The sequence below is a fragment of the Alligator mississippiensis genome, chromosome 3 (assembly GCF_030867095.1).
Source record: "Alligator mississippiensis isolate rAllMis1 chromosome 3, rAllMis1, whole genome shotgun sequence".
Classification (NCBI taxonomy): Eukaryota; Metazoa; Chordata; order Crocodylia; family Alligatoridae; genus Alligator; species Alligator mississippiensis.
Window position 1 is genome coordinate 189,796,742 of NC_081826.1, and position 110,476 is coordinate 189,907,217.

At 45.1% G+C, this 110,476-nt stretch overlaps 1 protein-coding gene and 1 long non-coding RNA gene across 2 annotated transcripts; one reads left to right on the forward strand and one right to left on the reverse strand.

Moving 5' to 3' along the window:
- Positions 1 to 14,888: 14,888 nt before the first annotated feature.
- RCL1 (RNA terminal phosphate cyclase like 1) lies at positions 14,889 to 76,885 on the reverse strand. Its single transcript, XM_006268890.4, has 9 exons — positions 76,647 to 76,885; positions 71,141 to 71,212; positions 68,656 to 68,831; positions 54,872 to 54,946; positions 51,667 to 51,791; positions 48,821 to 48,946; positions 39,661 to 39,817; positions 25,342 to 25,445; positions 14,889 to 17,191 (listed from the first exon to the last, which is right to left on the reverse strand). Exons 1-9 carry the CDS (start codon positions 76,780 to 76,782, stop codon positions 17,041 to 17,043), a joined length of 1,122 nt encoding a protein of 373 aa, XP_006268952.1. The 5' UTR covers positions 76,783 to 76,885; the 3' UTR covers positions 14,889 to 17,040.
- A 46-nt stretch (positions 76,886 to 76,931) lies between these two features.
- Positions 76,932 to 91,869, forward strand: LOC109280836 (uncharacterized). The gene is made up of 4 exons (XR_002087287.2): positions 76,932 to 77,128; positions 87,736 to 87,858; positions 90,428 to 90,557; positions 90,698 to 91,869. It is a non-coding gene; the product is annotated as an uncharacterized LOC109280836 (long non-coding RNA).
- Positions 91,870 to 110,476: the final 18,607 nt, after the last annotated feature.

The window sequence follows — 110,476 nt, forward strand, 5'->3', positions numbered from 1 at the left end:
CCTGAGTGTTGCAGTCTTTAATCAGGTCTGGTGGGAGGGGGAAGTTCCTCTCCCCTTCCCCTCAGGAAAGGGGCGTGACTTAACTCCTCTTGCTGCCTCCTGATTGGTGGATGGGCTGTACCAATCGAAATGGCAAGATTTCAAGCCTGGGACTCAACCCAAGCTCTGAAAGGCAAGCCTGCTACGCAGGAATACGTTATGCGCTGTGATTCATGCTAGTTAGCATGGATTCTGATCATTTTCTGTATTCCTGATTTAGTATTTCAGAATAAATAGAGTCAGTAATTCCTGTGCAAACTTGTAGCTGTGTTGTGCAATCTTAACTCCATCAGTTGTCAGTTTTGTACATCTTATTGTGTGCCAAGCAAATCTTAATCTTCAGGCCCTAAAGCCCTCTGTTCTTATTTATTTAACTCAGTAAGTCCAACAGACAGGTTTACTCTTTATTTTTGCTCAGCAGATGAAAGGATAGAAAGAAATAAAACCAAGTAATCAAGTCAGCCATCTATTCTTTCTGCAATGGAATCAAAACAAACTCCTTGCTCTGAACATTTCCACATGTTGTAGCTTTGGAGCCGCCAGTCTATCTCACCCACACGTTGAAGGAGAAGCCAATAGGGGATGCAACAACTTGTTACCTATTTATTTTTTAAGATCCTGATCTTGCAATTTGCTGCACATCTTCTAGGAGGGGCTGAAAGCCACTTCCCCTATGGTGTTAAGTACCCTGTTGGGGGCGGGCACTCATGTAGAACTTAAAAGTCATTAACATCTAATTTTTTTGCCTTTAAATTAATAAAGGAAGGGGCAGTGGGGAGATGAATTTTGAGGAGTTAGATTAAATGGAACCTGGACCAAAACAGCTCCAGGCTTGGTTTCTCAGGACATCCTCAGCCTTGAATCTGGATGATATTCCTTACAGAAGGCTGTAGATGATGTCAGAAGATGAAGTTCTAGTAGAAGACTGACCCTGCTTCTAGTGATTCAAAGAGTATTTTGCTATTAACATTACTGGGTGCAAGAAAAGGGTGTACATGCTTTAGCTTAGATAACAGTCTCTATACCAATCTTGCATATGACACAAAGATGGCAAAAGCTTAGGTAACCTTTGCATATCTAAGGCTTGTTTACTTGACAATGCATTAAACGTGTCCTAAATGAAAAAGCACAAGGTGAAATTGCTCATGTCTAATGCATTCTTGGGCACAAACTGTAATCTAATTATTCATATTCTTCATTCAGTAGTATTATTTAGTAGAAACATACTCTGTCCTTCCTTAAAGAATTCCTAATGTGTAGTCACACTCTTAAATATACACAAACTGCCTTACTCAGGCAAACTCCCAATGGATCCATTGAATTCACACACTTCATGAATAGCTACAAGACAGACAAGTTGCCTGTATTTTTTTTAAACTTAGGTGAAGTAAAGAAAAAAAATTCTGAACAATTGCACATCTTGATATGTTCTCTGCTTGCAGTCTCCTGGTAAGTATTTTACATCTAATCAAGATTACATTTCCAGACAGCTGGGAACTCTCTGTCCTGCACATGATAATGAATGACCCTTCAGAATTGCAGTCTTACCTGACAGAGCATATTAACAAACACAGCTGGCTAAAGCAATTGTATTTTCCTTTATAGTTGGAAGCAGGTTATGACTGGAAGAGGAGCTTTATCAGCTTGAAGAGCAGAGTGACTGCAGAGTAAAGGCAGTGTGAAGCAATTAAAAAACCTAAGTCTAAAGAGTTAGTCTTGCTCCTGCTGAAGTCAATGAGAAATCATCTCTCATTTCAATGGTAGCTGCCTGGAACTTTATAATGTGGTTAACTTCTATAAAGTTTGCAAAAACAAGTGACCTACTGAGCTTGCCCCCATTGCTCTGTCAAACAGAAGACCTCACTGACATATCATGAAAGTTATTGAAACTTAAGACCTAAATCCCATAAACTAGTTCATATGTACGCGTGGTAAAGATGATCTCAGCAGAGAAAAATCTTGTGGAGTGAGATGAGGAAGTCTACTACATGGATTGTCCATGGCCAATAGCTCCTCTGTTCCTGTATTGCTTGATATGGCAACTGCTAGGGTTATGCTTTCAGACTGCCCTGATCACTGTGAGACCTAACAGTGACTTGGGGAGGACTCCACCCCTGCTATCCCTAGTGAACCTTTTTCTTCTGACCATATACTGGGTCCAGCATTTGGCCTTTATTGAGTGCCAGGAAGTAAGCTGGGCCACTTTGTCTTTATTCTTGCACCTCATGAACACCTGGCTCTTCACTCTCATTCAGCCTGATGTTCTTTAAATGCTCTTGTCATCTGACCATAACTTAAAATGGCACCATATCAGTACTGTTCATGTGATGAACATAAAAGGCAAGACATTCAGTATCAGCTCACAGTTACAGAACATGATTTTAGTCCTCTTCTGTATGCTGATCTATGCAGACAGGCTCGCTCTGCATTTGTGCTCAGTGGTATGGTGGACGTACAGCTCTGTGCCTTGCTTCTTGCATATTCAAGAGTCATCCCTGTCCAGGTAAATGGGAAAGTGGAAAATTTTACCTGGAAAGGTCAAACATAGCTGCAGAGACATGGTCTAATGAAAAAATCTTACAGTAAAATCACTTCTTCATCTTCACAGCTTCACTCTAATATAAGTTATTGATGTTTGCCAGTTGTGATAATCTGAAACAACTTTCATTCAGCTTCATTACAACAGCAGCACTGCCACAGAGAAGTTCAGAATAAACAGGGTAGGTGCATGCATGCATGTGCAAGCACATAAACACTTTTTCCACTGAAATCTTTGCTTCATGTCCCCATCTTTATTATCATCCTCAACAAAGAACCACTGAGTGGGTCCCCTTTCAGAACCTGCCAACCCTGCTCCTCAATCAGCCAGAGGGAACAACCTGAAATGGTGCCAACCAGGATGGCAAAGAAATTAAACTTGTAAGGCAGTGAAGAGATTGACCCTTTTTATTAGTGATGTATAAACTTTTTGGACTGCCATATAGGCACATGCGTTGTGAAAGCCAATGCAAATCTGCAGAGCACAAGTTTGAATAGTACTGAAAATTTGGGAGTAGGACTGAAAATTTGAGAGTTGGATATCAGAGCCTGCAGAAGCAAGAGCAATGTGTTTCAATGATTTGAAACTAAGTTAATTTCCTTCTAGCATCAGGTGGAGGAGGGTTGAGCATCTAACCTTATCAGCAGCAATGTAGGCACTTTTCTGAAAATATAATTACCAAGGGAGGACTATGTAATTACTGTTTTGGCGTAGCTGATCTACTTGCCTGCTGTACGTCTCTTGAGACATCTCTTACACTACCTTGGAGTTGCACGTATTCAAGCGTCTACAGTGACTTGAATGGAAGCGGCTTCACCTCTACTAGTACAGAACCTGTTCTGCAGCAAGTTACGAAGCGTCCAGACAAACGTGCATGCTTGGTTTGCAGTGCCTCAAAGATATTTGAGTTGCTGCAAATCACACACAGCATGTGTACCCATTCACTGTGCTGCTAATTTGCAGCACAGAGCCAAAATTTGACACAGGTGCTGGCCCCAGTCTCCCCTATCCTACCCAGGACAATTTGGTGCATGCCAGAGTGCATGTACAGGGGCATGTACTGGGGAACAAAATAGTGGCATAAACACGTGCTGCTGCTATTTATGCCATGGCAAACATACACCCCTGTACGTGTGCACACATATGGACACACTCTTAGGCTGCGTCCAGACAAGTGCAGCCATGCGGTATTGTTCTCCCCACTGCAAGGTAGCAGCACGGGAGTGGGGTTTGACCCCGGGAGATGCCGGGGTCAAAAAAACCTGTGCAAAAAACAAAAGAGCAGGGCAGTGCACACGACCCAAAGCCAGAGGCTAGCCAGTCTGAGCCATGCTCTGGCTGCTAGCCAGGCTCCAAGCAGCAGGATAGCCACAGCTGCAGCCCCAGGAGGCCCCTAGAGCCCCAGGTAAAGATGCTGGGGCCAGCCCAGAGCCGGCCCCAGCCTCCCCTATCCCACCCCGGGTAACCTGTCGCGCACCAGAGGGTGCATGGCACAGGCATTCCCTAGGAACAAGGTGTGCCACTGCTTCTTGTCCCCAGGAAAACAAACATCCATGGTTGTGTGGACATGGCCTTAATGTTCATTTTGTGACATAACTACAGAAGGTGGTAAAGAGTTCCACATCAGACAGCAAAACTGAAATGAACACCGACATTCTGAGTTATATTAAAAAGGTGTATTTATACCCCTTCTATCTAGAGGTGCACTGATACATTGGTCTGATATCGGATCAGCACCGATATAAAGAAAATTGATTGTATTGGAAATTGGCCTGATGTGGCTGATAATTTGGCCAATAAATGTCCCATGCATGCTCACACCTGCAGCGCAGCATGTAGGCAGTGAAGAACACAGCCTGGCAGCCAGGAGAGCTGTGTGTAGCTGGTAAGTCTGCTGTGGTGGAACGGGAGGGATAAGGGAAGGGGAGTGGGGGAGGCAGATCAATGCTCCCTGTGATGATGGAGTGGGGCAGGTGCTGCCCAGCTGAGGCGGAGCGCAGGATGCATCCCTGGCTCATCCAGGGGAAGCGGGGGCAGCTCCCGCCGCTGCGTGAACCACAGGATGGCACGAGAGGGGGGAATGTGTGCTTCCAGATATGCATGGGGGGAGCGGGGCAGGCTGCAGCTGTGGGTTGGGGCTGGGGCTGTGCTGGGTTCTTGCTGGCATGTGGGGGCTGCGCTTGGACCAGGTGGCAGTGGCGCTGTGAGTGAGGGGTCAAGGGGGCATACAGAAAATTTTGGGATGGCTGCAACCCCCCCAGCAAACCCCTCCCAGTGCTGCCACTGCCTGTGCCAAGCACAGCCCCAGCCCAACCTCCCCCCAGCTCGTGCTGGGAAGAGCCTGGCACAGCCCCGGACCTAGCCTGCAGCTGCAGGCCCCCACCCCCCTTCATACAGATCTGGGGGCACATGCCCCCCCATGCCCTCTGAGGGTGTGCACAGCAGTAGGAGCCGCCCCCCAGACGAGCTGAAGCTCCATCTCATGCCCCCCTGTGCTGGCTGAGCAGCACCTGCCCCAGCCCCACTCCCTCCCTCACCACAGGGCCCTTGATCTGCACCCCCACGCCCCTCCATCTCCATCCACCACAACAGACTTACCAGCTGCATGCAGCTGTATCGGAAATTGGATCACTATTGGCCGATATGCCTCCTTAAAAATCAGCTATCTGTATCAGCCCCCAAAATCTCTATTGGTGCACCCCTACTTCTATCTCCATCAATTTGATTGGAAATGATATAGTTAGAAAACCATATTAGCAGCTCCCTTAACCTTTATAAATTAATGTCAGTGAATTGGGGGGAAGAGATTGTAATAGGTGTTTTTCAAATACTTTTTAGTCACGGCTTCAGTGCCCTTTCCTGTTAAGCAACTGGAACTGTAATTGGAAATAGGAATCTCCCAATTCCTGAAACACTTCCTGTGACTTATTTGCCAACAGGGTCATTACAATTATTATTCACATTAGAATGTGCATTATAAGGTTATTATGTGCATTATAAGATTATTTTCAGGAACTTCTCTTAGCCTTCCACACTCATCCCCACCCTGTCTTATCCATTGTAGTGATTATTGATGAGGGATATTTTACATCACAAGTGAGTTGCATTTGGGTGCACAAGTGAGGAAAACTGTGCACCCAAAAACACAACATGCTGGAATTTAGCCTGATTTCCTCTCACTTATTGCTTGAGCATGGAAACATTCAGGTAAATCCCAGGAAGACCAGTAAAACAACACAGAATTTTTCACAAATAGGTTACCAGTTCAAATGTGGACTAGGGCACTAACTACAGACTTTTCCACCATCTAATGGATGTTTAAGAGTCAGTTCCTAGTAGATATGTGCCTTTATCACAAAACTTGCCACTAGAATCAATGGACTGAATCAATAGATTCTTATTGACAATCAGTAGAACCCTCCAAACCTGAACAGGCATAAAGACTTGACCTATTCCATTACACAAATAACTGATCCGTCAGAAACTGGACATTCTGGGGAAAATGGTACTGCCAGAGCTCATGCTATGCCTGATCTATAGGTACACAAAGGCACCTAATCCATAGGGGTCTTAAATCAAAACCATTCATACAAGCACTCAAGACAAATAAAGTTAATAAGGCTCTTACTTAAATCTCCTGTGGAGCTGTTGCTTCTCTTTGGATACTGCCCAACCTGGAAAACATGCCCCCTTTTCTAGCTATTTTAGTTTTATTTTCCCTTAAAGCAATGAACAAACCTGAGTCATTGCAATAATTCTTCTGCAGAGCTGTGCAACCTAGTTGTTTTGTTTCAGTGGGGTTAAGGGTTAGCATTCTACTTTTAATGCTAGGGTTTGGTTGATTGCAGGTAACTTTACGACATAATTACAGGTACTCTATTGCTAAAGAATCTGCTGCCTGGTCAACTTGTAACACTTCATGTTTGCTGAGAGTAATTTTTAATACTTTATTTTATTTTATTTTATTTTATTTTTTGCATGGTTGCAATGTTTCAGTTTTTTTTCAGGTAGATTCCAGAAGTCCATGCATTGCTCCAAACAACTTCACTACTACTGACTTTATTATTTTACTCCTATTGTAAATCCCAGTAATCATATCTTGATCATTGGTTTCCAGTGTTTATGGAGTCATCCCAAATATGGTACCTGCAATATGAATGGCAGATTATCAAGGAAGGAAAGACATTTAATTCATTCTGAAAAACTTCCACCATGTTCTAGGTTAGTATCAATCTTGTATAAACAGCACATTTTTTCTTCTCCAACTAAAGAAAGAAAGAAACAAACATACTTATGTATTACTACATCTTGTTTTCAGTCTTCTAATTGGAGATTAGAAGATATGAAGGACCCGGTTTTAAGAAATAACTGGCAACAATACTTTGGATGTGCAATTTAAAGGGATAGACAAGAATATAGCTATAGAAGGTATGTGGCACTTCATTTGTGATAATTTAATGTTTAATGAGAGTTGTGGAATACTACACTTCTATCCAGAGGTTTGGAACACCATATATAGAACACATGCCTGGGTAACTGCATGAAAAAATAAAAGGTCATTGACACAGGCATTTACCACAATTTGATATGCCATCGCTGTAGATGCTTTACTTAAACTGCAGCTCCCTCCCAAATGTGTTTAGCTGCTGCAGGCCAACAGGGTCTACTGAAAAGACAGGAAAGGATAGGTAAAGAGGTACAATGTACAAGAAAAGTGGCTACAGTGGCAACTGGCCACATCAAGGTAGTTTTATTTTCTTTTTCTTGAAGGTGTACATAAAAGGCCATGTCTAAATTGCCTTCTTACCAAATCTTGGACTTCTGCTGAGAAACAAACCCTGCCCACTCACTCTCACTCAAGACATGTCCAAGCACAGCAGTGAGATACCTTTAACGGCTTAGAGCAGTTGAGAGCAGTGCTGGGGAACGCATACAAGATCCCTCCAAGCCATCTCCTCTGCCTAATTGCTGTGCCTGGGTGCCCATGGAATGAGAGCAGATGGGTGGGGTTTGATTCTTGATGATGGCGGTCTTAAGCTTGGCTGGAAGCCCTATAGGCACAGCTAACCACAATGATCACATTAGACACAAATTCTTCTTACATTTTATTTTGGGCCATGAATTGTTGCCATTATTTTTAGCAGTAGGGATATTAACAATTGAAATCACTGTATAATAAACTTGCCTCTTCCCATCAAGCTTTGTTCTGAGAACGATGACAAAACTCATAAGTCCCTTTCACCAACATTTCCCTGTACCAGCCAGCTCTTACAGTCTGACCTATTCTGCAGGAAATGCTGTTGCCAAATAGGAAGTATTATGTTTTGCTCCTGTTCCTACTGGAGGCAAGGGTAAAACTCCCATTAGCCTCAATGGCATAGAATGAAGCATTAGATTTAGTCTCACTCACCTGTTTTACAGAAAGGTAAACTATATGTATTTGTGGTCTCTATTGCTCTTTTATGCTATATAACTAGTTAATTGTCCATCAAGAATGATGGAGAACAAATGTTCTCTCTCTTACAGTTTTCAAGCTATTTGTATTTAAAGAGCGTTATGGACAGACACAGAGACAGATGGAGGAAGCCCTTTATATATATAGATAATATGCTCTTCTAGGGCTAAATAGAATGAGAATGTAAAGAAAATAATGGATGCAATGTTGTTAAAATGAGTACCCACCATAATAACTCTACACTGGCTCTGTCCTGCTGCATTTCTGGTAATTGATATGACTTGCATAAAAAAGAAAAGGGAACAAGTTGAAGGAAGAAATTATCAATAATAAATGGTTGTTAAAACATAGCTCCCTTTTGCTACAGCAACCATGGTAACAACCACAATACTGTGCTCTAAAGCAGGCCAAATCCTTCTCTCTTGCACCCACTTGAAAACTTTTCATTTGACATTTTTGTTTGCAATCATGTAATTTTTGCCATGAGAAAAGTGTGGAACCATTGGACACTGAAATTTTTTATATTCTTCAAAAATGCATTAGTTTGTAATTGAGATTTTACATTGTTAATGTTTTCACCTTTCTTTTTTTTTTTGCCTTTGAGTGCAATAAAATGAAGCAAGGTCAGGGCTCCTCCCTCCTCCTAGAACTTTTTTGCATGCTGTAATTTCTCAAGGGTTTGAGTCACTGAGAATCACTTTGCATTCTGCCACTTAAGATTTGAAGAGTTACAAAACAGGGAATAGAAAAACTAAACGGAGGCATTGTTGTTTGTTGTTGCAATCAATAATCATTGGCAAAAAAAAGAGGAAAAAAACCCCCAAAAATGGAACTTCGCAAATAATTTTAAGTTCTGGAAAAATGATTATTCCATTGCAAATAGCTGACTTTTTTTTTCGCAATTGTTTATCTGATTTGGAATTGGATCAGTTTTTCAACACAGAGTGAGAGGACAACAAGGAGATCTCTTAATGTGAAATGGACTGTTGCAGGATCATTCCTGATCTTGCACCAGGTCTTGCTGCCATTTTTAAGCTTCTAAAATACTGAATCCAGAGTCACACTCTACATGTTCCAGAGGTCTGGTTCTTTAAAACAAGATGTTCCAAATGGTGGCCCATGAGGAGTTAACTTGGAGCCCCCTGGACTCCACTCTCCCCAGCCGCTGCTCCCTCCATGACTGGCTGCAGAAGTAGCTGCAGCCTCTGTCCTCCAGCTTCCACTTCCCACCCCTGCCCCAAGAGGCGGTGAGGTGCAGTGCAGTAGCCTGTGGATGGGAAGCTGAGAATGAATCTAGGGAGCCTATGAGTGAAATGCAACAGGGGGTGGGGAGGGGGGCAGGACTTCAAGGGTGGTGCAGCAGGGAGGAGGAGATGGTGCCCATGCACACGGTGCGTACACTATGGGAGGGGTGCCTGTGTAGCAGGAATTCCCATATGGAATGAACTGATGGATTCTGGCTGCATACCTTCAACCAAAAGAACGTAAACTCATCAGAAATTTTTCTGTTCCACAAGCATCATTTCTGTGTTACTCAGATTCAGAAGCAGCTAGCAATTCTTCATCCAGGTGCTGACCTTGTCCAAGCACTGAGTCATCCTGGTAGTAGTGGTGTGGTCTTATGTGATGAAGATAGGTTGAATTGTGTGTTTTTCACATATTGCTGGCACCCGAGTCCACTTCATCTGACTACTTTATCTAGTGGTCAAAGGTAGATTTTAAAGGACTGAGAGAATAGATCCTTGTGGGACTTTGCTAGTGACAGAACTAGTGGAGGTGCAGTTACCGATCACTACTCATTGGGGACAGTTACAAGAGATGCTTACTGCAGAGTTGCCTAATTCGCTCTGCAGGGGCCGCGGGCAGGTGAAGAGTGGCGTTTGGGAGTGGGATGGGTGAATGAGGCTGGAGCCAGGATAATGGGGCTGGGACCCAAGGCCCAGGGCAAAGCCGTGATCCACTACTCTTACACCCTGCCCACAGAACTGGCACCCATCACAGGGACACCTGGGGAGCAGATTGTGGCTCTGCCCTAGACCCCTGCCCTGCACTGTGATTGCCCTGCGATCCCAGCCCCTGTCTGCTCATCCCAGTCCTGGACTGCACTCCGCGCCCACCAGCGGCCCCATCCCATCCACCTAGCTGATTGCGCCCTGCTGCAGGCATCCCCAGCCATTTTCCATGGAGACCTTGCCCCTGCCCTCTCCATCCAGTACCCACAGTGGTTGGGGTGGGAATGGGAGGAGGGGGTGGGAACTGGCAGCATCAGCTGGGCAAACAGTCCAGCTGCTGCATCACTTGCACCTGGCCCACTCCCTGTCCCTGGGCTGGACAGGGCTGAGGGACCCACCCCGGGACAGATAAAATCCCTTGGCAGACTTCATCTGGCCCGTGGGCCATATTTTACCCACCCCTGGTCTATTGTCTGTAGCTACCAGCTTGCAGCACAATTAATTAAGCTCAGTTCTGTACTCTATAGTGGCATCTGAGTGTTTTCATTCAAAGAACTCCTTCCCAACCTAGGGCGTAATAGCTTTGGTTACTATATTTACAGAAAAGAAATAAAGATGATAAGAAGCCTTCACTAATACACAGCGGGAGGCACATCTGATTGGAACCAACCAACCCCTTAACCGAAAGAGGAGTCTTATAGCTGTCTGCAAACGTAGGAAAGATTAATCATTCTGACAGGAGCAGTATTTGCCAGAAGCTAAAGTTTCAACACTGAAATAATTATATTATTTTTTCATGTTTTTAGCATGAAGAAATAGTTGTCTAGGAGACTCAGCCCCATCCTTTTAGATGATGATCTGTCCTTATTTGTTCACATATTTGTTACCTCATGGCTGAAGAGACTGTCAAGGTAGAGAAAGATTTGTGGACTTTTCATTCAGAAAACAGCTGAGCACCACCTGTCATCTGTATATATTAAGGAAAATAAACAATGGAAGCCTGTCCTTATAGTGTCACAAAAGTCTCAGCAAAGTAGCCTCAGGGACACAGTCTTAAGTAGAAAGTTATATAGCTATATACTTATGGGGAGGTACATCTCTTCACTTCATTAGTAGGCTTAACATTCCTCCTACAGTACTTTGAAATGAAAATGTGTCTTGCCCCAGAGGCAAGCAGTTCTTTTACAAGACAATATATAAAACTATCTAGCTGTAAGGTGTTTACAAATATTAAAAATCACAAAGTCAGTAGATATTATCTACATTTTCTGGATGAAAAGACTGTTTTTGCCCAAAGCTGGGTCTGGAATTTAGGAGTTCCTGGTTCCAGTTCTTTGAAATAGACTGTAATACTTCTTAATTAACCAAATGTCTGTTCTGTCTTGAAGCATGTTTAAGTGCACAATCCATACAGTTATGGGTGCAGACATGATTAATTTGAAAGAATTGTTATTTATTGTAGCCACCTTAGCATCAGCCCCAAAAGACTGAACAAAGGACAACAAATCAAGCAGGATGTTCCTTGGTTCTGTCCCTTTGTACTTTGCCAGTAACTTTTCAGGCGCACATGCTCAAGCATCTGCCCAAGAAGCTAAATATGTACAGAGGTTCTACTAAGAGGGAGTGCAGGAGGCAGGCAGCTCTTCATTCCCACTGAAAACGGAAGAATAATAGTTCTTTTCTACCTTTCCTAATACTGGGGAAGCTCATCTCCCCATATCTTGTCTCTTCACGGGCTGGCAAATGAGGACTTACTAAGTAGGATAATATGAAATAGGATGACATGGACCACTTGTCTACTTGGGGAGTTTAAAGTGCTTGCTCCACCTATTGATGGGAAGGCCTGGAACAAGTGACACCTAATTACCCAAGATAGAAGACCCCCAGCACTTGCCATGAACAAATCTGTCCCCTTTTTAAGTTATCCTGCCCCTCCAGGAGAAAGAGAGGCCTGCTCCCTCCTGTTTCCTTCCCCCATCTGAGAGAATTGGAAACCCATAACTAGAACTTCCCCACCAGTATCCAAGTTCAACAATAGTCTGCCTGACCTTCCTTATTAGAGTGGGTGGGAGTAGAAAGGATGTTCCTTACCACTGCTCCACAAGATACACAAGTGGGCCCATCTATATGTTCAATTAATGCACTTTAGGTAATGCGCATTAAATCTAGTACCTCCATTGTGAGGTACTAGAAAAATGCACATTAGCCTATTTGGATGTACATTAGCTAAAGAGCATAGGTTTTTTGTGATGCTTTAATGCTCATTAAAATAGGCTAATGTGCTTTAAAGCGCACATGCAGACACGCCCAGGATGCACCACATACAGAGTACCTAGGTCCTAGGAACATGTCCTTTATTCAGACGTATGCAATTCCTTCATTCCATTATAGTTCCTCTATTGCATCCTACTATACAATAGGAGGAAGCCAATAGGGATATAAAAACTGATTAAAAAAATAACTCCTGTTTAATCTATTGTCAATACAATGGTTAAATGATGAATCAGTATAGCAACCCCAGAGCAGGCAGGAGGGAGAAGCGAGGAGGGGAGCGGGGACTAGTACTTATAGGCAGGCTCCACAAACCCTGGCACAGCTGCTTGCAGCCTTCCTGCTGCCTGCTGTAAGCAGCTCAGGCTCTGTGGCGGGCAGCAGGGGCCTGCCTAGAGTCTGAGTTGCTTGTGGCAGGCAGTGGGGAGGCTGCAAATGGTTGCACCAGGGTCTGCAGAGCATAGCTATAGGTAGTAGTCGTGTTGTCCCCCATCCCCCCCCACTCCTTCCTCTCTTCCTTCCTCCCACCTGCTCTGCTGCTTTCCGGTTCCTGCTGGGGCACTGTACAGCTTCCCTTCCCCACTCCCTGTCACACTGCACTCCACCCCATACTAAATGATAAGTGGTAAGCTATAGCTGGTTATCAGGCTTACTGTTTAAACAATTAATTGTTTAGCTGTTCACATCCCTAAGCAATACTTCCATGACAACACACAATCACTTTTGGCATGTTGCCCTTCCATTTTGATCTGCTTTGACCCCTGAGGAAAAAGTGCCTATAGCAGAGGCAAGGATCTGGTCTTATATATGTGTGAGAAGAAAAATATCTCTATATGCTAAAGGAAGATTATCAAGACACCAAAGAAGCAACAAGCCTTGGAAGAAGAAAGTAAAGATGAGAATTGCAGGGTAATTCATGACGTTAAGGGCATCACAGCTTTTCACTCTCCACGTGCATAACCCTGCATGTGGAAAGGATTTGGAAAACTGTACATTAGAAACTCAGCCAAGGTTCTACCAGTAGCTAGGCTTACTGCTGAAACTACATTAAAGACCTCCCAAGGTAACTGAAGTCACCTCAATCAGACTTTATAACAACATGGATTATTTTACCTGAAGGAACAGAGTCTTCTAAACAGCATTATCTGAAACATCTGGTTGTGATTAAAGATCAAGGCACTAAGAGTCAATCTGAAAATGTTAGTCCCCAGACAACTACTGGAAACAATTATCATCAAAGGGGCTAAACTACAAATTGGGGGGGGAGGGGGGGAACACGACACAAAATACAATAGGAAGTTCACATGTTGCCATGTAGGAGTCCTGTTTTGTATGCAGCCTATGGCCATGGTTCTCAACATTTTAGATACATGGCCTGCCTCGGGAAATGCTAGCTCTTAGCTTTCACTTGTTTTCTGATTATGGAAAAGTAAGAAAGCAAATTGCTCCATTGCAAAGCATTAAAAAAACCCCACAATGGGTCAGAATGGTTTTGACACTATGGATTCCTATTTGGAATCTGTTTTTTCTTGTGAATAATGTATAGGTGTCTGCATACCTACCAGTAGGAACCTATACAGAGAGGGAGGCAAGATGGCAGCTGCTCACTGCTCCCTCCACTGCTGATTGGCTAAGATGGCTGCCCATCATGTGGCCCAGCCCCTCTCTGCCAATCAGCAGCAATGGGTAGAACTGTGTTAATGGCAGTCCTCTCGGCTAATCGACAGTGAGGGGTGAGGCCACCCTGAAGGGCAGCCCTCTCAGCCAATCAGCAGAGGGGTGGGGCTGCCACTGGGGCCCCTGGGAAATTCAGCAGCATGGAAGAGCCTCACTGCAAAAAACCAAGAAAAGAGCAGCACCCTTAAAAGAATCACAAGTAACCCTGGTTGAGAATCATGGGCTTGTCCTATTTGCAACTTCAGCTTCACATAGACATATGTGAGCCAGCTTCAAACTCTATTGTATGGGTACTCCTAGCAGTATAGCAACAACAGCACTGAGCTTAGGGTGGGCTAGCTGCCCAGACATTTACCTTGCTCCTTAGGTCAGTCTTGCAGGCTATGCTGAGCTCCATGTATCTAAACTGCTACCTATTTTGAAGCTAGTTCAGGTATGTCTAACCTACACAAGTCATAGCAGCAACTGAAGTATAGACTTGCCCCGAGACTTCCACAGACTATCTAGAAACCGAGTGCCCTAGTCAGGTGTTCAGCAGTAGGGGCACAGTTCCAAACACTGATTTATACAGCCTGGCCATAATGGGGTTGAGTAACATATTCTATATTATATGACAAAGGCTGCAGCATTTTTGGCATGTTCCCAAAATATCAATGAAGGGATGACATGTTTTTCAGCTACAGCAAATCAATAAGGCTGTATTGGGGCACACACTAGATCTCAGAGTTTCCTTCATTGATATGCAAGATGTCACAAAATGCTCCAGCACTTCCATTTTTAAGAACGGCTTCCCCACAGCGTGTTGTAAAACAAATTGGATCCATTTTGCCCCTCCCAGAAGTTCTTGAAGGCAGCAAGAGCTCCAGGCATGCCAGTCCAAAGGTTCTATTTATCTTCTGAAATGTCAGATTACTGGCCTGGGGGAAAAGCTAATGAAAAGGAAGAAAGCTTAATGTATGAAAAATAGATTTTATTTTATTCCTGGAGGCAGAAACTTACGTAGGCAGATAGGTACAAAACAGTACAAAAATTAGACTACAGCCTCTAAAAAAACCCAATCAAATATCCAACTTTTTTCAAATTCCTGCATGGGAACAACACATCTCTGTCAGAGAGAGGGATACACATCTTACAACGATAATTGATAAAGATGTTATAATATCACTGTATCTTCTAGTGGTGTAAAAACTATATTGATCAAAGTATTTTGCATGTTTAAAGGTTAAAAAAAAAGACCATTATAACACAGTCAGTTGTACCTGTTCCAGTTTTTCATGTGGTTTAATTTTATACCAGCCATGCTTAGTGGATCTGCCTATACTACCTGCAGGGCTGTCCTGTAGCCTAAACCTGCCAACTATCCACATTAAAACCCTTCACCCCATCCTCTGGCAGCAATCCAGCCTGGCCCCAGAAGCTCTTATGAGCATCGGAGCCCTGGGATTGAGCTTCTGTCTATCCTGCCCTCCTCTCCTTCAGTACTTACCTGAATGCTGCATGACCTAGCACAGGAAGCCCAGCAACAGCAATCCCACAATACTCTATGCATGACTTCTAGCCCTTCTGTACTCTACTGGGCCAAATGATTCCTAAAAGAGCTCTGCTTGAGGAACAGGAACCTTCACTGAGCAGATTCCTTCTAGGGATTGATCTGCCCACTACTTGCCTGTTCTTCTGAGCTTCTCAAGTGCAGCTGTCATGAGGAAGCATAGATAAGAAGGGCAGCTCACATGACTGACCCTCTGATGTGATTCTAAATATGAATATAGGTTACTTCAACTTGTAGGCAAGTGTAAAAAGACTTCTCCTTTCCCTGAGAGTTCTTTACTTAACTCCAACAGGTTTCATGGCATCCCCTAGGTACCTCTGCTGTGTTCCCATTAGGGCCTTTCATCATTTGGGAATCTGAAGGCATTTGTACACATGCTTAAGCCTGGTGCTGTGGCGCATACGTTTGTATAAACAGCGAAATGCATGTCAGTGCTGAGAAAACGGTGGTGGCACTTTTGAACTAAAACACATCAAAGTCTTTTAGTTCAAAAACACACTGCTGCCACTTTCTCAGTGCTGATGTGCATTTCGTTGTTTACACAAATGGATGTGATGCAGCACCAGGCACATCAGCTTGCATGCTCTGCAGGTTCGATTAATTAAATCCATTCCAGAGCAGACAAGTGTATGTGTACAAATGCCCTGAGATGCCCCCACCAGATTTTAGGAAAGAAATTCCAGGCAAACTTCCATTCCCCCACAGAAAGAGCAGTTACACAAGACCACATGCAGCTTTATCTTGCAGTTATGAAGCCAGGTTGTTTTCTTTCCCAAATGGTCACAGCAACTCCATTCTGGCAATAATGCACAATGAACAAATTGGGACAGTTGCTCTGCCAGTGAAATAAAATATCTGAAATAACACAGTTTACAGATAAAATACTCTGTCAAAAGATTTCTCCTTCCAACCTGGTGGAAGAGGACTGATTGAGCCCAGTACAGGAAGATGCATCTTTCACTATATTTTAAAACTTACGTGGCATTTATTTTTTCCTTATTCCCCAGACCTGCAGTGCACTGAACTTGAACGTTTAGGATTTGATCCAAAGCTAGTGAATCTGGAGGAGCTTCTGCACGTACCTGAAGGCTCTTATTCAATGTCCATACAAGACTCAGGCCGCAGTCTTACAAACACTTATGTATGTGTAGCTTTCATTTGTTTGAGCAAAGTCCTGTTGAAGATCATGGGACTACATGAGTGTTTGCAGGATCAAAGCACTTGACAAACTCTCTATATGTGAAATCTATAAACCAGCTTGTACTTGCCTCAGTTTAGGTACTACTTTGAAGTGGCCTTACAACTCCACCTCCGTTTTGGTACATCATTTTGCATCATACTTCTCTCGTGGTCAGTTTTCTTGCTTCTCCCTCATTAACTTTTTCACAAAAAGGGTAAAAGTGAAAACTAAATACTTTTCAAGTCAGTAACAGCAACCCTTAAGTCTGGGGGGAAAAGGAAAATGGTACAGGCACAAACATTTTATATCTACAAAGTTAAACCAAATCTTTTTTGCATCACTTTTGACTTCACATTTCAGTATTTCAGAAGATGTTTATCACTTTATTGTCTTGTTAAGGTTGGAAAATCCAATGCCAACACATGTCATTAAGACTTTCTCTCCACCTTTGCGCTCTTCATCAGATGATTTGGTTTCAATTTTAAACATAATCTGGAAGAAACTTCTCAAATGTCGCAGAAACTCAATTCTGAAGAGAAAAAGGAAGAGAATATGTGAGTTTATGAAAAAAAGAAAAGAAAAAATCATCAAAACTCAAGCAGCAGTCTCAATAATTCTGTCTTGTAAGGAGAGCAGCAGATATGACCAGAGCAAGGTCTTGGGCCTGGGACAAATCAGCCTGTGTGGGGCCCCGCCCCCGGATGAAAGGAAGCTGGCAGCAGATTCGGGGGTGGGCGTGAAGCTGGCGGCAGAACCACAGCTGCTCCACCTGGCTTCGTGGGGCCCCCCAAAGCGCGGAGCCCAGGGTGGTAGCCCCAATTCACACCCCCTATGGATGGCCCTGGAGAGCAGACACTAACATTTACTGAAATAGCTACTAGGTATAAAAGTCAGAATGGAGAAAATGAGCCTATACGTTTAGAAAAAAGTTCCCTGTATTACAAAGGTGCTTTCTCAGCCAGAACATAAGGTTTTAGGCACTGGGCAGAGAGTTGGAGGCAGTCAATGGCTGCACTGGAAAAGAAGCCAGGTTGCATGCCCATCTAACTCTATATCCAGTGAACCAGGCTAACTCCCTAAAATGTTCAATGTTAAATTTTACTGGAATTACTGAAAACTACTTCTGTAGGTTGTTCAGGAAATTCAAAGTATTCAAGATTTTGTGTCTATATTTAACAAGCCTATTTAAGAGCACTTATATGAGCACAAGCTCTCACCACTGTTAACTTGCACATTTCTTTAGAATTTACTAGTATTTTATTAAAGAAGGGATTTGTGTTCTGGGCCACTCCTTTTTGGAAAAGTGCTTCCTCCTGAGATCTTGGATTATAACCTTCATTGCTGAACAACAAGAAAGATTTCTACACCTCTCTGCTTGCCATCTGACACCACCAGGGAAGGAATCCTGCCTGATCTGCACAACAAAGAGCAACTCCAAAGACACTCATGGACCCAGAGGTACAGATTTCCATCTTCAGCTTCCTCTGTGCAAAAATTAAGTTTATTTCCTACCTATGGGAACTTTTTACCATCTTTAATTTTACCTGAGCCTGATGAAGGGCATGTGAGCCCAAAAGTGTGCAGAAAAAGATAACTATTTTGTGATTTCTTAGTTGGTCTAATAAAAGGTATCATCTCTGAACCAAGAGTTCTAGATTTTTACCTTTCTCCTGAGAATGATTTTTTTTTTTTTTTTAAAAGATAAGGGTTATGATGAAATTAAACAGTTAAGCTAAGGCAAGGTAAAGTGGACATGGTAGAAAAAATTAAAGACTGAAAGATACAAAGAAGGGAATGGAACAGTCCTATTAATTCTCTCCAAACAAGGACTTATTAAATGAAACCGGACAGCAGCAAATGAAACACCTATAACTGCCCATTGTGAGTTTCCTGTCTCTTCTTACAAAGCACCTGGTAATGGCCCCATTAGACAGGAAGAATACCAAACTAGATGGATCTCAGGTTTAATCTCTCCTAGTGCCTGCCTAAAATCCTCTTCTCAAACAACTTAAATTTTGGAAAGAGGGGGCATGCACATCCATCTATCCCAAGCATTTGTTTGGTTGATAGCCTGGAAAATGCACCGTTCTAAGAGCTAACACTATTTTAAATGCATTTGGAGGCAAAAATCCTTTATCAATTCTGTATCACAATTCTACTTTGAAAAAGAATGCCTGCAACATGCCTTATAAGAGGATTCAGGAGGCCAAGATAGAGACAGTGACTGCTGTAGTTTCATAAGCTCCAAGAAAAAAAGTCCAAGACATTTCTGGCTGCAATACTGGGAATGGTCAAAGACAGATAAGCAGAAGTACCAGGATCACACTACTGAGAGAATGGAAAACGCCTTCTGAACAGAAGCCTCTGACAGCAGTGAAAGTAAACAGGATGTGGGCAGGAAGTGACTGAAATGTATGCTCTCTCTTTGGACAGGATGTAATAAACCAGTCTGGTCACTCATGTTGGGAAGGGGATGACAAGATGTGACAGTTATTTTCAGGGGCAGCCTGGCCAGTCAACCCTGCTGGCTGGATTTGGGTGTGCTGGGGAGCAGGGGTATATGGCACGTGTAAATTCAAACCTGGCAGGGTAGGACGTTAAGTCAGAGAGAATACGGATACCAGGCAAGTGCCTTAGGCACCTCTCTCATCTCCCAAGGGGATTAACATCTTAAGAAGAAAATAAGAGATGCTGTTCCTTCCATCCCTCCTGAGCTGTGAGGTTTTTCACTGCAGCTATAATATGCACACAGGCATATGTTGGTTCAGGTGCTTTGAGAAAGCTGACAGGCATCAACAAGCAGCTTACCAAACACCTGGGTCCCTTCAGAGAGCTCTGGCTCTATTACTAGAAAGCAGAGCAGGCCGAGACCGCTGAGCAAAACAGGGGGCTCACAGTAAATTGCCTAAAAACAAGAGGCAGCCTCGGACCCAAGCTTAGAGCCAGTGGGTCTGACTCTGCAAGATGATGAGCACAATTCAAGAAGTGCTCAGTACTATCCCGGATTCTGGCCCTTCAGTTCTCCTAGGGACACATTCTGTTCCTCCTACTGGACATCTATATAGACTTAAGGGGCTAAGTTCAATTCTTTTCCACTCTGTTCAAGCTCTAAAAAATCCGCGATTGCATCTAACTTTTGTAACACCCAATCATCACAACTGAGACCCAAAAAAGCAGAAAGGAGGCCACACCCACATATGGCATTAACTGTTTTCAAAGACTTTTGCAGCATGGTATAGAATCATACTTATGTACCTAATGTCCACTTACACACCTAAGAGGTAGAAAAGAATCTGTCCTTTGGCTTCCGTGCACAGAAACAGGAAGAAAGGTAAGAGGGCTTTGCCATGTTCTTACATAGAAGAGACAAAGAAATAACATTAAGAGGTAAAGTTGGGCGTGATGCATTATGGCAACTGTCTGTTCTTCAAAGCTCTAATCTCCAAGCAATCAGAACATTAAGTGTGTCAGGAGCTTTGACAAATGCAGAGATGCATGTGACAAAGTGAAACAGAAGTAGAGCTTCTACTAAGTGCAGACATCAGCTGAGACAGGTGTGAGGGAATCTGACTGGGGCAGGTTTCCATTTCATCAATCCTGTGGGGGCAGAGACATGCCCACACAGATGCAGAGGAGGACAGAGGGGAAGAGTAGGTCATGGTGCATTCCAATTTCACCTCATATTTAAAACACTTTTTGCAAATGAGGAGACAACGCTGAACAGATTTTTCCTCCACCCACAAGCCAACTGTTACTGAATGTGCCAGAGATGGTTTTTCCTACCAGCAGAATTACTGTCCTTCTACAAAACAAAAACATCTGCTTACAGACATGACATTTTTTTCTAGGTATCGCACCTAAATCCTCCCTGCCACAGAAGACCATTTCACAGACAGCACCTTCTCCATTCATTTGCACTTCAAAAAGAAAAGTAAGGCTCCAAGAAATAGTCCATCCCAGGACTAGGTAAAAGAACCTAATGAATTAGGAGTGGCTGAATATTTTACAGATGTCATTTCTGCTCAATTGTTGCCTTTATTCTATTACAAAACTTGCTGGTAGAGCTCCAAAACTCCAACTGAGTTATTCCTCACCTGCACAGCAACTCCTCAGCTATGTATGCACATGCCTACCCACCCTCCAGGTATCAGACAGCAGATTGGCCTCTCTGTCTCTAGAAGGCCATTTGAAATATCAGTGGACAGTCATCCCCCCCCCTTTTTTTTTAATGGTTGTTCTGCTCAGAACATAATGTCAATCCCAAATGCTGAGAGTGACTTCATAGTGCGTTTATGACAGATCATAGATGAAGGCTTTCAGAAGCTAGCTACTTATCATTCCTCTGCTCTTTGCTAGAGAAAAGGCTGGTTTGACCACTAAATCCATGGCCACAATGTAGATGAAAACAATGTGCTGCTTCAGGACCAATGGAGAAGGATGTTGCGTAAAAAAGTCACTGTGCAGTCAGGGCAGATATAGTTCATGGAAGCTAAGAGGGGAATAATTAATCTGTAGTTGCTGTTCACAAGCTATGGTTCATGGAAGTCTGGAAGACAGCAGTGCAGAATCCTCCTCTGAGTTTCTAGCTATGTTTGCAGCTGCTCAGACTTAACCCTGCACAGTGGGGGAAGAAAAAGCCTGGATACCTGCAACAGTAACTGGAAACTCAGAAAGGCAGCCAGCCTCTCTGCCTCCTTTAGAGGGCACTGTTACATAAGGGAGAAGAGAAAAAGCTTCCCCCTCCCACCATCAAGGGACAAACGAAGCCACAAGCAGAATATTTTGCTGGGGACTAGAGCTGCCTATAGGAAAGGCCTAGGCAGAGAAAGGAAATTCATCAGCTGTGAAGTACGAGCAGGGAAGAGGAAGATTAGCCAAATACAAGGTGTGCAGAGAAGAGGAACAGAAAAGGATTAGGTGACAATGATAAAGGAGTGGAGATGGGATGAGAAGAATGAAAGACATGAGGACTAAAAACGAAAGATCAGTGGTTTGTACAGAAATGAATTGGGCAGGTATGTCCACAAAATATTCTCTCTCTTCTTATGTGCTATATGAAGGCATATGCAATTTAAGCAACACCAAAAAAAAAGCAGTTCTCCAGAGAAGCCCATCCCGCCTGTCAAAACTGGGTAAGGAACCTGATGTACCCATATGCATGATCTTCAATCTTGTGGAAACACCCAGTGGGTGGACAGGCAAACCAGACTGCCTTCTGAAGAGCTGTGGAATTTGCATTTTCTGACAAGACAATGCAATGCAATTTACTGAAGCTGTTTTTTAAAAACATCCACATCTTGAATGCTTCATGCAAGTTCAGATATAATGGGAGGTGTCCAATTTACTGCAACAGCCATAAAGAACATACACGAAAGAGCTGGCTCAATTGTCTCCATAGAAACAGGAATCAGTGAATGAGAAAGCCAGCAGAGAAAAAGTAGCAGCAGTTAAACATAGGAGGAATGAAAACGAGGATCGCCCAAGAGCAGAAGCTTACTTCTCTTACGTCTTTTACCCAAAAGAAGCATCTCCTTGTCTTTTACTGCCCCTTTCTCCCAGCAGGGATTTCTGGTCTGATCTTCCCCTTTGTCCCTGTGTCTATTGTTTCTGCTCATTCATGGAGCTGTTCCTTTTTGCTCCGGCTTGTCTGCCTTTACTTTACTTAGCATGTTCCTTCCCTGTGCCTTTTTGTTCAGCCCAGTGTAGCTGCAGCAGAGAAACTGCCCGCACTGCTCCCTCCACTTAGCTGCACTTCCAACAGGCTTGTGGGAGTTTCTGCCACCCCTGCTCCTAGCTGGATCATGCAATAAAACCCATTTTCTCTTCCTCTTATGGCCACAACTAGCTGGAGTAAGGTTTCCCATTCACCTGCTCCTGGCTCACTGTAGAAAAGGCCTATGCAAAGAAAGGTCTTTCACCTGCTTCTGGTTCACTGTTCACAGCTGCAGCCACTTTCCTGATCCACGTGTAATTGAACCCTAATCTCCACTGGCCTAGGAGTCTCCATGATATGGAACATACTACACATGACTGTGCACAGCTGAGATGTTAGACAACATGGTCACACAGCCACAGCTGGTTTGGCAAAAAAAAATAAAAAAAATGCCTCCTACCTCTGTTGAACATAAGTGAGGGGCAAGAATCCAGACTGCAGAATATGCCAATGTATTTTTCCTTCAGCCCCTACTTTTCTTACAAAGCCTAGCACATATAGTCTTCCACATCAGTGACTGAGGCAAAGGAGCTCCTTGCCTACAAGCATGCATGGACCCTGGAGGGCCATTTCTCACTCTGAGGGATATATTCTAAGGCAGTGTTTCTCAACCAGTGGGTCGCAAGAATATATGAAAGGGCTGTGAACAAACTTTAAAAATGGATCACCAAACTTTAAAAATAGATTCTCTTTTAAAGGAGAAAAGTGTGGGAAACCGTGGCTTTTCCTTTGCAGGCTGGCAGAGTTCTCCCTGGCCCACAAACCCACACCCTGCCCCAAATGCTGGAGGGGTGAGGGTGGGGGGCAGTGGATCAGGAGTGAGGGGCACTGGGTTGGGACTGGCCACCGATGTTTATAAATGGGTCCCGGTACAAAAAGGGTTGAGAACCACTGTTCTAAGGCAGTGGTTCCCAACTGTTTTTTTTTTGTGGACTAGCACGGGAGTGGGATGGGTCTCACAGAGCCGGTTGCCTCCCTCCTGGGGTTGCTCCCCCACCTAGCACGTGACTGCTGGAGGTGGAAGCTGCTCGTCTGGGCAGACAGATGGGGATCCACACGGAGCGGGGTGGGGGGGGCCAGCAGGCTCATCCTACAACCTGGCAGCCAACCCTTTGCGGCCTGGTACTGGGCCATGGCCCAGTGGCTGGAAACCTCTGTTCTAAGGTATCTCTCCTTCTCCCAGCACTGCAGCCTACCAGCTGAACTCTTACTTACTTGCTTTACTGTGTTAGATGGGGAAATCAACCCCACTCGTGCTTAATAAAGGATCTTGGGATTCTTCGGTGTGAAAGTGTTCAGTGCAAGATGCTATCACAGCAGTAAGCAGAGGGAAGGACCAAGGGAAAACTGGGCCAGTGAAGCAGGACACAATGGCTTTTTGCCACTTATAGTGATTTCTGGCTCCTCAGTAGCAGAGAAGCCCAGTTTCTCAGCTCTGAGGCAGCAGCAAAGTAAATGCAGAGAGAAAAGCTGTATGAGCTTGTATGATACACGCTGCTTTAGAACAGCAGTCAGCTGGAACAACCAGGCTTGGGACTGAGGCAGACTGGGATTTGACCTGGCTGCCATGGCTTCTCTCTGCCTCCACTCCTCCCTGACTTCTGACTGCAGCGTGGACGTGAGCAAAGCCCCCCACTGCTGCAAGACCGCCAGAGGCCTCTGTTGACATAAGGCTGCCACAGGCCCCTCCCCAGCTGCACAGGACAGGTGTGGCCTATGTTGCTGACCCCTGTTGTTCTAGATAGAAATCCCAACCTGCTCCTAAACCTCATTCCTACCTTGCCACCATGAAACATCACAACTATAAAATATAGTACCTGAATTTAATTTACTTTAAGGATTCAGATGATCATTTACACTTTGCCAATCTATGGTTTCAAATGTAATATAGTGAATCATGTTATTACACATATGAGTACACCAATCACTAATGTTTCTAAATGCTTTCGCTACATACTGACTCATAATCAACTTCTTTATTCCTTCCACAAGGAGAAAACTATACTGCTCCCTTCAAAAATATATATATGTTAAACTAACCACCTTCCCACATGGCACTGAGGGATATGCTGGTTTCCAAGGTACCGGTTCGACAGTCATTCTGCAGGTCAAAGCTCTCATGTGATGGCACCATCATTCTTCAGTTATCACAGTACTGTACCTTTCACGTATACAGCACCGGTACCATGATAACCGAAAAAGGACAGTTCATGGTCTAATTGATACCATCCCCAGACATGCAGTCTTTTCTTCCACTTTCCCTCAAAGGGGCACAGCTTGATCAGTTCAGTTTCTGGAGTTGTCTAGCCAACTGTTGTCAGCTAGCTATGGTGGGAAAAAAAGTAGCTCTGCACAGCATGCCCTTTGATCTGAGTTTTGTGTTTCAAACTGCTATGGTGGAAAACCAAGCATTTCTCTCTCATGACTGGCGACTGCCATAGACAAATAATATATGTATAAAAATATATTTAAAAAACCAAGACTACAGTGCAATCTGTGACAGTTCTAAGACTCTGAGGTGCTGGGAGTCCAAGAGTTACATCTTTAAGATGTTTCTCTTTGATATTTATGCCCTGACCTGAGCATAATCTTTGATGTTAGTCAGCCATATTCCATTCTGTGGAATCCTTATGAAGAGATAATTAGGAAAAATGAGAGATTATGCTAGGCAACAACAACAACAATGTAACTGACGTATATATAGTCCAAGATGAAGGAACAACAATAAACCCATCTCTACAAGTTTAATTGTTTCAGAATCAGGAGGAATATAGAAGAGTAAAGAAGTCTTCCAGTGTGTAAAAATAAACACTAAGTAACTCACGACGTCTGGTTCATTTTAAGGATCAGGACAACTAGTTCTGTTCATAGCCACAGGCAAAGCGTTCCATACAAAAATACCTGTTATTCTATATAATTAGCAAATTAAATGAGATTGGGTTGTTAGGCTGAAGAAAACAACTTACGTGTACGGAGACAGCGGCCCTAGCAGGACTTTGGAAACATCCTGCTGTCCAAGGGTCATGAGGAGCAGAACCAGGCTCTGGTTTGTTGAATCTACGCAACCTCCCTGCAAAACACCAACATTTTAATAATTAATCTTTGTACAAACCAGAAATTAGGGGGAAAATGGAGGGACGTTTACTTAAAATGCAGAACTGCCATGACGCTTACATTTCAAGGGTCAAAAGATAAAAATCCAGATTTTGTAACAGTAACAAATTAACTTGACAGGCATACCAGGAAAGGAAGCCAAGTTAGAAATCATAGGAAAGTTTTTTCTGTAATCTATCCCCTATATTTCTATCCCCACTGCTGTTGATAAACATGAGAAATTTTCTGGGTGCTTAAAAAAAAACAACCCAAAGGGGAGAAAGGAGTATATTTTTTTTGTTTCACTCATCTTCATCAAGTGAAAACAGATTAGGCACTTTCAGGTTCACACATACTAGTAATTTACTTGCTATGATTAGGTTATAAAATTTAACATGAATGCTTAAAGAGGGATACTGAGCCCTAAGCAGTTTGAAAAAATTGAGCTAAAAGTAGCTGACGGTACACCTGCCCAACCCCCCGCTGTCTGTTTTCATAGTTTCACATCTTCAGTTTTTCTATTTGTAGAAAGCCTCTCTTTGTAGAACTGCCCAAAGTGCTTTCAAGTATACAACAATCAAAACAAAGGAAGGAGGAAGAATTAATATTTTTTGTTCATCTTGGTCACTTACAATAGACAAAAGTAAAAATGTTTCAGGCAAAAATATCATTTTGAAGTTGACACTGTCCCTTTTAAAAAAACAAGCAGAGAAAAACCTGACTGGATAATTTGAAATAGTCATGAAAGACAGGGCTTTGTAAAATTTTGTTTTATTTCAAGAACCTAAATTCTGGTTCTCAATTACTTGATAGTATCCCCTTAATAACGACACAGTCTAGTTGCCTTAGAAAAGCCTGCAGCCTTAGTTTACCTAGGTGAAACTCTCTTGGTAGTGGAACAGCAGGGAGTACATTTCTGCATACAAACCACCAGACAGTAAAACCTGATTTAGCCTGATCTCACTTGGCTTCTAGCATGGACAATTTATCAAAGACTGCATTCAGACTACTCAACCCCCAATATTAGATGGCCCTGAAATCTTTCAGATAAACCAAGTTGACCTATGATAAAGACAGAGCAACTACCATAGCTGGCAACTTTTCAGATTTCATCATGGAGGCACTCTATCTAGATTAGTTCAAAGAGAGTGCACAAAACATGCAAACATATGGACATAAAGAAGGAAAAACTATCATAAAGTTAATCTGGATTTCTCATAGATGGCTTAGCTCAAAGCCCCTGAAATCAATGGACAAACTCCTATTGACTTAAAGACCTGATCCAAAAATCTACCGAGTGGCTCTCATGAGTGGCTATTTTTTTGTGAATACCACAACCATTTCAAGAAGTGGTACACATGACTGTATATGTGTGTAATTATGAACAGGATATATGTCAAGGAAAATCTTCTGATTATCATCATTTCCTTTTCAGAGTATTTTGCTGCCACCCTCCAAAAATTCAAAGAAACCAAAATACATAAAAGTGGAAAACAATAGTGAACATGATCATTTTAGTGCTGAGTTGGCTTAGGCAAAATGACAGGATGAAAAGGAAAGACCTTTACAAAACTTTAGGGCAAAAGAGTTCCTAAGAGATTATCATTCAATATGGCATCACTCCCATTCCACAGATCAAACTACTGCTCTGAATAAACATCAAACTTCCGTGGACACATCCTTATTTGGACATCTAGTATAGCCTGAATCTCACAGTGATCAAAGCTCTATTGATCTTTCAGGCCAGAAACTGCTAACCATGACTTCCAATCAGAAATATTCCTTGGAGTAACCCCTTGTGTTTTAACCACATAGTCCCACAATACCTCAGTTAAATCCTAGATCCAATGTTGTGCACAATTATTCATTTATGTGAACAAGATTATAATCTACTGGTTCTACTTGGAGTGGTAATACCTACAATCAGAGATGTGGGGCAGACAATTTTCCAGTGCTTTATTTTTCTGTGGAAAATTTTCCATTTCTAAAAATTCATTGTTTCGTTAGTAACAATGAATAGATGGCAACATGGTATTAGGCAAGCTTGGGGGGCAGCAGAGAATAAGTCTTCTCTCACACGGTGGAAGGGCTACTGTAACACCTGACTGTTGTCCAGGATAGCTCTAAGGATCCCAAGCATTCCACCAACAGCAGCTTCTTGTGAACGGAACTGGAAGGCTTTCACCTCAATCAAGACAAAAAGGAGGAACAGACTAACAGTCAAATGCACTGCTACGTTTGTTTCTATTTCTCAAAATCTCTTGCTTCTGGAGAATCAGTCAGAAGCACAGTTAGTGACGAAGAAGCAGTGTGATGATAAGTTGCCCTTGCCCATAGACACACTGGTAAAACCATCCTTTAGCGAAAGAGAATGTGGTTCAAATAGTTCTGAATCAAATGTACCTAAATCTGATTCAGAAATGGAACTAATAGGTAGTGCAAGTGATTCTACACATAGTGACAGTGAAACTGGAGGTGCTGCAATGACCTCAGTGGAAGAGAGTTAAACTCTGTTCAAGTAGATGAGTTGACAACTGTGGCATATCATGCACAGTTATTTGGGTGTGCTAAAATTAGTGTGTCAACAGTTTTCAGTGCCTTTGTTTTTTCCCTTAAATTTAAACAAACAGTTAGTTTCATAGTTGTTACGGTGGGAAGGGACCTCAATAGATCACTGAGTCTGACCTTCTGCCCTGGGCAGGAAAGAGCGCTGGGGTCATATGACCCCAGCCAGGTGCTTGTCCAGTCTTCTCTTAAAGACTCCCAGGGTAGGGGAGAGCACCACCTCCCTTGAAAGCCCATTCCAGATTCTGGCAACCCTCACTGAAAATAAGTTCTTCCTGATGTCCAACGTAAATCTGCTCTCTGTCAGTTTTTGGTCATTGTTCCTGGTTATTCCAAGGGGTGACCTGGTAAACAGAGCATCTCCTATTTCACCTCCCCCCCGGATGAATTTGTAAACATCCAGAAGATCCCCTCTCAGCCTAGAGGCTGAAGAGATCCAGGTCCCTCAGTCTCTCCTCATAGGGCCTTACCTGCAGGCCCCTGACCATGCGAGTGGCCCTCCTCTGGACCCTCTCAAGGTTATCCACATCCCTCTTGAAGTGTGGCGCCCAGAACTGGACGCAGTTCTCTAACTGCAGCCTGACCAAGGCTGCATAGAGGGGAAGTGTCACCTCCCTGGACCTGTTCATGATGCACCTGCTAATGAATGATAGAGTGCGGTTAGCTTTACTGATTATTTCATCACATTGATGACTCATATTCATTTTGGTGTCAACTATGACTCCGAGATCCCTTTCTGCTGTTGTGCTGCTGAGAAGGTCATCCCCTAGCCTATAGGCGTGTTGGTAATCCCTTCTCCCTAGATGCAGCACTTTGCACTTGTCTTTGTTGAACTGCATCCTATTCTTTTCTGCCCACTTTTCCAACCTGTCCAGGTCTGCCTGGATTTGATCCCTTCCCACTAGTGCGTTTACTTTACCCCATAATTTCGTGTCATCCACGGATTTGAACAGAGTGCTCTCCACGCCCTCATCCAAGTCACTGTTGAAGACACTGAATAGCACAGGTCCCAGGACCGAGTCTTGGGGGACCCCACTGCCCACATCTTTCCAGGTCGATGCCAACCCATCCACCATCACTCTCTGGGTGTGACCCTTAAGCCAATTTGCCACCCACCTGACCGTAATGTAAGGGAAGTACATGCCATTGTGTATTGTCTTTACATTTTTACAAGAATTCCAATAAAAATAATTTCTTTCCACATAAAGCTTCGAATTTGTTTGAATTAAACATTTAAGTGTGCTATATATAATTTTTTTCCTGATCAACTATTTCAGTTCAAAAACCTGTGGCTATTGGGACATAAAATTAACATGGGGTACTTTTTTAGCTTTGCTTACTAAATACAAGTCAAATAAACATGCTAAATCAGATCACACTCTATTTAGGGCATTGGAAAATTTTCCAGAACATTCTCCAATTCAAAATTTTCTGGAAAACCCACATCTCTGCCTATAATGAAACAAATTAGCAAGCCAACCTTCAAGACATGGATAAGGACTTGGTCAGAGGAGGTCTTGTTGCTGAATAGGACTTTCTGCATAACCATCAGGTAACCTCTTAAATAGCTCTTTATTGATAGGGTAAAGCTATATCTTCTTCCCTGGCTTCATTTTTCCCCTCTATAACTTCACAACATGGAACTTCATTTACTTTTATAACCACAGTAGTGTGCAAGCCTTCCAATTAGGACTGCAATGAATAAACACAGGAAGGCAGAACATCCATCCAATATGTCTTGGGCAATTATATCATCTCTATCATCATTGTGTATCTAAGGCACTTCCATCACATGCATCACTGCAAAGAAGGGATGTACATATCCTGTTTTACAGATGGACACTTGAGATACAGGGGAATTACGTGGCTTGGGTAAGGAAGACCCTGGCAAACCCTTGTACTTTGTCACTTGAATTCTAGACAAGTGTCCTGATCACTGGACTGCCCATCCTCACTTCACCTGCCACCCACTTACCTACACATTCTTTGACATAATGTGCATCAAATAGGACCTTTCCAATGCAAAACACTAGGGCTAGGGCAGACCAGGGGTGCTCAATCTCTGGCCCACAGGCCAAACGCAGCCCGCAGAACTATTGCATCTGGCCCGTGGGGCTCCTCTTGGATTGGAAAATGTGGTGGTGGGGGAGTGCGGGCTACTAATATGGCCACCCTCCCCCTGCCAAATTCCCAAACCCCAACTTCCACACAACCAGTCAGAGCCAGGCCAAGACCCCACTCTCTTGGGGCCAGGTTGGGCCTGGGTCACATCCCCTCCCCCTGTAGGGCTGCGTCAAGTTCCCTTCCCCCCCCCCCTCCGAAAAACAAGTTGGAGGCGAGCCATGCCCCCTTCACACCCCCTGGCTGAGTCACATCTCCCCCATGGGGCCCGGCGAAGCCCCTTTCCCCCCTGCAGGGCTGGGCTCAGGCTGGGCTGCCCCCACCACTCCACTCTGTGTGGCTGGATGGTGCCTGTTACACTGGCCCCAGGCACCAGATTGGGACCACCATCTGGTCCATGGTTGGACCAGGCACTGCAGATCTGGCCCACCAGGAGAAAAGTTGAACTCCACTGGGGTAGACGATGGAGTGATGTGGGGGCTTAAACACCTGTACTCATTTCAATACCAACAGGTATTCTGAGTCAGCAATGGGTCAGAATGCAGCATCCTTCTCATCTTACTTGGATTGACAGCAGGTCTTCCATTATTGTTTTATATTCACCACTGAGCCAGATCCAGTGGCTGAGTGTTGTTGCTATATGCTTCAACTCTTCCTCAGTTTTTGTGTCAGAACACGTTAACCACTGACCTCAGAATAGCTGTTCTTAAACAACAAAACTGTACAACCCAACTTGAACATGAAACTGCAGAAAAAGAAATCATCCACAAACTGGACTATGTTACTTATGATCTCAAAAGAAACTCTGTATTCTTACACCATCACCCGGGCTAGCTTTTATAACCCTTATGTGCCTCAGTGGGTTAACTGAATGGGTGGCTCAGTGGGTTAACTGCTTTGTCCCTCCCTTCTGATCACTTCAACTCACCTGCCCTCCCTTGGCAGTGACCCTCCCCTATTCTTTTCTTCTCCATGAACTATCCCCTGTATTTAAATAATGTTATTCCTTTCTATTTAGTACCTCTGCTCTCTGCATGTACAAAGTAAGCTTCCACCTGAGGTACATGACTCTCTGAACAAGTTAGTCTCTAAGGCTAAGTACTGACATTCAAAAAGCCACCAGCAGAAGCACTCTATTGTACTTTACTCAGCTGGCCAGAGGGAGGGGGCAGGGCAGGGATCAAAGGCTGTCAACACCTCCTGGGATGGCAGCATTCGGCAATCGTACTTATGCTCTAAGTTAACCATTGATGGGATCTGGCACAGACATTTGATAAAGGACTCTAAAGTGTGATCTGCCATTTTTAAAGCTGTGAACATCTGTTCAGTTACAGATTTAGAGTGTTTTCTGCAATCAGCTGATTATTGGTTGGCTCTGGGGACTGCACCATGGCTGGTTGAAGCCCTGGTGCAGTCCCTCTCTGGCCAATCAGCTGATCATCAGGCATCTGGCTTTCAACGTGTTAGGTGCAAGGGGAGGCCAGGATCACAATCCCAGTAGGACGCAATTGAGATCTGATCTTCCAGTTTGAAAATCACGAGCCCTCCTATGCACATGTGGCATGGCAGGAGGCAAGATTGCTGGAATTGGGGATCAGTTCCCAAAGCACCTCCTGCCTTCCTGTTTTGCTCAGATTCAGACCTATTTGGTATACACACATTCCCTTCCCTTGCACATGTGAACATATTCACATGCTTTCAAAAATGAAACGTGTTGCAAGAGTTTCAGCTTTGTTTTTGGATGACAGCTCACCTCTTTATCTTAACAGTAAAGACAGATTCCAATAGGTCCCAGGCTCTCACATTATTTTTGACTGAGAAGTAATCTGATCATAACGAATATAAACATCAATGGCTTTTCCGCTTTCTTCAGCCCCTTCCATTTTTGTTACCTGTTTGTTATGGCAAACTTTCACTAGGTACTTTCCCACGGTAAAGAAGGAACCACATAAGGCTTCTAGAGCTGCAGCTCAGAAAGGCCTGTGGGGCCTTCTGCCATGAGATACTGGTATGGTTGGCCTGTATCACAGGGTGTTACGAGTGCTGCAAGAGCCAGTCATTACTCACTCAGTACCCATAATTCTTGGCTCCATCTTCAATCCCATCTGCATCCTGATAGTAAACATACAAAAACATAGTTTGTATGTGACTGGCTCTGTTTTTTCTCCCAACCTTGTGCACCTCTTGTCACATACCATAAGCTCTTCAGAGTCAGACTTGCATAGAACTTAGCAGGACATTACATTTCACACAAATAATGGAAAGTATTAGACAACTTTAACAGGAGATCCTACTGGGCTGTTTCTAACAGCAGCCATGACGATTCTGCAAGGCCTGACATATTTCAGTGTTAATTTTCTCAGTAACTGGAGCAGGACTGTGAAGTTCCATCTTCGGTGCTCACAGGTCTCCCCCTACTGATCAACAATTTTGTTGTTACACAGTGAAATGTGTCTGTCCTAGGAAGGAATAGCTGCAGAAGAAACCACTTTTCAAAAGGTGAGATCCAATTCCATAAAGGGTCACAAACATCAGGAGAGATACCTTATACTGGAAGCTAATTTTAACGAACAGTCTGTACAAAGTTAAGTCAGTAGAAGATGGGCTCAGAGGCAGGCTATGTTCTGCTCTATTTGTAGTTTTTTCAAGATGTAACTCTGTTCCTCTCCTAAATTCCTTCCGATCAGCACATACATTCCAGGTCTGTGGACATCCTTCAGCCCAACAATTGGGGAAAATGAACCCCACAAGTTGTCTAGCATTGGGGATCTGGGTATTTGGGGTATGAGTAAAGCCTGGACTTCAGCTTTTCATCAGCATTTCAGACCTTAGTATTGCTGTCTTCTGCCCAACCCCTGATGACCAATCATGTGGTTTTGTTTATTGGTAACTTTTTAAAGTGCATTTATTCAGCACAGAGAGTACAAAGGTAACAGGACATGGTGAAAAGGCCAAATACTTGAAATTAAACTATTACAGTTACAAAACAGATTGGATGATTAAAAGCATAAGGAGTTTGTGCCATATGTGGCACACCATTTTTAAACAACTGCCAGAACTCCCATCTACATTTGATTGACATATTTAAAATAATGGTTTTTAAAATAATAAGTAACAAATGCAAGCAAATTACACATTTTTATACATCTTGCTTGTAGCAAATAGTGGATCAACAACTAACGGTTGAACTAACTCAGGGGCAGCCAACCTATGGCACAAGTCCACTGGGCAGCCTCTGTGTGGCACCTAGAGGATCACATGGGTGATGGGACAGGCAGCTCACCAGCCAATAGGACAGGAAGCAGAAAGCAGAGCAAGAGATTAGGCAGGGAGTGCAAGGTAGGAAGCAAAAGGCAGAGCAGTACATTGGGCAGAGGAAGGGAATCAGAGTGGCTGTTGGGGGGTGGGGGCACATGGGGCTAATTTGTGGCACTCCTGCCTAAAGGCTGGCCCCCACTAAAATAACTAATGGTTATAGTTGTTTTGGATGATCTAACTGATCTAACCATGAAAGCAGTTATCATCTGATCTGAAAACTTTCAAAAAGTTAAGTTTAATAAGAGAGAACTTATACAAAAGTGGTATTTGTCACCTTTACTCAACAATCACTTGGTCTGCAAACACTGTGAGCTCAGACTTTCTCCCTGTGGTGGTTCAACTCATCACTTTTTGTATACAAGGCATTAAATACAGTGATATGGTACATTAGTTCCCCATTAGCATTTGCTTATAGGAGAACTGGAGCAGCAAAAAAGGGTTTCAATTTTAGCACAAGTGTTGGATAACTACTGGAATACTTATTTTGGACAGTACAGAGCAGTATATACTATAGTCTCTCCTTCCTGAGTGTAATACCTTTTTCTTTACTTAGAAACTTCATTACTTTGTTCCCTACACACATGCTCAGATACCAAAAACACATTCAACAGACGGACATATTTTCTGAATACCGATTTTGCTACATGGACTTGGCTGATGACATAACTATATGCTATGTGTTTGCACCTCAATAGTATCAACTTCTCTAGTGCACCTTTTAACTACTTTAAAATAGACTTTCAAAAAAAAAAAAACCCCAAAAAACTTTTTGGTGAAAGTTTCAGATTAAATTCAAATTCGCATTCAAATAAATAGGGAAGTAATCAGATCACTTAGCACTGACAGCAAGATTACGATTTCTATTACATTGTACTTAACGGAAGACTACATTAGTTTTTCATTGCAGCACACACTGTACAAACCAGCACGAAGGAGAAGAGTAAAGAGTTTTTTCTACATACCTCGATGTACCAGGCACGGCTCATAAATGTTGCAATGGTGGGGCAGATGGAGTGTCCCACAAGAGCGTGTGCTCGGAAGTGAACCCGGAAGTGGACAGGAAGTAATTCCTATCCGCTTCTGGGTCCACCCCCACGCACTCCCCCACAACTCGATGTTCGGCTGCGGGGGGACCCCAGGTGCCTCCCCAGATCCAGGAGGCACCGGTCACTGAGCTTGGGTGGTGCAAGGGGGGCCCCCCATGCACTCCCCAGCCAACCTGTAAGTGAACCAGAAGTGCTTTTGGTCCACTTCCGGGTCAGCCGTTGAGTGCACTGGGGACTCCCCTGCCCTCCTGTGGGATGCTCCATCCGCCCCAGCATCACAGCGTTGACGAGCCTCCTGGTACCTTGAGGTATGTAGAAAAAACATTTAAAGATGTGTCTATGTCCGAATCATCGAATCTTTCCGAATTGATTCGGAGGGTTCCGATTCGATTCAGAGAGATTAAAGGGTCTCCCGATTTGATGCGGATTTGAAGATTCGGCTGATGAATTGGGCTGAATCTCTGCTGAATTGAGTCAGTGACTGAAGCTTCGCAAAACCCTAGCAACCACATCACCCCTGGATCCACCCCTGCCATGGCATTACTAACTTCCAAGTCAGTAGGTTTGCAGTTCTGACTCACTCATGTCCCCAGCTACATTGAGCTTAGAGTACTGTGGAACTTGAACTGGAGATTTTGGGTGTGGAAGACAATCAAGTCAGAGACAAAATTTAAGGAATAATGAGCCAACGCTGTAGCAAGACAAGCCCACAGCATGGCTTCTGCCCTGAACACCTTACAAACTGAACAGGCAAGGCCTACAATGGGAGGGGAAGGGACTTGCCTAAAATTACAGAGGAAACCAGTGACAGAACTTGGGAAAGAGGCTTGTCCTCTAGCATTCCAGTCCAGTGCCCTGCATATGGATGAGACCTCTCTTATAGACATAAGTCAGGAAAAGCCTGTCCTCAGGAATGCTGTCTGTTGATGAAGCTTTCAACCACTGCAGCTGGAAGGCAGTAGGTCTAATGAGGCTGAAGGTACTGAAGATACAAATCTATGTTCCTCTGACGGGAATTGAATCTAACATGGACAGGGATTCATGTAAAAACCCAAAAGCTTTGGAAAACTCCTTGAGATTAGGGACCCTATTTACTCCTGAGTTAGAAGGATGCACCGACTGGGGAAGGAAGTGAGGAAATGTGTCCATCCCCCAAACCAGGCAAAACGTTTCTACGATTGTCCTCCTGTGAGAGAGGACAGTGGCAAGGTAGGAATTCTGCATCCCTGAGGAGTATGTATGTATGGGGGGGTGTGGTATATGTATATGGTGTGTTGGGGGGGTCCTTATGAGGGAAGCAAAGAGTTGTGGCTAGTGTTAGGGGGATGTGTGTGGGAGGGTGTGTGGCTGGGGTGTGGGCATTGGAGTGTTTGTGTGGGAGGGTACGAATGTGTGTGGGATGTGGATGGGCGGGGTTTGGAGGTGGGGGATATGGTGTGTGGGTGGTGTTGGATGTGTGTGGGGGGTAGAGAGTGTGGTATGTGGGGGGTGTGGGGGTGTGGCACCCACATGGCAGGAAGGTGCTGAGTCAGTGCACTACCTTTCACTTCCTAGCTGCTCTTTGGCTTGAACTTGCTGAAGAGCTCCCAAAGAAGGGCTATTATTCTTCAAAACGGCTTTGTGACAGCCCCTCTGGGCTCTGAAGGCTAATGCCAACATAACCACGTGTGGTAAGAACTTGGTCTTAAAGAATTTAACAGCAGTGCTGCCTCGTCCATGGTGCTACCATAATGCACGCTGTCAAGTCAAAGTCTTGATAGTCCTTAGTACTTAACTTTACCACAATCTCTTCCATGTTGGCAGGACTGTTAAGGAAACAAAAAACTTTAAAAGCTACTTTAGTTCTCAGCCTCCCGGGGGGCCAAAATCAGCCATTTCACATACAGTACATGTTGACTCACTAATAGGTAAAATGTTGAAGTCATCTGACCTATGAAGAGTCTGCATTCCTGCCTCAGAAACTGCTTACCACCTCCACACACACAAAATCACATCTGTTGGCCACCTCCAAAAAATTTCACTATCTTTCAATTTTGACATTTGGCACTTGCCTCTTAGGACAGCACCTATGCTATACCTGGGAGCATCACCATGAGGCACGTCCTGTCCACTTGCTTCTACTCCATGTGCACCAACTCTCACAAACAAGGTAATGCAAACCCCTCAATGTTAGCTTTAACACAGGCCCAGTGCCATCCATAGATTGGCTGCCTTGAGCATGTATGCTGAGAGCTCTACCTCATTGCCAGGATTGGATCCATGCAGAGTGGGAATGAATGAGCAGGGCAATCTTGGGTGCAGCCGGAATTATTAAGCAGCAGCTTAAGATGAATTTGCTTGAAGTCTGTGCCGTTAGAATGCATGGTCTTCTGGTAGGCCGCTGTCTCTACTTATTCTGCAAAATGTTTGACATACTTCGGTGCTCAAAAATACAGTAGTAATAAATAACTAGGTAGTTTCCCTACTGGCACATAGTTTTAATGTACAAAATGCTGTGTGGTTTTATTGCTTTTTAAGTAAAAAATAGCCACTGCTGCTGGAACCCAAGTGGAAATCAGTATTTGGCAGGAAATTGGATTTCTGACTCTTCTTGTCACCTAAAAGGTGCTTGGGGGGAAGGGAGGATTTTCCAGAGCAGGAGATACAGGAAGCTTTTTTGTAATCAAGCAGCAAGACTCTGAATTCAGTTTTTTTAAACAGAAGTAGCAAATGGCTGTAGCTGTAGGTAATTGCAACTGGAAACATACAACAGCAGTTGCCTCTGACTAACTCCCCTTCACTTACAAAGAGTTGAGCTTTCAATTGCAAGTGGACTAACTGTACCTTCAAGAATATACGCACTAGGATTAGTATTGCTGAGAGCCCTACCTCATTGCCAGGACTGGATCCATACAGAGTGAGAGTGAATGAGCTGCAGACAATAAGGAACCCAGGACTTTAATGGACCTCCTAGGTCTTGAGTCTGGTTCCCTGCTACCACAGGCAGCCACATTACCCAGCTTCTACCTTCTATGGACACATACACAAGGCTTTAACAGTGCCTGGTACCCCCTGACTGTATGGCTCACAATATCCTTGACAAGGGCTGTTTATGGTAGAAGACTGCATCTTCCCCTTGCCTTGCATCTAAACCTATAGAAAATAAGGTTGAGCTAATAATGTTGCTTGACAGTTCTGAGACCTGATTCAGCGGTGTAGGGAGGTGTGGGCTGTCCCAGGCTACATAGCAAGTGATGTCCAAGTACCTATATTTCTTGTAGGGGTCCTACCCTGTGGCTGACAGTATTCTTAACCCTATATCTAATCCTTTGTAGCTTCTTACAAGTAATTAGCAGAGACAAGAATGGAAGATTCCAGTCCCAATGGAGTTATCAGTGAAAGCAGACATTTATAAACAGGAGCTGTTCTGATATACATACGAGATAATTTACTGAGTTATAACCATGGCTACTGCACTTTAATACCACTGTGAATGCTGCCAGGGTAGGTTACTTCTAGTTCAGTGAAATTAAATTTCCAGCACTAAGTACAATATACAGATGGGTGCTTCAGAAAAACTGGATATCCTATGTCAATATCAGCAGTCTTCTCTCATTTTAAGGCTTAGAGAAATGCATTTCAACAGTCTGTAAGATGTCTTTGTCAAATCAGAAACTATAAATACAATGATACAGTAACTGCTGAATCTATCCCAAGACTGAAAGTCTATTATCTGCACAAAAACTCAGCACAAACAAATAACAATAGTTTCTAGACATGATACAAATATTACACTTGTGGTAGGTAGTAATCCACTCAGACACCTACTCAAATGATGTCCCAGCTTCTTTCCATCAATCTACCATCTTCTCCACGTAATGAATAAAAGTTCTGTCAATGCATTTTCCCCCAAAAGCCACAAAGACCAAAGCGGCCATTGAAAATATTATACTAGACTGATATGATAACAGTCTTTATTTTGTTTTGAGTGAAGTTGTAAAAGAGAGCCTGGAGCTCCTGTTACTTTGAGAGAGAGACTGCAATTGAAAGAGCCCCAGGCAGTTTAACAGGGGTTAGCTGCAGGAGGGAAGGGAACTGTAGCCTAGGTGCAGAAAGCTGCCCATTAGGATGAAGGGTCACACCTGTAGATGGTGAAGAAAACATCTGGCTGGAAGGGGAAGGAGCCCAGGGAATATAAACTTGAGTTCCTGAGGCAGAGGGGCAGCGTAGCCCTTAACTCTGCAGACAGAGGAGCTCATGCCAACTCAGACTGAGGAGAGGGAGCTGCAGGCCATGGCAGGTACTCCCAGGGCAGAGGGAACCAGAGTGGGAAGATGGCCTGGCAGTCATATGACAACTCAGAGAGGACCTGTTCTAGTTTATACTGAAGGACCGGAGATGGCTATCAGGGGAGGGCAGGAGGCCACATGGGTGCCTGAGGGGCATGCTAGGCTGATCCCTGCCAGGGGCAATGGTGCAAGGGACAGGCAGGCTATGGCCAAGATGGTCAGGGCCTGAGCCCAGAGACAGCAACAAGGGCAGCAAGGGGCCAACAAGAGGCAGAGACTGGAAAGGCCAGGCCAGACCCAATGGGCCTAGGCTACCAGTCAACAGCCAGAGTAACCTGTAGGCCAAAGCTAAGAAGGTTGAAGCCTATATAAGAAGGCAAAATGGTGACTGAGTGACATCTGCAAGGCATAGGCGTGGCTATGGGGGTGGCAGGATGCCACAATGAAGAGCCTTAAGGCTTAAATATGGGCTATCTGGGCCACAGGTGGTGACCACTGGTTCACAGTACCAGCTAGGCACCAGTAGGTCCACCAGGGTGCAAAAAACACCCCCGGGGAACCATGTTGTTTTGGCTAGTGGACAGAGGACCCAGCAATCAAGAGAGACGAGTCAGGTTAGGCAAAGCACTGGTGAGGGCACTCTGGGACTCAGGGGCAGCCTCTCAATTAATATCAAGGAACATCAAGGGAACATCAAATTACTATTCTAAAAAAACCTAACTCATCTATCTGTGTATTAAAAGGGATTATTTTTTATTGTTACTGGAAATTCAAAAAGACTGGATGTGAGAACACGCCTCAGCTGAAACTCCCTCCAGGCTGCCACATTTCCTACCTGTACACAAGGGACAGAGAGACTGTTTCAGCTACTTACTCTGTAAATCTCTTCCAGCAACAGCTTTGCACAGTTCTGACCAAGTTCTTCTGGGAGTACAGCAGCTCCCTGGCCCTGAGGGTTAGAAGCCAATTCAGCACTGAGAAAAGTGCCATTGATGGTTTCTGCAACAAGAGACAGGCCAAAACCTGGAGACCTGAAAGAGAATGACAAAACCAAAAGATGTATTTGAAATTTAAAAGATAAAAAGCTAAACTACTCTCATTCTAACCTACCCATAAAGTCTCCAACATGCTCCCTTAGAGTAACTGGTTAGCCAACAGCATTTCAGAATTCAATCCAGCAAAACCTGTCCTTCTCACTAGCCCTTACACTCTTCACACTTAATAAGCTAAAGTCTAATAAAAGCTCTTGAAATATTCATTTTGCCCACCTTTGATTGCTGCTGTTTCTGAAGCAACCAACCTCACTAACGGTCAAAAACAAAACTAAGATTTCTTAAAGAACCATCACTTAATGCTTCTGGATTTGGCAAAAACCAGTATACAAAGTAGTCTGCTGGCTGTGAAAACCAGTGAAAGCTTGGAACAGTGTCTCTTGCACAAAAATGCAAGACAGTGGCTGGGACAAGACTGGGTTGTGGTAACACCCCTGCTACAAAGAATATTAAACTCTGCTAATGGCTTGCAACCCATTAGATGTAAGAGAGGGTGGAGCTCGTGGTACTCAATACCAGACCCATGCCATCTTTATATATAAAATCAAGGGTATATCTGTATGTATATTTGCTTATAACTCAAGAATGGCTGGTCCTATCTACTCTAAACCTTCCAAAATCACTGAAGACCACTCAAGGAAAATTATAGGTGGGTTTCACTAAACCCTTTTTGGGGCTTCCAGTCACTATTTAAGGGAACAATGCTTTTCACACAGTTATATGTGGCTTGCTTGAGAGCTGGTAGTCAAAGAGGGTTGTATGTACTGAGGTCAACAGGAAACACCATGAACACTGTTTACAATGAAGTTCTACAATAAAGATCATTTATTTGAATGTCACTTGAGATGTCACTTCACATTAAATATTAAATGTTAAATATGTTGTACTATATTCTTTAAAAATAAACAATATTTTTTACTTAAATATGTTGTACCAAGTTCTCTGAAAATAAACACTGCAATTACAAAAATAATGACCCGGGCATGGAACAGGTCCTTCCGCTAGTAAAATAATAAAAGTGATGGTTAAAATTGTTGGCAGAGACCTGACACTCATCATATGTGTATCTCCAAGCTAAGAAAGCCAGAGAAAGAGGCTGAGCCAGTGCAACTAGAGAAGGAAAGGAAACTACATATACATTTCAACTGAACCAGCAACTAAAGAAGACAAAACACTAAATATACATTTCAAGCAAAACCTGTAAAAGGTGCACTGAATACAAGAAAGATGTCCTGTACGCGACATCCTCACATTTCTCCAAACAGGAATCCAATGTCTAAGGTGTTACAAATGTCTCAATCATTCATTGTATGTCTGGAGTTCTGTAAACAGACCATCACCATTACAAGTTATTGCGAATTTGCCCCATTAATAAACAAATACCCAAAAACCGGACCGGTAATCAAGGCTCTAAGCATCCTGTTTAACCACTCAAGACCCATCACCCGTAATTGATCTCTAATTTCAGGGGCTGCAAGAAACACAAGTCTTTACATCTAGACAAATCCAAAACCAGGATCCAGGCAATTAAACCTTTCTAATATGATGATATGACCCTCCTTTTCCTCCCCGTTTTGTTCGGACTTTAAGTGGCCACCCATCAAAGGAAAAATGCTTTGAAGCTATACAATTAAGCAGTATAAGAATTAAGCAGATTTGCCAGCAATGTGTGTAGTCCTGGAAAGATCAAGAAGCCATACTGCACCACCCAGCCCATGAGTAAAGGCTGCAAGACTGAACCAGTTTCCCTGCTTGCACTAGTAAGAAAACACTATTGCACCTAAGATAACACAAGGACTATAGCTCATTTTATATTGGGAAAGAGTCTTTTTTCTATCATTTAGCTTTGTAGCTTGTTGGTAGTTATTAAAGCAAGCCTTTCTGCTATTCATCAACCGAGTGCTGTGTTAATTCTTAGCACTAGGTTTAAAAACCCGTTTAAGTGCAACAGTCGACAGAGCTTTATCTCATCTTACTTGCTAGCTCTTTCCCCTTTCAGCTCAAAACAGGTGCAAACATCCTTGCTAGCAAGAATTTCAGAATTTATTCTTTGACAGAATTCCTGTGCTGCAAAACCCAGAACAATGCCAATATGCAATATTACTGTGTCTTACTGTGGATGTCAGAGGTGGGATTTTATCTTCCTTGAAATCCACAAACCACTGAGTTCAGTTTTACCAAGAAGTTCAAACAATACATTAACACATTTTTTTATTCATATAGTATTTTCATTTTCAGCTTTGGAAGAATATTAAAAATTGCCAGTTCAAAACAGTTTATTTCATTCTCCTCAACATGTAAGTTTTCCTAGCAGAGATGAACTAAGATAGTGTCACTAGTTTCCCTTTTCCAATAACACGGTCTTCTAATTAGAAAGGTCCAAACCTAAATTCAGTATAATTGACCTAACAGCCAGCAAAACTGTCACACTAGGCACAAGCTGGTACATGCAAACTACCAGTATTTGAACAGAACATAGAAGCATATATGCTCTTCAATGCTTCCAGGGCTCTGACAGAACTCCAAATTCTGCACTGTTGGCTGGTGCAGTACATTCAAAATATGCAACATCCACAATATATAGCATCACAAATGGCATTAAGGATGATTTTTTTACCACATGCAGTTCCCAATGCACAAAACAAGGCAACTAGAATGCAAATGATCTATTTCAGATGCCCAATCATAACTGCAATTCAGGATCTTGACAGCAAATTCACATTTCCCCCATTCCCAGAACAACTTGTTTCAAAGTCAAGAATTCTTCATTGACTACCCGAAGCACACTCATTCATTAGAAAGGTGTATGATACTTTTTTCCTCTTCCTTTAACAACAAATCCTAAGCACTCATGAAAATGTTTGCCTTCAAATAAAGTATCATCAATACCAGAAGACGGAGAAATGCTGGTATGGATAGATGGAACAACTACATTGCATTACTGACAGTATTTTCTCGTCCTAAAACCCTGCCATTTTTACACATGCAAGCACCACAGCACCGGGTGCTTTGAAAAGCACCTGGCACTTGTCTGTACTTAGTAATTAAAAGTGCCTTGACACAGCAGAATTCTTAGCACGATGCAAGTACTCGGTGCAAGGGATGCCTCGCTACGGCGGGAAAAGCCTTGGTGCAACGATCAGCTCCCTCCAAAACTAGCAGTTGCACCGTTTGGATGCATGCTACCGATTGGCTCATCGTAAGTTATTCATACCTGGTGGCTAGCAATTGGCTCACTAGCCGTATAAAAGCTTGGGTAGTTTCCGCCCAAGTCGGAGAACTCTGCGTGCATGTTGGGAATGAGTTCCTCGTGTACCTTGGAGCAAAATTGGAGGCCTGATCAACCACCAACCACTCCCCGTCGATGACCGTCCCGACGTACCCCATACCCTGCATGCTCGGAAAACATCGGTGTGATTTTGCTTGTGCCTACACTGTGTGCATCGACGCAAGTCCCTGTACGTCAGTTTGTAAGTAAAGTTCTTTTCAATTCAACCAGTACGCGTTTGTGCCTAATTCCACTCCACTGCGGCCCCATTCCGGCTATACTCGGCACCCACAGCACTGAGACGCTTGCAGGTGTATAAGCGGTAAAATGAGCATCAGCGCTGAGAAAATGGTAGCAGCGTGCTTTTGAACTAACACACATCGGAAGTGCTTTAGTTCAAAAGTGCACCGCTGCCATTTTCTGCACGCTGATGCACACTTCACCACTTATACAACTGCATACGGTACAGCACAGTTCACCTCAGCTTGCGTAAGGAGCAGACTCGAACTCGATTAATCAAGTCTGCTCTGAAGCTGCAGATCTCCGGCACATAGCGGGACAGAAAACTACGTGTATATATGCCCAGCAGTGTAAAGGGGCATGTGGAGTGTTCACTGCCACTGATTCACAGTCATGGAATTGACCTCAATCAGTTTCAAGAAAGCGCCTCTGCCACATTAAGAGATTGATGCACACATTTACACAGCATTTCAAATTGTATTCTGAAGACTTCTCAACATATCTTCTCTGTTTGTAATGGCTCTTCTAGAAGAAGCAAACCGAACTTGAATGTTATATCTTTAACTGCTAATGGACTAGTCACAAAATGAAGAGAAAAATCCACATGCACATCCACCATCTCTAGCAAACTCACCAACGGACACAAAAATCGAAGCCTGTTTCCTTCTTTGTGCACATGATTTGTTTTAAACACTTAATGCAAAACAAAATCTTGAGTTCACATGGGTATTTGATTCTTTTAAAGATGAATACAGGAAGACAAACAGATCAAATGAGGAACTAAGTGCTGCAGACAATTATGCCGCAGCACAATTTTGCAGCGACAATTTCTGTGCAGAAGGCCCAGGAACATGGACTAGCTGGCAAGAGTGAACAAGGAAGGGATTCTCAGGCCTGATAAGGAGCCCAGTTTCATTTCTTCAGGGTTGAGGGGAGAACAAACACGAGATTACTCAATAGAATAAAAGTCAATTGGGCATAAATGCAGCCTCCTTCTCTTTCAACCGACATGCCAGCCTTTTCCTTCAGGTCTCTTGCGCCTCTCCCCTCACTCCTTGCCACTTTTGCATTCTAGATTTTGGATAGGCCTTTTTTGTTTCCCATTTCAGTCTATCACCTTCTTAAATTGAGCTACCTGCTTCCCGCTCTGGGGATGAAGGGTGATTTTTTTTGCCAAGACTCTCCATTTCCCCTTCCTATCAGAGATCCTCTATCACACTAGTAATCCCAAATTTCCTCTAGAACAGTGTTTCTCAACCCGAGGGTCACGACTCAAAAGTGGGTTGCAAGAATATGTGGAAGGGTTGCGAACAAACTTTAAAAATGGATTCTCCTTTAAAGAAGAAAAATGTGGGAAATCGGGGCTTTTCCCTTGCAGACCAGCAGAGTTCCAGCCTGCCAGGGGCTGCTTGGGGCCCGCCATGCCCTACACCCACCCTCCAGCCCACCCCGCTACCCCCTGCCCCACACAGGGGGGGGATTGGGGCATGGGTGGGGGGGGCAGCAGGTTGGGAGTGAGGGACACTGGGTTGGGACTGGCCACCAATGTTTACAAATGGGTCCCAATACAAAAAAGGTTGAGAACCACTGCTCTAGAACATGTCAAGGCTTGAAAGGAGAGACAGGTCAAAAGCAAAGGCCACTAGAAAGCCCCATGAGGTACTTCCAGCCCTTACTGACTCAAATACACTAAAGCAGCAGGATATGCTTCAATCCAACATGTACTGCTGTTGTAACATTACAGTAGATCCTCCACCATTGGCTGCCAGGATGTCCAAGGCAGCAATAGCTGGAACAGCCACTGCTGTACTGCCACTGCCTGACGCAGGGTTTTTGAACCCGAAAGCTTGCTTAATAACTTTTCTCCAACTATTTGGGTTGGTCTAATAAAAGATATCAAATTCACCCAAGGAATCTTGACTGCTGTACTAATACACTTTTGGCCAATTGAATTATTTTCTTTACAGCTATAGAAGAAGTGATGCACACTGGAACGGTCTATGCCAGAGGTGGGCAAAATGCAGCTTGCCAGGCCATTCTATCCAGCCCACGGGGCCCCTAGAAAATTTAGAAAATTAATATTTAGCTGCCCCTGCCTGCCTGTCATGAGGCCCTCAATGGCTTGCCAAAACTCAGTAAGTGGCCCTCTTCCCGAAATAATTGCCTGCCCCTGGTCTAACCATATTCTTTTGCTGTTACTAATTAGGGTTTATGCCGGCTGCCACTCTGTTCCCAATTCTAATCACCGAATGCAGTTCAGAGACTCAAACTGACTATATCTGTCTTTTCCTTCTGCTGTGCTCTTGCCAGCACTACTACAGAGCCAGTGAGATTACCCCTTTGCACATATTGGTGATCCCCACCCACATTTAACTGTCTGTGTTTATAGAGCAATGTGGGAAGTATATTAAGACCTTCCTTCTCTTCCTGACAGAAAAGGCATCCAAAGAAAAAGGTGGGAACAGTGCCATGAGAAGCCAAATCTTACCAGCTACCAACCTTGACAAATTTCTTTTCAGTAAACATGCTCTGTGTCTCTCATTAATTAGCAAAACCTGCATGTGGCAGTAAGAGATTTGGCTCACACAAATAAAAGTCTAAATCCCCCTGCTCTTGCAGAGGATATTAGCAACCATCTGCACCAACAAACCCTTCTGCGGTGTGTCCCCCAACACACAGATGAATATAACACAGAATTTCTCTCCTCATTTTTAAAGCAACTTTCAGAACTGTAAAAGGTGCCAAGATGATGGATTTGCTGAAGCTGCTGGCATCCTGGAAGGAACATTGCTTAATCTTTTTTATCCCAAGAAACAGGGATAGTGCACACATGCTCAACTAACTGTTGCTAATCTTTTAATCCACAAGACAGGTAGGACACTGGGCTTTCCCAGCCCTGCCAACCAACACAGAGAAGCCAATCGCAAGAATGAGAACCGATACTGGTCCCCATGCTCATTTACTCAACCTCTCAGTGGCATCTGCCAATGCCAATGGTAATTTATGATAGAGACTTGTCTGAAAGCAGTTAGTTCTACTTCTTGTCATTTTATCACTCTTCACTTAGCAGAAATCATGTACCAGAAGTAAAAAGCCTCCTAATGCCAGCTACTGTTCAAAACCCTGAGTCACAATGCCTTGTTTCCAGGGGTTTTCCATACAGTGGTGAAACAGGAAAACAAAAAAACCCCCAAAAGCCTTTCTTAGAAACTGAAACATTGACTCACTCTGCACAAAACAGTTTATAAATAGATAAGGGCTACTCTACACAGATGTTTAGACTTTCAAAAAAAATACTATATTTTCTCATGTACAGCATATACCTTTTCCTCGAAATACGGAAAACACTGTTAACTAACCTAACTAGTACAATGTCAACATCACTTCCACCTAATTTTCAGAAGAGACAGGGGCCTCAGCTCACTGAAAGTCACTTGTGAGACCCCTTTAAAAAATTTGTGCCTAATCACATGCAAGAGGCTTTGAGATGTTCTGGTAAAAAGGCAAAGAGCTTGTTCAGTCAGAGTTGTCTGACTGAAGTTGTGTGCATTCAGCAATTTGGAAAATCCATCTTAAAATATTACATGCAGCTGTTGGCATAATAGGGGTAAAATGTAATTGTATATGTCCATAGCTATCATCATTGCAGGGTCCATGGACTTTAACATTATTCAAAGAATTTATCCTCACCATACCGCTGTGAGGAAAGTAAGCATTCTCATTTTACACATGAGAATCAGAGGAACAGGCTAAATTATACAATTTACCAAAGAACACAAAGAAGCTTAGCCACAAGCATCCTGTCTAAGCCATGCTTTTTTGAGTCCCAATTCATTTCCCTTTCCATAGTGTATCGATTCCTGGCCCATAGTCTTTACGATCTGTGGCTCTAAGCAAAACCCGAGTAAAGGTGTGTGCCATGAAGTTGGACAGCTGCATGAACAGGTGGGCCTGCAGGAGTCTGCTAATGGAGGACTTGGACAATGCCAACCAAAAAGCGATTTCAAAAGAGAGCATTGCAGCCAGGTATGAAGCAGGAAATCCCAAAGGAAGCAAAAGCAGTCGTTAGGAGAACAGAGGTTGGGAAAAAGAGGTAGGTACAAGCACATCACAGTGATTAAGCTACTGGCCACCCACCAAACTCCACTGAAGAAGAGTGCAAGAAGGCTGAAGTTCTGCTCTTGGCTGCACACATAGGGCTCCCTCCGACTGCAGCAGGACTCCTGGGCAAACACCCAGGAATGTGACTCAGTTTTGTGATATATAATAGATGATAGAACAAAAACAGCAATTCCAGTGTTCTTCCCTGGGTTTACAACATATTGGGATTTTCAGTCTCTAAAGAAAGAACCAGTGTTGAGGATCATTCACTGCCCCAGGGAAACACCCACAAATAGCACTATATTCCATTGTCTCTCAATTACCTGTGTGATTTCAGCTAAGTGTCCTCTCCTGTCCACACAAAAAAACAAAAAATGAGTCAAGCAAGGAAGCGGGAAAACTGCTTGTGGAGAAGGAGTGGTGGGGGCATTGGTGTGAATTAGAGATAAGAAAAGGAAGTCGTTTCTTAGCTCTCCTCCACCCTTAGTTATAAACAACAACAGGACAATGGAACTAGACACACATTTTAGCAAAACACCTCAATTTGTGCCTTGATGCATCATAACGGTTATGTCCCCACCCTGTATCACTTTCACATTTTATTAATGAGCAAGATCAATAAAATGTGGTATTATAATTATTTTTTACCACTGTTGTTGACTTTGGCTTTGAATCCTAACTTTTCAAAGGGCCTATATATCAGATTTCCCAATTCATGTCTACAAACTGACTCAAATTTTAGTCTTTGCATTATAACCATTGCATGCCCTGTATCCTCTCTCTCACATTAAAGCACAGAACTAGACTAAAGCAACAGTTTTAAATGCTGAAGAAAAACCAAAAGGAAATGTTGTAATATATCAGTAATCCATTGATAACATTTCATGTTTAGCACATGTTTCTTGATTGAAACCTAGACACATTCCATCTAGGAACTGCTTTCATTTTTCTTGTAAAAAGTAATTCACTATACAGATGATCTGGCAATGAAGATCAACTGTACTATGTTTTCATTTGGCACATTAACAGACAAGCCAAAAATATTTATCACGCTTTTATAAGTTACATTTCCCAAACCCAGAGCTGTGGCAAGGAAGTTTAGCACTCAGGGCAGAGCCTGCAGAAGCAGCCCTCCCTCTCCCCATGCACAGATCTGGGGGGCACACAGCCCCACCATGCTTGCCCAGGAATGCACAGTGATGGGAGCTGCCCTTCCCTCATCCCCTCGCCCCCCCCAAATGAGCCGCTCACAACTCTGTCCTGTGCCCTACCCCAGCTGGGCAGTACTTGTTGGCACCCCTCTGCTTTGGTGCCTGGGGCGATTGCCACCCCCCCTCCCCCCCCACGGTGTTGTCCAAACCTTTAGTACTTACTTTCCAGAGCTGGTCCCCTTCATGTGATCTGTGTAGATATATATATCTGGAATGAACTTATTTAGGATGCTTCGTGCTGAATCCACGATTCTGTTTACCATCTGTGGTGACACTCTGACTGAAAATCTACATTGTGATGTCAAGGATTTTACTATGATCAAAAGACACCTAAAAATCCGGAGATATGCAAGGCAAAGAGGTCTCAGTGCCAACCATCTCCTCTCATGAACTGCCTCCATTCCTTGCTTTCTACAAGATCATTTAAGAACTCTCTGTTGAAAACAGATATAGAGAAACCTGTATAGAAGACTATCCTACTATAATTAAACAAACCCACATCTTAAATGAGCCTGTCGAGGGATATTTTAAAGAGATATTGCATCAGCTTCTGTTTCTTCATGATGTGTAGACCTGAATGTTTTGTTCATTCACCCTTAAAGAATCTCCTTGGTGCTGGGAAAGGAGTGCTCATTTCTGTATCTAAAAAGTATCAGGCATATTCTATCCAATCCCTCCTGCTTGTTTAAGCACCTCTCTTCAGGCAAACCTCTCCCATCATTAAAGAAGCCAGGATACAAGTTTTCAAACAAAGACATCTCTCCAAAATGATTAGTTAGTGAAGTTAAAGAAGTATCAGCAAAAAACTCTAAAAATATTCCAAACAGTACTAATTAAGTTTTTGCCATCACATTGTGCTCACCACTCACTCTGAACTCTTGCAAAGCTATCAGTTCACTCATTCCCTAGTCACCATAAAATATCTTTTTTTTTTTAAACAGACAATGCCTTTTGTCTCTTTGTATACCAAGAAAAGGAAAAAGCCAACTTGCATCTCTCCCTCTTTACTTTACCTTCAAGAGACATTCCCAAAGCATTACCTGGTACACGTCTGCTCTGGCTTTATTAAAATGTGCCACTTCTATGAAACTACCAGTTGGAGCTGGGCTAAACATGCTAAGCTAAGTAAGCTAAGCATGCATGGGAAAGGAACAGAAAGGCTTTGCCTTCAGGCCCTGTCACTTCATTTTTTGTCTGCTATTTTTTGTCATACCACGGCCCAACTGACTGTCTCCTGACTGTCCCAGTCCATGCCCACCACCCACTCTTTTGAACTAGATATACTCTTGCTCTAAAGTCTCCTTCTATACAGCTTATTATATTTTAAATGATCCAGATAGTCAAATTAAAGGCAGTAAATAATGATTAGCAAACTGATCCCTGTCCACAGTTTATATGAGGGTACGAATAACTCTTGGGAATCAAAGGCACTGTGTAAATGTAAGACTACACTACCACAGTGGTTTTCAACCTATGATCAACAGACCCTTGGGGGTCTGCAGACTATATCTAACAGGTCTGTGAAAGACTGATCAATCAAAAGTGTGTGAATACACACACTTACAACTCAAAGGGGTCTGTACCTCCATTTGTAATTTTGTAGGGGCTTGCAAATGAAAAATGGCTGAAAATCACTGTACTACTACAAAAGCACAATGGATACAAGGAAGCAATTCTGCACAGTTGTACATTGGGACAACACTCGCATCCAAAAGAGGGCTCCTAGGCTGGCAGAAAGCAAAATGACACACTTAACAATGCTGCTTCCAATCTTGCTTTCCGGACAATCCCCTGCCTCGGTCTCCTGGGAGCAAGATCAGGGCAAAAGAAAAGGGAAGCCACAGTGTAAAGGGGGAAAGTGGTTCACATACAAAGCTCAATTCCAGTGTTTTCAAATGCAGACATGGCATCTAAGTTCACAAAGCAGAAATGAGAAGGACACAGAGAAGCTTCATGAAAGTTGAAGTTCTGGAAAGACTATGATAAAGAGTGTGACACTATCAAACATGTAAATCCTTCCTTGTTGACTGATTCAGTGCACATACTGTAACAAAGACTAGTGATACTGTACCAATCCGAAGACTGTAGGACAAGATACTTCATTCTTTTGCATGTTAGAAGGGAGGTGATGAGGAAGGGCCACAAATAAAAGCTGATTACATTGCAAGTCACTTCATTTGATCTGGTTTTCCTCTTTGCAACAATTTAAAAATTACTTCCAAACAATCCAGTTTCTGAGTTACAGTTATATTCTAAGCTACTAACAAGCCACAGCTCATAGGGAGTGTGAATTCCAATTCTTTCATGCCCAAGAGGGAACAGAATACCTGCACTTCTGATCAAGAAAAGTTCTTGCCATCTCTGAGGGAACAGAAGGTTCGAGGAAGACAGAGTGTGAAAAAACAAGAACTAAATGCAAGGATCTGTTCTGTGGAGCCTTGGTGTTATAATTTGCATCTTGCTATAGCGTACTCTTTCCCCAGCATTTCATCACTCCATCTCTGAAAGTGCTACTAAGGTTTAAAAACTAATCCATTTTTTAATAAAACCATCAATGCTCGAGTGCACATGTGTTCCATGCAGCTTAATTCTAGGCTCCCATCCAACATGCATTTAGTCTCATCATTATAAAAAGAAAAGCGCCTATCAAGTGAAGCTACAATAAAACTAAGTTTGTTGCTTTTTAAAAAATAAATCAAATACTGAAATTGGCTTTCCAAGAGCACTGTATGATACATGATTAGAAAGTGTGTATATTTTTCTTGCTACTTAAGCAAACACTTTTAATCTATTTTAATGTTATAGACTGGTTTACAGACAAAGGGCTTAAATGCAGCAATTTAATCAATCACTGTAATCATACCACTGGGTACCAAGCATGACAATCTCACTGTGTCACTCTGCTGTCCTTCTCTCCCCCTACCTCCACACATGATAAAATGTAGTCTGTGGAAAATTAAAAAAAAATTCCTGGAAAGCAGGGAGGGAAAGAAAAAAAAAAAAGATACGCTGTTCCTCTGATGCGCTTGATCTTGCCAGGATCTGTGAACTGAATGGGCTGCAAGGTTTTCCTTACTGGACAGGAAAATACCACCTCCCCACCCCCTTTGGGGGGCATTCCTCTTCTGGTGATCTAGAAACAGGCAGGGAAGAGAAAACAGGTAAGTGGAATAAACAGACAAACAAACAAACACAAGGAATACATTTACAAATCAAAGCTGACAGCTCCTCTCCTCCCAGCATTAGGTATTAACCACAGGGGCTGGTGTCCTGTGTGAATGCGGGTAGGTAAAACTGATACCTAGAGAAGAGACATTTAATTTGACCCAGGACTGACTCTACCAGTGTTTGACTTGGATCCAAAACAGGAGCAGCACAGTCATTTACATACATTTTTCTTCCAAGCTGCATTGCTACTCCTTTGCCAGAAGGTGGCTAGTGAGAGCATACAGACCAACCAGCTTGTCCCTGGAATGAATGGCAATAACCGTACAGAGCAGTGGTTCTCAACATCTTTACATTCAAGACACCCTCTCAGAAAATGCCAGTGCAGAACAATCCTCCTGTTGCAAAGAACTCAGAAAGACCAGAACAGGTCAGAATGTTTGGAACACTATGGATTCCAATTAGAAATCTCTGGGTTTATTTTGTGAATCATGTTTGCACACCTAACAATGCTAACATTGCACAGTGCCCCATGGCATCCTTGTAAAGATCTCAATGCAGCAGCACCCTGGTTGAGAATCACTGGCATAGACGTACAACAGGATGACTCAGGAAAAAGTGTTAGTACATTTTACCCAGCATACTTCAGAGGGACTTAAAGCAAGACAACGGTTGTGGACATCTGTACAATCCCATGACAAAAGGCTCTCTCGGGACAAATATGACTTCTATTTAAAGCCTTAAAGTAATGCAAGAGCCAATTCAGGTGAAAGATCATCCTCTTTCTGATCCAAAACAGGCATGACATTGCCTCCCTCTGAAACACTTCCACCGAGCATTAAGCACGAGCAGCAATAACTGCAGAGCTGTGCCTCAAAGCTAGAGAAACAACATGCATCAGAAAGAGGATAATGAGGATTCTCAGGTGTTTGACATGCAAGGGACTAAATCAAATACTCGACTCACCCCCACAAAACAAACAAAGCAACAAAGATACAGATGTTTCAGGCAGTCAGAAAGAGAAGATGCTTTAAATAATTAACCTGTGTGCACACGAAACAGGTACAAAAAAAATTATGTCAATACTTAGGAACTCAAAGTGGCAGAAAGCAATGTGTGCAGTGAGGTAGAATTTCGGAAGGTTATTTTTAAATGCTTTTAGGTTTAAAAGGACCACAGTTTCCTTCATACATCCCAAACCTTACTTTCAGACCCAGGTTTTTGGGACCTGCAAAATCTATAGCCATTTAATGAGTGTAGTGGAGAGGTCTCTCTAAACTATCTACCACAGTTCTGGGGTTCAGCTGTTCACTGCCAGTAGCAGAGGTAAAGGAGACAAAAAACTGCACTATTACTCTCTGGTCCTCCCATGGGCTGGGGAGTGAAATACAAGGAGACTGAATGGACTGAAAAGAAAAATAGCAATGGCTTTTTCTAAGGGAGCTCCCTTCTTGAAAGCACAGAGGCAGAAAGGGACCTTGGAGTCATTATTGACTCCAAGATGAACATGAGCCGCCAATGCCAGATCGCAGCCAGCAAGGCCACCCATACCTTGTCATGCATCCAAAGGTGCATCTCAAGACAGTTCAGAGAAGTGATACTCCGCCTCTATGTGACTTTGGCCAGGCTGCAGTTGGAGTACTGCGTCCAGTACTGGGTGCCGCACTTCAAAAGGGATGTGGACAGCCTGGAGAGGGTTCAGAGGAGGGCCACCCACTTGGTGAGAGGGCAGCAGGACAGGCCCTATGAGGAGAGACTGAAAGACCTGAACCTGTTCGGCTTCAGCAAGAGGAGGCTGAGGGGGGACCTGGTAGCTGCCTACAAGCTCATCAGGGGGGATCAACAGCAAATAGGTAGAGCTCTTTTCTCCCCAGCACCACCTGGGGTGACAAGGAACAATGATCATAAGCTGATGGAGAATAGGTTTAGGTTAGAGATCAGAAGGCAATATTTTACAGTTAGGGCGGCCAAAATCTGGAACCAACTTCCCAGGGAAGTGGTCCTTGCCCCTACCTTGGGCAAATTCAAGAGGAGGTTGGATGATCACCTGTCTGGGGTCTTGTGAACCCAGCATTCATTCCTGTGGCAGGGGGTCAGGCTAGATGATCTGTTCAGGTCCCTCCTGACCCTAGCTACAAAAAAGTGGAAGAAGAACTTGGATATGGAGGAAACCGAGGCCTTGTCTACAGTACAGGGACAACTACCACCATAGCCAGAACAACAATGCTTTAGTATAGGCCCCTGAATGTAGACACATATCTCTAGCAGGAGTTTGTGCCACTGGTTATATAAGCTCCCCAAAACAGCAGAAGCTTTGATGGCACAAGTGGCTTTCTTCTGGCCGAGATATGTCAACTTCAGAGGGTTTGCCAACACAACTACAGCAAAAGCTGTGTTATCCGGCACTTTATCAACCAGAAAGCTCCATTAACTGGCATCTGAGGGATGTGGCAAAAGCGAAACCAGAAGTCCCACTTCTGGTTTCACTGCCATGAGCTAAGTCCTTCTCCTTCATTTCTTTGGCCCATAGCCCGGGCCAAAGCAGCTTGAGCAGGGCAAAGCAGCCTGCGCGGGGCTCCCCTCTCTGTCCCCCGGCACACCGATGCCAGGGAGTGCACCAGAGTGCACATTTGATTAACTGGCATATTTGATTAACCGGCATCCCCCATTCCCAGAGGATGCTGGATAACAGCTTTTGCTGTACATTGGCTATTAGATGGGATCTTTTCCCACCCCTAGCAATGTTGGCAGAACTCAGTCACATAGACTAAGCCTGAGAAGACTGACCCATGCTTTCCCTTTTCTCCCATACTCAAGAACCTTAGCATCTTTCTCCCACCATGCATGTAGCAAGCCATAGCCAACTTTGCTTGCCTAATAAAAGTACCCTGGACAGGCCTGAAATATTCAGCTATGAATGTAATACAACTTAATGAAGATACAAAATCTGCAAACAACAGAAAAGGACAGCAAACATCAGTGAGCAAGGGCAACGTGACAAGTAAACTGATACTTAAAAAAAATAAAAATAAAAAAAAGAATCCTTACCTTCAATTCCAAACTTTCACCATCAATTCCAAATTTTTTCAACAAGGGAAGAGCTGTTGCCTTAAGGACATCTACCTAGAACAGCACACAACAAGCAATCAGCCTCTCCCACTGCCAAGATGAGACAAACAATATTTATGTTAAAAGAAGCATTTCAAGGCTTTTAAGGAGAGGTCAGTAATAAGCAGTCTAACAAGAATGTGTCTTCTCTTGACTAAATTAGGCAGAGCTAGAGAGATGATTGGGTAATTTAGCTAACTGGCATCACTACCAAATCATATAGTTGATTCTGCACATGGTCCATGAGGAGTTGATCTGTGGATTCCCCCCCACCCCTACTCGGCCACCTCTTTTCCCCCTCTCCCCCCATCTTTCCAGCTGTAGCATCAGCCAGGGTCTCTGGGCTCCCTCTTCCACCTTCCACTTCCTGCTCTTGCCCTTGGAAGTGGTGCAGTGTAGAGCCTATTATGCTGGAGGAGCCTGTGGACCAGGAAGTCCACTCAGTGCACTGCTGTGGGGATGCCCCTGGCTGGGGAGCTGAGGGTGAGCCATGAGAAGTCATCTGTGGCTCATGCTCATGCAGGCTAAATGGTGCATAGCCCCTGTTAGCGCAGTCCCTGTGGCGGGTGGCCTCCGGCCACTTTGATGTTAGACAGCCCTGATCTACTGGGTGTCTGCATCAAGCTAAATGTTTTTTTGCAAAGGAACGATCAAAAACAGTTCATGTTTATTCAAATTAAGTTTCAGATAAATTGCTGGAAGCACCAGCACTTTTGTGCTTTCTAGGAGGGACCTGAGATTTGGAAAGAGAGGGTTCACTCAAAAATGCCCCCCATTTCTGTTCTTGTGGAAACCCCCTGAAATTCTAGCTTCTTTAAAAGGAGAGAAGGAGGGGGAATGGCTGGGAAACCCACCTACGGACCTCAAAACGTCCAGACAAATAGAAGGGCCTATTGAGCAAGTGTGAACTAAGATTATTCAATATTAACTGGGCATGCTCTAAGGACAGAGCAGGACTTTTTTTTTTTTTTTTTTTTTGCAATTGCTGCCATGGTGGTAGCAGCTGACCCGACAACAAGGAGTCTCACAGCTCACAATGCTCCTCTTGCTGGCACCCCAGTAGCATGAATAAGGGAGGAAGCTACTGAACTGGAATGGAAAGCAAAGATCAGATCCAGAGGTGTGACAGCAGCAGAGGGAGTAAATTGGAAGAAGGAGCTGAAGGGGAGGAACTAGGATTCAGACAGGATGACCTATGGAACAGCTGGTCTGGGAGGCAGCAGCAGGGATGAACCAGGGCAAAGGGTCTACACGAGAAGTTCTCAATGTTTTTAGACCCAAGGTGACCGTTGAAAAATGCCAGTTCTAAGCTTTCACTCATTTTTTGACTACAGAAAAATAGAGCAATTTTTCTGTATGCAAAGAACTGAAAGCCCAGAACAGGTTGGAATGCTTTTAACACTATAGATTCCCATTTGAAATTTCCGGGTTTCTCTTGTGAATCACATTTGCACACCTACATCCACTAATATGGGGGATCAGGAGGGAGGAGACACTGGCAAAGGGGTTGCATGCACTATAATACACCACCTTCCAAAACTGGCGAGGAAACAGGATTGTTCAATCTCAGAGCTCTTCTACTAATCAGTCAGTGTCTATGAAACCCACTGGCTAGGGTCTTATCTCCAATTAATGACTGAGCTAGATGGCAACCTACTTCAGCTATCAATTACTTTATTACATCAAGTAGCAGAGGTCTGTGCTCTGAATCTAGAGATTGCAACCTTGCCTACATGGAGTGTTAGTCTGCTATTAGAGGATGAAATCTGTCTGTTCAGGTTTGTTTGCCGCTTAACTAGGAAATCACCTACAAAAATACTATGTTAAAAGCATATTCAGGTTGCAAAGTCAAGGACAAAGAACTTAGGCAATGCTAAAAATAAGATGGTGCATGCAGTCCTCTAGTGCATACTCATGATGAGGTAGGTAGAAATATATTTGATTCTTACAGCATATATTTATATTTATATGCACTTGTAAACAACTCTGCCAAAAAACGGACAAGTTAACTGGCTCACATGTGAGTTTACAATGCTCTTCTCTATCCTCCTTTGGGAGAAAAAAAAAAGCATTCCAATACCAGTAAAATACCAGTCTTATTGTAGAAGCTAGTACCATGCCCCCTCTTTGCAATCCTTTGGACTGATGCTCTTCTGGAGGAGAAAACCTGCTGCCACCACCCCACAGAACCTGACTCATTTAAGATCTAGGTTTGTCCATCTTCAAGAACTACAAGGCTTAGGATATAGACAGACATAACAATTGTTTCAATACCACAATGCCAGTTGCATGAATCTTTAGCAATATAAGTATAGCAAAACCATGCTAACTTTACCCTTGCTTCATTCATGACCAACATTCGGGTAATTTAGCTAACTGGCATCAGTATAGGTACAGGATCATACATACGTGAGAGTTAGATTGTTAACAGCTGCTGTGTGCTCCAGAGCAGCCATTCCCCCTCCTCCTCTCCTTTTACAGCAACTAAAATATGTCTGTCCATAGCCTTACTGTAGTGCTACAGTCCAGGCTTCATCCTAACACTGAATTTTAGAGGCATGCAGAAGCAGTTCCTGTTTGAAAGAGTTTACAATCTAAATAAAAACAAATGGTGTGGAGAAAGGAAGGATTTTTATCCTCAATTTACAGATGGAGACTTGAGACAGATAAGTGACTTGATGAAGTTCACACAGAAGTTTGAGAACTAAACCAGAGAACTGAATCCAAATTGACTAGGTCCCTGTTTAGTGCTTAACCCCAAAACCAGGTTTTCTTTAGAACAATTTGGAGAGTAGTAATTCCACCATCAGAGTCTTTTTGTGTGTAAGGGACAACACCATGTCAGCTCCCCAAAGCCTGGTAGCTAAAATAAAACTCAAGACTGCATTCTGTAACACTGACAGATTGTTAAATCCTGTACCCACTGCCAGCACTTACACCAGTTAGAATTTGTGAATAAATGTATCCTGTTTAGTAGTTTAATATGGCAAAAGGAAGAGAAACAAAACAAATGAAATAAAAATCAATTCATTTGCCAAAAGACATATTCAAAAAACAGGATATTAGTGAGACAAAAGCAAAATGAGAAAAAAATCTATGAAAAAGGCCCAGCTACAGGTGATCTGCCTTCTCCTAGGCAACCATTAGCAAAAATTCTACTCAAAACAGCACCTACTCCTGTTGACACAAATACTGCTGGAGTACTGGCAGAGAGTCAGATTGGTTCCTGCAGCAAGAAAACCACAGGAAAACAGTGTTTATGAAGCAGAAAAGGACAAAAAAGTCAGCAGGGAAAAGTTTTGTTTTTGTGTTTTCATGGGATTATAAACAGCTGCTAAATTTAAACTGATTAATGGAGGGTTTGTATTTTAATTATTTCCTGACGGCGACTCCGTATGTCAAGTTCATGCTAACATGAAAGTCATTACAACTCAAAGCCCCTAACCTAAATCTTAGAAGTTCAGTGCCCAAGAGCCCAGATACTGCTAAGGAAGCATTAGGAATTATTATTTCTAAATCAAGTTAAAATTATTATTTTTAAATCAGTTGCTATGGTTTTACAGCACATATAGAGAATCCCTAATTTATTTTATTCTCCCTTGTTTGTATCGTACTATGATGAGATGCGATCTCTTTGCCCTTCAAAGGCACTTTACTCAAGACTCCTCTATTCAGATGGGTGGTCGGTAGCTCTACCAACTCTGGATGTGAGCTTGGCAGATCTTAAAGGTAAGTAACATGTAAGACCATAACATGAAGTCAAGCCTATTGCAGAAAAGGAGAAGGAAGGGTAAATTTCTTCTACTGAATGGGTACCCCAGCCTGGTATTTGGGGCAACGTGCACCTGGAAATGCCATCTTTCTGGTAGCATGTAAAACAGAGGTGGGCAATTATTCCAGCTGGAGAGCCACTTAATGAGTTTTGATGAGCTGTTGACATGCCCCCTGCCCCCTGGTCATCATCTTGGGACTGGAAGTCCCACCTCTAACCCCTGACCTTTGTCACCAGAAGTCCCTCCACTTGGCCTAGCAGTATTCCTTTTGGGAGGCAGCATACTGCCATCTTGAAACTGGAAAAAAAGTCATATAAAAAAAAAAATCAAACATCTTCTATAACTTATTTTAATTTTATTAAAAAAAAAGTTTTGTCCTGATTTACATGTGTTTGCATCATGTACCTAGAGGCAATTGCATAATAGCTCAAAATACAGTCCTGCTCTTATATATTGTACATGGGACGTAAGGAAGTGTATGGGGTGGGAATGGGGAGTGTGTGTGGGGGGTAGGTATGGTGGGTGGAGTGTGTGGATGGGTATGGGGGTAGGGTATGTGGTTATGGTGGGTGGGGTGGGAGTGTGTGTGGGAGCATGTGTTTGAGGGAATGGTGGGGGTGGGAGTGTGTTGGTGCATGTGTGTAGGGGTGGGTGGGTCCTTAGAGGCCCCAAAGTGTGCCAGTCCCTGGAGCTGCCTGGGGGGGGCAGTGAGCGGGGCCAGCCCTGCCTGGCCCCATAGCGTGCACCCCCCTGTGCTCCCACCCTAGTCCCTAGCTGCAGGTGGCAGCCCCACCAAGCCCTGTGCGATAAAGCCAGTGGCGCAGGTCATGGGGCTCAACCAGGGTGGCAGAGAGAGGGGCGGAGCTGGACCTGCACGAAGTAGTGAGCAGGGCCAGGTTGCCGGCTCCATCACACATGACTCTTCCCAGAGGAACACTGCTCGGGCAGACTGCGTGGGAGCCACACATGATGCAGCCAGGCAGACCCCGCACCCAGGCCCTGCGCTCCTGCTGGTACCAGCATGGGTCCCATGCTCCCGCCACTTCCCCCACTGCCACTGCTGTCCTTCCCCTGCTGCTTCCCTACTTACCCTCACACATGCCCACTTGCCACTGCTGTTGCCACTCCACCACCACTGCCACAGCCTGCTGATGCTTCCTGCCCCTCCCCTCCTTCCCTGGCCGGGCTGGGCCGGCTCCATGCTGCGTCGTGCAGTCCCGGCCATGCAGCTGGGAACCTTATGGTGTTGGCTGGCATGGGCTGGCTCTGGCAGGACATGGTTCCCGGCTGCATGGTACGGCATGGAGCCAGCTCGGCTCAGCCTGGCCCCTGCGGAGTGGGGTGACTGCCAGCGAACCTCCCCCACCATTCCCTCTACCAGTTCTTATCTGAGTTTCCACTCTTGGATGGACAGAGGAGGGGGAACAACCCCATGGTCACCAGACCAGAAGCCTCTGCTAGGCAGAAGCTTCCAGTTGCAGGGTTGGGGGTGGGCCAGGGTACCTTGCTGCTGCCACCACTGGGTCCTGCTGCCAGCTCCTCCTGCTGCTGGCACCTTGTCAGTTTGGACAGGCAGCCACCAGCAGGGAATAATTTTCTAAATGTTAGAGGGGCCCAGCAGGCTGTATAGAATGGCCTGGCAGGCTGGATTTGGCCCACAGGCCATATTTTGCCCACCCCCAATGTAAAACCAAAGCACCAACCTTCATAGCTCCCACAGTTGCATTGCTTACAACAGCAAAGGTCTGAACACCTGTGTTCTGCATGCATTTCCCACTAGATTATCCTGAATTTTCCTGCAATTCAATTGGCTTTGCTGTTCTACACTTCCAGCTCTGAGCAGTCAGGCAGCACTGCAGCCTGCTGTCAAACAGCTGTTTGTTGCACCTTTAAGGCAGATGGTGGGTATGAACTCATAGACACTGACTGTTTATATTCAAGGCACTCTTGATTTCAGAGGGCTGTAGGTCAGTCTTTCTGCAAGTCCTCCCCTTAAAAGAAAACACTTTCCCATTTGTCCTGGCTACTCCAATGGCAGCTGTACTTCCTCTGTCTCCATGATAGGAGGGGAGGGGGACCATGGTATCTCCTCACTGGGACCTTCCAGTCTACCTTGCAACGGGATAAGAAGCCAAGCATCTCCTGCTTGCCTTCCCAGGCCAGAGAAGACTGCTGGTGCTGAGTAGGTGACTGCAACAAGGGCAGCCATGGCATAAGAGGAAAACATGAGTCAGCACAAGAGGGTGCTGGGCTTGACCTCAGCCAGCCAAGGAGGACAGCAGGCAGGGGCTGGAGAACAAACAGAAATTTATCTTCTCTCCCCTGATTCACTGGCTCAAGGGAGTAATGCTGAAGGAATTGGTGGGGACAGCTACAGTTCCTCAACATGCTCGGGAGCTGACCCAAGGTGAAATGAATGCAATACTGCCTACAGGTCTGGCAGCATGACAGCAGAAATTGCTCTGTCCAGAGTGGACACAAATATTTTTTTTTCTTAAAAGGTTTTTTTCCACAGGTATAAAATCTGGAAGCTTTTTAACAGGAATGCCTAGATTCTGTAGAGGAAGACAACATTGGACATACTTGTATGAGGAAGCTTCCAGTCAGCTGAGCTGTCCCCAAAGTAAATACACACTCTTTATCTTCTTTATCAACAACAGTGTAAAAGCCACAATGCACAAAGATTTCCACCTTCCTTGTAGGGCTGTGCGAAATTTCAGTAGCTGTTTCGTTTCAGGTGTTTTGGCTCATTTCGGCGCCTGAAACACCAAATCCGAAACAAAACAGAAGGCTCCGAAACTTCTCCAAAACCATCTGAAACGTTTCGGAAATGTTTCGGAGGTGCCCCCCGGGAATAGTTTGGCATAGCCCTGCAACCCTCCTTCTAAAGTGCCAGGAGGGGGATGGGGCTAAGCAGGACAGCCGTGGAGGCTTCTCCTGCAGTTCCCCGGATAGGGGCAGAGGCAGGCACAGCTGGAGGAGCTGCAGGAGAATATGCAGTTGCTGGGCTGTGCCTGCCTCTCCCCAGCTGATCTAAATCAGTGCAGAAACTCCGAAACAGATTCAGCTGAATCGAATCAGAACAGTGATCCAAAACACTGAAACAAATCACGGTCCTCTGAAATGGCTGAATCCAAAACTGAAAAAAACCATAGCTGTTTCACACAGCTCTACTTCCTTGGGGAACTATGTAACTGAAGGCTGCATGGGGCTCTCCAGGTAACTTATGAAGTGACTCTCTTCTCATTCTAATTACAGTTGGAAAAAGCACTTGCCTTTGCAGCAAATTTTTAAAAATATGTTTAATGTATTTACATTAATTGGCTTTTCCTTCTCTCCCCACCCCCAAATTAGGAGGGAATGTCTAGGATAGGGGTTCCCAACCTTTTAAGGATCAAGACCAGGGGTGGGTAAAATGTGGCCCGGGGGCCGGACGCGGCCAGCCAGGCCATTCTCTTCGACCTGCAGGGCCCCTAAAAAATTTAGAAAATAAATATTTGTCTGCCCCTGGCTGCCTGTCATGTGGCCCTCAATGGTTTGCCAAAACTCAGTAAGTGGCCCTCCACCCAAAATAATTGCCTGGCCCAGCTCAAGACATTGCTCCAGAGCTACTGTGAATTTTGCAGCACTGCAGCTGAGGATCGTTATATTCAGAAAAGATATGGAGGGGGGGCCTTGAGGCTAACAAGGTTGAGCACCACTGATCTAGCTGGAGCCAGGTAAGGGCGGCAGGGGCAGGACCTCACGCTGGAGTCCCCTGGTTTTGTCTGCCCCTTCCCTGCACCCAGTCTGTACTCTTCATCATAGCATTACCTGCTGACAAAGCTGCTCCTCCAGGGTCTCACACACTGGCAGCTGGAGCCATCTGCCCCCCACAGTCCCTCCCACTGGCCCTAGGCTTGTGGGAGGAGTGGAGGGGATGAACCAGGCTGAAAGCACAGCTTCAGCCTTGCACTCGCCCTCCTGTCTACCTGTCTGCAACAGAGCATTTTGCTAGGAACGTGGGGGTGGCCACCCACCAGAGGTGCTGGGTTATGGGGGAGGGCAGCCACAGTGCCAGTCCCCAGAGGAGCAGCCACAGGCTGGGGTAGCTGGCACAGGTGCTGGACTGGAGGAGGAGAGCACTAACTTCCTCACACAGGGGCCAGGCACCATAACACACTTAAAAGGGATCTTGCAGCACTCTGGTTGAAAATAGCTGGTGTAGGAATTGTATAAGTTAATTCAAACACGATCTGCCTACAAAATGATCAAAATCAGGTCCATTTAAACTAAAATTACCTTTATTTGCAGGCAGTGCCATGCAGGACAATATTTTAGGGCATTTAAGGCTTGGGCTGTAAAAAGTTGCACTAGTTTGAGTAGAGGCATAATTTAAAATCATTTTAGTTAGGCAAGTGCAAAATCCTTTGCGCGCACACATAAAATGAGTTTCTCTCTGCCTTTTATGGATACATTTACTGAGTAAGTTAAACTTACAAGATGCAAGTTAAACCAAGATCAGCACATCTGTGCAGAGAGTCTGTATTTTACTGAGAGACTTTGATTTTGAACCAAGCATAGTTGAGCAGGTGCAGCATTTAAATGCGAACAAGGGAGGCCACAGGGAGGCCGGAATAAAGGGCACATGGACACGTTTATGAATATACCAGAATTACAGTACATTAAGTTTAGTACCTGGAATAACAGGCGCTACTGCGCATTAGTGCAGATGAACGCTTTTTATATGCTGCTCAGTGCCCACTGGATTAATCTACTGTGCATTAGCATGGTTTTTGCCAGCCACAATAATAATGCATAGTAGAATTAGTCCAATGGGCATTAAGCATCTCTCATGTAGGCATGCCCAGAAACATTTTGCAGAATCAAGCCTAAATGTTTAGATGCGTGTCAAAACTTACTTGAAAACAGCAGTGAAGTTGGAGTGCTATCACCTATTGAATTCTACAAGGAAAATCCTATCCATTACAGCTAAGGGGACATAGCCAACTAAAGAAGTCTTTTATATAGGTATTAACTTGTTTCAATTAATACCTAAAATTACAGCATCTGAAAGATTAGAGAAATGCCTTTTTTCAATTTCACTCTGTTGGTTTTGACAGTACTTTGTGTATAAGCAGTTTTGTGTGGGTGTTTTACAAAGGAATAAAAGGAAGAACACATTTTAAAATGACAGGAAAATGAAGCCGTAAAGCCATAAATGCCAGCAGGGGGTCTAACATCTGAAAATATATTAATAGCTTTTTTATTTTAAACTAACTAGATTTCCAGTTGACAGAGAAGCCAAAGAAGGCAGCCTCCAACGAAAATTTGAAATGAAGATACCAGTGCTCTTTCCCAAGAGTTAAGAGTTTTTAAAAGGACATTACCTCAGCCTTTTACCCATATGATTTCCTTAGCCCATTTCTGCAATGGGACTATTAAAATGGAGGACTGTAAATCATTACGAATGCAGTTCATGGCAACGATGGTTAATTTCATACAGTTATTTGAACCTTTGTTCCTTTCAGCTTTTTTCTCCCCTGAAGAATCAGGCTGTTTCCTTTCTGTGAACCGATTTGTAACTGGAAGGCAGTTAAGTAAATTATGCACAATACTTCTGCTGCTATAATTGAGTTACTGTTGCATGACCTTTGTTTCAAATGGTTTGTGCGCTTCATTTTAACATCAGTGTAATTCTGCCCAATTCAAACAGTAAGAAAGATTTCTGTTTCAACTGCATTCCCTCCTTCACCCCACCACAAAAAAAAAAAAGATTCAGGCACAATTTAATCTTTTATGGTGTTCTGGAGAATCAGCTCATCTGATCTTCTAGGATGAAGAAAGCAAGCTGGCTGGAGCCAAATGGCAGGACCCAACATGAAACCTAGAAGGACAGCTCAGGAAAGCTGTAGCACAGGCCTGGAAGAAACTTGAGTCTGGAGCAGGATGCAAGGACATACTGGTTTGGAGGAAGCCATAAACTGAGGGTAGTTATACGTGTCAAAACAGAATAAAACCACTCTTATTAGATGTTCGGTGAAAGGGCTGAGAAGGGGGTTGCGGGTGGGAAATACTATTCTGTTTCCCTCTGTTTTATTCTCTCTTCTTTCACTTTTTGATTTCTGTTCCATCTTGGCCTCTGTTTCTTTGTTTTTCCAAATTTCCCCTGAACACTGTTTTTTCTGCTGCATTTCCTGTACTAAACCAAACCCAATTTCTCATGTTTTCTCCTTCCTTCCTCATGTTTTCCCTATTTTTGATTTATTCATCCCCACTACCTTTAAAGTCCAGCCTTTCTTCCCTTTGTTCCAGTCATCTTTTCCTTCCAGCCTCCCACAATTCTTTCTGTCTTTATCCTGCTTATTCTTTCATGTTTATTAGCAGAATAAATTGGGGAAGACCATTGAGACGATCTCACAAGTCTAGACAGTTTTCAGTGTTACAAATTTGTTTACATGAGAGGTGTTAAACGTACAGTCTGTGGGTTGCAGGACTGTGTCATCTGGCCCAAAAGGCTCCCAGAAGCACTAAAAATTCAGGGGTAGGGTAAGAAGGGGCCGAAAGTCCCAGGTACAGAGGCCCACTGGGGACATGTCAGCAGCAGGGGTCAAGCAATGAAACAACTGCACTAACCTCCACAGCCGCTGCTTTGTGTTTACTGAAAACATAACACATAAGGATGCAGAATATACCTCTGTAGAGAAATAATGTTTATCAACTACTCATGGCATCCTACATGATTCCTCTCTCAAAAATGTACCCTGACCCTCAAGAAACCTGGATTATAGGGCAGATTCTTATGGATATTTAGATAATTACCTGATTACCTTTTATGACCAAGTAACTAAATCCTTGGATGATGGTGTTGCCATGGACGTAGTCTTTCTAGACTTTAAGAAGGCTTTTGACACTGTCTCTCACCCCATCCTCATCAATAAATTAAGCGACTGTGGCATTGATGCCTACACAGTTGGCTGGGTAAAAAATTGACTGATGGGGTGCACCCAGAGAGTAGTGGTGTACGGGTTGTACTCAACCTGGTGAGATGTGAGCAGTGGGGTACCCCAGGGCTCGGTCCTCGGGCCCGCACTGCTTAACATCGTCATCAGCGACTTGGATGAGGGGGTGGAAAGCACGCTGTCCACGTTTGCTGATGACACGAAGGTGTGGGGCGAGGTGGACACACTTGAAGGGAGAAAGAGGTTCAAACTAGATTTAGACAGACTACAAAAGTGAGCAGATGAGAATAGGATGGGGTTCAACATAGACAAATGCAGGGTGCTGCACCTTGGGAGAAGGAATCCACAGCATACATACAGGCTAGGGTGTTCCCCTCTTGAAAGCACAGAGGGGGAAAGGGATCTTGGAGTCATTATTGACTCCAAGATGAACATGAGCCGCCAATGCCAGACCGCAGTCAGCAAGGCCACCCACACCTTGTCACGCATCCAAAGGTGCATCTCAAGACGGTCCAGAGAAGTGATATTCCCCCTCTATGCGACTTTGGTCAGGTCGCAGTTGGAGTACTGCATCCAGTACTGGGCGCCGCACTTCAAAAGGGATGTGGCCAGCCTGGAGAGGGTTCAGAGGAGGGCTACCCGCTTGGTGAGAGGGCAGCAGGACAGGCCCTATGAGGAGAGACTGAGGGACCTGTACCTGTTCAGCCTCTGCAAGAGGAGGCTGAGGGGGGACCTGGTGGCTGCCTACAAGCTCATCAGGGGAGATCAAGAGCAAATAGGTAGAGCCCTTTTCTCCCCAGCACCACCTGGGGTGACAAGGAACAATGGTAATAAGATGATGGAGAATAGGTTTAAGTTAGAGATCAGAAGGCAATATTTTACAGTTAGGGTGGCCAAAATCTAGAACCAACTTCCCAGTGAAGTGGTCCTCATCCCTACTTTGGGCAAATTCAAGAGGAGGTTGGACGATCACCTGTCTGGGGTCTTGTGAACCCAGCATTCATTCCTGCTTGTGGCAGGGGGTCAGGCTAGATGATCTGTTCAGGTCCCTCCTGACCCTAGCTACTATGATACTATGAACTAAAGGTACAGGTAGCTGCCTGGCAGGATTTTCAAACCTATCTAGAGGGTGCAAGTACCATTAACCCCTATCTGGCCTTACGACTTCGTCAAGAGCAATATGGTGACTTGTCATCAAGTCCCAGCTGGGAAATTTAGTCTTGGTGGTTGGATCAAGTAACCAGGCATCATGTAATGGTATGTAACAAGGAGCCCTCCAGGGGTGGCCATAACGCACCTGGAGTTCTTGCTCACTCAGCTCTCCTTGGGCAGTCACCCCTTTTCTCTCCTGCCATGCCTTGATGTTTTGTTTTTATAAAGGAGGCTGCCTCAGGGCATTGGTGACGCATAGGGGGTGCACACGGGTGCATGTTCACCCCTCAAGATCAGCTGTACACCCCCTGGAAGCACCAGCCACGAAACTGGAAGTGCTGGTGGAAGTGCACTTCTGGTTTCGCCACTGGCTCGGTGATCGGCCGTGGAACCCCCGCCCTCCCCCCCCCGCTGATCTGGTGCCCCACCACACTTGGGAGGCACCAGTCACCTATGTCCCAGGGCTTCCCAATCTAAATCTTACTTTAATGACCACCAGGTGCTCATGGTCAATGCTTTAAGGGCTAATTGTGTGGCTCTATTCCGTCCCTATACCAGTGGTCTCCAACCTTTTTATGTTGAAGATCACTTTTTGGAACTAAAGGATCTACCGCACCCCCCGCCCCGACAGATTGACCTGATGGGGCTGTGGGGTAGCGGGTGTGCACATGCATACACACCCAGGTGTGCCCCCAGCCCAGAATCTACCAAAAGAGGCTCTGGGATCCACCTGTAGATCAGGATCCCTGGGTTGGTGACCACTGCCCTTCACCATGCCATGAGCCTCACAGATGTTATTTTATAGTTGTTCGCCTTGAAGGGGTCTTGGCCTTAGCATAAGGAGAGGAGGCTGATCTCGTGGGGCCTTTCAGCCCAGGCCCGTACTATCAGACCCGGCTTCTAGGCTCCTGTCTCCCTAACTTCAGGTCCCTGACCCCACCAGTCTCTGGCAATGGTCCCTCTTGGACCTTTGGCCCCTCCTGGCCACTGGCCCTGCTCCTGAGCCAGTCGAGGTCTCTGGGCTCCCCAACTCTGGCGGTCTCTAGCTGTGGTCCCCCTGGATTTTTAGCCCCTCCTGGGCTACCAGTTCTCTGGACTCAGGGCTAAACCATCAGTGTAGTTTTAAAACAAAACACCTATGCCTACTGGCAGGCATGCAAATGCTCTCTGGGTTTAACGTTAAATAAGGAACACCTTCCTGCCCAAAGAAGCTCTCTGTCCTGGACAGCTTTCCCCTGTTCCCAAATCTGCAGAGCCATTAACCGTCTGCTGCCAGGAGCTCCTTTTAGAGCTCAGGCTTCTGTGCTGTTTCCAGGCATGGCATGCTCAATCGGTCCTCAGCAGGCAGCACCTCCCCCACCACCAGCCCTGCAGGGCTCTTTCCCCTTCCATTTCCAAAGACAGACTGTTGGCTCTGGCTCTAGCCAGGGCTTATAGGCTCAGAGCCCTGCCCACTTCTGGTCATGTGCCCTTTCAGCTGACCTGCTGGCAAGAATGCTTATTAACCCCAGTCTGCCTGGCTGCCTTTGTCTGGTTAACAAAACCCTTTCTCTTAAGGAGCCATTCTGCTTTTCTGTTACAGGATAAGGCTTCCCTGTTGCACGATAACCCACCATATTGCCTGTAGAAGAGGGAGGGTGATGGGGCAGCATTTCTAAAGAAAAGCATATAACAACCAGAAAGGGCATGGAGGCTGAAATTTAAACTAATAAACTGGAAGGCTTCCCTCCTCCCCAAGATGCAATAATGTCATTTGAAGCACAGGCAATCCAACTTGAAAACACATTGTTTAAAGAGTTATTTGGACAGGGAGGAAAGCAGGAATTGTTTTGGAACTTAATGTAGTTTCATTACTTACTGAAGGATCAACTTGATCATTTGTTACTCCCCTGAGGATAATTCTTAATGGATGCTTCACAAAAGGTGCCAGGCACAACAGACTTTCCAAATAATAACCAATGCTACGGTTGGGGCTGCAGTCATGTTCCAAGGAACCCCCATATAGAAGGCCGGGTTGATAATATAACGTGGTTCCTACAGAGGGCAGAAGAAAACAAAGCATCAGTGCCACACTACAGACAAAAAGTGTAACAGACTCTCAGCTCTGCAGCAATATCCCCACCACATCAATGCCTAAACAGAGAGGAATTTACCACAGCAGCCAAGGCATCAATTCCAATAAATTCCTCCCAACCCCATTTAGCTCAGTGACTCAATCAGCAGTCCTAAGCACTCAGGAGCTGGGGCATGGGGTGTCAGATTTTTTGCACCATGCACCTGCTTTACCCATCAATCAAGGAATTTCTTAGTCACCATGACAGAGACCAGTGAATGCCTTCACCTTCCAAGATAGCCATGCTATTACTGTCCCAAAGGCGGCAGTGCAGATTCATGATGGAGTGTATGCTGTGAGATCACCTGTTTCATTAATTCTGTGCCATATTTACATAAGCACAATTCCTACTGAAGTTAAACTAAAAAGGCTGGGCTGAGGGAAGGCATAGTCTAGGAAGTCACTCCTATAACAACACAGAGAGAGCATAATTTTTTAGAGGGGAATGGTTTCTTTCTAATAACTAACCCTCTTTTGGACTTGCATAAACATTTTTAAACCCCCATCTCCTAAAAAAATCCTTTTTTTCCTCCCAGTTCATGTGGACTCTTCCACATGACAAACACTGCAGCCTGAACAAAGCACATTACTTCTGAATCCAGGCCACATCCATGTCCTTTCTCAACACTGATCAGAGTAAACAGCAGACTTAGCCTTCTGGGGCAGAGCAATGGGACAAGACATTTGCTCCCTTAGCCTAGGGATTAAGGCAGATACAGAAGTTAGGACTTCTTTCTCCCTTCTAGAAACCTTCTAGAAGGCTTTTTCTGACAAATACTCAAGAAAAGTAGGAAGAGACCTTACCACAAATGCCATATCCTAGGAACTTTACTCTTCAAACCCTACCATATTTACTAATCCAGATGAAGAGGACTATTAAGGGGAAGAAAAGAAGTATGCTTGTTCCACCTCTTCATTAAAAAACACAATCATTTTTGCAGTGGAAGGTCACTACCATGCTGCAGGTCAGAGGAAGAAGAGAGAGGTGACTATTTAAGTTTCATAGTTGTTGGGGGCTAACAGAATTGAAACACAGATTAAAGGATATTGCTACTGATTTTTATGGAGTGGGTTCCTTAATGGCACAAACAAATTGGGTCTAAGTTTTAGATCTCATGCAAAAAAAAATGACAACCATGTCTTCAATGAATTATATTACAAATAGAGTCAGCACTGAGACTCAGGGCTTCTGCACATTAGCATTTTCCTATTTGTGTAGTAATTCCAGTAGAGATGGGACATCTACAGTTGGTATCAAACAGAACTTGCACTGGAAACAACTTAATCCAGTTTTGCCTATGTTGGTAGGGAGGTGGAAGAAGCTACAGACAGACACAGACACAGACACCTGCTGTATCAAGTTGCTGATACAGGTAAACCCTTGAAGGGCTACTCTGATGAATCAGTGATAACAGCAATTAAAATTATGAAACAAACCAACCCTGCTCTTCCCGCCTGAAAATGTCAAGCTCTGAGAAATATTTTCCTTAACACACTGCCTCTTGGTGGAACACTGACTTCCTGGGATATGAACAACTACTTCCTGTTCCTGACCTATAATCTTCTGAGAACGGAGCTACCATCTAGCCTGCCTGCCTGCCTGCCTGCCTCCCCCAAACAGGTCATGTTTACACAACTGCAAGTAACATACAAGCAGTCCTTGACTTACACCGTTTCGAGTTACAATGTTTATAAATTGACACCCTGTTTCAACTTTCTGACATCAGTTTCGACTTTACGACACTTGATCCAACACAACGCCCAGTCAGTGAACAAGTTTGCTACGTTGCACATCTTCCTGTTGAACATCTGTCCAAACTTCCTTGGACACTTTCTTTAAGAAAGCAGACAAAACTCCACAAAAACCTGCAGCCAAGACTCCTGAGGAGACTCCAGTCAAGAACTCTTCAAAAAGTCCACCAACATCACCTAAAAATAAGTCCTTCCAAATCAATATGATTGCTATTTACAATATAAATACATTAATGTAGCTATATTACTCATCTATAATTGACTGAGTACAAAATTCTGGGTTATTTTTGGTGAAAATAGGGTATTGGGGCTTGGTTCAGGAGCCAATCCCCCATTTATAACATTGTCTCCTATGGGAAAATCAGTTCCGCGTTAGAGCGTTTCTACTTAAGACGCGGTTTTCAGGAACCAATTGTGTTGTAAGTCTGAGGACTGTCTGTACCACTGAAGACAGGGACAGAGAAGATGAGACACTCACCTGTTTGATTTATTTCAATCCTAGAGCCATTGGTCACTTTGTCAATCAGCCGTATAAAACTTGCTTCAAAATCTGTTGGGACAAGAAAAAGGATGGATTTTAAAATTCTTTATATTAGGAAGCTCCCCCTGAGGAAAAAAACATGACACACAGCAATAGATCTAAAAGTTTTCCCTTTGTAAACTTTGTACTGAGAGTTAATAACCATCACCCCCACCTTGCCTGTAAGCTTTACGCTGTTTTTAAAAAAAAAGATTTTTCAATCTTTTGTTACAAAGACAGCTTCACACTACAATGTGTTGCTATTTAATAGAAATATTGGTGTCCATCTGGAAGATTTTCTTATTCTGTTTCTATAAAACACCGCCTGAAACAGCTGTCATAAAGATTAGAGTATGTACTTCTCCCATCTGTCCCCACTTGTTTTGTCTGTGTACTATACCACTTAATATACAGCTCGATTCTCCATGGTTTGGATTCCTAGAGCGACAGAGAAGAGAGAAGTGTTCAAAGAATTATTGTGAAGGCTCCACAAATTTGGGGTAGGAAGTATACCATGCCAAAGCATGTTGAACTTAAAAAATCTGGTCAATTTCTTGAGTTAGCAATCCAATCGATAGCATTTTGAGTTCTACTGTATAATTTATTACTTTATGCAGACACTTAAACCAGTGGATTATTTGCTGTTCATTGACCGTATTTTCACATTACAGGTGGACCCCTGTACAGAACACATTAGTTCTGTTCTGATTGAATTGCTCCTGAACTCAAAGCTAGCCAAAATGGCCCAGTGATCATTTCCAAAGCAAATGCATGTCCTTCTTCTCCAAACAGATTGCAAGTACTTGCAATCTCACAAACAAGGTTTTACTTGCAAAATATCCAAGTCACAAAAAGCAAACAAACAAACAAAAATCATGTGTGGTTTACAATTTGAACACATTTTGGCAGTAGCCACAGTTTGAATGTTAACCCATACTGAAGGGAAAAAAGTGGCAATAAAATTTGTGAATTCTGCCACCCAACAATGAATCCCCTTATTGTAATAATTAACTTAGAGTCTCATAGCATTTAAACCAGGGGCAGGCAAAATGCGGCCCACGGGCCAGATGTGACCAACCAGACTATTCTATCCAGCCCGTGGGGCTCCTAAAAAATTTAGAAAATTAATATTCATCTACCCTTGGCTGCCTATCATGCAGCCCTTGATGGCTTGCCAAAACTCAGTAAGCAGACCTCCACTCAAAATAATTGCCTGCCTCTGATTTAAACTGAGTACCCATGTATGGGAATGTATTGGCTTTGCAAAATATATGGTTGACTGCCCATGACCTGAAGTTTTCTAGTTATTAGCAGGCAGGCACAGTAGTAGTTGGCAGAATAGTACGGTGAAACCTGCAGAGTGTACCTCTACCCTGACAGAAGAGGAAAGGCATTGCTTCTGTGGGAGAGTGTAGCTCCAAGAAGATTAAACTATTGACTTCTCAGCTAGGAATATTACAAGATGTTAACAATACTAAATGCAGTAGCTTTTATCATGATCTGTACTAGGAAATAAATGGAAATAGGTTCTCACAAATTTGTTTCACAGAGGCCATCTAAATGCAAATGCTATTTGCCAAAGAAAACCAAAGACAATCAAATGGAACTAGATCTTTTTTAACTACGTGCACCCTGCCTCAGATTTTCCATAAACAAAACATTCAGTAGAACAGAAGTAACGTTAGATGGCATTATGTCTGTAGTCCTATGGAATCACAGAGAAAGATGGTGGAAGGGACCACACAAGGCCATCTAGTTCACGTCTTGGGTCAAGATAGGAAGACCCATCTCTTAACCATCCCAAATAGATGTCTGTCTAACCAACACTTAAAAGTTTCCAGAGATGGAGATTCAGCAGCCTTTCTAAGTAATATGTTTCACTGCTAACCACTCCCAGTTAGAAAGTTCTTCCTAATATCTAACTTAAATCTCTCTTGTGGTAATTTAAAGTCATTACTGACTGTCCTGTCCCCAGCAGGCAGAGAAAAACTGATCACCCTCTTCTCTATAACAACCTTTGAAGACTTATCAGATCCTGTTCTGTCTTCTTTTTTCTAGGCTACATAGTCTTGATTCCTGCAGTCTTTCCTTGCATCACATTTTCCAAACCAGTGATTCTTAGCCAGGATGCCACACCACCCTGAGGCATCTTGAGATCCTTTTAAGGGTGCCATGCAATGTTAGCACTGTTAGGTGTTCAAACATGATTCACAAGATAAACCCAGAGATTTCCAACAGGGGTCCATACTGTTAAATACATTCTGACCTGTTCTGATCTTTGAGTTCTTTGCAAAAAAAATTGCTCTCTTATTTTCCTGTAGTCAAAAAATGAGTGAAAACTAAGAGTTGACATTTTCTGATGGGTCTCCTGGGTCTAAAAAATTTGAGAAGCACTGCTCTATATCAGTGGTGCTCGATCTTCTGGCCCTACAGGCCAGATGAGTGGCAGGGGCTGCCCCTACATGCCAGGATCAGGCCCTGGGGCCCCAAGTTTCATAGTTTCATAGCCGGTAGGGTCGAAAGGGACCTGAGCAGATCATCGAGTCCGACCCCCTGCTATAGCAGGAAAGAGTACTGGGGTCAAACGACCCCAGCAAGGTGTTCATCTAGCCTCCTTTAGAAACCACTAAATCTGGGATTGCCCAAGAATCCAACTTAAAAAAAAAAAACCCTAATAAAAATAAAATGCTGGCTCCCAAGTGAAAGCCAGAGGTCCACAAGTGCCATGATTGGTTGCACGGGGCAGTACAGGGCCCAATCTAGTGCATGGGGCCAAGTTATCCAGCCTTCAGGGTTCCCTATGGGTCTGCAAATTTGGCAAAAAGGGAGCAGGGCAAGGGCTGGATGACTTGGCACTGGGGGCCAGATCTGGCCTGCAGACTGGGCATTGAGCACTCTTGCTCCAGACCTTTGAACATTCGGTTGCTCTCCAACTGCTGACCTAAAGAGCTCGTGGCTCCCTCTCAAAGCTCTATCCACTGTAGGAAGCCTTCCGATATGAAGAATACACAACTTGATCCCCATTGTTGTTGATCTATTTGGGCTGAATGCAACCCTTTGCGCAAAAACTCCAGAAATCAAAGACATCCTAAAGCAGAATATTCAGTCCTCTATTAATCCAAATCAACCTCAGAACTAGTACTTCTAGGAAGCCAGGTTTGCTTATAGTTTAATCAAAGTACTAGAAACCAGATTCATCCTTGATATACCCACTTTCTCCACAGTATCAGCTAATTTTGCCACAGTAGCAAAAGCCATAACACAGACAGAATGAACTTCCATTTTCTGGAGGACCAAAACTAACCAGCAGTCCCTGATAAGACTGTGCAGTAAGACCCTGCTGTAAGAAACCAAAAAGGATAGGCAAACTAGGGAGGCGAACCAAGCTGAATGTAAATGAAGAAGCCAGGATAATCAGCTGCCTTAAATCTGCTCTCAAAGTCTGCCTAACGAATATGGCCAGTTATGAGGAGGCCATGTTACATGGGAGACAAATAAAATTCCAATGAAAAATGTAATGGATTTTAATTTAAGACACAATCATAGCAAATTCCCCCTACTTCAACATCACAGCAGTTCTCCTCATCATGTGGAGGCCTGAGGCAGACACAGGTCCACCTGCTGTATCCTGTAGAAGTTTGCCCTGTCTACCTCTTTTCCTGCACATTTCTATAGCATCTCCCCTCTAAATTATGCAGGCTCGTGCTTTTGATTTTCACCCATATGGAAGTTTCTCTCTACCTCATTTTATTTTAATGTAAGGAGATGAGAACTGCACATAGTATTCCAGGCAGTGGTCATTGACTGATTTAGGTTGGGATTTTCAAAGAAAACCCGAAAATATTCTGTAGGCATCCCAATCCCAAGGAATATTAGTGGAAATTAACCACCTAATTCTCTTAAAGTTTCCTGTAAAAACACCAGCTTTACTCAATCTTACAATGTTTTCTGGCTTATCTGTCACCTCAATTTGTGTATATCTAACATTTGGGGAATTTCAAGCATGGTTGCACATTAAATAGATTTGTTCTTCGTAATGTGCAAAGTGATGCTCAAACCTCTTTCCCAAGCTAATTCAGAAGCCAGTAATATGCCTGGCATTTCACTAAGGTTCTCCGGCTTCCCAGTCATGACAAAGCACTCTGCCCTGATGTGCAGATATAACAGCAGTTCAGCCGGACAAGGCATTCTGGCAGAAGTCAAGGGTTGAGCCTGAGAAGGAAATGTGCCAATCAAATAACCTGAAAGAGCTCAGCGTAAATTAACGTATCTGACAAGGCTGCAACACCAGAAGCTGCCAAAAATAAAGGGCTGTTTTCTCACCCTCTGTTTCTGGAAAGAAATCTGTCAGCAGTTGCTTAAGGTTTCAGGGGCAAGTTCCATAGAAACATATGGGGGGGGGGAGGGTGGGAATAAGTAGAAACAATACTTCTATAATAAAGGACCTTATGTTTCATCATGTCCTTAGTAAAATGCCTCCCTTTCCCTTGCCAAGCAATCATGTTATCTGTATTTATTTCCTACTGACTTGCACTGTATTTCACAATCCCTTCACCTCACTCATCAATTTGTTGAAACATTTCACAAGAGACTAAGTGCAGTATATAAGGCCAGAGCAAGCTCACCCATCAACATACCCTGTTATACTCTGCTGAGAAAGGGATTGGAAACAGAGCTGGTCCATCCTCGCTAGGATGCAGCAGCTTAAAAAAAAAAAAAAATGAGCTTGCTTGATTTGCCAAACCTTGCTCCCCTCAGACTGCTGTTGCCTCCTGGATAGCTCCCCTGTAAACTCAGAGACACTTTATGTTCTGGGAGCCCTAAGAATCCTTGAAAACATGTGCTTGTCATTTGTTATGGGATGGTTTGCATAGTGATCCTGCCTCAGGCAGGGGGCGGGGTGGGACGAGATGACCTCTGGGGGTCCCTTCCGGCCTGACTTCTCTATGGTTCTGTGACAAGATACAGCCCTGGGAGAGCACTTCGCTGGCACATCCAACTCCAACACTGCTGCCAAAGCACGCATAAATAAACAAATATGAGAAAATACCCTCAGGTCCTCGGTGGCACCAAAAGCTACAAGCCATGAAGTGCCCTCCCTCTCTAGGGCTGCGCAGTGTCTGGATCCCGGTGTGCCCATTGCAACCACAGGGGGGTCAGCTACAGCTCCATGTCCCTGGCATCCTGATGGGGTTGAGGGCAGGCTCCGCTCCCCGCTGGGGAGAAAGTGGCTTCCACCCGGACACACACAGCTGCATTTGGGATGCGGCGCCTCCTCCGCAAGCGCCTCTGGGAGTGTCCCTAATGCTGAGCCCACATCCATGCTGCTTCCAAGCAGAAACCCAGCCCAGCCTCCCCTCCTCCCTCACCCACACCCTCTCCGCTCTCAGTCCAGCCGCCGCCCCTGCCCCCAAGCAAGCCACCATATCATGCCCAACCAGCTGCGCCCTGGGCAGGCAGATACCTCTGAGGCCGGGATCCTCCTCCTTGGCCCGGATCTGGCGGATTTTCACCGGCCTCCCGCTCAGCGTGGCCAGCACCAGCCTCTGCCGGAGGAAGTTGCAGCCCACGTAGCTGAGGGAAGGTGACTGCCCCGCCATGATCCCGCCGCCCAAACAGGCAGGCAGCCGTCCCCGCCGCTGCTGCGATCACGGCGGCGACGCCAATGCCCCGCGGTGCCCAGCGCGCCCACGTGGTTTGGAACAGGAAGATGGAACGCTGAGACAGCGGGGTCAGAGGGGAAGGGGCGGGGCCTCTGCCGGAGCGGCGTTGGGGCTGGGGCTCCCGTGCCTCTCTGCCTGCTCTGGCCCCGGGGTGGCAGTGCTGGCAGCAGCCAGGGCACGGCTCGGGAAGAGTCCCAGAGGAAGCAGGACCCCGCAACAAACCCCAGCTTAGCGAGGGCGGTGAAAGCAGCAGTGCTTCCAGTCTGCATCAGAATCCTACAGGGTTTGGTTTTTATTATTTTGGAAATGTTTTCGTGGTCCAGGTCAAATTAGCCAGATCAATTCTGAGTCCTTTAAACGCCGTATGTGGCGCTGCAACCGGCAAGTATCCTCCTTCAAAGACTCTTCAGCCTGGGGATTCAGATACTTCCAAATCCATGGCAGGCCTAAACCCAGAGGCTTGGGGTTCAGATGCCCCCTGAGTCTCACTTGCCCTCAGCCAACGGCCACAGGAGCAAACTAGGGAGGACTCTCCCATTTCCATAAAGTTGGCAGGTAGCCGAGATGCTCCTGCTGGAAGCTGGCCAGTGGGAAGCTAACTATGAGGCTCTCATAGGGAGTTCAGTCCATATCTGAACAGGGGTGCTCCCTCCACTACACACTGCCATTGAAATCCATTTTGGCTTGGGTATCAGAGTGCAGTGACTACACTTGATCATATTGGTCTGGTGTCAAGAAAATGCTCAGGCACAGCTTTAAGGTACATTTAAAATTAAGTGGGCTTTTTTCATTAGGGTGCTTTCCTGGTAAGAGTGGTACTAATTAATAGCAAGGGTAGCAGTAGCAGGGCTAATGAAGCACGTCTTAGTCAGGTACAACTTCCCAAGAAAAAGAAAAACCTCTTAACACTTGCTTTCATGTGTTTAAATCCTTTGGTCAGAATAAAATAGTACTGGGTGTTACAGTCTGTCTTCACTGCTCTGCACAACCATAAATAGGCCAGGCCTATACAGTTAACATGAAGAGGCACTTTGGGGGGGTGGGGGAGGAGTACAAAATGGGAAAAAGAAAGTCAGTAGGGATTTATTATTGATTCTCTTTCACAATCCAAGAACTAGGGGCCACACAATGAAATTGGTAGGTAGTAAGTTGAAAACAAAGAAAGTTCTTTTTATGCAGCTTGTCATTAAAGTGTGGAACTCATTGCCACCAGATGTCATGGAAGCTGACAGTTTAGCCAGATTCAAAAAGGGATTAGACAGATTATTGGAGGAAAGGGGTGTCAGTAGGTATTGAGCATGGGAGATAGGGGTACAGTCTCTGAATTAGAACTTCCTAGACCTTAAGTAGTGGAAGTTGCAAGTGAGAGAGGAACAGTGGGAGGAAAAAAACCCTGCTCATCCCTAGTTTGCCCTCCCTTTCAGCCTCTACTTTCTGCCACTGTGTGACGTACAATACTGGGCAAGATGGACCTATGGTCTGACCCAGTAAATGGCAAATATTATGTTCTTAACTAATAACGTTACATTGTGGCTCTTGTGAATAATCAATTCACATCCTACAATTTTATTAAAGTCATTATACATTGGTTGGACTTTATTTACTCTCTTGGATGGCCTGTTCAAACCTTGGGACCAGACCTGCAGTGACTTGCTATTCTTTCTTAATTGTCTGGGGGTAAAGCCTTGTCTCTGCTACTAGTGTCCTAGTCAGCAAAACAGACAGTGGGCTACAGCGGTACAGTAATGTGCTGTGGACTCTAGTTAGGAGTAGGACTGTGTGAAGCTTCGGTAACCGATTTGATTCGGAGGAGATTTGGCCCGTTTCAGAGGCTGAATCTCCGAATCAATTCGGAGGCTTCCAATTCGATTCGAAAAGGGTTCGGTGCCAATTCGGAGATTCGGCCATAGACTAAACAGGCATCAGTCTTCACCACGCTGGACATAGCTGCCTTCAGCTGGTAAGTCTGTTGTGGTGGGCAGAAGGGGGAGGGAAAGAGTTGGGGGGGAGGGGCAGATCAACACCCCCACAGCAAGGGGAGGATTGGGGCTGGAGCTGGGACAAGCTGCCCAGCTGAGGCAGGGGGACGCAGGACTCAGGGAGAGGGGCTTCTGCCACTGCGCGCTGCTGCATGCTTCTGGTCTGGGAGGTCATGGGTGCGGGGACGTGCCCCAGGATCTGCAGGGGCACAGCTGGGCTGAGCTGTGCTCCAGGAGGCTAGTTCCAGCTGCCTGCCACCAGGCTGTGCTCCATGGGGTGGGTGGAGCCAGGGCTGTGCTCTGGGTGGCTAGACCCAGCCACAGCCTAGCACGCAGCCCTGGCTCCGCTCACCGTGCAGAGCGCAGTGGAGCACTCCTGCCCTGCTGGCCTCTCCCCTATCTGGGTGCATGCACCCGGCCCCATGCCCTGCCACTACTTGCCCAGCTGGAACGAAGCCGCAGTTTGTCCGAGAGGCATGGTGAGGCTGGGCAAGTGGTGGGAGGACATAGCCCCCACTCCCAGCACCTTCTGCCGCCCATCTGGAGCGCAGCCCACCCCGCACAGATCTGGGGGCACATGCCCACTTCCATGCCCTCCTGAACTGGTGGCGTGCAGTGGTGGAAGCCCCCGTTCCCAAGTCCTGTGCCCCCCCACCCCAGCTTGGTGGCTTGTCCCAGCCCCAGCCCCAATCCCTCCCTTGCTATCGGGGAGTTGATCTCCCCCACACACCTCTTCTCTCCCCTCTCTGCCCCCCACAGCAGACTTACCAGCTGGAGGCAGCTGTGTCTAGTGTGGCAAGGACTGCTGCCTGTTTAGTCTATGGTTGAATCTCCGAATTGGCGCCAAATCTTTGGGGCCGAATCGAATCACTCTCCCTCTGAATTGGTAGAATCTCAATCAAATACTTGCTGCTTTGTACAGGCCTAGTTAGGAGAGTGCAGAGATAGGATTGGAGTTCCTTTAAAAAAAAAATCTTGTGTGGGATGCTCTTAAAGTCATTCAGCAATGCACCATGCTTTATTTGTGATTGTGTTTTTGTGGCTCAATCCAACCTTATTTAGTTGAGAGCCAGCTGCTAATGTCTGCCTAAGCCTGACTGTGGTTACTAAACTTCTTGAGGCATTAAAATTGAGAGACTGGGAGAGAGTAGTTACTGTCACATACCTGAATTGTTCTTTAATGGTAGTGTTGACAAATATTGTGTTCAGTGGGAATACTAATGCAGGTGACATTTTACTCACATAAGGAAGAATTACAGAATCTGATCTTTAATTGTGATGTGACGTATTGATTCCTGAACCTAGGGCCAAATAATTCTCTCATCAAAATGATCCACAGAATGGAGCTATTGGTTCCATCAGGTTTTTACCAAAAGAGAAAAACTGTCCACTAAAATTTAACTTCAGCCTCCACGGGTTTATCTCTAGAGACTGTCAGCTTACTGTAGATTCAGCTCATCTCAGGTAGCGGGGTAATGTAGAAGGATTGTAAGGCCTATATAATATTTGCTAAAGGGCTCTTGGGGATTCAGATAAGAGATGTTGTGAAACATCATTTATTTTCACCAGAGTACTTGACCACTTTTTTGAAATTTTAGATCAGTGTTTTTCATTACTGTATTGTGTGTGACTGAAGGACTAGCATCTTCCTATTCTGGAAGGACATACATTCTCTGAGAGTTAAGCATCAAGAATCATGTTGCCAACTAGCTACTTGCAAGGAGAAACAAACAGCTGAGAAAAGATTTTAAATACAAAATAAGCGGATTGCTGCAGATTATACACAGAAAACAAACCAACCCCAAAACAGCTCACACCATTTATAAGGGTAGTGATGGTAATAGGGACCTTGGAAATACAATACATAATCCTCCAAGCAGAATTATGGATGGAATGCCTTACCTACACATTAAACCAATCATCACTGTCAGACTAGAACATCTGTTTTTCAGTGGCACGGAACAAAGAAATAAGGAAACAGTCTCATCAACTTTCATGACCTTTGGTGTTTTTCTTAAAGCCCAAGCTCCTAGACTCATATGACTATGTTAAAATCTTATTTTTTATTGTAAAAGGAAATTTCCAATCCTTGTGGCTACAAAGGCCATTTTGAAAATATTATCTGATTATAACCCAAGGGATGGAAACTAGAAGCAAGTAACATGAACCCAAGGCATATTCTTATAGGTTGAGCTAACGTTCCTTGAAATCATTGGGTGTAACAGACACGCACTTGGTGTATCTACATGGGATACTTTACTGTGCATTAGACTACTCTAATTAATCTAAATATAATATAATCTAATTAGTCTAACGCTCAGTAAAGCATCACTGTCTACATGTGTGCTGGAGTTGTGCATTAAATTAGTCTAGTGCACCATTTGCTGGTATCAACAAATAAAAGTACTATCTCAGGCGTGTCCAACATGTGGCCCACCAAGGCATTTTCTGAGGCCCGCAGTGCTGCGACGGGTAACTAAAGTAAACACTGTTTACTTTTGTTCTCATCCCTTGTCCCTCCCCCAGCCCCTCAGCAGCTTCCTAATGGCTGCTGAAGGGCTGGGGAAGGGACAAGGTTCTCACAAGCACCACGTCAGCTTGATGTTGCTGATGCATTGCATGTGGGAAGAGAAGTAGCCATTTGCCTCTCGGGACAGGATGAGCCCAGCCGGAGCAGGAGGGGGCTTAGCTGCACTTTCCCCCTACCTGGGCCGATCAGTCCCGAGCGGCACGTGGCTCCCCTGCAAGCTGCTAGGGACGGAAGGAGCCCAGCCGGGTCTGTGCCGGCCAGCAGAAGCGGCAGCAGAGCTGTGTGCTGCTTGGGATGGGACGAGCCTGGCCAGAGCGGTGGGGGCTGAGCTGCGTTTTCCCCTGCCTGCACCAGTCAGTCCCAAGCAGCACATGGCTCCGCCGCTGCTTCTGCTAGCTGGTGCCGACCTGGCTGGCCTCCTCCCGTCCCCAGCAGCACGTGGGAAGCCAGCACTGGGGGGCCTCGGCAGGCGGGGTCCTGGCATGACCTCTGCGGGGCGAGGTGGCAGGAGCCGGTGTCTGCTGGACCCTGCGCTCCGGCCTTGCAGCGCTGAGGCCACCGGGGCTGCGTGTGTGGGTGGCCAGGCACCACGGTGAGCGGGGCTGTGCGGGTAGGTGGGTGAGGGGCTGCGGTGCAGCAGCTGCCTCACTCCAGCCCCCCTCAGGCAGCGCTGGCTCATGGGGCTGTGCTGCTCGGGGGATGGAGATGTGGAGCTATTTATTTCTCTGCTTCAGTCTCTGGGGCAGTAGCTGGCTGGATGCAGAATGGGTCCCTCCTGCCCCTGCCCACCAGCAGCTACCATGAACCTTGCAGTAACAGGCAGGTGCAGTAGGGCTACACAGGCAGAGTCTCTTTGGCCCAGGACAGAGGGTGTTTGAATATGGCTCGCCAGCCCACTGGGTGATAAAAAGTTCATGATCCGGCCCCACATTCAAAAAGGTTGGACACCCCTGTACTAGAAAAACAGCACATTAGGTAATGCACAGTAGTGCATGTGTAAATGCTGACTAGGAGCAATTTTGCTCCCAGTCAGCCCAGGCTGCAGGGGACCACTGATGCCTGGCTAAGCCCCTGTACTGGGGGAGCTGTGCCTGCTGCAGGGGCAGCTGTCTCCTGTCCCTGTGAACATATGCATGGGTCTGGGAGAGCTGTGCTGGATGCGGGGGAAGCTATCTCCCCACCATGTGGTAATTGTCAGGATGGGTCCCAATCCCCATGTGGCTAGGAAAGCTATGCTGGCTGCAGGGGCAGCTGCCTTCCTACCACGTGGGGATATGGGATGATCCCCATGTGATGGGGAAACAGCTGCCCCGTAGCAGGCACAACTCTCCTGGCCCCATGCACATCGGGATGGGCCTTTGTGCCCTCTGCCAGTCACCAGGCTGGTACCTGGGGGAGCCTAGAGATCCCCCTGGCTGCTGCAGGGGGGCAAAGAAGAGTAAGAGCAGCCCTGGACCGAGCTGCCTCATTGGGCGCAAATCTGTACCCGCAGTACAGATGTATTCCTGGCCACATCTTACCGCACCTTATTTTACTGCGCAGTAATTTTACTGTGCATTAATTGCACATGTAGATGCACACACTGACGACTAACAGATATGCTCCTTTGGGGAACTAGATAGCTAAAGCTGTAGCAGTCACCACCCAAAATATAGGCACATGTGGATAGAGAGGTTTTGCTGGGCATTATTTGGCAGTGGTATTTACATCTGTCTGTGAGAGAAGGAAGAGAAGAAGCAGAGCAGCTGAGAGAATCAGCAGGAAGCCAAAGACATGAAATAAGCACTGGGAAGTTGGCTCAGAGAAAACCCTAAAAAGAAAGCTATTGGGCTTGGAATTGAGAGCAAATCAACTCTCCTGCTGTTTGATTTCCCTTAATACAGGAGGACTGGAACTGTGTACATTCTCTCTAAATACATAGGCTCTCTCCTCAGAATGATAAATGACTCCAACACCAGTTTCTGCCCCTAACCAAGCAATCTGTTGGACCTCATAATTGTGCCAACTACTAAAGTCAGAAAGGGGTAACAATATTAGTTTGCTTTTAAAGACAGCCTCCTGGTTATTGAGGCCAGACTCATGACATTTAAATGCTGGCAATAGCAGTAGAGCTATGTCAGCAGGGAAAATAGCAGAGTGAGAAGTAAATTAGTCCTGGCTGCATGGGGAAGAAGAGAGGAAAAGTCAATGTACAGAACAGAGGAATAAAAACATGAGCTCTGGGAGGAGACAGAAGGCATGGAGAAGAGAAGCAGCACTTTCAGAGCATGGATAATGGAAAGAAGATGACAACTGATTTTATATGGTGGGATTATAATTCCAAAGGATTCTGGTTATATTATCAGTTAAAAGAATAAAGATCATTTGGTTGATGCAGTCACCAGAACATTTTGCTGGATTTAGTGTCAGAGAATACTGTTGCCCACACTCATAGTTATAATTTAACATCCATAGCCTCTATTTAGTTAGATAGAAAAGTTACTCTTTGGTATGGTGTGATAGAAAATAGCCTTACACTGCAGAAAGTGTGAAGAATACTTGAATGGGTTGCTGGTAACCAGTTAATATGGCTGTACTGTGCTCATTACCCAAGTTAGCTTTGACAGAGTATGCAAAACCAACCAGTTTTGTATCAGAACTTGATGATTTCTACAGTCCCACATTCTGCAATGTAGACATGATATATAATATAAGGTACTAAGTGGCAGCAACTGCCACCTCATAAGAGTGCTTAGCAACATGTGCGAATGATACCACAGTAACTCATTGCTTAGCATCACCTCAGGAGGTTATTCATTTTTTGGATCTACCTTTAGGTATTTGTCCAAATATCGGCAACAAAACTACGTCAGTGGAAAACCTAAAAAAAGTAGCAAGGTTAATCTTTTCACTCCCACAAAACTAGAGTGCAAGTTTTGTAGCCATTTTCCTTATGATGACTAGTGAGATTCACTTGCATTGGTGTCAGCTGAATAAAAGTGTTCACAATAAGCTGTCCTATAATCAATTTAGCAGCACAAAATACTGGGTCATCTTTCTAACTCATTTGAAATGAGTGGAATTGAAGCAGGATTGAAGCTGGTTCATGAACTTCTGGATTTCTTTTTATGTCTTACATTGAGGCAGAGGTTAAAGGAATGGCCCATCTGAATGACAAAGAGTGTGACATCCTACAGCTCCTATAGGTGGAAAAGCAAGACAAGTTGTAGTATAGTTCCACCTCACTTGTCCCACCATATTGGCAAACTCTTTTGGTGCTTCCTTGCTGATTATTACTTACCACTTAACTGTTTACAGAGCACTCATTCCATGATCAAACTCCTGATAAAGTTGCAATATATTCTGAAAGAGGGATATTTATCACTCTTACAGCAGCAATTGCATGCTCAATTGCTGACAAATTGGTGCCTTGGTCATAAACAAGAAGCATTTCTGTATTAGGAAAACTCAGAGATTTGGTTTTGGTAGCATAATCTTTCAGCCCTATTCAACACTCCCCTCTGCATCATCAGCGTTGCACCATTTATGCTTGACCACTTTGCAGGTAAGGAGGCAGAGCAACACAGAACATTGCTTGGTCACCTGCTAACAGTATAAACATAACAATGTTTCCAGCTCACAAGTGAAAAATAAATATTAAACCTGCTTTTGTTTAGAAACTTTTTAGAAATGTAATGCTTTCAGTATTGCACATAAATCAGCCCCATGTATTTAGGTCCAGTTTTAGGAAAGCAGCTATTACTTTGAATGTTAAGTCAGTAACTACCTTGCCCTTACAAGATCAGAACAGAAAATCAAATAATCAAGGAAGCAATCCAAAGGGTTAAATGCATTAAAAATACTAAAATAAACACTTAATTGGAAAAAAAAATGACTCAGTATTTTTACTGCAAGCACAAAACTGCTGCGAGCACAAATGTCAAACCTGTAAGGGCCCTGACTATAGGCTGATCGTGCATTCAAGTAAAGTGCAAGTATTATGATTCCTTTATAGGAAAAAAATGTAGACGTATCATCAATAATACAGTATACCTGCTCCATATGCTTTTCTTTAACCATTCTATAGTAGTATGGAAGATATAACCCTGAGAGAAGACAGAAGTGGATTAAGATTATGTTTGTTCCACCTGGAATTTGGGCCTGCTCACAGCTGAAGTACCCTTTGGCATAAATTAGGGAAACTCTAAGGGCTTCCCTAGTTTATAGTGGCCTTTATGATGACCTGCTAGGGCTGCTCTGCAGTCTAGAGCAGCCTGGCATCTCTGTAGCACTGAAATGCTACAGAAATGTCCTTTTTAACCCAGACTCAGCCCATTCTACCCTACTTCTCTTCCAGGATGTACCTTATCTTGGAGGTTGCGTTAAGGGCAACATAAGCCTACATTCAGAAATTGTGTGTCATTTGTGCACCAGATGAATGGTTCTTATGCTAGAACAATATATGGAGTATCATTTTCCATGAATTTCCATGGATTTCCCTCTCCCCCCACCAAAAAAAGATCTCCCTTACAGGATTAACCAGAAGGGACTTTTCTATACTAGGATTGAAACAATGTTAGCAGCAGCAGCTCTGTGTTGGGCACCTCCTGTTAGCATAGCTTTCTTGAGTAGTACACATTGGGCTTATGATGTTCTTCTCATTTTTGTTATAAAACTATCCTCCAGACATTTCTGGGGGGGGATCTATAATGATTTGGCTAGCATGGGTCTTGGAAGAGAATTTGGCCCTCCCTTTTCAGGGAAAATAGCTTCTGAGTAAAGCTGTTAGGGACAAGAGTATAAACATCATAGCCACAAGCGGAGCTTCAGATGTAGTGGGGGAAAAAACAGACCATGTGTTTGCTAGAACAGGATGATTATTGATCCCTGAGGCCTATGTATACCATGGATTGCAGACTCATCTGTATAGAAATGCATTATGATATTTTTAAAAGGGACTCTTATATAGTGCAGCTCCATTATACTTTTCTCTTATGCATTGAATTTTTCCTCGATTTTGTTTCAAAATGTGGGCATAATGCTCTTTCATGTCATGAAGTCTGACGGCATCTTCTGATCACCCTGACACCAATTCTGCTTTTCTCTTAGCTGCTCTACTGGATGAAAGCTCATGAAAAGTTTGAAATGAGATTTCTACAGAGTTAATCTTCCTTTCCCCCATATGTTGGCTCCTGCTAAGAACCATTTTTCACCTGTTTAGTCACACATTCATTATTGTGCTAAAAAGCATTTCAAATCTATAGTGACAAAGACACCACAGTAGGCACACAATAAGGACTTTTATCTGTCTCACAAAGATCTCTTTGGAATAAAATCAATATCAGAGATGTTCAGGTTTCTTACCCAGTAAGAATCCACATCTGATAATTGGTGCTAAATCGTAAGTGGTACATGGGTTTTTCACATCCATGGTGATACTTTTATTTTCATGAAGTACTGAGAAGAAGGATTTTTTTTAACAATCTGCACATAGTAACACTGATCCAGCTATGTAATTCAAGTACCACAGTGTAGAAACCATCTGGGACTCCATGGAGTATATCTGGAGAAAACTAAAGAAACAGCAGAAGTTTGTCTACTGACCTTCCTGAGCTGGAGAAGACTGAGAAGCAGGAGAGGAATTTGCCTGCTTTCTTTCCTAGGCTGAGCGCCAGGGTAACATTGGAGAAAGACTTACCTAGGGAGCTCTGAGCCAGAGTTAGAGTAGGATGAGTCATCAGTCCAGAGGGTCACGAGCCATCATTTTGGTGGCCAGTCATTGACTGCTGTCCTGGCAGGAAGCTGACCACATCCCAAACACAACCTTAACACCAGCAGGGCATATATTAATGTACTTGTGGACTGTCCTGTTATTTATACCTTGCTTTGAGGTTGCTTCCCTGTTCCTATCTACATTTGGCTTCTGGCCCAAGCTACCATAGATGGCCACTCATGGTCTGGTTTCTTAGACTTCCTTAGAGGAGTGGGAGCCCTCAGCCAGGTGAAGGAAAAGCTCCACATTAAAGAAGCTCCCTCTAGGAAAAACAAGGACTGCTGTGGCTTTTGACAAAGAGGACTGAAGAGCACTAGAGGTGGAGGGACTGGAATTTGAGGACTCTTAAGGCTAAGTGGGCAATAACAACTCTTTCCATGGCTAAGTAGAAAAATGGCATTCCTGTAAAACTGACTTCAAGGGATACTGCTTGGGCAGCAAAATAAACTTGTTCCTGAGTAGATTACTTCTCCAGACCCTTTTACTTCCACCAAACCTGGAGCCTGTTAAGCTAAGTACAGACAGTCAAAAAAAACCTGAGGCTGAATCAATTCAATCCTGGCAGGTTACTTTAAGCTGTGTAGATTGAACCAATAAGCAAGTGAACAGACATTTACTTTTGATTCCAGAAATGCAGCCTCATGCCTGCAGTGGCCCAGGCCAGAGGCCAGGAGGTGTTAGAGAACACCTTCCTGCTTGGGTGGAGAAGACAGCTTGAGCCAAGGCCAGCCCGCCCACCCTGCAAAGGAGAGGTTTGTGGGGGAAGCGACAAACATCCTGGGATACTGGGGGACTGAGTTAACTTGAATCTGGAGGGGATCTGGGACAGAAGTTCAGTAAAACAATTTAATCTAAATCAGTTAAGTCTGATACTACATCCATCCAGGTTTATCTTAAACTGGTTTTGGCTATTTTGAAAGTGGTTTTTGCACACTCAACTTCTGTTGTGTTACATATTTAAACTGGTTTCTGATCACTTATACTGGTTTATGTGTATTTTCTGTCCCTAGCCTTACAGTCTAAAAAGGTTTCTTTCTTGTTAGTTTCTAAGTGCCACAAAACTGGCATTTATTTTCACAATGCAAATACATTACATTGGTTTGTTATAGAACTTACTTTGGAAGTCATTCAATAATCCTGGATATTATTGAATGACTTGTTAATTGGCTGACAATGGTAGAAAAGTTCTAGTTTGACATATTCCAATATGGGATCTTTCAGAGCATAAATTGGAATTAATAGGCCATGGCTTTGATCTTCAAGGTCTGTGAGCAATGCCTTAACTGAGGCAAAAAAAAATATGCTGGATGTAGTTTGAGAATGTTTGTAGGTAGACAAGTCCTGCTCTGTAGCCAAGTGGCCCTTCAAATACTTCATGGGTAAAACTGGTCAAGTTTTTTGACAGAGCGGTTTTTAATTGAAAAATGCTGTCTTGTCAAGACTGAAATATTTAATAAGAACATCTTGAATTCAGCAGAAATATTTCAAGATTTCATTTGGACAAGGTCAAAACATTACATTTAGACTTGCTTTTGCAAGATTGTTTAGACTTTTAAAATCAGTGTTGCCTCCCTGTAACAAAGAATCAGGTTTTTGTCCTCTTGCTCTCTTGGCAAGATGCCCTGTGGGCAGTCTAGTCAAGGTGAGAATCCTGTAATTAGGATGAGTGTCATAAGCCTTGCCTTCTGAGATGTATGGAGCCTTTTGGCACCATGCTCATTGTGACATCCCTGTAACTAGGTTTATGGGCTCTACCATTCTGGCTGTATGCCTTGTGAGCAATCTAGTCAGTGTGACAACCCTACAGTTAGGGGACTGTCGTAGATTTCTCCCTTGTAGGGTACAAGATGCCCTTTGGTATTTGAACAGCATGATGTCCCTGGAATTTGGGTTAAGCCCTGCACTTTCCCTTCCCCTCTCCCGCTTCACACCACACTTTAGTTTAGTAATTGGATTGACCAGTTTGTATAACTGGGGCATTAGTTGCATCCCTCCCTGAAGTACAGGTAAGTAAGACCACTTTGAATACAGGGGACTCACAGGGCTTGAACCTCTTCCTGTTATCCTCTTGGCCAGGGGTGGGCAATTATTTCGGGCGGAGGGCCGCTTACTGAGTTTTGGCTGCATGACAGGCAGCCAGGGGCAGATAAATAGTTTCATAGTAGCTAGGGTCAGGAGGGACCTGAACAGATCGTTTAGCCTGACCCCCTGCCACAGGCAGGAATGAATGCTGGGTTCACAAGACCCCAGACAGGTGATCATCCAACCTCCTCTTGAATTTGCCCAAGGTAGGGGCGAGGTCCACTTCCCTGGGAAGTTGGTTCCAGATTTTGGCCACCGTAACTGTAAAATATTGCCTTCTGATCTCTAACCTAAACCTATTCTCCATCAGTTTTTTACCATTGTATGAATTTTCTAAATTTTTTAGGGGCCCCGCAGGCTGGATAGAATGGCCTGGTGAGCCACATCCAGCCCGCGGGCCACATTTTGCCCACCCCTGCTCTTGGCATATGCTACTTCAGCTAGCTAGTTGGACTGAGCATCCTATAGATAGGGTACAGGTGCCATCAGCAGCTAAGTATTGTGTCTCTAAGAACGTGTAGCTGGAGCCCTGACCCTGCATTCTCCATTATGAATGTTCAGGATTTCTGCAGGCAAGCTTCCTTGTTTCTATCTCACCGTTTTGTTTTGTTTTGTTTTGTTTTTTGAGGCAGAGATTTTGCAGCAGTTGTTGCTAAGTTCCAAGAGAGGTCCCTCTACCAGTTTTGGGACAAATGACAATCGTTTGTCGCTGACTTGAAAAATACATACCCATTCATGTCATGCTGCCCATAATCATCTCAAGTCTGATGGCTTTTGGGTTAAGAATTTTGAGCCATGAAATGTAACAGTTTTTCTAGGGACGAGTTTTTTTTTTTACTTTTGATTATGTTGCCTGCTATTTTATTTCCTTAGTATTGTGATATTTTAAATAGTATGTGAGAATTAGGGGGGTTTTGTTTTGTTTTGTTTTTTAACACTTGTAACACCTTCACTCAGTCTTCAAGGGTTCTGGCCAAGTTTACTTCTCTGCCTACAGTGAATATGTAATCCTTTAGATTTTTCTTCCAGTTTATTGTTGTTTTCCAGCATTTTGTTCATTAGTAACTTTTATAGGAAAACGCATTGTAAAGTAAATTTAATTAAACAGTCTTTTCATTCTGGCCATTTTTAAGAATCTATTTTGCTTCATCTAATCTTATAAACTGTCTGTTGGTATTTTTATTGCAATTTTAAAATTTAATTGGGATTCTTTCGAGTCTGTAGTGTACTTTTTTTCAGCCTCTAGAGGATAATTGAACAAGAAGAAAGCATCCAGCTAAAAAGGAAATAAAGAGAAAGACAAGGAATTGTGGGCAAGGAGAGAAGATTTACATGCTGAAGTGTAAAACTGCAATTATGTATTTCATATGTAAGTCATATAACAGTTTCATGGTAAATAATAATTAAGCTTAAATAATACATTAATACATTTTCTTAAGCAATGTTAAATACTCCTTATTTATCTTATGAACAATATTGTAACGAAAAACCACTTCCTTGTTTCTTCAGGTTTATATGACATTCATCGTGCCAAGTTAAGTGCTTTGGAAGGATAAATATGACTTACTAGCATCTGACTCATGATACCAATGAATATTAAAGCCAAGATGCAACAAACAGCCTAACTCAGTTATTTGTGGCACATTAAGAGAAAGTTGCAATTCATCACAACAGATGACTGAAAAACAGTTCCTGCTATAACTTTTTACAGTCACTATAACTACCTCTGCTAGTAGCTTGTGTGATTTCTCAAGAAAATGTATCTTATATGCTGATTACTAAAGCATTCTCTGCGTCATACACTCACATTCTGGTAAAAAAAAGGGACATGTGTTTTTGGTTTAATTTATGAAACTTAATCTTTACCATTCCTTCCTAGTCAATTGCTTGGGAAACTGGGCTTTATATTCCTCAAGTAGTTTTTCTGACAGTGGTAAATCTTTGCCTACAGTAAACTGTTCAAAGCTGAAGAACCATTAAACCATTAAGAACCCCATAAAATGAAGATGTATGATGGCCATCCTGAAGAGGATGTTTCAAAATCAGGGGCCTAGGGGAACACAGCTGTTCTCCTCTGTCTTAGCCCTCTACTTTTGATACCAATGCAATGCTATGAATATAATGTCATGTGAAACTGAACTCAATTTCTAATTATCTTCAGATGCTGGTCAGTTGGAAAAGATCAACAGAACTGAAGAATTACATTCTAAATGTTGTTTCAAATATAAGTAGTTTATTTTACCTAGGCCACTACTTGGCTTTATCTAACATTTTCCAGAAATATTTAAAAAATATTTCTGAAGGTGGCTTAAGACCATTAATTTTTCAACTGCATACATAAGGTATATTTCTACTCTTACTAAGATTTTTTTTTCTTGCTGGCTACTTAGGAACTGTAAATGCATAATGCTATACCGTTACAATTTATGACTCTTGATAAATAATTATTTCCTATTGGAAGCTGCATTTTAAAGGGAAGGACTTGCTTATATTTTGGATAATGCATATTTTAATATTTTTTAAACTCTGTATTACAAACCTGTAATAAAAGAAAGCAAAACTAAATGTTTGTCTGCATACTAGCAGTTGGCATTGTTGGCATACCCTCCTAACTTCGTAGCTTTCAATTATTTACTCTGCCTCTCCTGTCACACCAAATTGAATTGAACATGGAATTTTAACTCCCAATGAATTGTGTATATGCATACCTTTTCATAATGTGTATTTTATTATAAGTAACGACAGTGGTATTCTACAGTCTTGTTTAAGTGCTATTTTTAAATGTATAACTTTTGGATGTTCAAGGGTGAGGATTGTATGGAAGTTTTGTCAGCATCTCTCTATCAAATGTTAATACTGTGACTATAGAACTGTAGTGTATTGTGACTACTTTTTTGAGAGATGGTATGAAAACTGGATACGTTGGTGTGACTGGTTGAAAACTACAGATAGTTTTTGTCTGTGTACATGATTTTAGTTGTGTATATGGCAAAGTGAAGTTTGCCTGCATTGTACTATTTAATTGGTGTGAAAGTTAATATAGGATTCATAGATTCATAGATGTTAGGGTCGGAAGGGACCTCAATAGATCATCAAGTCCGACCCCCTGCATAGGCAGGAAAGAGTGCTGGGTCTAGATGACCCCAGCTAGATACTCGTCTAACCTCCTCTTGAAAACCCCCAGGGTAGGGGAGAGCACCACCTCCCTTGGGAAGCCCGTTCCAGACCTTGGCCACTCGAACTGTGAAGAAGTTCTTCCTAATGTCCAGTCTAAATCTGCTCTCTGCTAGCTTGTGGCCATTGTTTCTTGTAACCCCCGGGGGCGCCTTGGTGAATAAATACTCACCAATTCCCTTCTGTGCCCCCGTGATGAACTTATAGGCAGCCACAAGGTCGCCTCTCAACCTTCTCTTGCGGAGGCTGAAAAGGTCCAGGTTCTCTAGTCTCTCCTCGTAGGGCTTGGTCTGCAGGCCCTTGACCATACGAGTTGCCCTTCGCTGTACCCTCTCCAGGTTATCCGCATCCTTCTTGAAGTGTGGCGCCCAGAATTGCACGCAGTACTCCAACTGCGGTCTGACCAACGCCCTATAGAGGGGAAGTATCACCTCCCTGGACCTATTTGTCATGCATCTGCTGATGCACGATAAAGTGCCATTGGCTTTTCTGATGGCTTCGTCACACTGCCGGCTCATGTTCAACTTGGAGTCCACTAGGACTCCAAGATCCCTTTCCACCTCTGTGCCACCCAGCAGGTCATTCCCTAGGCTGTAGGTGTGCTGGACATTTTTCCTCCCTAGGTGCAGCACTTTGCATTTCTCCTTGTTGAACTGCATCCTGTTGTTTTCTGCCCACTTGTCCAGCCTATCCAGGTCTGCCTGCAGCTGTTCCCTGCCCTCCGGCGTGTCCACTTCTCCCCATAGCTTTGTGTCATCTGCAAACTTGGACAGAGTACATTTCACTCCCATGTCCAAGTCGCTGATGAAGACATTAAAGAGTATCGGTCCAAGGACCGAACCCTGCGGGACCCCACTGCCCACACCCTTCCAGGTCGAGACCGACCCATCTACCACGACTGGGTGCAACCCTCTAGCCAATTCGCCACCCACCAGACTGTGCAGTCATCCACATCACAGCCTCTTAATTTGTTCACCAGTATGGGGTGGGATACCATATCGAAGGCCTTCCTGAAGTCCAGGTATACGACATCCACCCCTCCTCCTGTGTCCAGGCGTTTCGTAACCTGGTCATAGAAAGAGACTAGGTTGGTCAGGCACGATCTGCCCGCCACAAACCCATGCTGGTTTCCCCTCAGCATAATTTGCCCTGCCGGGCTCTCACAAATGTGAGCCTTGATAATTTTTTCAAATACTTTACCAAGGATGGAGGTGAGACTGACCGGCCTATAGTTGCCCGGGTCCTCCTTCCTCCCCTTTTTGAAAATGGGGACCACGTTAGCCCTTTTCCAGTCCTCCGGGACTTGGCCTGTGCGCCACGAGCATTCGAATATTCCCGCCAGTGGCTCTGCAATGACGTCGGCCAGTGCCTTCAGCACCCTCGGATGGAGCCCATCCGGGCCTGCCGACTTAAAGGCATCCAGTTCTTCCAAGTGACTCTGCACCACCTCAGGATCTACGCATGGAAGTCTGGCGCCTTGCTGCTGTCTCTCTACAACCCCAGTGAGAGACTTGTGCCCTTCGCTTAGGAACACTGAGGCAAAGAACTCATTGAGGAGTTCAGCCTTGTCCCCCCTATCTGTCACCAATTGCTTCTGCCCATTTAGCAGGGGTCCTATTCCTCCCTGGGCCTTCCTTTTACTCCCTATGTATCTAAAAAACAATTTCTTGTTGTCCTTTACTTGGGTTGCCATCCTCAGCTCCATGGTAGCTTTGGCCCGCCTAACTGCCTCCCTACAAGCACGAGCAGAGGAGGTATATTCATCTTTAGTGATCTCACCCTGTTTCCACTTTTTATGTGCTCCCGTTTTGTCCCTTAGGCTGCCCTGGATTTCTCTGGTCAGCCATGGAAGCCTCCTGGCCCCTTTCCCTCTTTTGCCTCGCTCGGGGATCGTCTTGCTTTGTGCCCAAAGGATCATTTCCTTTAGGCACAGCCACCCTTCTTGGGCACCCATCCCATCAAAACTCCTACTCTGCAGTGCTTCCTTGACTAATCGCCTGAGTGCAATGAGATCAGCTTTCCTAAAGTCTAGCACTTTCACCCTACTAGTTACCTTACCCACTCACCGTCTTATGTTGAATTCTATTATAAGGTGATCACTGTCTCCCAGATAGCTACCGATCTGGAGGTCCCCTATCATGTCATCTCCCGTTGCCAATACCAGATCCAGTATGGCATTCCCCCTAGTGGGACCATGCACCTCCTGTGTCAGGTGGAGGTCCTGTACACAAGTTAGAAACCTGCGTGAGCAATGGGACCTTGCTGTCTGCGTCTCCCAGCAGATGTCCGGGTAGTTTAGGTCCCCCATGACTACCGCCTCTTTAGCTTTTATGGTCTCCGAGAGTTGCCTCAGGAGCCCCGCATCTATTTCTTCCCCTTGGTGTGGGGGTCTGTAACAGACCCCTACCACCAAATCCCTTTCTCCTTGCCCCCCATGTAGCCTAACCCACAATCCTTCTACTTCCTCAGCCTCGGATTCTGTCTTGATGAGAGTTGATGTATATTGCTCACTGACATAAAGTGCAACCCCCCCCCCCTTTCTTCCCCGACCTGTCCTTTCTATACAATCTATAGCCCTCAATATGTACCGCCCAGTCATGGGATGAATCCCACCAGGTCTCTGTTAGCCCCACTAAGTCATAGGTGTTTAGTGCAAGCAGGAGCGCTAGTTCATCCTGCTTGTTCCCCATGCTCTGGGGATGGGTGTATACCTTTTGTGAAGTCTTAATTTCAAGATCAATAAGTAGTCAGAGTCTCCCTGCTTATGCCAGTTCTTCCTGTCCTACATTATTCTAAGCCCTGAGATGAAGAGTGTCAAAGATTTCAAATATTCTGAGGGATATTCAAGAGTTTAGCATCTTGACAGGGCCCTGAGAGTTTCATGGAATTTTCATAGACACTAGGGCTGGAAGGGACCTTGGAAGATCATCAAGTCCAGCCCCCTAGCCCAGGGTCAGGAAGTCAGCTAGGGTCAAAGGATCCCAGCAAGATAAGCATCCAAACGTTTCTTAAAAGAGTCCAGATTAGGTGCTTGCACCACCTCTGGAGGGAGTCTATTCCACGCCCGGGGGGCTCGGAGAGTAAAGAAGTTTTTCCTTATGTCCAGCCTAAAATGGTCTTGGAGGAGTTTGTGACCGTTGGTCCTTGTCATCCATTGGGGTGCTCTGGTGAACAGGCGTTCTCCCAGATCCTGATATACTTATAGGCTGCCACCAGAACCCCCCTGGGCCTGTGCTTTTCCAGGCTGAAGATTCATAGATTCATAGATGTTAGGGTTGGAAAGGACCTCAACAGATCATCGAGTCCGACCCCCTGCATAGGCAGGAAAGAGTGCTGGGTTTAAATGACCCCAGCTAGATGCCTATCTAACCTCCTCTTGAAGACCCCCAGGGTAGGGGAGAGCACCACCTCCCTTGGGAGCCCATTCCAGACCTTGGCCACTCTAACTGTGAAGAAGTTCTTCCTAATGTCCAGTCTAAATCTGCTCTCTGCTAGCTTATGGCCATTATTTCTTGTAACCCCCAGGGTGAGTAAAGCCTCACCAATTCCCCTCTGTGCCCCCATGATGAACTTATAGGCAGCCACAAAGTCGCCTCTCAGCCTTCTCTTGCGGAGGCTGAAGAGGTCCAGGTGCCCTAGTCTCTCCTCATGGGGCTTGGCCTGCAAGCCCTTAACCATATGAGTGGCCGTTCTCTGGACCCTCTCCAGGTTATCCACATCCCTCTTGAAGTGCGGCGCACAAATTTGCACGCAGTATTCCAACTGCGGTCTGACCAGTGCCCGATAGAGGGGAAGTATCACCTCCTTGGTTCTGTTTGTCATGCATCTGCTGATCCACGATAAAGTGGCATTAGCTTTTCTGATGGCTTCGTCACACTGACGACTCATGTTCATTTTGGAGTCCACTAGGACTCCAAGATCCCTTTCCGCTTCCGTGCCACCAAGCAGGTCATTTCCTAGGCAGTAGGTATGCTGGACATTTTTCCTCCCTAGGTGCAGCACTTTGCATTTCTCCTTGTTGAACTGCATCCTGTTGTTTTCTGCCCATATGTCCAACCTGTCCAGGTCTGCTTGTAGTTGTTCCCTGCCCTCTGGTGTGTCCACTTCTCCCCAGAGTTTTGTGTCATCCGCAAACTTGGACAGAGTACACTTCACTCCCTCGTCCAAGTCACTGATGAAGACATTGAAGATTATCGGTCCAAGGACCGAGCCCTGTGGGACCCCACTGCCCACACCTTTCCAGGTCGATACTGACCCATCCAATACGACTCTCTGGGTACGACCCTCTAGCCAATTCACCACCCACTGGACCGTGCAGTCATCCAAGTCACAGCCTAACTTGTTCACCAGTATGGTGTGGGATACCGTATTGAAGACCTTCCTGAAGTCTAAGTAAATGACATCAACCCCTACTCCTGCGTCCAGGTGTTTTGTAACCTGGTCATAGAAAGAGACTAGATTAGTCAGGCATAATCTACCTGCTACGAACCTGTGCTGGTTTCCCCTCAGCATAATTTTTCCTTCCGGGCTCTCACAAATGTGAGCCTTGATAATTTTTTCAAAGACTTTGCCAAGGATGGAGGTAAGACTGACTGGCCTATAGTTGCCTGGGTCCTCCTTCCTCCCTTTCTTGAAAATGGGGACCACATTGGCCCTTTTCCAGTCCTCTGGGACCTGGCCCATGTGCCATGAGCATTCAAATATTCCCTCCAGTAGCTGTGCAATGACGTCGGCCAGTGCCTTCAGTACCCCCGAATGGATCTCATCCGGGCCTGCCGACTTGAATGCATCCAGTTCCCCCAAGTGCCTCTGCACCATCTCAGGGTCTACGCTTGGTAGTCTGGCGTCTTGCTGCTGCCTCTCTACAATCCCAGTGAGAGCCTTGTCTTGCCCCTCGCTTAGGAACACTGAGGCAAAGAACTCATTGAGGAGTTCAGCCTTGTCCCCCCTGTCCATCACCAATTGCTTATGCCCGTCTAGTAAGGGTCCTATTCCACCCTGGGCCTTCCTTTTACTCCCTATATATCTAAAAAACAATTTTTTGTTATCCTTAACTTGGGATGCCGTCCTCAGCTCCATGGTAGCTTTGGCCTGTCTAACTGCCTCCCTACAAGCGTGAGCGGAGGAGGTATACTCCTCTTTAGTAATCTCTCCCTGATTACTAAAGAGGAGTATATCTCTTGAGTCCCATGGCTTGCAGCCTCTCTTCATAAGGCCTATTCTCTCTCATACTCTCTGATCATGCACGTGGCTCTTCACTGGATTCTCTCAAGCTTCCCCACATACTTCTTGAATTGTGGAGCCCAGAATTGGATGCAGTACTCCAGCTGCAGCCTCACCAAGGCCAGGTACAGTGGGAGGATGACATCCTGAGATTTACTTGAGAAGCATCTATGGATGCAAGCCAGAGTTTTATTCGCTTTACCACCTGCGACATCGTATTGGTGGCTCATGTTCATCTTGTGATCAATAGTGACCCCCAAGTCCCTTTCTCCAAGCCCCTTTTGGCTGTGGTGCTAGGTAGCACTGCCGAGCCTATAAGTATGATGAGGGTTTTTTCCCCCAAGATGGAGTACCTTGCATTTTTCTGTATTGAATGTCATCAGGTTTCTATCTGCCCACTTACTAAGCCAATCAAGGTCAGCCTGGATCACCAGTCTATCCTTGGGTGCGGATGCTCTATCCCATAGTTTGGTGTCATTAGCGAACTTGGCCAGCCCACATCTGACACCATTATCTACATCGTTAATAAAGACATTAAAGAGTAAATAAAGATGTTAAAGAGTAAATAAGTTTGAGGGAGTAAACCCGGATCAACTCTTTAAAAATGTAATAATTGTATAAAGCTGTGGTATCAGGTAGAACCTGAACAATGACTTGTATTGAGAACTCCACATTTTTATACTAGTAATGAACTGTTCTGTATGAAGATTAGTTTGCTAAAAACACACTTTGTGGTAAGAATTTGTGAAATAGAATGGACAATTTGCTAAAACTTAAAATAGCCCATGTTAAATTAATAGTTTAACTTTTTTAATATCATTATCTTGCTACAATTTTTCTTTGTAAGCCCTTACATAGTGTGACTAAGCCACATACATGTGAACAACAGTAGTGTAGCAAGGGCAGTGCCAGCAGTACACTGGCACCAGGTGCCCTTACACAGGGGGCACCAAATCAAATGAAAGTAATTCTAATAGTATAAAAGCCATAGTCTGTCTGTCTGTCTGTAACGCTTTATTTGCACCCTGATTGTCTGATGGAAACAACCAATCAGAGTGTGAATACAGTATTTGGACAGGAGGTGGTGGTGTAGCAAAGGGTGTCATGATGGTGGGGACACAGGGAATGGAGCGGGGGAGCACAGCTGGCCTCGCCCCCCCTGCCCTGCTCCCTGGAGGCAGCGGCAACGGAGCGGATGGAACGGGGCAGGCAAGGCCAGCTTCACTCATTGTTTCTTCAGGTTTATATTGCTCCTTGGAGGTGGTGGTGGTGGCGTGAGAGGGAGCGGGGTCGGGATGGCGCAGGAGGGGCGAGCAGAGGGGATGAGAGAAGCAGGCCTGGCCCCAAAACAGCAGCAGAGAAGGTGGGGGGGGGTGTACCGGGCCTGGCCCCAAAATGGAGGGTGGGGGGGGGGGAGCGTGCCAGCCCAGCCCTGAAATGGCAGTGGGGAAGGTGAGGGTGCATGCTGGGCCTGGCCTGGCCCCAAAACGGAGGGCATGGGGTGGGGTGTGCCAGGCCCAGCCTGGCCTGGAAATGGCAGTGCGGAAGTGGAGGGAGGGGAGGGCCTGGTCCTGCAATGGCAGCGGGGAGGGTGGGGGGGGGCCAGGCCTGGCTCTGCAGTGGAGTGGGGGAAAAGGGGAGCGGGCCCATCCCCAACCGGGGGGGGGGGGCAGATGCAGGCCTCTGTCCTTGCCCTCACCTCCCACCCATCATTCTTGATGGGCAGTTGGCCAGTGTTACATAATAGCGTGTAGGTGTGGCATGCTGCACATGACATTCACCAGGCACCAAAATGCCTGGCTATGGCTTTGAGAACAAGAATCGGTTCTGTCTTTGGCTAAATAATGCAAGTTTATTTTTCTTCTGTTCTCTAGGACTGCCCCTTTTTGCAGACTACTGTGTGATGTTGAAATGAGGATGAGCACCTTGCTTCTGAGGTGCTGTCATGGAGCCACAAGCAGACACACTCTAGAGGATTCTCAGGCTCCCCTGAAGGTAGGCGGGTGATTTTCTGGAGGCAGTGAGCATTAGGGAGTGGTTAGAGAGCTCCCAGTGATGAGAGGGGGAATGGAGGGCCCTGGTTGAGGGAATTAGCTTTGACTGAGCAGAAGTTCACAGTGGGAGATTTTCATAGGAATTGTTATGAGGCTTAGGTGGTAGTCTGAGCATACGGTATGGATTCTGTCAATTTTGTTTTACAGTATGCTGTTATCAAAGCATTTGATCATTTTTTCTTTTTTAAACCATTTGCTCTTCCTTGTAGTAAATCTTTTTGTTTTCCTGTTACTTTACCTAAGTGCCTGTGGTAAATCCTGATTTCTGGGCATGCACGCCCACCTGGGCATACCCACTTGACAAGAATGGGGGACCAGTAAGCTTACACAAATCCAGGGTGTATCTCTGGGAGCACCTTCACACCCTAGGGTTTTCTCATAGATGCATATGTAGCAAAACCCCCAGTTATTCTTTTTTTGTAAATAGAAATACGTTCCCCTCCCTTCCCTAACCATTTCTGACTTTCTCTTTGCCTGTCTCTTCCTTCTAAGTAGCTATGATAAGACATAGTGAAGATAAGACATAGGATAAGCTCTTGTATTCTGCTGTTGTAACAAGCCCCTTTTATATTGTCCATGTATCATTGTAAATAGTGTTCTGTTATTTTGGTATTGATTTTTACTGTTTTATATTGTATGATCACTATTCTTACTATCGATTTTTACTGTCTTATATTGATATTATATGATTCAGGCCTGTTTTTGTAAGTTAGCCAAAGTAATGTCAAGTCTCCATCTTGTATTGTCAAGTCTCCATCTTGTGTCCTATGCCCAGACAGACCCTATTGTAATTGTGTTGTAACTGTGACTCACACCTACCCCTCCTACGGAAGTTGGTTCCCTGGATGAATGGGAGAGAATGAGAGTGCTGGAGACATAATGGTAGTAGGCCTAAAAATAGCTCCTACTGAATGACTGGACCATCAGCTTAACAACCCTTCCACCACTGGCCGACATCATTGCAGAGCCGCTGGCGGGAATATTCGAACGCTCGTGGCGCACGGGCCAAGTCCCGGAGGACTGGAAAAGGGCTAACGTGGTCCCCATTTTCAAAAAGGGGAGGAAGGAGGACCCGGGCAACTATAGGCCAGTCAGTCTCACCTCCATCCTTGGTAAAGTCTTTGAAAAAATTATCAAGGCTCACATTTGTGAGAGCCCGGCAGGGCAAATTATGCTGAGGGGAAACCAGCACGGGTTTGTGGCGGGCAGATCGTGCCTGACCAATCTAGTCTCTTTCTATGACCAGGATACGAAACGCCTGGACACAGGAGGAGGGGTGGATGTCATATACTTAGACTTCAGGAAGGCCTTTGATACGGTATCCCACCCCATACTGGTGAACAAGTTAAGAGGCTGTGATGTGGATGACTACACAGTCCGGTGGGTGGCGAATTGGCTAGAGGGTCGCACCCAAAGAGTCGTGGTGGATGGGTCGGTCTCGACCTGGAAGGGTGTGGGCAGTGGGGTCCCGCAGGGCTCGGTCCTTGGACCGATACTCTTTAATGTCTTCATCAGTGACTTGGACGAGGGAGTGAAATGTACTCTGTCCAAGTTTGCAGATGACACAAAGGTATGGGGAGAAGTGGACACGCCGGAGGGCAGGGAACAGCTGCAGGCAGACCTGGATAGGTTGGACAAGTGGGCAGAAAACAACAGGATGCAGTTCAACAAGGAGAAATGCAAAGTGCTGCACCTAGGGAGGAAAAATGTCCAGCACACCTACAGCCTAGGGAATGACCTGCTGGGTGGCACAGAGGTGGAAAGGGATCTTGGAGTCCTAGTGGACTCCAAGATGAACATGAGCTGGCAGTGTGATGAAGCCATCAGAAAAGCCAATGGCACTTTATCGTGCATCAGCAGATGCATGATGAATAGGTTCAAGGAGGTGATACTTCCCCTCTATAGGGTGCTGGTCAGACTGCAGTTGGAGTACTGCGTGCAATTCTGGGCGCCACACTTCAAGAAGGATGCGGATAACCTGGAGAGGGTCCAGAGAAGGGCAACTCGTATGGTCAAGGGCCTGCAGACCAAGCCCTACGAGGAGAGACTAGAGAAACTGGATCTTTTCAGCCTCCGCAAGAGAAGGTTGAGAGGCGACCTTGTGGCTGCCTATAAGTTCATCACGGGGGCACAGAAGGGAATTGGTGAGTATTTATTCACCAAGGTGCCCCCGGGGGTTACAAGAAACAATGGCCACAAGCTAGCAGAGAGCAGATTTAGATTGGACATTAGGAAGAACTTCTTCACAGTTCGAGTGGCCAAGGTCTGGAACAGGCTCCCAAGGGAGGTGGTGCTCTCCCCTACCCTGGGGGTCTTCAAGAGGAGGTTAGATGAGTATCTAGCTGGGGTCATCTAGACCCAGCACTCTTTCCTGCTTGTGCAGGGGGTCGGACTCGATGATCTATTGAGGTCCCTTCCGACCCTAACATCTATGAATCTATGAACCACTTTGCACTGACTCTCCCTGAAACCACAGACCTACTCCCAGAATCAGAGACAAAACCCAACATTTGAAAGATAAAAACCCTCCAAGACACCAGCAACACAGAAACAAAGGACAGAACAGTAACCAGCAACTCCACCATTGTACTACACCGGACAATGAGAACACCTAGAACTGCATGTCCTCATCTGAGCAGGACGGGACCTTGCCTGGGCATGCCCTCCCCATTGGAGTCACAGGTAGCCCACCCCTATAAAAGGGGTGATAGAGGATAGAGCGTGACCTTCTTGGGACACCCTCTTCATCTGGACTGGCACTATACCATTCCACCTATCCACCCAGAGGCCCTGCTGGTGGCCCCCCTCTGGACAACACCTCGCTGGAGAAGACCCCGACTGGCCATCGACAAGTGGCTCACAGCCTGGATAGGTAGCTATCACCCACATCTTCCCTCCGTACAAGGGACCTGAACTCTGTTTCTATACCCCTTGACTTCAATCTCTTTACTAAGCTGTTTCTCCCCTGCTACCATTTTGTGAGTATGTGAGTGTAAGTGTGTGTGTAGGAGCCAATAATTTGTAATCTGAATATTGCGTTACCCTTTTTTCTGTCTAATAAAACTGTTATTTGGAACCCTGAGTTGGGTTTTGTCTTGCTGCGGCCTCGGCCCTGCTCCAATCTCTGCACCCCACCCCTCTGACCCCCATCCCGGCTCTTTCTCTATTGCCTCTGGCCCCTCTCTCCCATTTCTCAGCCCAGCTGTCCTGCCACCTCCGACCCCCGCTCCCAACCTGCTCCCCGCTCACCTTGCTCCCAACTCCCTCTCTGCTGCCTCCAACACCCCCGTTTCTCTGCCGCCTCTAACCCTCCGTCCTGGCTTCCTCTCTGCCACCTCCAACCCCTATCCTGGCTTTCTCTCTCTCTGCCGCCTCCAACACCCCCTCCCCCGTCTCTCTCTGCTGCCTCTGACCCCAGCTGCTCTGCTGCCTCTGATCCTCATCCCAGCTCTTTCTCTGCTGCCTCTAGCTCCCATTCCATCTCTGTCGTCTCTCACCCCAGCTGTCCTGCCGCCTGTGACCCCCCGCTCCTAATCTGCTCCCCACTCACCTCGTTCCCAGCTCTGCTCTTAACTCTGCTCCTTGCTCATCTCTCAATCCCGGCTCTGCCCCTCTGCTCTCACTCATTTCTCGCTCCTGGCTCTGCTGCCCCGGCTCTGCTCTTTGACCTTGCCACTGTCTTTTGGCTCCCAGCTTCTCTCAGCTCCAACCCTGCTCCCCGCTCACCCCGCACCCAGCTCTGCTCCCTGCTCTGCTCCTGGAATCTCTCTCTCTCTCTCTCCTAGTCACCAAACACCCCAAACACCCCCAAACATTAACACACTGTAACCTGAGTGGGTGTTCACCGGTGTGTGTGTGTGTGTGTGAATTGGTAATTTTTGTATGTGCATCGTGTGTGTGTGAATTGCATGTAATTTTGTGTTATGCCCTCCTGCCTAACAGCGTGATATTGAGATCCCGAGCATTGATCTTGCTTGTCATGTCAACACATACGGCAGTATTGCCGCACAGGAGAATTCAAGAGAGGCAGAATACATTTTAACATAGTAATCCCATGCTCAATTTTCAATATGCTTCCAAATTTGATACAGGAAATGAAAACCAGTATGTGGTTGGGGGAGACCTATCTGTTTTCATAGCTGGGGAAAGGGTCTTGCAGCGGTGCACGTGGTCTTGTCCATGGCTAAAGTTTCTGAGTGAGAATATAGGTTGATTCATTTTGCTGTATGAAAAGCAGGTACATAAGTCTAAGGAATTGCAAAAGCTAGAGGAATCTATATCCATATACCCTTTTTTCTTTAGTTCTTTTTTTTCAATAGAATAATGCTAGAAGATGAAGATAAAACAACTAAAAAACAGCAAGCTTATGGTAAAATTTGATTATTGCAATGGCTTTAATTTGAATGCAGAGGGAAGCGTTTTAAATAGAAAGCCTTGACTCTGAGACTGAATAAGTTTGAACCTCAAAGTTTATGCTAGGTCTGTTCTCTGCAATTTACTCTTAGGACCCAGAATGGCATGGTATGGATACCACTGTGCCATCCATCTTTAAAAACCTAGGATGGAAATTTCCTCTAAGCCTCTGTAGCCTTGCTCTCTCTAGAACAGTGGTCACCAACCTTTTTATGATGAAGATCACTTTTTGGAAGTAAAGGGTACCCCAGGATCTACTGTGCCCCCTCACCCACACTGCCCCACCTCTGGATGGGCAAGGGGGTGAGGCTCAGCCGAAAGAAAATGTAGAAATAACAGTATATAACAGTAGGCAGCCAGGGGAATGAGTAGGGCCATAGGGAAGCTGGGCCAGGGGCTCTGGCCAGCTGCAGCAAGGGGGAAGGGGCACACATGCAGCCAGGATCGCAACCCATATCCCATGTACGCTCAAGGGCCACTCAACACTTCTGCACCCCTGATCGTCCCAAGGGCACGGGCAGGGGGAGCTCCTGCCAGTAGGCGCAGCCTGGCAGAGGCCCCAGGGGCCCCTGTCCACCCCACCTGTGCTTGGGTACAACAGGAAGTCTGCAGCAGCAGCTGCCTCCATCCTGAGCACAGGGGTGGGGGGATCATGGGCTCCAAAGGCCTCAGACCCCCCCAGACATGCTCCTGGATGACCAGATCTTCCCAGACCCAGTCAGGCTGGGGCCCAACCCCGCTTGTGTACTGGTGCTGCACTGAGCTGCATCCACAAGGCAGCTGGATGCACGTGGCATCGGGTTCAGACCTGGCTGGGTCTGGAAGTCTCCATGATCAGGGGCACATGCTGGGGAGGTTCCCGCTGCTGGGTGCACCCTGGCAGAGGCCCTGGGGGCCTGTACCTCCCCGACCTGTGTTCTGAGTGGAGGTGGCAGCTGTTGCCTGCCTGCTGCACCTGGAGTACAGATGGGGGGAGGCTCGGGCCCCTGAGGCCTCCAGAGTAGAGGTGGGGGAGACACAGGGGGTGCCTGATGTTATTTCTCTGCTACCTCTGGGCTGAGCTGTATTCAGCCCTGGCCTGCCCCAGTCTGGGTCTCTCTGCTGACCAGGGGCAGTTGTGTGTGTGTGGGGGGGGGGGCGCTCTGCCACTGGGCAGAGCCCAGTGGAATCCCCAGGAGCCTGTGCCTCCTCTCTCCTGTGCTCTGGGATGAAGCAGCTGCTGCTAAGGGCTGCTGCTGTGCCCAGAGCATGGGGGGGGGGGGGGTACAGGACCCTGGAGCACTAGGGGGAGCACCCCTGCATGCTCCTGGGTGGTGAAGAGTCCCAGACCAGGCCAGGCCAAGGCCCGACCCCACGTTCCTTTGGCTGCTGGGCAGGCATGGTTCAGCCCAGTGGCAGCAGAGAAGTGATGTTGGGCCTCAGCCTGGCCCAGTCTGGGACTCTCTGCTGCCCAAGGGTGCATGGGGGGAGGGGTCCCACTGCTGGGCACAGCCTGGCAGGGGCCCTGGGGGCCTGTGCTCCCTCCCCCCCATGCCCTGGGCATGCCCTCAGCAGCAGCTGCTTCGCCCCAGAGCACAAATGCAGGGGCACGACTCTCTGGGGCCCCTGCTGGGCTGCACCAAGTGGCAGGAGCCCCCCTCATATACCCCGGTTGATGGAGAGCCCCAGACCTGGCTGGGGCCCATTGCCACATGAGTTCCCACTGCTGAGCTGAGCCACACGGGCCAGCTGCAGCAGGGCTTAAGGTGCAGCAGCAGCCGCCTCTGCCACCTCTGCCCCCACAGAGATGTGGAGGGAGCCCCCCCCGGAAGAGCCCCACCAGGCTCCTCCCACCACCCAATGGGGCTGGGGCCCTACTTACCTTCCCCTGCTCCTGGCTGAGCCACAGGTCAATCACTCACTGTGGGGGCCTTGATCTGGCCCCCACCCCTTCTCTCTCCCACTGATTGACCTGGTGGGGCAAAGGGTGTGTGCATGCGTACATGCCCAGCTGTCCCCCCAGCCCAGGATAAACCTAAAGAGGCTTCAGGATCAACCAGTCGATCACGAGCCCCAGGTTGGTGACTACTGCTCTAGAAGTAGCAAGGTCAATTTGTGCGGCAATATCTGAGCGATAAGAAGACAGTTTTTGGTTTTAATGTGCATGAGCCAGTCAATTAGTTTTTTCTTAGGTCTGTTTTAGAGGGAATTTTTCCCTTTATGTGTTAAAACCAAAACACTGCCTGGTTGTCTCAGCTCTGTTTGAGCTGGACTACTCAAAGTGTGAACAGCTACAATTCAAATTGGTACTGTCTTCATTAGTGCTGTACTCACTTAATTATGTGCTAGCACTTCTGAAGGCACGTGTTGTGAAATGTAATCTATTTTTAATTAACTCAGACTAGCCAGGGACAAATATACACCTTTCCTTCCTAGTGAAGAATTTTCCCTGACTTGGTTTGCTAAGTCATGTGAAAATTACATCTTGCCTTGCTTCCACTAAGCATATGTTCACTCAGGTTAGGATTTTTGTGGGTCATGTCTTTTACTAGACCAACTGCATGTTTGGGATAGATTTAGATAATCTTTCAGATGCAAAGCATTCTTCATCTGGTATCTTAATTCAAGTTAAGTACATGCCAGGTTTTTGAGTAAAGGTAATGCTCCATATATCTCTTTCTTGCAGGGAATTTACCTCCCGTTTTGCACACTGGTTCTTATGCGCTTTGTTTACTTGAGATTAGATCAGGGGTTGCCACCACAAGCCTAAGCTGTGATTCCATGCCTCCCTCATAATTAGTAGATGGTGTGCTGCAGGCCAATCTAGTTTTATCATGAGCTGGATCCAGCCCATGGGCCTTAGGTTGCTGACCCCTGGATTATATAATTGCTGATTCTCTTCTAGAGTTAAAGCCCATCCACACAACTGCTTTGGTTTCAAAGAGTAGGAAAAATCTCAAGTATTGATTTAAGCAGAGCAGCACTGTCAGTTATGGGCTTCAGAAAGTGGAGGTTACTTCTGTCTTAACAACTTTCAATGGGACAAGAGAAAAAAGCAATTTTTGAAGGAATTTGTGAAGAGACTGGTATTCCCAAAGACAAACTTTAAATCAATTCAAATAATTTCCTTTTGAATTTATCATTTCTGTATAATAAAATCTCATTTTCCCATAGGAATGTACATTTCTTTGTTTACATGTATCTATAAAAAACTCTTTTAATTGATTTTTTTTGCCAATAAGAACAAAGAATGATCTAATCTATCTATAGATTTGTGGAATTTATAGAGTCCTAATGAACTATATGAACTTTGAAACCAATACAATGTTACACACATGTAAAAACTTTAATACAGGAATCTGACTTGCTTAATTTATTTTACATCAAATATATCCCTGCAGTGATCCAGGCTCCAGCCTGGAGTTAAGAAATAGGTACTAGGGGTGTGCAAATCTTTGGTCGCCAATGTGATTTGGAGAAGATTCGGCCCAATTTGAAGGCCGAATCACCAAATCTGAGTCGAATTGGGAGACCGAAAAACCCTCTCCGAATTGCTATGGAGTCTCCAAATTGATTTGGAAAAGATTCAGAAAAAGATTTGGAGATTCAGAAGGCAGTCTTTCAGAGGAACAGAAACTGAAAAGAGGGAGGGGGAGAAGGGGGGGGGAAGACTGACATCTGTAGCTGGCCAGTGACTGTGATCTTTCCCTAAGTCCCCTTCCAATCAGTGCTCTGCGGGAAGGACGTAGAAACAGCACATAAGCCTCTGTCTGCAGCCTTTCTGTCCCTTTTGTGAGCTGTTTCTGCCTGAGCAACAGCATCTGAAAGGTAGTACTGGCCTGGCTTGGCTTCCTAGTCAGTCTCCTGCTAGTTTCTGTTTTTGGAAAGGATTGAATACAGCTTACTAATTACCCTTGCCTAGAATCCCTCTACTTATCCCTCTCCAATCCATTTCTTTCAACTTATTCTACCCCCCAAAACCTCTTATTTGTTTTTGTTATTTTTCTTTTTCCCCACACTTTAAAAGAAAGCTGTGTTTTCCCTGGCAGTGTGATCCATCACTGTGCAGGAAAGCACATACATTTCACACACGCACACACATACAATAAAGACAACAGAGAAGAAGAAGAGATAGCAGTCAGACATATACAGTAATCAGAGAAGAAAAAGAGATATTAATCTTATTAATTACACACACATAAAATAAACAGAGAAGAAGAGATAGTAGTCAAACAGTAATCAGAGAAGAGATATTAATATTATTAATTACACACATGTACAGTAAACACAACAGAGAAGAAGAGATAGTAGTCAGACACATACAATAATCAGAGAAGAAGAAGAGATATTAGTTAGTTACACACACACAGAGAAGAAGAAATATTACAGCTGTACACATACACATTTTCCAGCACAGCAAAGATTAATATAAAGCATGCTGGAAAGGCAGGTGCCAGGTCTTCTGGCAGGGAAGGGAGAGGGGCTAGAGAGGGTAGAGGGAGAGCTGCAAGTTCCAAACCCCAAACATAGATGCATTCTTTTTCCTGGCAGTGACGAGTCTTCTGCTGCCAGTGGGAGCAAGGAGGTGGAAGAAGGAGTTGTGGAGCCCTGCACCTGCACCAGTTCCCCTAACACCAGAAATAGCCACCAGCACCAGAATGACAGTCTCCTCCACCCCAATTTCATCTCCCAGCATGAGTCTTCCAGTGCCAGAGGGGGAACTGGATCTGGAAGCAGGGAACCTGAATGCCCTAGCAAAAGAAATTCTGGGGAACAATGGGAAATCTGAGTTTCTGCTCCTCACCTCAAAGTTCCCCTAGAGCCAGGTCTCCTTCTCTGGAAAGCACCTTGGAGGAGTTTGAGGTTGAGGCTGGGGAGGCAAGCGGCTCATCTGAGTCAGCTCCTGCTGTTGTTGTGCCTCTTCCTGCTGAGGAGGGGGACAAGGTAGGATCCCAACCCTCAATCCATAAACAGGGTGGGGGGATAGTGTAATGTGGGATCATTTTGAGGTGACAGATGATCCCAAGTATGCTATCTGCCAGCACTGCTGGGGCAAGGAAGTGAAACACTTCACCACAGTGATGCTGCTGCATCTCAGGAGGCAGCACCCCTTTGCCCTTGCTCCTCCTCAGCCAGGCACCAATGGGAGTATGCCCAAAGGGAAGTCCCCATCTTGCTCCAAAGCCCCCATCCCCATGAAGCAGAGGCAGGCCACTCTGGAGCGGTGGGGGAAGCCACAGACAAAGTGGGGGTGCATTCCGAAGGCGAGCAAGGTCACCTAGAGCTTTGGGGAGACACTTGCTCTGGGTGGCCAGCCCTCCTCCTTAGTTGAGCGGCCAGGGTTCAGGTGGCTCATGGCACTCGTGGCCCCATCATACCAAGTGCCACATACACCACATTTAGCAGGACAGTGGTGCCCTCCCTGTATGAGGCATTCAGGAAGTCCTTGAGGGAGGAGCTGTGCAAGACAGCTATCAGTCAGGCTGTCGGTGGGCTCTCCTTCAAGTGGAGGTGATGTATGAGTCCCACACGGCAGGGGTAGCTTGTTGGGCAGGGTGAGCTCCCCTGCAGGTTCATGGTCACTGACAATGGGGCCAATATGGTCAAGGTGGTCCGTGATGCCAACTTTGTTGGCATCTGCTGTGTCGCATACAAGTTCCACCTCATAGTCAGGGATGCCTTGGAGGGGGACAGGGCTTCTGGTAATGGAGCCATCACTACCGCCCAGCGGATTTCAAAACGCAGCAAGGTGGCAGGCTACTTCCACCGCAGCATCCGAGGAGGCAAGATGCTGCGGGACAGACAGGCAGAGCTGAGCATCCCGCAGCAGAAAATCATGGAGGATATGGAGACTTGGTGGAACTCCACATACCTGATTCTGGAAAGGCTGGTCAAGCAACAGAAAGCTATCCATGAGCTGACCTTGCTTAGGGAGATTGGGATCAGCAGTCCCCTTAAAGTGGAGTGGGATCTTGGTGGTCCTCAAGCCATTCCTCAAGGCCACCAAGACCCTCAGCGTTGGTGATGCTCTTCTTAGACAGCTGATCCCCATAGTCAAGGAGTTTGAGAACCAAATGGAGAAGTTCCAAGGGATCAGTATTCCTGGCTGGGGCAAGCTGCTTTCGCCAGAGGTGCAAGCACTGGTGAAGCGGCTGAAGGAGGGAATCAAAAAACAGCTGGATCCCTTGCGGTCTGGTATAGTCCACATGCTAGCAGGCATGTGCAACCCAAGGATGAAGGGGAACATGTGCAGCAGCAAAACCCTTGATCAATGGATGGAGGTGCTGGTGAGCAAAGCCAGGGAGGCAGAAGGGCAGAGGTGAGGGGATATGGAAGAGGGGGACCCACTTTTCTGTGCCAGCACTCCCAGCAACAGCCTATCTCCTCCACTCCAGCCACTGCCAATGTGGGCCAAGGGCATGGCTTTAATGTTGGGGTCCAGATG

What these genes read in the sequence shown, in the direction of transcription:
- RCL1 (XM_006268890.4), bottom strand. Translation starts at nt 76,782, where the DNA reads ATGGCGGGGCAGTCACCTTCCCTCAGCTACGTGGGCTGCAACTTCCTC. An exon ending in GATTGAAATAAATCAAACAG is followed by an intron (nt 68,832 to 71,140) that starts GTGAGTGTCTCA and finishes TGCCCTCTGTAG; the next exon opens with GAACCACGTTATATTATCAA. An exon ending in GGGCCGCTGTCTCCGTACAC is followed by an intron (nt 17,192 to 25,341) that starts GTAAGTTGTTTT and finishes TTTTCTCTTCAG; the next exon opens with AATTGAGTTTCTGCGACATT.